This window comes from Leiobunum rupestre, chromosome 9 (genome assembly GCF_980474605.1).
Source record: "Leiobunum rupestre chromosome 9, qqLeiRupe1.1.hap1, whole genome shotgun sequence".
NCBI classification, from domain to species: Eukaryota; Metazoa; Arthropoda; class Arachnida; order Opiliones; family Sclerosomatidae; genus Leiobunum; species Leiobunum rupestre.
This window is the reverse complement of record NC_143392.1, coordinates 20,614,761-20,758,939: the sequence shown is the minus strand read 5'-3', so window position 1 is coordinate 20,758,939 and position 144,179 is coordinate 20,614,761. Positions and strand designations below refer to the sequence as shown.

The window sequence follows — 144,179 nt, the reverse complement described above, 5'->3', positions numbered from 1 at the left end:
TTTAATTTGATTTTCATTTGTTTTTGACTCGGAAGATCTATTTGGTCTGAGTTTCGCGTTTTAATTTTATTCTCGAAGACTTATTGGTCCGAGTATTTCGTAAGTTTTATCATTACTTTAAATTTGTTAGCGTTTAGCTTTTTTCCCCCCTTTTTATCCGTCAAATATGACAATGCGCGTATGCAGAAGAACCTGCTATCGAAATATCAAACTATAATAATAATCAGCTCGGCTTATCACCCAATGTGACCCGAGGCACCACCTTAGGCCCAAGTCATCAAACGACTTTTAAAGTCATTAATTCGGGTGGCCGGGTTACAATGAGTAGGAGGGTGGACGGGTGGTGGTAAGCCCTTCATGCCACGCGAGCCAACAACTCCCTACACTAACTATTCCCGTTAACCCTAACAAGTTTTTATGGAAGTAGTATTGGTCAAATTCAAAATCGGGGTGGTCTGTAATGCCAAAGTAAGTGATTTTAATGAAATGCTTCGCGATACGGTCGATGGTGCCAATTTAAGTCTTGGGCATAAAAAATAAACAGTTATTTGTCGTCCGCTTAAGCATTTAGTTTATGATTTGACTAAAATACCGAATATACCCAGGGGCGTATCAACCATTAGGCAAATTAGGCACGTGCCTAGGGCGCCATTTTTCTAGGGGCGCCAAAACTCTAATAAAGCCCCACGGTCCATGTACTTGGCTTGCCCCTACTCAAAATAGCGCCGAAAAGGTTTGGGGAAACTAAAATATATTTATTTATTATAAACCGATACGCCCCTCCTTAGCTGACCAATGCCAAGGGGCGCCAAATTTTTCTGTGCCTAGGAGCAACAAACTCAGCACCCCACACAAGGAGAACGCAACCCGTCAAAAGTCGTCAATTTTCTTGCGTACAATTTTCATTGGTTAGACGCTTAAGCGCTTACGGCCGTCGGAAGGGGAAAATTTGGAAATTGTCTTTCCCCCCGCCCGTGAAACGTTCAGCGTAAAGGTTCGTCCAATGAAATTTGTACACAACACTGCCTTAGCGTGTTTAAAGGCTAGCTGCGTTCTCCTTGTGTTTGTTGCTCTTAGCTGCCACTACTAAAAATTGAACTTACACAATCGATAGTTTGATATTTCGATATCCGCCAATTCTCAACACGCGTATTCCCATTTTTGACGGATCGATACTTTTCTACCTTTTCTCGCAATTTTATTATTTTACAATTTGTTTGTCAACTAACTCACAAATTGACACACTCATGTAGATAATTATTCACTTACGTTTTATTTATTATAATTTGGAATTTATTAAGACAATAGACGCATTCACATATTGCCTACAGGGAAATATGCAAAAAGGGTCGAAATCCACCCGAGGTACCTTCCTATTTAATAACGTTTGAGGTAGATGGCGACACTATAAAGTTTATGAAAAATGCACTTTTTTAAAAAGTTATTATTTAATTACTAAATTATATTACTTTAAATTCTTATTAAAAATATATAACTTTGTAATTTAAATTAACAATTAATTTTAACAGTAGTTAACACTCTCCGCCATAGATGGCACTATAATACAATTTTAAACTATCCAATCAGGGAAGAGAATTTTGTATTTTAAATCTCGACAAAACCGTTCTCCACTAAAAACTGGAAACTTTCAACCAATCGTTGAAAATCAAAATCATGACGTCATGTTGCTATCAGAGCGCCATCTACTAACAAATAAAGCCATCACCACGTTACCTCGGATGAATTTTACCCCTTTAAAGTCATCTTTGCCTGTTAAAAATTGTAAATCGATCTATTCATACTAGTATCGTAACAAAAATTATATCCTACATCACTCAACACATAGTTATCAATAATTATTTCAACAAACTAGCACACTTATAGACTACAATTATTAGCTTATGTTTTTATTGATCGTAATATTGAAGACATTCGGATCGTCCAAACCCGTATCGTAAAAACATTTATACAAATACACCTATACAAAAACGATACTTATATTTTTGTTAATTTAAATTTGTTCCGGTAAAGACAATTGCTATAATTTAGACATAAATTGAAGAAAACGTTTAAAATGGATTTGGTCCGCTTAATGATAAACGGTGAGACATAGTAACTCTCTATTCCGACAATGTCGTCGCACGGGGGTTGTCGTGTAAAACGAAAGGGACCAGTCCGGGAAGCGGTGGTTTAGCGCTATTAATGGCGGGGAGCCGGAGGAAATGTTAGTTTTCTCGTCTCTTTTAATTTTCCGATTGAATCGGGCGATCGTGTTTCGACGGTTCGTGGCTAGAGGGCATCGCAGGCGTAGTCATGTCTCGTGGATAGACCACCGTGCTTCGCGACGTCTTGTGTGGTCATTTAAAAAGCGGTGGGAGCTTCGTCATTCTGATTATTGTGACGTGTTCTTTTACGTAATCTTCTGCTTTCTAACAATTACGTGGTCTCCCCCCCCCCCCCCATGGGCTGGTAAAAAAACCTCCCCCGAATTGAGTACGCCCTTCAAAGTACCTTTTCAAATATTGATGTCTTAATTTTCTTCTACACTGGGTATAAAAAGTAGAGATGGATGTGCGTGCGGGCTGCGTTATGTGTCGCCATCTAGACAAGTCGGGTACGCATCGGCGGAGTTAGCTCTCGCAAGATGTACAGCCTGTCACTTTTGGACTATTTATTGTCACTGTCATTTTAAGAAAAACACTAAAACGTCTTCTAGATTGTAATAGGTGTTTAAAATAAAGTCTTAAATTAAGTAATTATATTAAGAAATTGTAGATTGTAAAATTAGGTCATTAGTGTTAAGTTAAGTATTTATAGTGTTAAATTAAGTATTTATAGTGTTAAATTAAGTATTTATAGTGTTAAATTAAGAATTTATAGTGTTAAATTAAGTATTTATAGTGTTAAATTAAGTATTTATAGTGTTAAATTAAGTATTTATAGTGTTAAATTAAGTATTTATAGTGTTAAATTAAGTAATTATAGATTGTGAAATTAAATAATTATATTGTTAAATTAAGTAATTATAGATTATTAAATTAAGTAAATATAGACAATGTTAAATTAATTAATTAATAGACAATGTTAAATTAATTAATTTATAGACAATGCTAAATTAATTAATTTATAGACAATGTTAAATTAAGTAATTAGTACCATTAAATTAGGTAATTATACATTTATAGACATGCGGTACCTTTCTAGATTCATGGTATATATAGACTTGTGGTACATTTATAGACTTGTGGTACCTTTCTGGATTTTGTGGTACATTTATAGACTTGTTGTACAGTTATAGACTTGTGGTACCTTTCTGGATTTTGTGGTACATTTATAAACTTGTTGTACATTTATAGACTTGTGGTACATTTATAGACTTGTGGTACAGTTATAGACTTGTGGTACATTTATAGACTTGTGGTACATTTATAGACTTGTGGTACCTTTCTGGATTTTGTGGTACATTTATAGACTTGTGGTACATTTATAGACTTGTGGTACCTTTCTGGTACATTTATAGACTTGTGGTACCTTTCTGGATTTTGTGGTACATTTATAGACTTGTTGTACATTTATAAACTTGTGGTACATTTATAGACTTGTGGTACATTTATAGACTTGTGGTACAGTTATAGACTTGTGGTACATTTATAGACTTGTGGTATATTTATAGACTTGTGGTACCTTTCTGGATTCTGTGGTACATTTATAGACTTGTGGTACATTTATAGACTTGTGGTACATTTATAGACTTGTGGTACCTTTCTGGATTTTGTGGTACATTTATAGACTTGTTGTACATTTATAGACTTGTGGTACAGTTATAGACTTGTGGTACAGTTATAGACTTGTGGTACATTTATAGACTTGTGGTACATTTATAGACTTGTGGTACATTTATAGACTTGTGGTACCTTTCTGGATTTTGTGGTACATTTATAGACTTGTGGTACATTTATAGACTTGTGGCACCTTTCTGGATTTTGTGGTACATTTATAGACTTGTGGTACATTAATAGACTTGTGGTACATTTATAGACTTGTGGTACATTTATAGACTTGTGGTACCTTTCTGGATTTGGTGGTACATTTATAGACTTGTGGTACATTTATATACTTGTGGTACAGTTATAGACTTGTGGTACATTTATAGACTTGTGGTACATTTATAGACTTGTGGTACCTTTCTGGATTCTGTGGTACATTTATAGACTTGTGGTACATTTATAGACTTGTGGTACCTTTCTGGATTTTGTGGTACATTTATAGACTTGTGGTACATTTATAGACTTGTGGCACAGTTATAGACTTGTGGTACATTTATAGACTTGTGGTATATTTATAGACTTATGGTACCTTTCTGGATATTGTGGTACATTTATAGACTTGTGGTACATTTATAGACTCGTGGTACAGTTATAGACTCTTGGTACATTTATAGACTTGTGGTACTTTTCTGGATTTTGTGGTACCTTTATAGACTTGTGGTACATTTATAGACTTGTGGTACAGTTATAGACTTGTGGTACATTTATAGACTTGTGGTACATTTATAGACTTGTGGTACAGTTATAGACTTGTGGTACCTTTCTGGATTTTGTGGTACCTTTATAGACTTGTGGTACATTTATAGACTTGTGGTACAGTTATAGACTTGTGGTACATTTATAGACTTGTGGTACATTTATAGACTTGTGGTACATTTATAGACTTGTGGAAGTTGTGGTACATTTATAGACTTGTGGTACCTTTCTGGATTTTGTGGTACATTTATAGACTTGCGGTACATTTATAGACTTGTGGTAAATTTATAGACTTGCGGTACAATACTAGATTAGTGGTAAATTTCTAGATTAGTGGTAAATTTCTAGATTAGTGGTAAATTTCTAGATTAGTGGTAAATTTCTAGATTAGTGGTAAATTTCTAGATTAGTGGTAAATTTCTAGATTAGTGGTAAATTTCTAGATTAGTGGTAAATTTCTAGATTAGTGGTACATTTCTAGACTTGCGGTACAATATTAGATTTGTGGTACATTTATAGACTTGTGTACGATATTTACTAACATTTTATAAGCAAAAACTTTTAAAAACGTTTTAAAAAATGCAGTTTTTAAATTTCAATGTTTAAAATATTGTATTTAAAACTAGTCAACTCTGGTTATAAATAAATTGAATATTATACAGGTTAATTAAAGGGAGTATGACTAAATCGAAAAATCTCCGGCTAAAACACGATTCTTATTTATTTACGTAACTAGCGCCAATCACCTCTAGCGTTGGTTATTAATATATAAAAATTTATTAAATAGTTGTTTTCATAAAAGCCCCATCAAAGAACTGCCTAGGAGGCGGTATACTCTAGGAAGGGACATTAGTAGTCTTTGGTTTTTATTGATTTTTCGGGAAACATGTTTGCCAGCTTGTTGAACGTCATGCGAATTGCGCCGACGGCAATTTTGTCGGGGGGGGGGGGGGGGGGGAACCACATAGCCGGATTAAAGTGAAATAAAATTAAATTTGAATTAACGCGAGGAATCAACTTCGCTAGCTTATTTTCACTAGAGTCCAGAAAATTATCCAGAAAAAAATGACCATTACAAACACTTATTTATTTTCTAAAGGTAATTGTTTGGGAAATTTTGACAAATAACACGTTTTGGCTCGTGTTTGTCAGCATAAAGGTAACTGGTATTCATCTGCCAAACAAAAATAATAATAATCAGCTATAGGCTCCGCGCGTAGTATAAATTATGGTCACAAGTATCGCCGCCTATAGACCCGAGTTTTAAATTGAATTTATGAAAGCTGTCTGCTCGTTCAAAAGTCGTCTGCTATTTCTTCACATTTTTAGTTGATAAATAATAAGGCAGATGGCGCTATATTTCCTAAGCTCGAAGTCTATATGTAGACGAAGGTTAAAACCCATTTAAGCTAATATTAAACTCAGGGTGACTACCGAAAACCCTCAAATTTGTTGTAGGAAAATCGGAAATATTTAGTCATTTTATAGGAAATTATAGTAATTTTTAGGTAGGTAAATACTGGAAATTATAGGAACGTTCAGGTGAATTTTTAGAGAATGATAGCAATAATTTTAGTAAAGATAAAACAAATGCTTTTAAAGTGTCCCATTCGACCGAAAGTGTCCCAAATGTGCGATTTTTAATTAAATAAATTTTTGGCCCATTCAACCGAAATTAAATTTCATTTTATTAAATAACCTGATCTAACCTAACCTGACCCGACCCTACCCAAACTAACCTGAACCAACCTGAGCTAACTTAACCTAAATTGATTGGGACTTGAATTTTCTAACCCTTTGGACTGAAAAATATTCGGTCGAATGGGAAGGCTATTTTTCGATTGAATTTTCCAGCCCAATGAAATATTTCGGTCGTAGGGGACCATACCTTTAAAGAAACTTTGGTTGAATAGCAAAATTACATTTAATATGAAAAAATCACAGACCTCGTGACTAGATAAATGTTCTAAAGTAATATTACATTTTAAAACACCAGCCAGTTGTAAAATCCAATGATATAATTGTTTTAGTAAAAGGTTGGCGGCTTTTGAGTGCCTTCTATCGAACTTTAAAACTATATTGAAAGCAAAGTACGAAACATATATTGAAACATAGGAAAATTTCGGAAAATTGTCAAATTATAGGAAGTTATAGGGAGACAACCGAAATATAGGAAAAATAATAAAATATAGGAAGTGTGGTGCTCCTATAAACCTTTTTCGTAAAAAAGCTTGAATTATTAATAAAACCACTACTTAAGAATTATTAATAAAACCACTACTTAAAAATTAAAAAAAAGTTTTAAATTATAGAAAATGTACCTTATTTTTTTCGAAAATATTCAAAGTAATTTAGTGGACACGAAATGGCTGATAGATCTACTGGAACGGAGTTGGAATATAACATAAAAAAAGCGAAATATAATTTATTATAATCTGTAATTGTCCAATAACCGGAACGACCCAGAAAAACGTCGGTTTCTTTGGGCGCATGTCTTCAATGGGGGCTAAAAGGGGTAATGATATTTAGGTAACCCCGGCGTTAACCTTTACCGCGTTGGGGGTAATTGCGCCATTACGTGCCAGTAAAAGTTGTACTTGTCGTAATACGCCTTCATTCCGGGCCGAGATAAATCTGTGGCCGACAGTACAAAAAGTGATTTTCCAACATCATCCGGATGTGACGGGCAAAAGATTATTGGTAATTTCTGCGTGGAAGACGTAATAGCAGCATGGGAACCGCCAAAACGCGGTTTCACGCGCCATTTTTATATTATAGAGTTATTACGGCGAATAAAAGAAACACTAATTCAACAGCCCTTTTCGTATAAAGACCTCAATTTAAAAGCTACTTTCTTTTCGTATCGGCCAAATAAAAAGGCTTTTAAGAAACTTGTAAATCACGCCAGCTTCTATTTTTCAATGGAAAACATTTGTAATAACTATCTTCTCTCAAATAAAACCCAAAATTTAAGACACCAAATGGCATAATGTTGTGTCTTTGACAGGCATTTGAAAAAAAAAAAGATTAATTAATGCGATTTGACATTTGGGACGATTGAATTAGTTTGTTCTTATCTGTTGGGAAGAATTAATTAGTTTGTTCTTATCTGTTGGGAAGAATTAATTAGTCCATTCTTGACATTTGGGAAGAATTAATTAGTCCATTTTTGACATTTGGGAAGAATTAATTAGTCCATTCTTGACATTTGGGAAGAATTAATTAGTCCATTCTTGACATTTGGGAAGAATTAATTAGTCCATTCTTGACATTTGGGAAGAATTAATTAGTCCATTCTTGACATTTGGGAAGAATTAATTAGTCCATTCTTGACATTTGGGAAGAATTAATTAGTCCATTCTTGACATTTGGGACGAGTTCATTTATTAGTAATGACATTGGACAATTTAATTAATTAATTATTGACATTTGGAACGACTGAATTAATTAATTTTTGACATTTGGAACGACTGAATTAATACGTTTTGACATTTGGGACAACTTAATTAATTAATTCTTGGCATTTGGAATGACTAAATTAATTCGATTTTGAAATTTGGGACAACTTAATTTATTAATTATTGACATTTGGAACGACTGAATTCATTCGTTTTTGACATTTGGGACAACTTAATTAATCCGTTCTTGACATTTGGGAAAAATTAATTATCGGTTCTTGACATTTGTGACGACTGAAATAATCCATTCTTAACATATGAGACAACTGAATTAATTAATCTGTTCTTGAAATTTGGGAAGCATGAATTAATCCATTTTTAATATTTGGGTCAATTGAATTAATGAATCTGTTCTAGACATTTAGGATGACTGAAATAATAAATTCTTAACATTTGGGAAAACTGAATTAATTAATTCTTTGCATTTGAAAAAAAAGTTTTTTCTGCTCTTGACAGTTGGAACACTTAATCAATCCGTTTTTGACATTTCAGGCAACTTAAGTAATTAATGCTTGGCGTTCGGAAGAATTAATTCGACCATTCTTGACATTTGAGACAGTTGATTTAATTCGTTCTTGACATTTGAGACAGTTGATTTAATTCGTTCTTGACATTTGGGAACAACTAACTATCTGTTCTTGACATTTGAGATGACTGAAATAATGCATTCTTAACATTTGGGATGAATTATTTAATCTGTTCTTGACATTTGGGAAGAATTAATTAATCTGTTCTTGACATTTGGGAAGAATTAATTAATCTGTTCTTGACATTTGGGAAGAATTAATTAATCTGTTCTTGACATTTGAAAAGAATGAGTTAATACATTCTTAACATTTGGGACAACTGAATTAATTTATTCTTGGCATTTGGAAAGAAAGAAACAATCCTTTCTTGAAATTTATGACAAATGGGAAGAATGAATGAATTAGTTTTTGACATTTGGGAAGAATGAATGAATTAGTTTTTGACATTTGGGAAGAATGAATGAATTAGTTTTTGACATTTGGGAAGAATGAATGAATTAGTTTTTGACATTTGGGAAGAATGAATGAATTAGTTTTTGACATTTGGGAAGAATGAATGAATTAGTTTTTGACATTTGGGAAGAATGAATGAATTAGTTTTTGACATTTGGGAAGAATGAATGAATTAGTTTTTGACATTTGGGAAGAATGAATGAATTAGTTTTTGACATTTGGGAAGAATGAATGAATTAGTTTTTGACATTTGGGAAGAATGAATGAATTAGTTTTTGACATTTGGGAAGAATGAATTAATTAGTTTTTGACATTTGGGAAGAATGAATGAATTAGTTTTTGACATTTGGGAAGAATGAATTAATTAGTTTTTGACATTTGGGAAGAATGAATTAATTAGTTTTTGACATTTTGGAAGAATGAATTAATTAGTTTTTGACATTTGGGAAGAATGAATTAATTAGTTTTTGACATTTGGGAAGAATGAATTAATTAGTTTTTGACATTTGGGAAGAATGAATTAATTAGTTTTTGACATTTGGGAAGAATGAATTAATTCGTTTTTGACATTTTGGAAGAATTACTTACTCAATTCTGAACATTCTGAATCATAGAAATAATCCATTTTTGACATACGGGACGACCGAATTAATCCATTGCTTGTATACTGGATAATCCTAAGCCCATCCTTGACATTTGGGACCATCCTGGACTGATTCCGTCTTACTTTGGACCGCCCTAGCTTCACGGCTATGGCTAGTATACCTATCTTCAAAACACCGTTGTGATGCACCGAATGGAATAAATTTGGAGACATATTTAATGTTAACTTATCAGCATAGATGGCAGCACAAAAATAAATTAACTTATTGATTTGACAGTTTAATTTAAAATTGAAAATATTCCGAGGTTCAATTTTTTGGTGTTGGTCCATTTGATCGAAAAATATGTGATCGACAGTCGATCATTATACGTTGCAATTGATCGAAATTCCATTTGATCGAATCCCATTTGTCATTTGTTTCATAAGATCGAACCTTCAAATGATCGAATACTATTTGATCGAATTCAAAAGTATTTATAGTACCAGTTGGTATGTTTTTATTTTACCGAATGTCAATATGAAGTGCAGAAGGAATAATGATGGAATAATTCATTGCTTAAGTGCAGAAGGAATAATGATGGAATAATTCATTGTTTTAACTGTATGAAGCCACAAAGATGAAGAGATTTTTACTTTATACACTATATGATGGAATTTTTTATGACATCGACGATAACGGCCCGTTGTTTTTGATATATATAAATAGGGTCAGGTTAGGTTAGGTTAGGTAGCTTTCGATCAAATTTCGTTCGATCAAATGGAAATTCGATCAAATGGGACCCGTTCGATCATTTGGGAATCGATCAAATAGACTCAAACCAATTTTTTTATTTGAATTATTAAGTAATAATAAGAAAAGTTACACTTATATATGTTGCCCTTAAGAAAGGTGCATATACCAAAATTACAAACTATAAATATTTTCTAGATTGTAGAAAAATACACCACTTCAATAATACGGGCTGTGGAATTTCAAAACGTTTGCAGTAAATACCAAAATAAAATAGTATACGCTTCCGAAAAACTGTCATAGATGGCGCCACAATAATCTTAATAATTGATGACTATTTGTGTATAAATAATTGTAATAATAATAAATAAAACTGAAACATAAATAATTACACCATTTTAGTAATACAGTCTAAACTTATATATAAATAATTAGATACTTATAATAATAATAAATAAGTGATTACACTATTTTAGTAATACAGTCTAAATTTATATATAAATAATTAAAAACTTATAAGGTGACTATCAGAATTTTTCTGTATAAAAATTCAATAATATACGCTTCCGAAAAACTGCCCTAGATGGCGCCAATATAATCACCGAAGTGGCGTATTCCTCTTAATAATTTATGACTATTTATATTTCCTTTAATCGACACGTCAAGTGAATTGGTATCTCTGTGACGAATGACTAAAATACAATGACGTTTAGCCCTGGGTGGGGAGGGTAAGGGAAGCGAATTTGCATAATAAGAAAGCGTATATTTTGGAAAGGGGCTGGCAATTAGTGATTTTAATGATCTCACAGATATCCGCGACTATAAAGGGATGCGCCGAACGGGATCTTGTCTTTGGTAATGCCTCCTTTCATCGTGTGGGGTCGCTTTTAATAGTCGCCGCTTCATTGCCTTCGAGGACGGCGCCACCCGAGGATGCAAGCGAATTAAGAGCTCATTTCGCGAAGGATGCCAATAATATACTCGTAAGCTACACCCTTTCATTATGACTGAGATGGCTGAAACGCACGTCATCCATAAACACTTTCTTCCCGTATCATTGTCCAAAAAAATGCGAGGGGGGGGGGGGATAGCCCACTTAAGAAAGCTGCGATAATTCCAAATGACTATTTATGGAAATTTAGAAATCCACAAGAAATATAGTAATTTTATGAAATACAGAGAAATATTAGAAATGTACGGAAATAAGAAGAAATATTAAAAACGTTTCAATATGTTTAATTCCCTGATTTTTCACTGACTTCATATAAAGTCCTAAAATTCACTGACTTTTCACTGACTTCATATAAAGTCTTAAAATTCACTGACCTTTCTCTGGCTTTATAGGACTAATATAAAAATTCCTGACGTTTTATCCCAAGGTTCGTATAAGCACTAAAAGCACTTATTTAATAACTTTTTAGGCCTATTTTAAAATTCCCTGACTTAACCTGACTTTTACGAAATATTTTTAAAAATCCCAGACGTTTACCTGTCATTTATGGACTATACGATAATTCCTAATGACTATTTATGGAAATTTAGAAATCCACAAGAAATATAGTAATTTTATGAAATACAGAGAGATATTAGAAATGTACGGAAATAAGAAGAAATATTGGAAATCAATAAATCCGCAAGAAATATAGGGAATTCAATAAATTCGGTAATTATTAGAGATCAAGGTAAATAAAAAATATGGAACATACAGATATCAGCAATAAATATAGGAAATTTAAGAAAGGGGTATAAATATTAAAAATATCGAGAAATAAGAATAAATATTAGTAGTCTAGAAATCCACAAGAAATATTGGAAATTTAAGAAATTCGGATAAATATTAGAAATATCTGGAAATAAGAAGAAATATTGAAAATCAAGAAATCCGCAAAATGGTATAGGAAATTTAAGTAATTCGGGTAAATATTAGAAATCTCTGGTAATAAGAAAGATTATTGGAAATGTAGAAACACATAAAAATATTTATGAAATTTAAGAAATTTGTCTAAAATGAGAGTTATCCGAAATATTGGAAAATATCTGAAATATTGGAAAATATCTGAAATATTGGAAAATATCTGAAATATTGGAAAATATCCGAAATATTGGAAAATATCCGAAATATTGGAAAATATCCGAAATATTGGAAAATATCCGAAATATTGGAATATATCCGAAATATTGGAATATATCCGAAATATTGGAAAATATCCGAAATATTGGAAAATATCTGAAATATTGGAATATATCTGAAATATTGGAAAATATCTGAAATATTGGAAAATATCTGAAATATTGGAAAATATCCGAAATATTGGAAAATATCTGAAATATTGGAAAATATCTGAAATATTGGAAAATATCTGAAATATTGGAATATATCTGAAATATTGGAAAATATCTGAAATATTGGAAAATATCTGAAATATTGGAAAATATCTGAAATATTGGAAAATATCTGAAATATTGGAAAATATCTGAAATATTCTAAATATCTGATATATTGAAAAATATATGAATATTGGAAAATATATAAAATATAGAGAAATGTAATCAAAACATTGAAAATATTTGGAAATCAGAAATCTGGTGTACATATATTTTTTGCGAAATGCCTAGACTTAGCCCGAATATTTGGGCAGTGAAGTTTTACGAATAGCCCCGTGTAGCCCATTTGCAGGGGTTCTAAGTCCGTTACCCACCCCTGGGTGTAGATTTCATGTCTTTAAGGATATTATGGGCGGCCTACATGCAACGTAAATTTAAATTAAGTATTTATTTATACCGCCCAATACACCTACGCTGATTGCTCATTGAAGTCTAAGGTCATTACGAGAGGTTAAACTGCGTTTCTCGACGAGCTGTAATTACAATTATGGCCCGTAATGCTGATACTAACAAGCGAAACTGCTATACGCCCTGTTATCGACATTATAATATAATGGATGCGTCTAGTTTCCAAGAATTAGGCTCTTTTCTTGTCAGAACAGTAAGAATTCCCTGTTTACAAAAATTAAGTTCTTCAAAGCATTTTCGCCGACTTTACATTATACTATAAATATTATTTCATCATTAAAGGAAAACTTTAATTTGACAGGAGATTTTATTACAAAATCATATTTAACAGTAATGGACTGGAAATACACGTGTTTTTACGTTACTTTGTAAGAATTTGTACCTATATTTTTCATTACCTCATTCGCCATTTGTATTTTCATTTTCATTTTCATTGTAAAATTGTATACGCCATTTTTATACCGCATCAATCAACAAATTGTTGTCTGTTGTACCGAATTCCCAATGTATTTTCGTACCTTTTCGATGTATTTTACCACGAGTCTCAATAAAGAGTTTATTGGAAAAAAAAATATCGCTGTTTTGTTGCAATATTTTCAGATTTAAATTACCGGACTTTTGAGTTCCACATCGATATGTAACAAGTGGCACTTTTGCTATGAACGAAATGTACTAGTAGTAGTAGTAGTAGTAGTAGTAGTAGTAGTAGTAGTAGTAGTAGTAGTAGTAGTAGTAATAGTCTAGTTTCCAAGAATTATGCTCTTTTATTGTCAGAACCGTAAGAATCCCCTGTTTATAAAAATTAAGTTCTTCAAAGCATTTTCGCCGACTTAACATTATTTTTAAATTATATTATAAATAATATTTCATCATTAAAGGAAAACTTTATTTAGAGAGGAGATTTTGTTTCAAAATCATTTTTAACAGTAATGGACTGGAAATCCACGTGGCGCGGTTAAATATCGCGGGTTTGCCCAAGGATACTTTATGTTAGAAGGATAGGTAGCCCTCCGGCCAGCCCGTGTTTTCAAAACGCCGGCAGCGCCGTCAATATTGAGAGAGCCTCTAAACGTGGGACGTCTTGTTTCTATTCCCTCAAGGACAAATTTTGGCGGTGCTTCCTTCATGTTTTGTCCTTGACGGAATCTAAAGACGGATTCTCTATCTCGCATGACCCACCGACGGCGCTGCCATTTTTCGTCCCTCGCCTCATATCCTTCTAGCATATAGGATCCTTGGTGTGCCGCAATATTTTCAGATTTAAATTCCGTACTTTTTAGTTCCACATCGATATGTATCAAGTGGCACTATTGCTATGACCGAAATGTAGTAGTAGTAGTAGTAGTAGTAATAGTCTAATGCCACGGAAATATTAGATATGGCGCTAGCGCCAATTGTATAAAATTCCTTATTATACTGACCTTACAATGTTAGTGAGTTTCGATCCTAGGACTCTCCGCACGCGAGACGAAGAGTTAACCATTGAGTTGGGAATATTAATCTAGAGATCCAATCAAATCTGCTCGCCGCGAAACAAGTTTTTGAAAAATACGAATGTGCCGTCTGCTCTAAAATGACGAGCAAACGTTATCATATGACCCGTGGCGCCATCCATTATTTTGAAGAAAAAAATATTTTTGCTTGAAAACGCGTCTTATTTGAACGAATCATTGAGAGATAGACGGCGCCACGGGTAGAATGATAACGTTTTCTCGTCATTTGGGACGCCGATGGGAGCAGACGACAGTATTCTTATTTTTAAAAACTTGTTTCGCGAAATACTGAAACCCGACGTTTCGATTGGACCTCTAGATTAATATTCCCAACTCAATGGAGTTAACAGAGAAATATTCAGTTTCGTTTTGGAACTCCCTCTGGTCTCTGCTGGTTCTCCTCTTATCGTCAAAGAGGGCAGCGTTGCCAGAAGTACGAAAACTATCGTCCCTGTCGATAATATTCAGTTTCGTTTTGGAACTCCCTCTGGTCTCTGCTGGTTCTCCTCTTATCGTCAAAGAGGGCAGCGTTGCCAGAAGTACGAAAACTATCGTCCCTGTCGATAATATTCAGTTTCGTTTTGGAACTCCCTCTGGTCTCTGCTGGTTCTCCTCTTATCGTCAAAGAGGGCAGCGTTGCCAGAAGTACGAAAACTATCGTCCCTGTCGATAATATTCAGTTTCGTTTTGGAACTCCCTCTGGTCTCTGCTGGTTCTCCTCTTATCGTCAAAGAGGGCAGCGTTGCCAGAAGTACGAAAACTATCGTCCCTGTCGATAATATTCAGTTTCGTTTTGGAACTCCCTCTGGTCTCTGCTGGTTCTCCTCTTATCGTCAAAGAGGGCAGCGTTGCCAGAAGTACGAAAACTATCGTCCCTGTCGATAATATTCAGTTTCGTTTTGGAACTCCCTCTGGTCTCTGCTGGTTCTCCTCTTATCGTCAAAGAGGGCAGCGTTGCCAGAAGTACGAAAACTATCGTCCCTGTCGATAATATTCAGTTTCGTTTTGGAACTCCCTCTGGTCTCTGCTGGTTCTCCTCTTATCGTCAAAGAGGGCAGCGTTGCCAGAAGTACGAAAACTATCGTCCCTGTCGATAATATTCAGTTTCGTTTTGGAACTCCCTCTGGTCTCTGCTGGTTCTCCTCTTATCGTCAAAGAGGGCAACGTTGCCAGAAGTACGAAAACTATCGTCCCTGTCGATAATATTGAACCGATTTTTCGGGCTTCCAATGTTTGAAAATTAAACTTCAATATTGTAACGTCGCCTAATCAGCTCAGCCATCCAGATCCACAAACGGAGAGAGGATTGTGCGACACTCCTCTCTACGAGGTCCGCGCTCCGAATATATATAGAGGGGCTGCAGCCGAGAGAGGTCAGACTAAGACCAGTCTCAGACGTAGACGCGTCGCTCACGGAGCCGCCCTACGTCAACTTCCAGAACCTGCCGCCCACCGACCAAGCAGTCCTGCCGCCCACCGACCAAGCAGTCCTGCCGCCCACCGACCAAGCAGTCCTGCCGCCCACCGACCAAGCAGTCCTGCCGCCCACCGACCAAGCAGTCCTGCCGCCCACCGACCAAGCAGTCCTGCCGCCCACCGACCAAGCAGTCCTGCCGCCCACCGACCAAGCAGTCCTGCCGCCCACCGACCAAGCAGTCCTGCCGCCCACCGACCAAACAGTCCTGCCGCCCACCGACCAAACAGTCCTGCCGCCCACCGACCAAGCAGTCCTGCCGCCCACCGACCAAGCAGTCCTGCCACCCACCGACCAAGCAGTCCTGCCACCCACCGACCAAGCAGTCCTGCCACCCACCGACCAAGCAGTCCTGCCGACCGCCGACCAAGCAGCCGAGAAGCCGCCGCCAACGTAGCCGTTACTTGAACGGCCGTCGAGTCGCGCCTAACTATTCCCATGTATATATTCAATTGTAAATTAACACATGTAAACTAAATCCGACGTCACATTGGTGGAGGCGCCGTCTTCGATTCGTCACCCCTCGCTGCTGCACCCACAAGCCATCGCCCAGGCCCGAAAATGATCCCGATCTTCCGAGGACTGCCGCACGACAATATTGATGTTTGGCTGGAAGCATTTACGTCGACCGCTACGGCATACCATTGGACATTCCCTATTTGGCCAAAATTCGCCGACATGTATTTCGAAGGACCAGCCCGAGCATTCTTCGTAGCTCTTCTGGCCGCTGACGCTAACATTAATTGGCCAGCCATTCAGACGGCACTTCAGCAGCAGTATGGCCGTACGACCACCATTCAGACCCAGAAGCCGCTACAATCCCGATGTAGGACTGCAGCCTTTCCCGGGGAATTCAATAACTGGACCCTGCATCGCCCCATTGAAGTCCTTCCCACCGCTTATGTCCTAGATGAAACAGCCAAATCAGACGCTAAAGACCACCTTTTAGACCACACCGACGACGACCAACACTTAGACCACACCGACGACGACCACCCACATTTCGACCACACCGACGACGACCACCCACATTTCGACCGCACCGACGACGACCACCCACATTTCGACCACACCGACGACTACCACCATTTTGACCACACCGACGACTACCACCATTTTGACCACACCGACGACTACCACCATTTTGACCACACCGACGACTACCACCATTTTGACCACACCGACGACTACCACCATTTCGACCACACCGACGACGTTCTCGAACAACCTCCAGACCAAGTCGCCATCATCACACCTAGACCCGGGGCGGGTCTCGTCGAAAGGGGGAGCTATGTAACGTCGCCTAATCAGCTCAGCCATCCAGATCCACAAACGGAGAGAGGATTGTGCGACACTCCTCTCTACGAGGTCCGCGCTCCGAATATATATAGAGGGGCTGCAGCCGAGAGAGGTCAGACTAAGACCAGTCTCAGACGTAGACGCGTCGCTCACGGAGCCGCCCTACGTCAACTTCCAGAACCTGCCGCCCACCGACCAAGCAGTCCTGCCGCCCACCGACCAAGCAGTCCTGCCGCCCACCGACCAAGCAGTCCTGCCGCCCACCGACCAAGCAGTCCTGCCGCCCACCGACCAAGCAGTCCTGCCGCCCACCGACCAAGCAGTCCTGCCGCCCACCGACCAAGCAGTCCTGCCGCCCACCGACCAAGCAGTCCTGCCGCCCACCGACCAAGCAGTCCTGCCGCCCACCGACCAAGCAGTCCTGCCGCCCACCGACCAAGCAGTCCTGCCGCCCACCGACCAAGCAGTCCTGCCGCCCACCGACCAAGCAGTCCTGCCACCCACCGACCAAGCAGTCCTGCCGCCCACCGACCAAGCAGTCCTGCCACCCACCGACCAAGCAGTCCTGCCACCCACCGACCAAGCAGTCCTGCCACCCACCGACCAAGCAGTCCTGCCGACCGCCGACCAAGCAGCCGAGAAGCCGCCGCCAACGTAGCCGTTACTTGAATGGCCGTCGAGTCGCGCCTAACTATTCCCATGTATATATTCAATTGTAAATAAACACATGTAAACTAAATCCGACGTCACAATATATTCCGCGACTTTATCGTAGCCGGACACGTAACTTGTAAGGACAATCAATATACATAATTAAATATAAATGACTGCACCTCTTTCCCAGTTCGGAGGCGCTGGCGATGGCGGTTTAAAGGGGAACGGCCAAGCTTTTCCAAATATGACCTTATTTCCGTATCAAAAGATTAACAAGACGTTCAATATACTAACACGTACCTTTTTTGTCTTGAAAAAATAGCTTTTGGCGCAAAAAGTTGAAACGAAAAATAACGCCAGGTGTTTGGGTTTGAATTTTCGCCGCCATCTTAGGGGCTGCCGCCAGCGCCCCTAACCCCGTATGAGCGATTTGCGAACTATCCTAACTTTTAAAATCGCGCAATTTAGGCTTAAGTCTCTTATAACTGGAACGCGCCGCGCGTGCAAAACAAATTTTTTGCGTCTTCAGCAGCGCGCGCGCATTTACTTTGTTTTTCTGTATCACCGACTTCTCACCAGGGGGCGATTCTGTAAATAATCGAATGGGAATTCGATCTCAATACCCTATACCATGTTGAAATCGACTTCGACAATTTGGATTTATTTATGCTTATTCGAAATCTTTACCGAATACCATTCGACGAGATCTCGAAGTTCGAAATCAAGTTTTCGATCGAAAATTGGATTTCGAATATTTACAGAATAGGCCCCCAGGTGTCGCGGCGGACGTGCGCTTTTCGATTTCCCGAAATTTCTTTATTTTATTGAAAATTATCCACTCAATATTTTTTGAAGCGGTTTTCGCCATAAATTTTAGTTTTTAATGGGCTATACGGCTATCTAACTGGTTAAAGCTTGACCGTTCCCCTTTAAGCAAAAAATAATGTCAATTACCCAATTAACGCGTTTGCTATCTTATTTCTAAGACCAGGTATGTAAAACAAGTCAGTTAGGGTAAGGATAATTTAAATTTAAAAACGGTTCAATCACGATACCGATTGGGGCCCTCGGGGGCCCGTAATTTTGGGTCCTTGATTTCTTAGCGACCATAGAGGCGACATATACGAACAATACGTCCATTAATGGGGTATGAAAAATTCTCAGAGGTGTGAGACCCGTTTGAGCCCTCGGGAGCCCGTAATTTTGGGCCCTTGATTTCTCGGCAATCACTGAGTTCACAAATATAAACGATACGTCCATTTATGGGTGATTAAATTTGATATCGATCACGATACCCATTGAAGCCCTAGGGGCCCCTTAAATTTGGGAAATTGATTTCTTAGAAACTGCTGTAAATGATACGTCGATTCGTGAGATATAAAATTTTCTGGATAACGATGCCCTTTGGAGCCCATATATTTGACAGATGTGGAACTAATATTACGGCTGGGCCAACTTGTTCAATTTCTATGACATTTTGAAAAGATTTTTCCTGACCTTATTAGATATTTTCCCTGATTTTTTTAGAAATTTCCCTTACATTTTATAAGATATTTTCTCTAACCTTTTATTAGAGATTTTCACTGACCTTTTTTTTAGACATTTTAAAAATTCCCTGGCGTTTACCTGACTTTTATGGTCTATTTTAAAATTCTCGGACGTTTACCTGACTTTTTATAACCTTTAGATAGCCAAAAGGTACAGATTTTATTTTAATTAGATTTAATCATACTAAAGGTGTTCCGATAACCTTCTCTCGCTTTATATTAAAATATTTATAAAAAAAAGTGTTTGGCTTACCAAACCCAATTTAATAAGCATATCGTCTGAAAATGGAATATGATGATATATCTAAGTATTATCAATATTTTCACAGAGTTGATATGAGTATTGCAATAATAATCCATTTAATTAGTATCAAAAATAAATCAAAATCAGTTTGAACTGCGATGTCACTCCGCGAACTCGGTGTACACTGTCGTACCTCTGACTGTGCTAATAAGAGTTCGTGAACTCTTTAAAATCCGTACCTTTAACAGTACTAAGTACGCGATCTCGGTGTAAAGGTCATCAGAGAGTGACTTACCCCTCGGATGTCACTTACAATTCTTAGTGTAAAATGTTTGGGAAAATCTTACCGGAAAATGCAAAACGTTTATGGGTTTTTCCCCGAGATCTTCGGTTTCCCCTTCCATGAAAACTTGTAGAGGTTAACGGTAATAGTGAGTGTAGGGAGCTGTTGGCTCGATCGCGTGGCATGCAGTACTTGTCACCACCCTCCTACGCATTGTAACCCGGCCACCTTAATTAATGGCTTCAAAAGTCGCTTAATGACTTAGGCCTAAGGTGGTGCCTTGGCTATTAGCCTAGCTGATTATTATTATTATTATAACGATAATAGTTAGTGTAGGGAGCTGTTGGCTCGATCGCGTGGCATGCAGTACTTGTCACCACCCTCCTACGCATTGTAACCCGGCCACCTTAATTAATGGCTTCAAAAGTCGCTTAATGACTTAGGCCTAAGGTGGTGCCTTGGCTATTAGCCTAGCTGATTATTATTATTATTATTATTATTAGTACAGCCAACTTTTCGTTTAGTCTTAGCGAAATTGGTGGCGTGTGACGTAGAAAAAGCAGTGAAAGTACGTAGAAATATTTTATGGAAAGGCCTATTATTTCGCGTGAGAATCGGTTTGAAACGTTAGTTGGAGGTGTGAATAAGGCTGGATATTAACGAAATGAAATGGGACCATATGGCTATCACAGAAATAAAATAAAAATCAACCATAACTGAAGTTTCTGTGTCATAGCAATTTGAAATACCATAAACACCGAGAAAAAGTCTTTAGTTCCTATAGATCAAATTCGAGTGAATGCCATATATATTTTCTACTCCGGAATGGAATGAAAAAAGCACCACTTTAAAAATTTTAAAGAAATACGTAAATTTTCGTATAGTTATTTCGATATCCGCGGAGTCTAAGCTCACGCTCAGAGCAGCCCCAAAAAAAAAGGACCACCAAAGAAGAATTTAGTCCCGAGGGCAGACTAGAAATTGCAGGGTGCCAGCCTGAAATTATAGGTCTATATATTTGTCGATTCTATATAAGCACCCCACCTATACCTCCCTTCCTCGTGCGAGGATCTTCTCATTGTGGGGACTTCAAGGGAATTTTCGCCGTTACTAACTAGCGTTTGCCGCCCGTTGCCAATAGACGGCGCTTCCAGCGACGCGTTTGTCTTCCAACGACGTATAATTGGCGAGAGAGAATTGAAATTGAACGTTGAGAAAATCCGAACGTAACACCGTGGAAAACAAATGAAGTGTTGAAAATTATCACGCAGCGGCGCCAACCACGCTTTAACCGTCTTCCGGTTAAGAAATATACTCAATTAATTACCAATTGTTATAGATTCATATATCGATTCGCAACGTCTGTACCTATATAAACATAAGTATATGGTATTCATTTACTTATGATATTAATACAGGGTTGCCACAAAATTTTCAGATTCAAATTCCCTGACTATTCCCTGACCATTTTAAGAGATTTTCCCTGACTTATTAAGGTCAAAATGTTTCTTTTATATTTTACTTTTATCAGAATTTAATAACTTTAAATGGACTTATATTTCAGTAAAAAGGTTATTGCAATGTTGAAAAAATTAGCCAAACATTCAAGAAAATAAATTATAATCGTGGAATTTGTCATACATCTAGAGTTAAATTACCTTCAAAAAGTGACCAGATAAAATTGAATTCCCTGACTTTTCCCTGAATTTTTACCAATTCTTAAAATTCCCTGACATTTCCCTGATTTCCCTGACGTGTGGCAACCCTGTAATAGGTATTGGTCTGGTATGTGCAAATATTGATTATTATCGAATTTTACTTTAGTTGTTGGTAACGTAGGGCACACGAACGCAATAATTAACCCTACAAAACTTGTTGATGCTACAAACTTAACGTAGCCTGCTCTAATTTAGGGATGCACTGACATGGGTACAGCTGATATTTCGGCCGATATTAACAAAGTTATCTATACTAACAGTAGTGTAGATGATAAAATCATTGTAAAAGACTGTTCAGTGCACTGTCATTTTATTCTAATTTTTCATGAAAAAAAGTTTCATATCCGAATATGTTTCTTTTCATTTTACGTGATTCATATTTCCTATCACAAATCCAATATCGTTGTTTTTTATTTGTTTACACTCGTAACCCCCGGTCTAAAAAAAGGTATGATCTAGCTTCTGAAGTCTGGCGTACGTGGCGCGGCCAATCAAATCAAATATTATCATTAGTTAGTTAATCGAGAATTTTCTTATTTTTAAAAGCTTTTCCGGAAAATATTTTTCTAATACCGGTATCGGACAAAATCAACTTTGTTTAAGCCGATATTGGCCGATACCGATATTAGAAAAATATTTAGTCAAAACTCACAAAACTAACCTATAATTCAACCTAAATTAGCTTACTTTAATTAAATCTGCATTCCTAAATGAACTTACTTAAATTAAACCTTCAAACCTAAATTAACCACTTAAATTAAACCTTCAAACCTAAATTAACTTACTTAAATTAAACCTGCATACCTAAATTAATTCACTTTAATTAAATCTGCAATCCTAAATTAACTTGCTTCAATTAAACCTTCAAACCTAAATTAACTTACTTAAATTAAATCTGCATTCCTAAATTAATTCACTTTAATTAAATCTGCAATCCTAAATTAACTTGCTTCAATTAAACCTTCAAACCTAAATTAACTTACTTAAATTAAACCTTCATTCCTAAATTAATTCACTTTAATTAAACCTTCAATCCTAAATTAACTTACTTCAATTAAACCTTCAAACCTAAATTAACTTACTTAAATTAAACCTTCAAACCTAAATTAACCACTTAAATTAAACCTTCAAACCTAAATTAACTTACTTAAATTAAACCTGCATACCTAAATTAATTCACTTTAATTAAATCTGCAATCCTAAATTAACTTTCTTCAATTAAACCTTCAAACCTAAATTAACTTACTTAAATTAATCCTTCATTCCTAAATTAATTCACTTTAATTAAACCTGCAATCCTAAATTTACTTACTTCAATTAGACCTTCAAACCTATAATTAAATCTATAAACTTATAAGCCTTTAATTAATTCTACAAAGAAATAATGAAACCTATAACATACTACAGCCCAATCACACTACTTGCCGTCGTGTATTCTACTGTACCGAATCCGACACCAATACTCCTAATAATAGTTATTTTGATAAAGTAACGCGGCCTTCTTGTTTTAATGTGGCCAGAGGAGTATAGGCGGATGCACACATAGCCTTCGCAAATCGTTCGTGGTAATAATATACTAATAAAGTTGGTTCATCACTCAAATCTTAAATTTTTTATAGGAAAAATAGGATTATATTTATAAAAATATAGGACTTTATAGGACTATTTTTTCGAAATTATAGGATTTTATAGGACTGTATATGCTATTGCATTTACTAACTTTATGCATTTAAAAAGAAATCTATATTTAATTAAATAAATCTGATTTTCAATTAAAAAATAGAAACTATTTAACAATTGTTTATCACAAAAATATACTAGTAGCTAACCACTTTCACAATAACTAAGGTATAGACTAGAATTAATTTTTATAGGAATTTATCCTAGGCCTATAGCTAAATCTAACAATTTAACTGAGTGGTGGGATTTGAAATGGGCAAAATATCAAAATTATAGGGTTTTATAGGAGTTTTTGCTAAAAATATAGGATGTTATAGGACATTTTGGAAAATATAGGGTTTTATAGTAATTATAGGACCTCTGGTGGCCCTGCAAGCTGTGCAAGACAGTACATTTTCAATATTTTATTAGTAAATTAAAACGATTAATTGTAACGTTTTAATATTTAAAGAAAACCTTTATATAGCATGAAAAGGGTCCATTTTCAAATATATTTTGAATTTCATAATTTATTTTTATACTCCGTCCACTCGAAAAACTAATTACAAAATAATCAGAGAGAACATACACACTAACATACATACGAAACGTTTCCAATACTCATCTACTTTTAAAAGTAGTTTACGGAGAGCAAACTAGATGTCGCTAGTGCATCGGAGGAAACCAAAGTGAACGGAAAAGAAAAACCTTTACGATAAAAGTACAAAAATAAAATAATTGTGATGTATGAGTCGGCTGGCTAGTTTGGAAAGTTTTTCCGGCGACTGCTTTTGTTGGTTTCCGGTAAATTTGGAAGAAAACTTACGAAAATTGGTTCAATCGATCATTTTATACTTTAGAATTTACAGTTAACTTTTTCTAAAGGATTGTGATTTATATAAAGACTGTAAAAATATGAAAAAATTCTGAAAAAAAAACTTAGACCCGTGTCTTGCGGAATTTCAGTAATGAAGAAAACAATCTTTTAAATTTTTAGCGCTTGTGACATTAAAAAAATAAGCAAGGTTAAAAAATATGATTTATGATACTCCATAGCTGACGTTTGCAGAGCTCCCAGGTTATAGTGCTCAAAAATATATAGGAATTATTGGATTTTTTCAAATTATAGGATAATTATAGGATACACATTTTAAAATTATAGGATAATTATAGGATAAATATTTTAAAATTATAGGATACAAATTTCGAAATTACAGGATTGTTATAGGATAAAAATTTCAAAATGATAGGATTGTTATAGAATAAAAATTTCAAAATGATAGGATTGTTATAGAATAAAAATTTCAAAATGATAGGATTGTTACAGAATAAAAATTTCAAAATGATAGGATTGTTATAGAATAAAAATTTCAAAATGATAGGATTGTTATAGAATAAAAATTTCAAAATGATAGGATTGTTATAGAATACAAATTTCAAAATTATAGGATAAACATTTCAAAATTATAGGATACAAATTTTAAAATTATAGGATTGTTATAGGATAAAAATTCAAAAACTATAGGATAAATATAGGATCAAATTATCTAAATCATAGAATATTTATAGGATAACATTTTCTAAATCGTAAGATAATTATAGGATAAAAATTTCAAAAACATAAGATAATTATAGGATAAAAATTAAAAAAATTATAGGATAATTATTGGATAAAAAATTTAAAATTATAGAATACCTATAAGACTAAATTACCAATTTAAAGAAGTTTGGTTTCGTCAGACAAAACGTATATAAAGCTCAGACTTGTAAAAAAACATGAATAAACGTTTTATCAGATGAAATGGTGTTGCAACAATCTAACCATCAAATTGTTTCCATTCACAAAATATTGGGAATTTATATAAAGCATTACAAATATTTGTTTTATATAGAAAAAGAAGGTTGCGAAATGCACTTATTTGGTCTCTTTCGAAAGATAATGAATATTACCTTTCCAAAATAAATAAATCGAAAGGTAACCCCCGCAAAAATCGTATTAATAATTTATATACACTTTACAACAAAACAATCAATTCTAAATCGTCGAATTCAATCTCATTGTATCGTATTTATGAACCGCCCTTAAATTTAGCATATTTATTTTTAAAATAATAGCTTAAACTTTGAATACAACCTAGATAACGAGATACGCAGAAACTAATTTAAATAATTGCTATCAGAATGGATACAAATAAAAATCTATTAGCTAAATTCGAAAATCTTCTTTCATATTGTATAATTTCGAAGTCTATAGAAGTTCTTTCTTCAATTTAGATATTTTTTTTCGCGGTTACTTCTCATCTCATTGTTCGGCTCTAGATCACGTGACGGCAGACGGTCCAATGGGGGCACGCGAGGGCAGGTATTTTGGAAGCTTTGATCTGCCCAGGTAGGCGGAGTTTGATCATCTGGTTATTCGCCAACAAAAGAATAAATAAGTATCATTTTCATTTGTTCCATTGTCCGTTCAAATATTAATGGTAATGTAAATTAGTTTGGATATATTTCCTTTTTCCTATTAGTAGGAGTGAATAATAATGCTGCTACAAGAAACTGTGTTCAATGATTGGCTATTATTTCTTATTATTTTCGTAGCTTTGGATATTGCTTTACAACAAACTTAAACCGGAAGCCGCCATATTTGTGGATCCCAAGGATTATCTGTATTTGACTGATCTGGATACGTTAACTCATCTGTTTTTTTTATTTAAAAATACGGTAATCAAACAGTTATTGACTACATATTTTTGACGAATTTTATATTCTGTTATTAGTGAATAGTAAAACATTTGGAGAAATATTTTTTTAATTTAGGGTAAAACGATCTTTTTAAAAGCATCACAATTTCTGATGTGATATTTCGGAAAAAAAAAGATTATAAATTTGGTAAAAGAAAATTTATAAATATTTTATTTCTACGGTTTTATTTAGATTACTGTGAACCAGCTAACTGTTATCTGCAGATAGTTAAATAATATCGGTTGATCTGATTATGATACAGTTGCCTAAACCTATAGGTGTTATCAGATAACTTATCGAAATTGGATAATAATGGCACAAGAAACTGCATTTAATAAATTGGTATTATTATTACTTTCCTAGCTTTTAATACTTTAGGACAACCTTTCCCACGAAAAAATACACCGGGCGCCGCCATATTTTCTTGAAATAAACATTTATCAATTAAAAAGTTAACTTAATATCCTATATTATTATAATTTATCTAGTTTTTGATACTTTGAAACCTTTCCCGCGATACGTTACACAGGGCGCCGCCATATTTTCTTGAAATAAACATTTATCAATTGAAAAGTTAACTTAATATCCTATATTATTATAATTTATCTAGTTTTTGATACTTTGAAACCTTTCCCGCGAAACGTTACACAGGGCGCCGCCATATTTTCTTGAAATCAACATTCAGGGTTACGAAAATTTCTGATCTAAAATCCCTGACTTTTCCAGGTTATCCCGGACCAATTTTTTTCAATATTCCCGACCATTTTGGTTATATTTTTGGAAATTGTTTTTATTATTTTAGGTCAAAAATTCTTTGTTAATGTGTGGTTTGGTTGACTAACTAAAATCCCTGATTTATCCCTGACTTTCTACGAAATTATTTAAATCCCTGACTTATCCCTGACATTTTCCTCCATTTTACAAATCCCTGACTTATCCAGGTTTTATAAATAAAACTTATTATTGTCCATGGTGCGTATGATATGAAATAAAATTTGTAAAAAGACGAATACTCATGGAGTTGTTATTTTAAAAATTTTATTAAAATTGTTTTTTTTTAATAAAATTTTTAAAATAACAACTCCATGAAATCAACATTCAGGGTTACGAAAATTTCTGATCTAAAATCCCTGACTTTTCCAGGTTATCCCTGACCAATTTTTTTCAATATTCCCGACCATTTTGGTTATATTTTTGGAAATTGTTTTTATTATTTTAGGTCAAAAATTCTTTGTTAATGTGTGATTTGGTTGACTAACTAAAATCCCTGACTTATACCTTTACTTTCTACGAAATTATTTAAATCCCTGACTTATCCCTGACATTTTCCTCCATTTTACAAATCCCTGACTTATCCAGGTTTTATAAATAAAACTTATTATTGTCCATGGTGCGTATGATATGAAATAAAATTTGTAAAAAGACGAATACTCATGGAGTTGTTATTTTAAAAATTTTATTAAAATTGTTTTTTTTTAATAAAATTTTTAAAATAACAACTCCATGAGTATTCGTCTTTTTACAAATTTTATTTCTTATCCAGGTTTTGCAGGATATCCAGGTTCTGTACGAACCCTTTTATTTATCAATTGAAAAAGTGTGAACTTAATATTAATAACCTATATTATTATTATTTAGCTTTGGATACTTTGATACCTTTCCCGCGAAACGTTACACAGGGCGCCGCCATATTTCATTTATCACCGTCATCAATCTATAGTTTAGATTGAAAAGCCAACTTAATCACAACGCTAGAAAATAAAAAGAGAGAGTATCTTAGCATGTTACGACGGGGAATTAGCATATTTGGGGTGGGTGATAACTCACAGCGTAATACGTCTCACGGCGTTAAGACGCGGCAGAACACTTGATAGGACCCGAGACGGTATTACGCGAGCCTCAATTTCCAGCGTCTATATAAAGACCAACATTGGAAGAGTTAAAATTACACAACGGATTCACAAAGGTATGGTAAGCCTTTCGCAATGCAAGGACAGATTATCTAAATTATTATTCAGATTTTAGCCAGTTTCTTGATTTCTTAAATTGATTTATTTGATTTAAATATGATTTTTAAAATTGATTTATTTGATTTAAATCTGATTTTTAAATTGATTTATTTAATTTAAATATTATTTTTAAAATTGATTTATTTGATTTAAATATGATTTTTAAAATTGATTTATTTGATTTAAATATTATTTTTAAAATTGATTTATATGATTTAAATATTATTTTTAAAATTGATTTATTTGATTTAAATATGATTTTTAAAATTGATTTATTTGATTTAAATATTATTTTTAAAATTGATTTATATGATTTAAATATTATTTTTAAAATTGATTTATTTGATTTAAATATGATTTTTAAAATTGATTTGATTTATTTGATTTAAATATTATTTTTAAAATTGATTTATTTGATTTAAATATGATTTTTAAAATTGATTTGATTTAATTTATTTAAATCGGATTTTAAAATTGATTTGATTTAATTTATTTATAAAATCTATAGACATAAGGATTATTATTCTTCAAGCATTGAAAAAAACGGTAAAAACGTTTTGTCCAATTTTTTTTTAAACACTCATATGTATTAAGGAAATTCTATAGAAATTTCCTTGTAATCCTATAGAAAAATTACTAAAATTTCTTTAGAAACTATAGAAATTTGGGATGTTTTTCTTGAAAAAAAAATAGAAATTTCGTTGTCGTTTTATTTGGTAAAAACCTTTATAAAATGTGTTATAGACATTCTATTGAAATTTATTTGGAATTCAATAGAAAAAGGACTAATTTCTATAGAAGTTATGAAATGTTTTTCTGCATAAATATTTATAGGGATATAGATTTTCTATAAAATGGCATAGAGATAATTTAGAATTTATGGGAATTTCTATTGGTATTGAAAATTCTATAAAAATATTTATTTACAGAATATAGAAAACCTTGAAATATTTATATCAGATTTTATAGTGTGTACAAAATTAATGGAAATAAAAAGCCATTTTTTTAGATATAACATGTGTAGATATCGGTTCCCAAAAAATTGACTTTGTTCTTTTAATCTCGGTTCCCAAAAAATTGGCTTAGTTCTTTAAATAACAGTTCACAAAAAATTATTTAGTCCTTTAAATATCGGATTCCAAAAAAATTAATGTAGTTCTTTAAATATCAAATCCCAAGAAAATTGACTTAGTTCTTTAAATATCGGTTCTCAAAAAATTGACTTTGTTCTCTAAATATCAGTTCCCAAGAAAATTGACTTTGTTCTCTAAATATCGGTTCCCAAGAAAATTGACTTTGTTCTCTAAATATCGGTTCCCAAAAAATTGAGTTTGTTCTCTAAATATCAGTTCCCAAGAAAATTGACTTTGTTCTCTAAATATCGGTTCCCAAAAAATTGAGTTTGTTCTCTAAATATCAGTTCCCAAGAAAATTGACTTTGTTCTCTAAATATCGGTTCCCAAGAAAATTGACTTTGTTCTCTAAATATCGGTTCCCAAAAAATTGACTTTGTTCTCTAAATATCAGTTCCCAAGAAAATTGACTTTGTTCTCTAAATATCGGTTTCCAAAAAATTGACTTTGTTCTTTAAATATCAGTTCACAAAAATTTTTCTTAGTTCTATAAATATCGGTTCCCAAAAAATTGACTTAGTTCTCTAAATATTCCCAAATTAGAGTTGTAACTATCGTGAGTGGATATGTCTCAGCTTTTACCATTTTGTAAACTGCTCTTTACCAAATTAAGTATAAAAATAATTTAAATACGATGGTACTTTTCCCGGATTTATTTTAGGCTAGTTTAGGGATCTTGAACATAAAAATAGGGACTCTTTTGAGTATGCTAGTTACCAGCAGCTATATTTAGGAAAACATAAAGCTTTAACTACTACCTTCAATCGGCATAGCGAGCCCTTGGATTGGAGTCCTAAAATTCAGGGTTTTCAAGAACCAGCCAGACTGGTTTAAATCGGTTTTATCCACAAAAACAAATTATAGTTAAAACCACTTTTTTTATTAAAAATATTGAGAAATAAATAATCTTGAAATTCGAAATATACTATTTATCTTAAATAAAAAATGCAGAATATAATAACCTTCACTTTTTGTCGTCTGCTACGTCGTCTTACGAAGTAATGAGGGCTAGATATAAGCAATTGGATGATCTTAAAATTCATTTGACACGCCGCCATGTTAGGGTATAAAAGCAGGTGTACCACACAATGTAAAGGTACTGTCACGCGCAAAAACGTAATTTTGAAATCGGTCAATTTGAGCATTTTCGAAGTAATGAGGGCTAGATATAAACAATTTGAGCATTTTGGTTTTAACCAGCGGTTACAACTAGGGATGCGCCGATATATCGGCTATTCGTGGCCCATAATATCGGTCGATATTAATAAAGTTATCTATCGTAACAGTAGTGTATATGATAAAATCATTGTAAAAGACGGTTCAGTACACTTTCATACCATTTTATTCTAATTTTTCATTAAAAGAAGTTTGCAAGAGCATATCCGAATATGTTTCTTTTCATTTTACGTTATTTTCTATCTCAAATCGAATATCGTTGTTTTTTTATTTGTTTACACTCGTAACCCCCTGTTTAAAAATGGTGTGATCTAGGTTCTGAAGTCTGGCGTCTGTAATAATAAAATAATATTATTAGTTAGTTAATCGATAATTTTCCTATTTTCAGGAAATAAATTAAATATTATAGGAATTATAGGAAATTTCATAGAAAATATAGGAATTTATAGGAACATTTTTAGCCAAAAAATTGGAATTTATTGGAACATTTTTAGCCAAAAAATTGGAATTTATTGGAACATTTTAGCTAAAAATAGGAATTTATAGGAACATTTTAGCTAAAAATAGGAATTTATAGGAACATTTTAGCTAAAAATAGGAATTTATACGAACAATTTTGAAAAAATAGGAAATTATAGGAGCATATTGAAATTATAGGAATTTTCTAATACCGGTATGTCCGATACTGGATTTTTTAATTTTAAAAAAGCCGTTTTTTCCCAACCTTGCTAAAATTGGACGGGTTAAGGGGTTCCATACACGATATTCCGCGTAAATGTCCTATCGACAAATTCGACCTCTTCCACAAACTATACCACCAAACTAAAAATACTTAGCGTAAAAGACTGCCGAGAGTAAATCGTGCAATAATAAAGAAGCCAAATTTGTGTCCACCTGGGGGGAGGTCTACAAACGTGGTGCCAGGGTCTAAATAATCGAAAACACGCTTCGAGAGCATTTCGTCGCTGCGTCGTGATGAATATTCATGAGCCAGAGGGAACGAAAAAAAACCCCTTGTCACAGCGAGTAAGAAGTGCGACTTTCTCGCCATATGCGTGAGAAGAGCTAGTTTTCCATTCTGATCTCGTGAAGACCCGCACCCTCCAACCCCAGCCTGGTCCTGCAAGCTTAAATCGCTTCTTTGATAAAATACTTCTCTCGATGTCTAAAGGAAAAGGGGATAAGAGGGGGATGCGCGTTTAAGCAGTACGAAACACCCCCTTTTTTGGTTTTCGCCGTAATAAAAGGCATATCAAATCGAGTACATTAGTCGCGGGCCCATTAAGAAAGCTTCGGCGAATACCACGTTGCTAATGACGAAGAAACTCCGCTTTCAGTACGGGGGAAATCTGAGGTTGAATAAATTGTTCATTTTGGTATTAGGGTTTCCTTGATATTTACAGGTTTCCCACTGATATTTCTTTGGATTTCCCCTGGGTTTTTCCGGATTTTTACACTGATATTTCCCGGAGTTTCCCACTGATATTTCACAGTTTTCCCTGATTTTTCTACTGATATTTTCACAGGTTTTCCCACTGATATTTCCAATGATATTTCCCTGATTTACCCCGGTATTCCCACTGATATTTCCCTGATTTCCTCCGGTTTTCCCACAGATATTTCCCTGATTTTCACCTGTTTCCCCATTGAAAATTCCCTGGTTTTAACCGGTTTTTCCAATGATATTTCCCTGATTTTCACCTGTTTCCCCATTGAAAATTCCTTGGTTTTAACCGGTTTTTCCAATGATATTTCACTGATTTTCACCTGTTTCCCCATTGAAAATTCCCTGGTTTTAACCGGTTTTTCCACAGATATTTCCCTGATTTTCACCTGTTTCCCCATTGAAATTCCCTGGTTTTAACCGGTTTTTCCAATGATATTTCCCTGATTTCCTCCGGTTTTCCCACAGATATTTCCCTGATTTTCACCTGTTTCTCCATTGAAAATTCCCTGGTTTTAACCGGTTTTTCCAATGATATTTCCCTGATTTCCTCCGGTTTTCCCACAGATATTTCCCTGATTTTCACCTGTTTCCCCATTGAAAATTCCCTGGTTTTAACCGGTTTTTCCAATGATATTTCCCTGATTTCCTCCGGTTTTCCCACAGATATTTCCCTGATTTTCACCTGTTTCCCCATTGAAAATTCCCTGGTTTTAACCGGTTTTTCCAATGATATTTCCCTGATTTCCTCCGGTTTTCCCACAGATATTTCCCTGATTTTTACCTGTTTCCCCATTGAAAATTCCCTGGTTTTAACCGGTTTCCCCATTGATATTTCCCAGTATTTTCAAATTAAGAGCTAAAATAGAGATATGGAATAAAAGTACCCTATTTTGACTATACGTTGTCCGCATCTCAAGTACAGCAACGGGGAAATAAAAACTTGAAAAGGGGGAACACATTCAATGACGTGTTTTACGCGCGGGTCGCGTGCGAAACTCTTTAACCCGGGGTCCGATTTTAGCATATAGCCACTCTTATTTTTGAAAGAAAAACAATGAGAGGAAAGATTATAACGGGAACCCCTCCCCGAGATATAATCAGCGGAATGTTTCCACCCTGCAGCGTGTGGCCTGTTGTTTTTCTGTCGACTTCTTTCTTTCACGAAGATCACGCGATTAAGTTCGCGATTAAGTTGGCGTTTATCATGTGCAAATTTATATATTAATTTATACGAGATTTAGGAGCGGATAGTCGTTATTTTGGCGCTTTTATTGGCCATATTCCAAAGGCAAATGCCCGTAATTTGATACCAGCAACAAGATTAAGTTGTTTATAAGGTCGTTTATAAGGTCAGGGTTCGTACAAAATTTCCGGAATGAATTTCCCTGACTTTTCCAAGATTTTACTGACCAATTTTCTAAATTTTCCCTTGTAATTTTTGTAGAATTAATTAATGGTTTGAAGTAAAATATTTAATATGTATTTTTAATACATCTTTCAAAAAATTATGTCCCCGATTTTTGGGGCTCATTTTAAAATTCCCTGACTTTTTGGGGTCCATTTCAAATTCCCTGACTTCTGGGGTCATTTTAAAATTCCCTGACTTTTGGGGTCATTTTCAAATTCCCTGACTTCTGGGGTCATTTTAAAATTCTTTGACTTTTCCCTGACTTTTTGGGGCCATTTTCAAATTCCCTGACTTCTGGGGTCATTTTAAAATTCCCTGACTTTTGGGGTCATTTTCAAATTCCCTGACTTTTTGGGGCCATTTCAATTTCCCTGACTTTTCCCAGACTTTTCGAGGCCATTTTCAAATTCCCTGACTTCTGGGGTCATTTTCAAATTCATTGATTTTTCCCTGACTTTTTGGGGCCATTTTCAAATTCCCTGACTTCTGTGGTCATTTTAAAATTAACTGACTTTTGGAGTCTATTTCAAATTTCCCGACTTTTCTCAGACTTTTCGAGGCCATTTTCAAATTCCCTGACTTCTGAGGTCATTTAAAAATTCCCCGACATTTGGGGTCATTTTCAAATTCTTTGACTTTTCCCTGACTTTTTGGGGCCATATTCAAATGCCCCAACTTTTTCAAGTTTTCCAGGTGGTGTACGAAGCCTGATAAGACTGCCAAACTATAACATACGTTTTACTTTACACGTTCTAAATGACTGTAGCAAAGGTTTTACTCAATAATAAATTATCTTTAAAATATTATATAGGTTTAATATTTAGAGGGTATAAATACAAATTATCATTGATGTTAGGTTACAATTGAGATTCTGTTATTCTAATAAATTATCTTTAAAATATTATATAGGTTTAATATTTAGAGGGTATAAATACAAATTATCATTTGATGTTAGGTTACAATTGAGATTCTGTTATTCTAATGTAGTAAGATTTTATTAGAAGTATTATTTAAAAGAAGTATAATAATTGAAGATCGGTGTAGTTAAATAAAATAGTGTATTTGTACCTCTGTCGTGATTAAACAACAGTGTTTCAAGATCTCACAAATGATCCCTAACTTTTTAGGGAACTTTATAATTTTTCAACTTATTCTCAAATTCACTGGCTTACTTAACAATTCTTTTAGGACTAGCCTTTTAGGACTATTTTAAAATTTACTAAACGGTTTAACCAGTTCTTAAAATATTTAAAATTTCCCTATATTACTAGTACTTAATCGATTTTGACTTTTTAAGCCAATTTTCATATTCCCATGACTATTTTACTAGTTCTTAAAATTCCCCGACATTTTAGGCCTATTTTCCAATTTCCATGACTACTTCTCAAACGATTTTGACTTTTTAAGCCTATTTTCAAATTTACCTAATTTTTTACCAGTTCTTAACCGTTTCTGACTTTTTAAGCCTATTTTCTAATTTTCCTAATTTTTTAACAGTTCTTAACCGGTTCTGATTTTTAAGCCTATTTTCTAATTTACCTAATTTTTTACCACTTCTTAACCGTTTCTGACTTTTTAAGCCTATTTTCTTATTTACATGACTATTTTACCAGTTCTTAACCGTTTCTGACTTTTTAAGCCTATTTTCTAATTTACATGACTATTTTACCAGTTCTTAACCGTTTCTGACTTTTTAAGCCTATTTTCTTAAAATTACCCGACATGGCCTATTTTCAAATTAACACGACTAAATTCATTCTCATTTTAAATCTATTGATTTAAGACAAAGTTCATTGATTTGAGTTGATTTAAATTTCACGTTTCATTATACAAGCCCAGTCCATAGAATCATTTCGATTAAATTAAAAAAATTGCAATTAAAATACAATAGCAATTTACAGCCAACGAATTTTTTACATTTATCTCATTAGCGAGAGCAAAAGCGATCCACTAAAAACGAAAAGAGGGCCTAACTCTAGAAAATTATAAAAATAAATTAATTCATCAGATGGTATTGTTCAATCTTCAAAAACCGAAAACATAGACAGCTTCAAACAAAACATTCGTTATTATCATTTCAATAAAACAGAACCGACGGAGGATTCGTTAAAATTTCTCCAGACGTATATATACGTTTCAATTTGCGGCTAGGTTGTTTTTTGTACGGGAGCAGAAATGGAATTTAATCATTTGAAAAACAAAGGCGGTCATTGTTGTATTTGATGGTAGAGCGAATCAGGCTGCCATATATATCCGCCCAATTGAAAAGAGTAGAAATTAACATAGAGAATCAAGAGGCGGCGGTAGATCAGAATGAGAAGAGAGGAAAACCATTATAGTCAAAAATAGAGAGGGAAATAATAATATAATGGCGCAGATTATAGCGACGCCTGACGCCTTAGCGTACGCTGGATAATAAGTCGAATACGATATATTACGGAGAATGATTTCATTTCTGTATTCCTCGCGTGCTTCGCGCCTAACTACGCTTTATTGAGCTACGAGTTAAAAGCCCGATAAAGACTTGGACAAGAGGTCGCGTCACAAATGGACCAAATTGTTATGGTACCCTTAACTAAAAGGGACTTGAATAATATTAAGAGTAGTGTTGTTAATTTTCCGGAAAAATCAAATGCGGAAAATTTTCCGCAAATCGGAAAAATAAAAAAATTAAACATAAATTACTTTTTAAGGGTTTTTAATGTTTTTAACTTTTTATCGATATAAAATGTCTAATATCAGTAAACATACCACAAAACATTAATAGTGTTACATTGTTAATCAGTTTAAACTAGTCTAGAGGTTTAGTTTTACTATTAGATTAGAAAAAATGAGGTGAAAATGCCGCTTTATTTAAATTTGCATACAGTATATTAGACTAATCATGGAATGAAAACTTTTTTTTTTTTCGGAAAAATAAGGAAAATTTACGGGAAAAAAGGCCTCGGTCATTTTCCGGAAAATTTTCCGACTTACAACACTAATTAAGAGTGATAAAATACGCGAATAGGTAGAATTTTATCACTATTTGCAATGCAGTCCATTCTTATTAACTTGATTAAGACGAAACTTTGAAAAATTAGCAGACGATAAAATTTTAAAAATAGAAAAACGATAAAATTTTAAAAAATAGCAGACGATAATATTTGAAAACAAAAAACAGGCGATAAAATTTGAAAAGTAGAAGAACGATAAAATTTGAAAAAATAACAGACGATAAAATTGAAAAAAATAGCAGACGTTTAAATTGAAAAAAATAGCAGGTGATAAAATTAAAAATATATCCGATTCGAAATTTTTCAGTTATGTGATTAGATTTTTTTAATAGATACCTGATTTAAACTTTAGAAATTATCATATTCTTAAACTTTAGAAATTATCAGATTCTTAAACTTTAGAAATTATCAGATTCTTAAACTTTAGAAATTATCAGATTCTTAAACTTTAGAAATTATCAGATTCTTAAACTTTAGAAATTATCAGATTCTTAAACCTTAGAAATTATCATATTCTTAAACTTTAGAAATTATCAGATTCTTAAACTATAGAAATTATCAGATTCTTAAACTTTAGAATTTATCAGATTCTTAAACTTTAGAAATTATCAGATTCTTAAACTTTAGAAATTATCAGATTCTTAAACTTTAGAAATTATCAGATTCTTAAACTTTAGAAATTATCAGATTCTTAAACTTTAGAAATTATCAGATTCTTAAACTTTAGAAATTATCAGATTCTTAAACTTTAGAAATTATCAGCTTATGTTTTCAAAATTAACACATTCGAAATTTTTATTGATTTGGTTAGTTAAATTTGAATTTGTAGAATTATATATTTAAGTCGATTTAAAATTTAATAAAATCTGTTACTTTAACATTAATTAATTGAATTAATAATATTCAAAACAAATTTATGATAAGCGCTACAAAGATGAATTTTTCTTATTTTGATAACACTTTCGAAACAAGAGACAGACTGACAGACTGACAGACGGAATTTGAGACATCATCCGACCGTTGAAAAGAAGTAAAAACGGTCATATCCCCCCACCATTTTAGGAAATTTTCAAATAATATCTTTCTTTATACGCTAGGGTATGCATGCGATGAATGGGCAAACGCCACGACCACAGCCCGACGAGAACCAAATTTAGGCTTAGGGAACTTAATATTCTAATACTCAGGTATGGACGCCCCCTGGAAAGGGAGCTGCCCCGCTCGACACACTTAGTTTCATTCCCTCCCCGCCCACATTTATACCCCCCCCCCCTCCACGCCACCACTCAAAAAATTAAGCGATTTCTTATATAGAGAGGCTTAATATATTCACTAAAAAATACGACCTTTTTCTAGTTTACGAGAAATGCTGGGCTGTCCAATAATTAATTAATAATTAAACGAAAAAAATATTCAATATTCTGCTAAAATAATAATAATAATAATAAAATAGAAAAGTCGTCTGCTACTTTATAGTACCGCGAATAGTCGAAAGGGGGCGTTTTGTTAGAAAGTGATAAGCCAAGTATTCCGGGAAATAGAATATATTCTTTATATTCAAGAGTTAATGGAAAAAACGATTGAAGCGCCGCCTTTTGGCGACCCTATTATTCCAGCCAAATCCGGCTCTTAGATTTCATGGTAATTGAAAAAAAAAGAAATAAATTTAATAGAGTCTAGAGGGAGCAATTTCATTGTTTCCCAGAAGATGTCATTGAAAAACAATTGGTTCTTATAATGTCATAAGCGACGGACAAATACCGTATTCCTATTGAGATGGACCAATGGGGCTCCGTTTATGTAAATAGCTGTATTAGAAAAACCATTAGTTTAAGGGGAAATGGAAAAAACCAAGCTATTATAGATTTGTTTAACCTTCGGAAGCTTTCGAGGCGGTTGTTACTGAGTTTGGAAAAATTACCCTAAATTCAAATTGCGGTATATATAATGGTTTTGTTTAATCAATTGATCATCTCCTCCTCCTCCGACCAAACAAATTTTCCTTTAATAGAAAACCATTTAATTTAATCGAATTGTCGATCGGTTTCGCGATAGACTGATTTAAACGATCTTTATTGATTTAATATTAAATATTGAAATAAAAATCTTAAATCTTATACCGATTTCAAATCATATTTATCGCTGTTATTGTGAAGAGTAGAATCCAATAGTCATTAGTTGTTATTGTAAAGAGTAGAATCCAATACTCATTAGTTGTTATTGTAAAGAGTAGAATCAATTACTCATTACATGTTATTGTAAAGAGTAGAATCAAATACTCATTATAAGTTATTGTAAAGAGTAGAATCAAATACTCATTATAAGTTATTGTAAAGAGTAGAATCAAATACTCATTATAAGTTATTGTAAAGAGTAGAATCAAATACTCATTATAAGTTATTGTAAAGAGTAGAATCAAATACTCATTAGATGTTATTGTAAAGAGTAGAATTAAATGCTCATTATAAGTTATTGTAAAGAGTAGAATCAAATACTCATTAGATGTTATTGTAAAGAGTAGAATTAAATACTCATTATAAGTTAATGCAAAGAGTAAAATCTAATACTAATTCATTGCTATTGCACAGAGTATAATTAAATACTCATTCGCTGTTATTGTAAAGAGTAAAATCTAATACGAATTAATTGTTATTGTAAAGAGTAAAATCATATATGAACTAATGATTATTGTAAATAGTAGAATGAAATTTAATCGTAATGATCAACAAATCAATAGTAGAAAATTTAATCGTAATGAACAACAAATTAATAGTACAAAATTTAATAGTAATGAACAACAAATTAATAGTAGTAAATTTAATCGTAATGAACAACAAATTAATAGTAGAAAATTTAATCGTAATGAACAAAAAATTAATAGTAGAGAATATAATCGTAATGAACAACCAATTAATAGTAGAGAATATAATCGTAATGAACAACAAATTAATAGTAGAAAATTTAATCGTAATGAACAACCAATTAATAGTAGAAAATTTAATCGTAATGAACAACCAATTAATAGTAGAGAATATAATCGTAATGAACAACCAATTAATAGTAGAAAATGTAATCGTAATGAACAACAAATTAATGGTAGTATATTTAATATCTAGTATAAAATATTAAACATTATCCTCAATACTAATAGTCATGTTAGTAAAAATTATTATATAAACATTGAGATTTTAACGATAATGTTTACTTTTATTCTCAATTGATACTCTTTTCAAAATAGCCCAAAACAGATCAACGTGGCAGGTCTAGGTACCCAAACATTAAACTACAATATATATTCTGAAGTCTATTACCCGGGCAACAATTTTACGTAGTTATTATTATTAAGAATGTTCGACAAGGCAAAAAGTAAATATTATTTACACGACGGACAAATCGAAACAGCTAGTAAGCGCAGATATGAGTCACTCTAGCTCTAAGGGCTCTAAGGAAAGTATACAATGTATTACATGTCGGAACAGAAGGTCGTAATGAGCCGCGCGCCCTACTACAGAATGTTCTCTCAGCTAATAAGATTTGGAATCGAGGGTAGAAAAGCAGATTAGGGTGAGGGGATCGTATCAGCAATCAGTCTGCCGCGATATTGCGGCCCAGAATTCGTGCCAAATGGTCGTTATATCAATAGGAAACACGTGTAACGTTTCGTCGAGAGTATAAATATCGTGGCCCCCCGCTTCGGCCATTGCAGCGCCCCTGCGCTGGCCTGTGGCAATGAAAATGCTATCATGTTAATACCACCAGATCCAGAAAAGGCGTTTTCCTCATTAACGGAATGACGCCATACTCGAATGTATCGGGACCAATCGCGAATGGCTCCGTAACGAGGGACATTAAACGCCTGTTATATTCCATGTCGCGTGAAAGATTTCCGGTACTGCTCTGCGGGTTTTAAGTGCGCAATATATAGAAGAGGTTGGAAACTGTAGCTATTAGCAGGCCATGCAGAGGGGGGGGGGGCGGATTCCTGGGGCCCGGCGGGAAAGGGCCCACAAACAAGCTTTGTAGTGGGATCAGAGGGAAAGAGCCCACAAGCAAGCTTTGTAGGGGATCGAAGGGAAAGAGCCCACAAACCCGCTTTATAGGGGATCGGAGGGAAAGGACCCACAAGCAAGATTTGTAGGGGCTAGAGGAAAAGGGCCCACAAACAAGCTTTAGAGGGGCCAAAGGAAAAGAGCCCACAAATAAGCATTATATGGGCCACACGAAAAGGGTCCACAAACCCGCTTTATAGGGGATCGGAGGGAAAGGGCCCACAAGCAAGATTTGTAGGGGCTAGAGGAAAAGGGCCCACAAACAAGCTTTAGAGGGGCCAAAGGAAAAGAGCCCACAAATAAGCATTATATGGGCCACACGAAAAGGGTCCACAAACCCGCTTTATAGGGGATCGGAGGGAAAGGGCCCACAAGCAAGATTTGTAGGGGCTAGAGGAAAAGGGCCCACAAACAAGCTTTAGAGGGGCCAAAGGAAAAGAGCCCACAAATAAGCATTATATGGGCCACACGAAAAGGGTCCACAAACCCGCTTTATAGGGGATCGGAGGGAAAGGACCCACAAGCAAGATTTGTAGGGGCTAGAGGAAAAGGGCCCACAAACAAGCTTTAGAGGGGCCAAAGGAAAAGAGCCCACAAATAAGCATTATATGGGCCACACGAAAAGGGTCCACAAACCCGCTTTATAGGGGATCGGAGGGAAAGGGCCCACAAGCAAGATTTGTAGGGGCTAGAGGAAAAGGGCCCACAAACAAGCTTTAGAGGGGCCAAAGGAAAAGAGCCCACAAATAAGCATTATATGGGCCACACGAAAAGGGTCCACAAACCCGCTTTATAGGGGATCGGAGGGAAAGGACCCACAAGCAAGATTTGTAGGGGCTAGAGGAAAAGGGCCCACAAACAAGCTTTAGAGGGGCCAAAGGAAAAGAGCCCACAAATAAGCATTATATGGGCCACACGAAAAGGGTCCACAAACCCGCTTTATAGGGGATCGGAGGGAAAGGGCCCACAAGCAAGATTTGTAGGGGCTAGAGGAAAAGGGCCCACAAACAAGCTTTAGAGGGGCCAAAGGAAAAGAGCCCACAAATAAGCATTATATGGGCCACACGAAAAGGGTCCACAAACCCGCTTTATAGGGGATCGGAGGGAAAGGGCCCACAAGCAAGATTTGTAGGGGCTAGAGGAAAAGGGCCCACAAACAAGCTTTAGAGGGGCCAAAGGAAAAGAGCCCACAAATAAGCATTATATGGGCCACACGAAAAGGGTCCACAAACCCGCTTTATAGGGGATCGGAGGGAAAGGGCCCACAAGCAAGATTTGTAGGGGATAGAGGAAAAGGGCCCACAAACAAGCTTTAGAGGGGCCAAAGGAAAAGAGCCCACAAATAAGCATTATATGGGCCACACGAAAAGGGTCCACAAACCCGCTTTATAGGGGATCGGAGGGAAAGGGCCCACAAGCAAGATTTGTAGGGGCTAGAGGAAAAGGGCCCACAAACAAGCTTTAGAGGGGCCAAAGGAAAAGAGCCCACAAATAAGCATTATATGGGCCACACGAAAAGGGTCCACAAACCCGCTTTATAGGGGATCGGAGGGAAAGGACCCACAAGCAAGATTTGTAGGGGCTAGAGGAAAAGGGCCCACAAACAAGCTTTAGAGGGGCCAAAGGAAAAGAGCCCACAAATAAGCATTATATGGGCCACACGAAAAGGGTCCACAAACCCGCTTTATAGGGGATCGGAGGGAAAGGGCCCACAAGCAAGATTTGTAGGGGCTAGAGGAAAAGGGCCCACAAACAAGCTTTAGAGGGGCCAAAGGAAAAGAGCCCACAAATAAGCATTATATGGGCCACACGAAAAGGGTCCACAAACCCGCTTTATAGGGGATCGGAGGGAAAGGGCCCACAAGCAAGATTTGTAGGGGCTAGAGGAAAAGGGCCCACAAACAAGCTTTAGAGGGGCCAAAGGAAAAGAGCCCACAAATAAGCATTATATGGGCCACACGAAAAGGGTCCACAAACCCGCTTTATAGGGGATCGGAGGGAAAGGACCCACAAGCAAGATTTGTAGGGGCTAGAGGAAAAGGGCCCACAAACAAGCTTTAGAGGGGCCAAAGGAAAAGAGCCCACAAATAAGCATTATATGGGCCACACGAAAAGGGTCCACAAACCCGCTTTATAGGGGATCGGAGGGAAAGGGCCCACAAGCAAGATTTGTAGGGGCTAGAGGAAAAGGGCCCACAAACAAGCTTTAGAGGGGCCAAAGGAAAAGAGCCCACAAATAAGCATTATATGGGCCACACGAAAAGGGTCCACAAACCCGCTTTATAGGGGATCGGAGGGAAAGGGCCCACAAGCAAGATTTGTAGGGGCTAGAGGAAAAGGGCCCACAAACAAGCTTTAGAGGGGCCAAAGGAAAAGAGCCCACAAATAAGCATTATATGGGCCACACGAAAAGGGTCCACAAACCCGCTTTATAGGGGATCGGAGGGAAAGGGCCCACAAGCAAGATTTGTAGGGGCTAGAGGAAAAGGGCCCACAAACAAGCTTTAGAGGGGCCAAAGGAAAAGAGCCCACAAATAAGCATTATATGGGCCACACGAAAAGGGTCCACAAACCCGCTTTATAGGGGATCGGAGGGAAAGGGCCCACAAGCAACATTTGTAGGGGATAGGAAGGAAAGGGCCCACAAGCAAGATTTTTAGGCGATAGGAGGGAAAGAGCCCACAAACAAGCTGTGTAGGGGCCAAGGGAAAAGGGCCCACAAACAAGCTTTATAGGGGATCGGAGGGAAAGGGCCCACAAGCAAGATTTATAGCGGATCGGAGGGCAAGGGCCCACAAACCCGCTTTATAGGGGATCGGAGGGAAAGGGCCCACAAACCCGCTTTATAGCGGATCGGAGGGAAAGGGCCCACAAACCCGCTTTATAGGGGATCGGAGGGAAAGGGCCCACAAGCAACATTTGTAGGGGATAGGGGGGAAAGGCCCACAAGCAAGATTTATAGGGGCCAGAGGGAAAGGGCCCACAAGCATGATTTATGGAAGCCAGAGGAAAAGGGCCCACAAACAAGTTTTATTGGTTCCCGAGACGATAGGGGCCCCTCGCAAAAACTCACACAAGCAAGTTTAATAGGAGCCAGGTACGATAAAAACGGTGAATAATATTTCAATATAGAGGATACATTAATTATAAAGGAGGTGAGTGGCCCTAACATATCCCGAGATGAGTATTTTCCCAATTTTACAATTACTATAAACAGTAGATTAAAAGGTAACTTACCTTATAAGGTAATTTAACTACCTTAAGCTGGTTGAATCGATGAAATCATCATTAATCGTTTAGAATTATTTTTTTTCCTGGGTTAAATATTAAAATAGAACTCTTGGAACTTAATTCCGGGTTGGTTCATACCGATTATACACTTTTCAGACGTGGCGTATAAAATCGGCTTTAGATACCGTATAGTAAACCAAAGTTATCTTTTCATAATTAAATATTTATGGAAAATAAAGTTTGGTTTACTAAACCCGGTTTTATAGGTAAATAAATTAAGTCTGGTTTAATAAATCCGGTTTAAAGGTAAATAAAGTCGGGTTTAATAAATCCGGTTTAAAGTTAAATAAAGTCTGGTTTAATAAATCCGGTTTAAAGGTAAATAAAGTCTGGTTTAATAAATCCGGTTTAAAGGTAAATAAATTCTGGTTTAATAAATCCGGTTTAAAGGTAAATAAAGTCTGGTTTAATAAATCCAGTTTAAAGGTAAATAAAGTCTGGTTTAATAAATCCAGTTTAAAGGTAAATAAAGTCTGGTTTACTAAACACGGTTTTCTCGGTAAACAAAGATTGGTTTACCAAACCCAGTTTTCTCAGCCAACACAGTTTGGATTAATAAACCCGTTTTATCGGCAAATACAGTTTGGATGACTAAACCCGTTTTTTTCAGCAAATTAAGATTGGCTTACTAAACCCGGTTTTCTAAACCAATACAGTTTCGATGAATAATCCCGGTTTTCTTAGAAAATAAAGATTGTATTACTAAACCCGGTTTTCTTAGAAAATAAAGATTGGATTACTAAACCCGGTTTTCTTAGAAAATAAAGATTGGATTACTAAACCCGGTTTTCTTAGAAAATAAAGATTGGATTACTAAACCCGGTTTTCTTAGAAAATAAAGATTGGATTATTAAACCCGGTTTTCTCGTCAAAAACAGACGACTAAACCCGACTAAACCCGATCTTACAGCCAAATAAAACTAAAACTAGAAATTGGGTGACGAAATAATGAAGTTAAATTTGAACAACAACTCACGAATATAGTTTATAAGTCATTTTATATATACGTTCAAAGATTATATACCAATTTTGTCAAATGACCCTGGGTACTTAAGTCCGCAGATATAACGGGCGTAATAAAGGCGACACCGGTAGCGAGACATAATGAGGCTCGGTCTGGTTTATAAATGGCAAGCGTATCATACGCCTTTGTCGGCGTCGGAGGTGGTGGCGGGGTTTAGGCGTGAGGCTGTAAACAAAATGAGCTTCCTGAATGGGCATCGTATCGCCGACTGTCAAACAGGGGCCCAACGAGCCGTGTCCTCATTTGGTAAGCGAATCCGGTGCCTCCCCCCCTCCCTTCACCGCGACACCCGATACCCGGGCCACGCAACCATCCTAATCATCTATCGGCCCTCTAATAGCCGCTGCACCCGGGACGAAATACACCGAGGGATAACGATCTTCTCGTGAAAGCCCGGAAAAGGCAAAGTGTTCGAGGCGTCTCCGAATGACCTCGCTGTACAAGACCTTGAGGTCCAGAATTCACTTTGGCTTCAAGCAGAAAGTAGCCAATATTAGTAACTTATGGGTTGATAACTTAAAAGAGTTTGCCCGTACACGGATTATCTAATCAGAGTACTTCGAGACTAAAGCCCCATTTTCATGCTCGCTCCCTTACAAAAAATTTCTATAAGGTATTTTATAGAGTTGATCTATAAAAATTTCATAGAGTAGTCTTAAGCTATTTCTATAAAATGTTTATGGAATGTGGCTATAGAATGTTTGTGGAAAATGGGTCATTTTTCTAAAATGTTTTTTTAGAATTTCTTTAGAAAGTTACTTATGATTTTAAAGATCAAAGTAAGTTATTTCTATAAACATTTTAAGGGTTTTCTATAAACATTTTAAAGGTTTTTTAGTTTTATATTAGTGGCTTCTATAAGCATTTTAAAGAATACTTCTTTTTAAAAAGTGGAGTTTCTATTAAGATACTAAATGGTTTCTTAAGAAGCATCGTAATACTTTAAATACATTAGCTATTAAGAAGTTCAGGTCAAAATTATACTTAAATATAAAAGCCTTAAAGAGTTTTAATAGAAATTATTTTAAATAGATTCTAAAGAATGGTTTGTAGAATTGATTCTTGGTTTTCCTATGATTTTCGCTATAGAAGACTCTATAGGTTATAGAACCCCTTCTGCCCTCTATCACTCTCTATACGATTTTATAGAGGTTTTAAAGAATATTTTTTTACGGGCTGGTAACCGGTAAAAATCGTCAAAATCCGTTTCAGCTATACACTTTTTCACTTTCCGCGTCGATCTGTTTCAAATAGATATTTTAGCTTTATTTTCACGCTTGCGAGTGGCGGAAGCGAATTTTGACGATTTTTATCCGCTACCAGCGAGCATGAAAATGGGGCTTAAGGCCAAATTACGCGAAGAGTACGCCGATTACTCTTAATATTACGAGGAGTACGCGGATGACACGGCGTGCACTCTTAAGATTACGCGGAATAAGTAGATTACTCGGAGTACTCTGAAGATTACGCGGAATAAGTAGAGATTACTCGGAGTACTCTGAAGATTACGCGGAATAAGTAGAGATTACTCTGAGTACTCTGAAGATTACGCGGAATAAGTAGAGATTACTCGGAGTACTCTGAAGATTACGCGGAATAAGTAGAGATTACTCTGAGTACTCTGAACATTACGCGGAATAAGTAGAGATTACTCTGAGTACTCTGAAGATTACGCGGAATAAGTAGAGATTACTCTGAGTACTCTGAAGATTACGCGGAATAAGTAGAGATTACTCGGAGTACTCTTAACATTACGCGGAATAAGTAGAGATTACTCGGAGTACTCTGAAGATTACGTGGAATAAGTAGAGATTACTCTGAGTACTCTGAAGATTACGCGGAATAAGTAGAGATTACTCGGAGTACTCTGAAGATTACGCGGAATAAGTAGAGATTACTCGGAGTACTCTGAAGATTACGCGGAATAAGTAGAGATTACTCGGAGTACTCTTAAGATTACGTGGAAAAAGTAGATTACGCAGATTGCTCTGAAAATTACGAGGAGTACTTTACAGATTACGCAGAGATTACGCGAGTTACTGTTAAATTTACGAGGAGTACCCAAATATTACGAGAAGTACTTTTACATTTACGCCGAGTAAGCAAATATTTCCCAAGAGTACGCAAGTGTTACGAGGAGTACTCTTACATTTACGCTGAGTACGCAAATATTACGATGAGTATACTCTTAAAATTAAGTAGATTACTTTTAAAATTACGTAGATTACTTTTAAAATTACGTAGATTACTCTTAAAATTACGCAGGTTAATCTTAAAATTACGTATATTTAATTTAAAATTACGTGTATTTTTCTTAAAATGAAGTAATTACTCTTAAAATTACTTAGAATACTCCTAAAATTACTTAGAATACTCCTAAAATTACGTAGATTACTCTTAAAATTACGTAGATTGTTCTTAAAATTACATAGATTACTCTTAAAAATACGTAGATTACTTTTAAAATTACGTGGATTGCTCTTAAGATTACGAAGAGTACTCTTAAAATTACGTATGTTACTCTTAAGAGTACTAGAAAGCACTCTTCTGTTTACGCGGAGTACTCTTCAGATTACGCGAATTGCTCTTAAGATTACCATTACATGTAGTGCGCAAATATTACGAGGAGTATACGCAAAGATTATGCGGAGTTCGCCGAGATTACGTATGCAGAACAGAGTATTAGTATGTTATAAAATGTGTTTTGGGGAAAAATGAAGTAATGATGCCTCTTATCTCATTAAACCTTTCTGTCTAAAACATTCAGGCCTTTTCCCGCGTATATCTCCATTTTCTCTCTCTCTCTCTCGATTCGCGTTATCCCCTTTTAGTTATCCACGCGTTTTTAACATCAATTTTCACAAGGCTGCCAAATTACCAAACTTCTTCGGTAAAATCGCCCGTTTTTAAAAAAAAACCGCACACTAACATACTTTAAAATTACACTCAAACGCCTACAAAATCATTCATTGAATCGATATTATAATTACCACAATACTAATAATAATCAGCTAGGCTAATACCCAAGGCACCACCTTAGGCCTAAGTCATCAAGCAACTTTTAAAGCCATTAATTCAGGTGGCCGGGTTATAATGCGTAGGAGGGTGGTTGCAAGCGCTGCATGCCACGCGAGACCATAAATCTATAATATTGATCCATAAGTTTGTAAATTCGGGAAATATTTTAAGGAGAGCTAGTAACGAAAATCTCCCCCTAGCGAGGCGCTGTCAAAGGCTACGCGTGACGCGTTAGCGAGCGGACGCAAAACGGCGACGAAGCCCGTAATGCAGTCTGTCTCGTGAATAGCTCTCATTAAAAACTTTGCACGTTAAGAATTGGTAGTGTCACACTAATGAAATCATATTATATACTTATGATACTACTTATAAGTAGCCATCTTTAATTGTTCTAATTGAAAATTATTACAAAATGTAATAAGCCAAATTGAAGAAGTAGCCAAATTGGGCGGTTTCTTGGCGGGATGGCAATCCTGTCCATTAGAAAAAGGGGGGGTGGAGGTTAGGAGGGGAACACGAGCTCGGCGAAGGTTATAAAGAGGAGAAAGGAGGGGGGTGGGTTCGAGATTACGTAGGGTTCAACGGGGGTCAACAAATTGGCGGCGATCAAGGCAGACCACCCAAGTAGAATCGGCTAGTTCGGGCCCTGTAATCATTATCCGCCATTCCGAGGCATGCAAACATGTAAAGAAGGTTATCCTCAACTACCAGAGAGAGAAAAAGAGACCGCGGACGCGTGAGCCAAACGAGGAAAACTCGCCTTCGGAATGAAGCTCCGAATAAAATCTGCCGCCGCCAAAGGAACATCGCATCATTTTCGGAGGGTTCCGATGCGGGATGATTTCAATCACGGTAAACCCTCGCGCTCTATTTCCTCCTTTCTCCGATTCCCCAAATTAACCGCATCAAAATGGATCGTTACATTCTGGCAAACGAGCCTAGGCCTAGGATTTCATATTTACGCCACCAGCTTTAACAGAAGCAAGGGCTGGTTGGCACTAGTTTACAGGCGCGACTAGGGAGGAGGGAAGCCGGTACAAATTAGCGGGGCCCGTGCAACCTCGGGGCCCCGGTTTGAGGAAACAAAGTATATTTATCTGATCTTTATCTCCGAAAACGTACAGGTATCTCCAGTAGTAATGGCTATCTTGGGGCCCGGAAATTGTATTTTACCAGGGCCCGGAATTTATATTTTATCGGGGCCCGTACAACCCAGGGGCCCGGGTTTGAACAAACGAAGTATATTTCTTCAAGGTTTCTCTCCGAAAACGTATAGCTATCTACAGTAGTAATGGTTATCTTGGGACCCGGAATTTATTTTACCAGGGCCCGTACAGCCAACGGGTCCGGGTTTGAACAAACAAAGTATATTTTTCTGATTTTTTCTCCGAAAACATATAGCTATCTACAGTAGTAATGACTATCTTGGGGCCCGGAATTTATTTTACCAGGGCCCGTACAGCCAACGGGCCCGGGTTTGAACAAACAAAGTATATTTCTCTGATTTTTTCTCCAAAAACATATAGCTATCTACCGAAGTAATGGCTCTCTTGGGGTCCAGAATTTATATTTTACCAGGGCCCGTGAAAAGGTATAGTGTTACTCGTTTGTCATTTATACCAAATTGTTTCTATATTATTAAATATGAGAGAAGTAATACACTAACAAGGAGACAACCCGAGGTGTAACACACCGATTTTGTTCAAACTCGGGGGTTTGGTAGACCTTCATGTAACTTGAAAAACACTAAAAGGAAATGTCTCCATAGGTAACCGTTTTGCCATGGCAACCAAAAATGTTTTTGACAACACAAAATGGAAATTTTCCCATTGAATATAACATGGGAATATGACCAATTTAAATTTTTTTAAATGCTAAAAATAGAAAATATAAATAAAAAAATTATGAAAAAGTTCGAAATTGATTTAAATTTTTACAGAGGGTACCCTTAAAATTGGTCAGATTCCCATGTTATATTCAATGGGAAAATTTCCTATTTGTTTTGTCAAAAACATTTTTGGTTGCCATCGCAAAACGGTTGCCTATGGAGACATTTCCCTTTAGGGTGTTTCAAGTAACATGAAGGTCTACCGAACCCCCGAGTTTGAACAAAATCGGTGTGTTACACCTCGGGTCATCTCCTTGTAAGTAATTTAATAAGAAAAACTTATTGATGTAAATTTTAACTATTTCTGAACGCTCATAAATTTCACTGATTTCCCTAATTTATACTAAACAACGGGAGTTTTCTGGTCTGTCAGAACCTTCTAGTCCCATTAAATGTAAATTTTGAATATTGATTTGAGATACCCTATTATTTTACGTTGCACCTAGATGAAACATCTTAAAATTAAGCTTTAGGTACATGGCAGGCTTATTTATCTCCTTTTTTTTTGAGAACCTAACAAGTAGTTAAGGTTGGCAGACAAGCTGTAATGGCATTTTCACATTCAAAATCATTTTTCAAATCGTTTGATTTACATTTTAAGACAAAGGCTTCGACAAGAGCTTATTTAAATTACTGAGAACGATAGTGTCGATTAGATTTCACCGGATGGAAATTAAAATTCCTTTAAAATATTGTTTCTTGATAAAACCACCAACTATTTGGCAATTTAGATTATTAAAAAATAAATTGTTACATTCAAATTTTATTAAAATTGTACGAACTTAATAAAGAGTTAATTCGAACTTTTCCATTATAAATGTATAATAAATAAATAAAAATAAATAATAATAAAGCGCTAGGCTAATACCCACGGCACCACCTTAGGCCTAAGTCATCAAGCGACTTTTGAAGCCATTTATCAGATAAAAGAAAACCCGCTTAATACCGATACAAGATGGCGCTATACAATTGGTCAATTTTTACTTTTCCATTTGAGCATGCCCCAAGAATCAAAGGGAACTCACTGTTCAGGCTTTAAAATGCACGCGTTAATCCTGGAAATAGGAAAATAGTTCAATGGGGACAAACTTTTTTTTGACGTAGTTTCGTAGAGAAGCTGGAGCGTTAAAGTTGTTGTCGGTTAAATGATTAATCTTAGTAAGTTTTAGACCTTTTATTTTTGAAATTGGTGCTTTAAAAGTTTAAGTAATGGTAATTAACCATTGTGTTAAGGAAAAATAACCAGTAAGCCGCATTTGGCTCAGGTTTTTTAGTCAAATTCACTGAAATCTATTTCTAAACATGATGAACCAAGCATAACCTAACTTTTTGCTAGTGATAGTTGAACTTGAACTGCATTCTTGAGGCGCTTCAAAGCGGCTCATGTACCTCAGTTATCCTTCCGATTGAAATAAGTAATAAATAAAAAACAATAATCAGCTAGGCTAATATCGTGTCAAAATATCGCGAATAGTGAGTGCCCTTAGACTCTTGGTCCATGGTTTGAGAAAAGGAGCTTAGGTATTAGATCATGATAGCGATTCTGGAATTAAGTGAAACAAGAGCAATTAAATTAAATTAGGGTTAATTTTAATGTTTTTCGTCGTCACTGTTTCTTCAATAACTTTAAAAGTTCGAATCCGATTTTAAAAATGGAACTATATTTGGTTTCCGAGTGTGGTCACGAGTCGAACAAGCGCAGGCACGATATATTTTAACTATTTATTCGTGATGCCATTTTGGAGTGGTTTTTCTATGGTGCTAGCGCATTATTTTCGTGAAGGTATTCTTTCCAAAACGCCCCCTGTCGGTTCTCTACATAAAATAGAAACAAAATGGCTGCCAAGATAAAAAGGCCAGAAACTTTTGATCGGGACTGTACGTTCTCAGTAGCCTACATACGATCTTGGCTCTGGTAATATTATTTTAGTTTCCCGATAAAAATAGGACATAATAACACGAATGCGGGGGCAAATATAGACCAAAACCTCCGTAAACGCATTTCAACCCCCACAGCATCGAATAGAAAAGGCAAAATAAAAATAGTCCAAACACGCAAATAACATTCTCAGCCAAGTCATAAATTTACTTCAAAACTTCACGAAAAAATGTGAAATAATTAAACCTCAATTCAAATTAAATTTGGCATCGCGTGGTTAACCAAAATCAATCACTTCAAGGATGGTACGGTTGGGGGTAGAAATTAAATTTGGAACTCGCAAAACACTCGGAAAAACGGGACAAAAAGCGGGTAAATAAATCGGCGTGCAATTCCAGCCACAGTTGCGCCGTTAGAAAAGTTGGAAAATGAAAATCGGACCAGATATAGTTAAAAACCCATTAAGAAAGAGTTACGTCGGACGACGGGCAGAGCGGCACGGAAAAAGGGAACGGTCTATTTATCTTATTATATTCCATCGTCGATAGAGTAGCGCATTTATCCTTTCGCGCAATTCTCCCAATTACGAGGCCTCCCCATCAGATAAATGTAGAGCGCCCCTAGCGGGAAGCTCTGGAAACGAAAACATCTTTCCATCCCTGCAGGGAGAGAGAGAGAGAGAGGGAGCTTCGGCGAATGGTACAAAGAGAGGAGGATGGAGACAAGATGAAGAATTGATTGGTCGGATGAGAGTGGCATCGGATGCGGGTGCTTCTCGAATAGCCACCGCACGACAGCCTACCTTTCAGGGGTAGAGGCTAAACCCTCCTGAGAAGTATAGACTTCAATTTTCCTGGCCGAGCATCATCACAATCCCGGGATTGCGGAGGCCAGATGGCACCGTTCTCAGGTACATCGCATTCCTTCGTTTTCGTGGGCTCTGAATCATTAGGCTTAGGCCCAATCGCGTTGGCCTCGCTCTCTCGCTGATGTATTTCGAATGATTTCCAACGAGGATTCCCTCGAAATAACATACTGTCGGTCCATTCATATTCTTGTATTCACTGTACGTATACAAAAGAGAGTTACTTATGAAATTGCGCTTCTTTTAAATCGTTTTTTTTACCCGCATTTATCTTGCAGACGTACTATACGTTTAAAGAAATTATTTTATTTTTTGTGGTTATTGAAATATTGTTGATTTATTTTTATTTTAGTTCGATAATTTTTATTTGAAGTTGATTGAGAATCGGAACGGAAATTTTTGAAATTGGTCGTGGTTTACTTGTATTTGGTTTGGTTAATTTTATCAGAAGTAAGTAATATATGAAAATTGGGGGAAGTATTTGAACTTAATTATTCGAGGTTTAATTTCATCAGAAATATATAATATTTACGTTATGAGAGATGTAAATATCACTCTATAATGGCTAATTTTATCCAATTGGAACATTACTTATATATTATATAGTATAACTTATGGCTATAATTAGCTTTTTAAAACTGAAGTTATTTAATTTTATTTATTTTTGAGTGAGATATATATAACTGCTGGTTATAATAAGCTTTGCAGGCTAAATTTTTTTTTATTTTATTTATTTAATTTGGCTAAGAGATATAGGCCTATTATAAACTGCTAGTTATAAATAGCTTTTAGAACTAAAATTATTTAGTACAATATAAACTTCCGAATTTAATTAATTTCAACCTTCCATATTCAATTAAAGAAATCTGAGAATTACGTATCATTATTTTTATTTAAAATTAAACGAAAACGCGTGAATAAAAAAATTGTCCTTTTTAAACAAAACCTCGAAACGTCGGAAACAAACAAAATTCCGATTTCCTTTATTCCCCAAAAATAATAGCAGTGTTTTTTTCTGTACGGTGTGATATCTTTGGAAAAGCGTCCACTTCGTTTCGGATCGTTAACATTCTAAAATACCAGAAAATTTCTCCTTCTATAAGCTCTCGCAAACACCACCGTCCACAAATAAAAGAAAGAAGTCTGAAGAATGCGCCAGCTCATGGCACTGTGAAAAACCACTATTATCCTACACAGACGGAGAACTACGAAATAAGTTAAAAATAAGTACCTGGCGAGTCCGTAGGGTGGCGCTGGGGGTAAAAGGTTCAACGTATACAAAAAAAGTGGAATGATGGTAAAAGGAAAATTAGGGTGGTTTAAAATGATTCGCGGTTCGCGAAAAATGTGTTGCCCCTTTTTCACCGGTGATCATGGCACTTTGGCACTGTCCCATACGGCAGGAACACACGCCCACAACGTGGGTGTCCAGCCTGGGACCAACTGCCCCGCGGACCGGGTTACCCGATAGCGCGACCCTCGAGGCGGGCCGTTGCCGTACGCCTTCCGGATTAAGTGTCCGGTGAAGGTAGGTGATGGCTCTAGGACCACCGTAGCGAAAACTATCGGATCTTTTAGCGACGGTGTGTATTTCAAGCTCTAACAAGTTTACAAGAAAGACAAACCCCAATTACTCAACGATAAATCACAGCTCCACTTTAAAGGTCAGTTTAAAATCAATCTTGCCGTTGGAGGCAGACGGATATTGCCTTCCTACAACACCGTCGATTTTGATGGCAGAATGGCCGGATGCGCCCCCAACCGACAGAAATTAGCATTTCTCGCCTTATGGTCGTTATTTATTCGGGATATTACGTAGATTTCCGGATGGTACGAATTATCTATAGCGTTATTTTAAATTTAAATCGACATGTTTCCTTCCACAGTGAACTTATTAAAATGAGGTAATTTCACGGATATTGTTAGAAATGTAGGTCGAGATTTCTGATAATATACATTTTCTTTAATGCAACTTTAATTTGCATGCACATTTGATTTATACACTTATTTTATATTTAGTTTATACACTTATTTTATATTTAGTTTATACACTTATTTTATATTTAGTTTATACACTTATTTTATATTTAGTTTATACACTTATTTTATATTTAGTTTATACACTTATTTTATATTTAGTTTATACACTTATTTTATATTTAGTTTATACACTTATTTTATATTTAGTCTATACACTTATTTTATATTTAGTTTATACACTTATTTTATATTTAGTTTATACACTTATTTTATATTTAGTTTATACACTTATTTTATATTTAGTTTATACACTTATTTTATATTTAGTTTATACACTTATTTTATATTTAGTTTATACACTTATTTTATATTTAGTTTATACACTTATTTTATATTTAGTTTATACACTTATTTTATATTTAGTTTATACACTTATTTTATATTTAGTTTATACACTTATTTTATATTTAGTTTATACACTTATTTTATATTTAGTTTATACACTTATTTTATATTTAGTTTATACACTTATTTTATATTTAGTTTATACACTTATTTTATATTTAGTTTATACACTTATTTTATATTTAGTTTATACACTTATTTTATATTTAGTTTATACACTTATTTTATATTTAGTTTATACACTTATTTTATATTTAGTTTATACACTTATTTTATATTTAGTTTATACACTTATTTTATATTTAGTTTATACACTTATTTTATAATATTTATGTTATACACTTATTTTATATTTAGTTTATACACTTATTTTATAATATTTATGTTATACACTTATTTCAGAATATTTATTTTATACACTTATTTCAGAATATTTAGTTTATACAACAATTTCACAAGATAAAGTGTATACAACAATTTCACAAGATTTAATTTAAACACCAATTTAACAAGATTTAATTTATACACCAATTTTGCAAGATTTAATTTAAACACCAATTTCGCCAGATTTACTTTATACACTTATTTTATAATATTTAGATTATACACCAATTTTACAATATTTAATTTATACACCACTTTTGCAAGATTTAATTTAAACACCAATTTCGCAAGATTTAATTCATACACCAATTTCGTAAAATTTAATTTATACACCAATTTTACAATATTTAGTTTATACACCATTTTAACAATATTTACATTTCCAAGTTTTCCCTGACCAAATTGCCAAATTTTCCCTGACGATTTTTGTAGAATAAATGAATGGTTTGAGGTAGAAATCTTGAAAAATATTTTCTTTCAAAAATTTATTTGCCCGATTTTTTTGCAGTCATTTTAAAATGCCCTTACTTTTTAGGACCATTTTCAAATTCCTTGACTTTTCCCTGCCTTTTTGAAAACATTTTAAAATTCCCTGACTTTTCCCGGACCTTTTGAAAAAATTTTCAAATTCCATGACTTTTCCCGGACCTTTTGAAAACATTTTCAAATTCCCTGTTTTTTCCCGGACCTTTTGAAAACATTTTCAAATTCCCTGACTTTTCCCGGACCTTTTGAAAACATTTTCAAATTCCCTGACTTTTCCCGGACCTTTTGAAAACATTTTCAAATTCCCTGACTTTTCCCGGACCTTTTGAAAACATTTTCAAATTCCCTGACTTTTCCCGGACCTTTTGAAAACATTTTCAAATTCCCTGTTTTTTCCCGGACCTTTTGAAAACATTTTCAAATTCCCTGACTTTTCCCGGACCTTTTGAAAACATTTTCAAATTCCCTGACTTTTCCAGGTCGTGTATGAACCCTGATTTATCTTTACCTAAAAGTTTCATTTTTGGAAAATTCTCTTCACGAAAGTTTTAGATAAATTAAATTTCTTATTTTCGATCCAGTTACAGAAATAGTGATCTACATAATAATAATCAGCTAGGCTAATACATAAGGCACAACCTTAGGCTTAAGTCATCTAGCCTTAATACAGGTGGGGGGGTTAAACTTCGCAGGAGGGTAGTGGCAAGCCCTTCATGCCACGCGAGCCAACAGCTCGCAACACTCGCTATAACCGTTTACAAATTTTTACGGAAAGGGGAACCCGAAGAACTCGGCAGAAAACTTCTTAGCCAGCAGGGAGATAACTTGCAAACTCAACGCGGAAGGAGAAACTCCAAGTTTTCATTCAGTGCCACAAGCTGAAATCGAACCCGGCTCTTCTTGCAGCGCGGTGACAGTGCATCTAACCACTCCGCCACCCCACCAGAATAAACGAGTTCATATAATAGTAATTATAATAATCAGCTAGCGACTTTACTACCTTTCATTCACAATGCGTAGGTGGGTGGTGCCAAACAGGGGCTAAAATAAGGACTTTTTAGAAATGCCCAAACTAAACAAATACCCCAAAACTTAATTTCAATGAGCTATAAAAAAGCCGAATTCAGAATTTATAGCAGACGAATATTTTAACAAAATTATGAGAGAATAAATTGCTGTAAATAAGTAACTTACAATTGTTAGTTCAGCAAAAAATGCTGCGTTTGTCGAGATGTACCGGAAAGACCCGTCGACCACCCCATTTTCCACTAGGTAATCAGCTATTTTACATTTTTGGTACATTTTGCTATAAATTCACGATAAATAGCACTGCACAACTCAGAGTTTTAGAATTACCCAAAACTGTCTACTATTTTAGGCCCTGGTGGCAAGCCCTTCATGCCACGCGAGCCAACAGCTCCCTACACTTACTAAATAAATAAATTCACTACATTTTATAAGGCTTAGGTAATGGTACAGTTGTTACTATATGCGTTGTTAGTAAGTTTTGTAATAAATAAAAACATCGTTACATTTGCATATATATATTTTTAAAAGATTTTTCTTTACAATATTTACATGTAAATATTGTAAAGAAAAATCTTTTAAAAAATATATATGCAAAACTTACTAAAATTTTATCAAACATAAGGTGATTTTTTTTCGCTTGTCCGAAGACAAAAAGTGTAAACTTTTTACCCTAAAACGTTTCATTCGCCTGTTCTAGGGGTAAGATTTACCCTGCCCCGAATTTTGTTCGCATGTTCCAGAGCTCTAAGGTTACACTTTTTACTCCTCCTCGAAAGGAGTTGTAGAGGGAGTAATCTAGCTTTGTCGTCTGCTTAAACGAAAACATGACTCGTTTAGGCCTCTTCACACGAGGCAAGCTTTTTGTAAATAACCTTTAACCTTCAACTACTCCATTCTTACTCCAACTCGTTTTTTTCGTCAAGACAGAATTGAAGTAAAATGACGTCATATGGCTACACTTTTTAACCTGCTCAAAAAACCCAGAACAGGCGAAAATAAACCACCTAGTATGGGTTTGCAGTTACCGAAATGTCCCAACTTCTTCGTAAAGTTTACATTTCATTAAATAACGCTCTCCAAATTTCAGAAAGAGCCACAAGCTACGACCTTCTCAATTCGTGTACCAATATGATAAGCTGCGACCTTCTCAACAATAATTCGTTATATTATATTAATAATATATTAATTTCGTTTCAAAGGGAACTTTTTATGTATAAAAAATATTCGTTATATTATATTAATAATATATTAATTTCGTTTCAAAGGGAACTTTTTAGATATAAGAAATATTCGTTATATTATATTAATAATATATTAATTTCGTTTCAAAGGGAACTTTTTAGATATAAGAAATATTCGTTATATTATATTAATAATATATTAATTTCGTTTCAAAGGGAACTTTTTAGATATAAGAAATATTCGTTATATTATATTAATAATATATTAATTTCGTTTCAAAGGGAACTTTTTATGTATAAAAAATATTCGTTATATTATATTAATAATATATTAATTTCGTTTCAAAGGGAACTTTTTAGATATAAGAAATATTCGTTATATTATATTAATAATATATTAATTTCGTTTCAAAGGGAACTTTTTAGATATAAGAAATATTCGTTATATTATATTAATAATATATTAATTTCGTTTCAAAGGGAACTTTTTAGATATAAAAAATACTCGTTATATTATATTAATAATATATTAATTTCGTTTCAAAGGGAACTTTTTAGATATAAAAAATATTCGTTATATTATATTAATAATATATTAATTTCGTTTCAAAGGGAACTTTTTAGATATAAAAAATATTCGTTATATTATATTAATAATATATTAATTTCGTTTCAAAGAGAACTTTTTAGATATAAAAAATATTCGTTATATTATATTAATAATATATTAATTTCGTTTCAAAGGGAACTTTTTATGTATAAAAAATATTCGTTAGATTATATTAATAATATATTAATTTCGTTTCAAAGGGAACTTTTTAGATATAAAAAATACATAATTCGAAGCAAGACGTTCTCGAGTACACCAAACGTCAACTTTTAGAAGATCGATCCTTCAAGTTCCATTTTTTTCTCCTCGATAAGTGTATAATTTAACGAGAGAGAAAAAGTGGAGTTAAGGGCAGTGAAATGGGAATCAGTTCTGAAAAGGTGTCGAGCTAAGTTCACGGTTCAAAAGATCGCTCGCCGCCATTTACATTTTTTTTTTTGGGCTGACTCGGCGCGGTTGCGCTGCGAAGGTCTCGGAGGACCATTTGAGGACCACTGACTCGTGAAGTGGAAAATGAGGGCCAAATCGGCGTGGCCATATTTTTTTAACTAGCTCTCATGATTATATACGCCACGCAATAAAAAAAAGAGAGAGAAAAGAAGCACCGCTAGGAGGCGCGAAAAAATGGCGGCATTTTAGTGAGATCGCGATAAAAGAAAGGAGGGGGTTACGCAAATCTTATTTAGCGACACCTAGCGGGAAATAACGATGGATTGTGACAGCTTTTAATGACAATATCGCCAAAACATTACTAACGTAACCAGGGTTGGACATAAGTCACTAGTCACGGCATTTGACTACTAAAATAAATGCTCTGACTACTGAAATTAATAGAAATCTGGGGGCTCACTACTCAATTTGATTAGTGAAAAATTTACCTAAATATTCATAAATAATGGCGAATATGGCGTATTATAAATTCATCATTCCTCAATCCCATTTTCTTTAAAAAAAATTGTGATAATAAACTCCTTTTTTAATTCTGACGGGTAAAGCAAAATGTTTTATACCCCCCTTTTTACCCCCACTAGTGAGTGTCTACTAAAATAAATTGAGATAGGAGGCTCACTAGTACAAAAAATATCCTTAACAGGTTCCCTACAATATTTATACAGGGTTACCACAAAACTTTATGATTCAAACTCTCTGTTTTCCCTGACCATTATAAGAGATTTTCCCTGACTTTTTAGGTCAAAATTTATATTTTATACTTGACTTTAATCAAAATGGACTTATATTTCAGTGAAAAGGTTATTGCAATGTTGAAAAAAATAACCAAACTGTCAATGAAATAAATGATAATCATAAAATTTGTCATAGATATAGAGTAAAATTACCTTCAAAAAGTGAGAAGATAAAATTGAATTCCCTGACTTTTCCATGACTTTTTACAAATTATTAAAATTCATGACTTTTAGGCCCATTTTTAAATTCCCTGATTTCCCTGACATGTGGCAACCCGGTTACAGGGAAAAATAGGAAATATTTAGTCATTTTATAGGAAATTATAGGAGTAATTTTTAGGTAAATTTAGAACATTATAGGAGTATTTTTTTGGTAAATTTAGAACATTATAGGAGTATTTTTAGGTAAATTTAGAACATTATAGGAGTAATTTTTAGGTAAATTTAGAAAATTATTGGAGTAATTTTTACGTAAATTTAGAACATTATAGGAGTAATTTTTAGGTAAATTTAGAATATTAAAGGAGTAATTTTTAGGTAAATTTAGAATATTAAAGGAGTAATTTTTAGGTAAATTTAGAAAATTATAGGAACGTGCAGGTGAATTTATAGGGAATTATAGGAATAATTTTAATAAAGATAAAACAAATGCTTTTAAAGGAACTTTGGTTGGATAGAAATACTACATTTAATATGAAAAAACCACAGATCTCGTGACTAGATAAATGTATTAAAGAATTATTACATTTTCATTTCAAAACACCAGCCAGCCGTAAAAGCCAATGAAATTCGTGTTTTAGTAAAAGGCTGGCTGTTTTTCAGCGCCTTCTATCGTCCGAACAGTCATTCACCCTAAGTATAAATAAATAAATCATCGTCTCCTTGTATATTAACGTAACTAGCGCCATTCTTTCATAGCTTCTGTTAAACCTAGTAGCAGAAATGTGAAATACGTAACTAGCGCCATTCTTTCATAGCTTCTGTTAAACCTAGTGGCAGAAATGTGAAATACGTAACTAGCGCCATTCTTTCATAGCTTCTGTTAAACTTAGTGGCAGAAATGTGAAATACGTAACTAGCGCCATTCTTTCATAGCTTCTGTTAAAACTAGTGGCAGAAAAGTGAAATACGTTGATCACCTAAAATATACAAGTTGATACTCCTATAAAGTTTTTTTAAATAAATTCGCAAATTATACTAAATTATTACAAGAATGTATTTATTTATACTCAGGGAGAATGAATATGTCGAGACTATCGACGAACACGTTGAGCCCCTAACCCCGTCACGCTAAGGGGGGGGGGGGGAGGCGGTCTTATTTTTTGCGTCCTCGCTGCAGCGTTAATCGCCGCAATCGCGTCGAAAAACGTAATTTTTAAGAACCAATGAGATTGCAGTATTATTTGATTTTATTAAAGCGGAGGAGCATACCGGGGGCCCCAACGGGTGGAATTGGAGAAACGCTAAAAATAATCTCGACATATTCATTCTCCCTGAGTATAAATAAATACATTCTTGATTATTAGTAGTAATCGTTGCATTTGGAATTACAAAAATGGATCTTGATTAAAATGTAGTAGAAATTAGAGTACATAAGAACGAAAAGAATCTGGTTATTTTGAATTGTATTCTGTGGCATCCAATTGCGTAAGGGCCATAATCCGGAAATAATTTACAAAGAATGACGTCATCTTCGAAATTCTGTTTAGAATATTTCGCCGTTTAAGATTATAATTCCCCCTTGAAGGGAGTAGAAACTAATTACAAAAATCGTCTGCTTGAACGCGCCAATCATCCGAAACTTATATTACACCTAGTGGCCGAAATATGAAATTATTTGATCCACCATATAGTAATAATAATGGTCCATTTATAATGAAATATAAAAAATATAATTTAGAAAAATATTTTTAAACATTTCACCAGGACCAGATGGCGTTACAATCGCGTCCACCCGGGTTGAGAAAAACCTGTTTTTTCTTAACAATACCAAAATAACCGTTTTTTTAGTTTAAACCAGGTTTTTTTGGTTTTAACCGGGTTTTTTAAAAACACGGGTTTATATTACTTTTAAACTGTTTTTCACTTGTGTTAATTATTTTGAACTGCACATACTGTTCTTAATAAACTAAAGTTTAATTTTAGTTAAAAAAATTAAAGTACCAAAATTATATACATAGATTCAAAGTAAAATATTTGTATTCACTGGGACTATACTTAAATGGCTTACACTTCATTGACTCTCTTTAACAACTTTGTTAAAAACTTTAAACAAACACACAAGTTTAGATACTTTCTCTGTGCCTATAGCCGATTATCATTAGCCAATAAACTCAATAAACAACTATAGAACAACAGTATTGCTTTAAACTGTGTGATTGTAATTTTTTTCGGTTTTCAATACCACAAACGTTCCGCCAGAAACGACGTTTTATTTTTAGTTTCGATTCTGTACAAATATTTTGTCCAAGAAGGCGTTTTAGTTTTAGTTTCGTTGTGCTTACAAATAATTAGGAAATTTAAAAAAAGCAAAAAATATTAAAAAAAACCCATTTGTTTTAAACCAAAGTATAAACTAGTGTCGTTTAAACCAGCCAATCATGGTCCATTTATAATGAAATTTAAAAATTAAAATTTAGAAAATGACTTTAACACATTTAACTAGGTACAGATGGCGTTACAATCGCGTCCACCACTGACAAGAGAGCCTAACTCACGAGGGTGCAGAAAATCCAGATTTCCCACGAAGTATAATATATTTAGTGGCTAGAGAGAAAAAGATTCGTAGGTGTGGCCAAATGTCACAGCGTTAATGAGGGGAGCAGGCCTATTACCGTTATTGGATCCGGAAAAGTGCAGTAATTGAGCCTCTCTCCTTTCCGCCCGCGCGATGAGAATAGCGCTATCAAAGGGGGGTGGAAAGCCTGTTGCCCCTAGCAACCGCCCTCAGTCGCCAAGGAAACGAGGGGAGGGCTATAGAAAATCGGAACCCAGCAGCATTTGATATTAATAATCAATTCTCATTGCATTTTCTCCACCCCCGTTCAATTGCCCAGTGCAGAAGCTTAAAGCTTGTTTTATGCAAATCGCCCGTCCGTGAATAATTCGCTTGGTCAGCGTGGAGAAGCCCATTTGGCCATTATATATATATATATATATACGTAAGTAATATAAGTGCTTCGGCATCATTGGGGCATTTCATTAAGTCGGTACAAGTAGCTTTTTCGATTACTCCATTAAAAAATAATGAATTCAAAGAGTTCATATTGTATGCATGACTAAACGGAACCTTGTTAGGGTATAATGAAGTTAAGAGGGAGATGGGAAAAGCTGCAATATGCTAATGTAAAAGTCGACAATTGAAGAAAGTTAGAAAATCGGGTTCGATTTATCCCCAGGAGCAATAAAAGTTGATTTTCCATTTAAACAAAGTTTGGAATTAAGTTCGATAAATACGTTGAATGATTTTATGTTACTTGGAAAATAAGTTTCTTTTTCAAACGAATTATTTATTTTCCAGATATTTCCATTTTTTCCCATGGATAATTCGATGATATTTCCAGGTTTTCCCATGGATAATTCGATGATATGTCCAGGTTTTCCCATGGATAATTCGATGATATTTCCAGGTTTTCCCATGGATAATTCGATAATATTTCCAGCTTTTCCCATGGATAATTCGATGATATTTCCAGGTTTTCCCATGGATAATTCGATGATATTTCCAGGTTTTCCCATGGATAATTCGATGATATTTCCAGGTTTTCCCATGGATAATTCGATAATTTTCCAGGTTTTCCCATTTATAATTCGATGATATTTCAAGGTTTTCCCATTTATAATTCGATGATATTTCCAGGTTTTCCCATTTATAATTCGATGATATTTCCAGGTTTTCCCACGGATAATTCGATGATTTTTCCAGGTCCAAGATAAAATAAACTAAGATAAAAGTAACTCATTTAATGATTGTCATTTAAGTTAAATTGGTTCAATTTTATAATATAAAAGAAATAAAGTCAAATATTTAATAAGAAAAACGTATTGATTTAAATTTGTATTCATTAGGGCAAAAATTTTCTGAACCCTTATAAATTTCCCTGATTTTTACTAAAAATTGGAATTTCCCTGACTTTTCTGTCGACAAACGAATTCCCTGATATCTCTAGGTTTTCCCGGTCTGTATGATACCTGTTATAGAGTAGTGTCAGTGCTACATCACGCAACGTCACCCATGCTTTTTCCTATAGAGAAAAAAAACACGCCTAAAATGGCCAAAGCTACGAGTTGATACTACTCTATTCTTAAAAAAAAATTATAAACGGAACGAATGTTTAAAATTTATTTTCCCATTTTCTGAATACTAAGTACTAGATAAATTCCGTCAATGAGAAAGTTGTTGAGTATTTAAGAGTCTAATGGTTGTTTCTTTTCGACTCTTCTCGGACTAAAAGTGTACTCTTTTTACCCTAAGAATACTCCGAAATATGGTCGCTACACTAATTACTCCTCCAAAGGAGGTGTAAAGAGAGTAAACTGATAAAATCGTTACTCGTCTGCTTATCCAAAATTTATTTGGTAAAATGCTCACAGGCAGCCATTTTGGGAAAACCTTTTCAACCCAACTCAAATTTGACTAAAATAGGGTTACTCTTCTTACACCACTCTGAAATAACACAACAGTAGAATGGTAAAATATATTACAAGACTAAAACCAATCAGTTTTAAATTTCTAGCAATACAAGTACCGCATACTTTTCGTACAACAGAACTACTGACTAATTAAATTGTAAAATGAAGTGCATAAAAATTTATTTGTAAAATGAAGTGCATAAAAATGTATTTGTAAAATGAAGTGCATAAAAATTTATTTGTAAAATGAAGTGCATAAAAATGTATTTGTAAAATGAAGTGCATAAAAATGTATTTGTAAAATGAAGTGCATAAAAATGTATTTGTAAAATGAAGTGCATAAAAATTTATTTGTAAAATGAAGTGCATAAAAATGTATTTGTAAAATGAAGTGCATAAAAATTTATTTGTAAAATGAAGTGCATAAAAATGTATTTGTAAAATGAAGTGCATAAAAATGTATTTGTAAAATGAAGTGCATAAAAATGTATTTGTAAAATGAAGTGCATAAAAATTTATTTGTAAAATGAAGTGCATAAAAATTTATTTGTAAAATGAAGTGCATAAAAATTTATTTGTAAAATGAAGTGCATAAAAATTTATTTGTAAAATGAAGTGCATAAAAATTTCTTTGTAAAGTCATTGCATCAAATATATTAATTTACCAAAGCGAGCTTAACTCTCAAAACGAATTACGAAAAATTACAACCTTTCAACTAAATATAAAAATAAATTTAATTATCTTTATATTAAAAAGCAAATAGTTCAGGGTTCAAGGGAGACGTAATAGTTAAAAGGAATTAAAAACTAATACAACCAGCGGTGGGGGTGGGTTATAATTTTTTTTGGTCTTTAGGTTGGGAAATTAACCAGAAGGCGAGGCTAAATTAAATTTCATTAATCTTCATTAAGGGCTCTCGTGGAACTCAGCGCTCGTTTGGAATGACATAATAACGAATAGGATCCGTCGCAATGGGCCCGCCAATTATAGGAAAGCGGCTTTATATATATAATTTCGTTAATGTAGCGGGCTCAAAGACGAGCATTTTCGAAAAACCGCCAAATATAGATATGGCGGGGTGAGGGGACGCGGTCGTGGCTGAAGAGGTGGAATAATTATACGAAGAACACGGATGGAATATCCGTTATATTTCCATGTCCTATTTCAGCAATCGTACTACAAACGGCCATGATTGGGCGGATTCCCAAATAGAACTCGTAGCTTGACACAAGAATGATAATTAAGAAAGGCTGGACCCCTCCCCCGCCACTAATGACTGCGCTTAATTGCTGCCCAGGGTCCATTTTTTTCACGGACATTCAACTCCCCGATATCATAGCACGTCGCGTTTTGTTTTAAATATAAAAATCACGATTTAAACATTATCCGAGCACTTATTACCATTTCTACGACTTTTCGACGTCGCGCGATGGATGCTTATGAGACTGTGGAACCCTTCTTCATTTAAGAACGTTATATATATTATATGATAGTCGAAATTGTGTAATATCAACTTCTCCCTGGACACAAGTGTAGTCGATCCTGTTCGAACACTTCTACACGTGTTACGGATGGATAGCGTTAATAGGTCAAACCCTGTAAGTTTACTTCTACCTGGACACCGGTGTATTGCTGTTGGAACACTTCTACAGGCGTTACGTAGGGATAGCGGTGGCCAAACCCTGTAAGTTTACTTCTACCTGGACACCGTTGTATTGCGGTTCGAACACTTCTACAGGCGTTACGTATGAATAGCGTTAATATGTTAAACCCTGTAAGTTTACTTCTACCTGGACACCGGTTTATTTCTGTTCGATCACTACTATAGGTGTTACGTATGAATAGCATTAATGGGTACGTATGCTTCTGCCTGGACACCGGTGTCTTGCAGTTGGCACGCTTGTACAGAGGACAATAGGTCAGATTAAAAATATGCAGTAAATATAACGCGTATTTCTGAACATTCTCAAATTTTTTCTATTTTGAGTATGGGGGTTTTAATTTGTAAAAGCAGAAACTGATTTTGAGATTTAAGCGGATTACTTCAAAGCAGATTTTCCATTTTAAAACACAATTTATTTATTTTTACACTAATTTTACAGCATAATTCAATATGTTGGTGCTAATTTTACAGCGTAAATAAATTTTTTAAAGATGATTTAACAAAACTACACATGATTTGGTCTCAATTTCTTTATCTGACATTTTATTTAAACTAGAGTTGTACTAGCGGAAAATTATCCGTATTATTCCGAAAAAATAAAAAAAGCTTTTCATTCCATGATTAGCCTAATATTGTTCGCAAATTTACACTAATTTTTTCGAATTAAAAAGTAAAACTAAACCTCTAGACTAGTCTGGGGAAAAAAACCATTCAAAAGTAATTGATGTTTCAATTTTATATTTTTCTGATTTGCAGAAAAGTTTCCGCATTTAACTTTTCCGGAAAATTAACAACTCTAAACGCAACTAACTAAATTGTAATTTTTACGCGCGTTCGAAAGAACTAAAACAATGTTCCTACAAAACCACCTTTTTGTAGAAAAGTCCAAGCCAGTGGCAAATAGTGGAAAATTGGCAAAAAGTGGCCAATAGTGGCTAATAACGAAATATTGCACTTCAAAGCTTAAAAAAGTAATTTGAATTAAATTTCTAAGAAGTTTATTGTAAAAATATCTTAGTTTACACTGAACTTACAATGTTAGAATTAATTATTCCAAACAAAATTAACAAACTATTCTAATGCTAATCAAAATCTGACCATTCCTATGCATACATATTTGCCTTAAGTAGCCCAAATCTGAAATTTCTGTGTTAAAATATTTTTTTATTATTATTTTATAATTTTCTGTGTTAAAAATATTAATTGGTCACTTTTGGCCAGATTGGCCACTAAATTCACTTTATTCCAGGCCGGAGTTTTCCACTATTTGCCACACTATTGTCCACCTGGAATTTTCCACCTCGGAACACTAAACAAACATTTTTTGTTCATACCAGGGTTGGAAAAAAAACCCGGTTTTCTTTAAGAACGATTTTTTTTGTTTAAATGATCAGTTTTTTTTAAACACAGCTTTATTTTACTTTTAATCTATTTTTCGCTTTTGTTTACCCGTGCATTAATATTACCAATCAACTAAATAATAATAGGAGAATTATTACAAGTCTCACTTGACCAGAACTAAGTTTTAGTTTTGGTTTCGTTTTTACAAGTCTCACCATAACGAAGTTTCAGTTTAGTTTCATTTTTGATTTTGTATAAATCCAGGGTGACCAGGAAAATACCTCTAAAATTTTATAGAAAAAATGGGAAATTTTCAAGCGAATTAAAGGAAAATATAGGGAAAACCATAAGCAAAAATAAGGATTCTTATCGAAAATCAGTAGCTTAAAATAAAGTGAAATATAGGATGAAGAAGGGTACACGACGACGGAATGTTTTCGGGTTTATACTACATGAGAAAACCCAATTAATTTATAGGAAGGTATTGAAAATATAGGCAATGTGGTCATCTTGTATAAATGATATAGAAATGTAATAATTTCGGTAAAAAAATGTACAAACATTTTTGAATAATTTTTAGTTAATTACAGGGCCCCCACTCAAATCTTCAATTTTTTTATAGGAAGAATAGGATTATTTTTCTAAAAATATAGGACTTTATAGGACTATTTTTACAAAATTATAGGATTTTATAGGACTATATATGTTATTTAATTTACTAACTTTATGCATTTAAAAACAAAATCTGTATTTAGAGAAATAAATCTTTGATTTTCATTAAAAAAATAGAAACTCTTTAACCATTTTATCACAAAAATATACTAGTAGCTAACCATGTTAACAATCACCAAAGTATAGACTAGAATTACTTTGTATAGGAATTTATCCTATAGCTAAATCTAGCAATTTAACTGAGTGGCTGGATTTGTAATGAGCAAAATATCCAAATTATAGGAATTTTTTGGACTTTTGGGGGATTTTGCTAAAAATAAAGGATGTTATAGGACATTTTGGAAAATATAGGATTTTATACGTATTATTGGACCTCTGGGGGCCCTGTAATTAATAAAAACGAATATTTAAAAAACCATTGGTTTTTTAAATACCTTGGATTAAACCAGCCAACCCTGGTTCATACGACGTAATTAATAAATTGCGGAGATCATAGCAACCGAAAAATGACAATTGCAACTTGAGAATGTTCATCACGAAAACAATAAAGCATTTGTCGAAGAACTCCCACCGGCGAAACGCCACTGCATGACAATGATTCCACGCGATTCTAGTCAACCGAAAGCCGTTAAGATAAATATAGCCGCATAATAGAACCGTAAAATTTGCATAATCAAAGAAAAACAGGACTGTCGAAAAAGGGGTGGTATAAATATAACTCCCGGTGGCACCACCAGAGGGCGAATTCGAAACGGCCTCGAAAGAGTGATACACAGATAGGGGAGGGTGGATTGGTTCAACCCTAAAATGTTTATTTGACCATGGGGGCTATATATCCATAATTTTTACGTATAAAAATGCAATTTGGGAAAACGAAAAAAAAACTTAATACAATATGGCGACGGTAGGTGTCGCACGGGTCTATTAAATAAAATGGATTTGAAATTCCCGACGGATACATTTCCCTAAAAACAAATTGCTTTTCTATTCATACACTTTTATATGGCCACGTAGTTTTTATGGGGTTGATTTACTGTTTGTAAAAGTTTAATGACAAAGTTGCTGGCATCAGCTTTATTTAAAAATAAATTATTATTAATTAAGAATTGTTAAATGAGACGCAGATTGCTAAGCTTTTTGATATCCGATTAATTGATTTAAAATAATAATGATTAACGAATTAATCATTTTTTAAATAACGATTTAATCATTTTTTAAATAACGATTTAATCATTTTTTAAATAACGATTTAATCATTTTTTAAATAACGATTTAATCATTTTTTTAAATAACGATTTAATTGTTTTTTAAATAACGATTTAATCGTTTTTTAAATAACGACTTAATAATTTTTTCAATAAAGATTTAATCATTTTTTAAATAAAGATTTAATGATTTTCATTAAATTACGATTTAATCATTTTTAATCGCAATTTAATCATTTTCAAATCACGATTTAATCATTTTTAAATTACGATTTAATCATATTTAAATTACGATTTAATCATATTTAAATTACGATTTAATTATATTTATATTACGATTTAACCATATTTAAATTACGATTTAATCATATTTAAATTACGATTTAATAATATTTATATTATGAATTAATCATATTTATATTAAGATTTAATCATTTTTAAATTACGATTTCATAATTTTTCCTTGCAATTTAATTTCTACGATAATTTAACCTTTTTAATCATAAATAAATAAATAAAGCACTCGCAACTATCGGTAAATGTAACAATTCTAATTGATTAAAAGTAATAAATTAATCTTATTAAGTAATTCTTGTAGCATCTCCGAAATGTTGCATTTCAGATAAATATTACCGTGTATTTAAACCGCTTTACGTATTGTTACTATTTTGTTTCGGTCTTAGTTAAGAAAATAAATAAAAATAATCTGAAACATTTCTAAATAATATCAAGAATCTAATATAAAACCTAATAACAAAATTACCAAAAAAAAATAAATACGAAATTAATCTCCAACATTTCGAAATAATATCAAGAATCTGATATAAACCCTAATAACCAAATTACCAAAAATATTAAAAAGAAATTAACCTCAAATATTACTAAATAATATCAAGAATTTGATAAAAACCCTAATAACAAAATTACCAAAAAAATAACTAAGAAATTAATCTAAAATATTTTTAAATAGCATCTAGAAACAGATATAAAAGAAGACATACAACCGCGGATTAAAATTTAACCGAATTTGAATACTCCAAGTTAGCGTCAAATTAATCGAATTTAAAAATCAAATAAAATATCTACTATTAAAGTGACACGGGCTATCGTTAATAGGATGAAACGAAAGCCGTCTCTCGAATCAAATCCAGCTATAGAAGCGAATGCGTAAAAAAGCCTCGGTCGATTCGAGGGGGGAGAGAAAACGAAAGGTATTCATCCGCGCCAGTTAAGCCTTTGCTAAAGGAGAGAATACGCCGTAAGTAGTGGTCCGGGAAGAGCTGTTATCTGTCGGGCACGCCGTCTCTCTAATATGATGGCACGAACCACGCAGACCAGACCACCCAAGTTGAGAAAACTTAAAAATCAATCACCAGCGGTAACGAGCCAAAGTTGGCGCTCATTCTAACGCGATATTTTTTTTTATATATATTACACGCTCGGCCATTAAGTATATCAAAAAGGAGCCGTGGATCCGTGGGCTGGAACTTGTTCTTCTTTTTAAAAAAAACGAGATCTACAGAGCGGTAAAATGGGGGTTGCAAATTATTCGTAGACCCGAGCCCCCCCTTTTAAGATACGCGGGTAGGACTGCGTACAGCGATCGACACAGTGGCCATTATCCGGATGGTACTATTATAATAATAAGCTTAATATATAGCCTCGTAGGGAAAAAAATACGAAGGGGGAAGGTTATTTTGTCCCGGGGGGGGGGGGGGGATTTAACCGCGAAAGTCTCGGGTATCTTCTGTCTTGCGTGAATCCAGAGACGTCGGCTAGTGTCGAAAGCCCTAATAATCTTGGAAACTTTTTTGCGCCCGAGTGTAGTTCGTCTCCCGGCCGCCAGGTGTCGGGAAGTAGCACCAAGTGGGCAGTGCTTAAAGGTTTCTATCCCCCCCTTCATATTTTTCAATTTTTTTTTTATATAGCAGCGTTTTACAATTTGATTTAAGGTTTAAGTTTGGTTAGATGGGTGATCATTTTAAAAATTAAAATTATCCAATATTCATTTAAAATACGTATACAAAAATAAATCAAGATATAAATTGATTTTTAAACAGTAGACTGGTTCGAAATTATAATCTGGGAAATGGTTTTAGACCTTTTTCGAAGTATGGCCGTGTGGAATTAACTTCACCCAAATAATTTCAATATACGGTAAATTAACAAAATGGAAAATAAATGGGATACTCACCTAAATATTTGCTTCGGAGTCTGGTTTAGAAAAGGAACACATATTTGATGAACTGGTGCAATTTCAATCGTTAAAATATGTTGGGTTTGAAAAGAGCAGACATCCAAGCATCGATCTACAAAGTTCAACTTTCTTATTTATTTTAATTTGCGCAACTAAGAAATATATTACGTTAAAATTTTGCACTTAGTTTTTCATTTAAAATAAGGTCGTCTGCTAAAAAAGCGCTTCGTGTTAGCAGACGAAATTCCAGCAACTAAGTTACATCGATTATTGGTCGCTAGGTGGCGTTACGCCAATTGAAAAGGCTAATTATTTCGAAGAAAATCCACAAATATAAATTTAGTGTATTTATAATTAAAAATTATATTAGTTGGTCGACCTTAGATACATAGTTAAAATATCCCAGTACTTCAATTTTGCCTAAAATAAGTTGCTACTGAACATACCGAATATTAATACTTGCGTATGCAATAGAACTTCCAATTTTTTGACACGTAAAATTAGAGACAAAATTATAGGCAATTTTAAACTTCTTCCTCTAAGAAGAATGCAGCATTTTTTCTTAAGCTACCCATGGAAAATATCTCTATATAAGAAGTTCGTATTTATAAAAAATTTATATAAGATAAGATTGATATTTTTGGGCGAGCATAACAATGATGGAGCAGTTAAGAGTACCCACGACAGGGTGCGAGCGTGTTTCTATTTTGCGCCGCTAGAAGCGCCGCTGTGCCTCAACAAAAAATCTTATTTAAGGATGAAGAAACATAGGCGGAGCCACCAAAGGTGCACCTCTCACTCGCAACAATTTAAGAGCGAAGGGAAAAAAATCAACGTAAGCATCTCTTGAAAGGCGAAGTAAGGTTTTCGACAAACAAGATGTCTGGGGTCAAGACGGGCCACGTTCGCAACACTCGATAAAAACTATCGAATAAGATAAGTATTAGGTTGATGCCTACGTACCAGGATCATTTTTCCCAAAAAAAAAGTGTGAAACATCTAAAAAGAAATAATCACCTTTGTGGGTAGTTTTGACACATCCTTAGAAATAATATGGTACGCTCCGTATCTGCATAAGTAACATAATACCGATAAGTACGACACTATTTGTTAGTATTTTTTCATACAAAAACGTATTATTGCCGCAGACAAATTAGTATAAGGATTACCGTACCTATAATCCTAAAATTGAGTAGTCTTTGTGGGTTTCGCCTATCCAATAGATCGGCAAAATCAAATTATGAACTTTATTTCCCTCCTGTTAATATATTGTCCTTATAAAAACCAACAGAAATTAGTAGAAGGATTAGCATATTCATAATACGGAAATTTAGTAGTATTAGTGGGTGTCTTTTTCAAATTGATCAGTTTAATTTAAATTAAGTTTATAGGCAAATTAAAAAATCACCATCTGTACGACACTGTTAATATTTTTTTCTTAAACAAATATTTTTCGCTGTTAAAAAATTAGTAGAAGGATTGTAATATTCAATAGGAATTTACTAATGCTTTTTATTATAAGTAAAATTTAGGTACAAACATGACCGCCATGGCTAAAGCTAATATTGAAATTGTTTAAATATAGGCGCTTCAATAAAATCATCCACTGTATCCCACCTACCCTTCCTCACGAGCATGCAGCCAAAACTTTGAAGAGAAAACTTCTTGCTTTGGCAGTATAAAGTGAAACCATAGTCAAACCAGTTGTACGTCCAATACCGGTAGCACAGACATTATATTTGACTTTGAGGAAGATTTTATTGAAGTGCTACTTTCTTAAGACTTGGTTTCAATTGGTGCACCAGTGATCACGAAATTGTTTAGCTTAACTATTAGGGAACGATGTTACTATATTATAACGATGATTATATTTTATACTTCTTTAAGCTTACCAAGATAAAAGTTTTAAAACCCAAAGGTTATCACTCAGAAGGCCAAAATGTCTGTGACCGACGAAGAATTCCAAAGTTATAAAAGTTCCGAAATTATAAATTAGCACAGCTAAAAGATACTTTTGGAACACATGTCCTTTGACGGGATTCCAAATGACTAGTACTTACTTATATGTTAAACATATAAATAAGTTTTAATTTTTTTTAATAATGATTTCTTTAACAAAAACTCATATTTTATTATCAAACACTGAATTCATTAGCTTTAGTCCCATTCGACCGAAGGCGGTTTTTGAGGTGTCCCATTCGACCGAATTCCGCCGAAACGTGCGGTTTTTATGTGTCCCATTCGACCGAACGCTTTTATGTGTCCCATTCGACCGAACGCTGCTATATAAATTGGCTTTTGGAATGAGCATGAATTATATTTTTATCTTCACCTAGTCAAGAAAAGTAACTGAACCAAAACTGAAATAGTAAACTTAACCAACTCTAACCTAACCTAACCTAAACATGGATCTTCGATAGTACATACCTTATAAATAAAATACCAAATCACCCCGCCAATTGGGCTACATTTTAAAATTCTTTCGGTCGAATGGGATTTCGGTCGAATGGGAATAAACGAATTCATTAACCTCTAATTTCTCGGCTTCTGATTGGTCAAATTTTATCAAATCAAAGTCATTTGAACTAATAATATGGCGAGCAACAACTTTCTAATTGGAACCAAATCCGTAAACCCTACGGTTCTCGAGATAGTTTTTGAATGACCTTGAAGACATTGCTCACGGTCGTTCAATTTTACACTAGTAAATGTCCCCCTGCACGAGGAACGTTCCGTAGAAATTTGAAATTTAAAAAAAAAAACGTTTATCAGTTATTTATCATTTTTCGTTTTTTAGTGGACACCCTGTATACGTTAAACGAGTAATTTCAATACTTATGATATTAGAAAAGAGCGTTTACAGATGGGAAAAATTTTCCGGGTGATTTACGAAGAAACTAAATTATTATACAAGGAAAAACAACGCTCATAAACTAAATAAAATAAGGCGTTTTCGAAGCATTAAAGTTGATTTGAAATGACCAGAAACAGCCCCAAAAAGAGGGCCAAGAAATATAGACAGTCCTTAATACATAAAGATATCGAAATAATAAGTGGCATAAGCGGCGAATAACAAACAACAAAACGCCCTAAAAACAACACCCGGCAACTATTTCATAAACAGAACGCGTCTACGATGAAAAATTATCACCCAGAACTACAGAGAAAAATATAAATTTACGCCAGAGGCAAAATAATACGTGTAAATTATATCTGGTTTTCCGAAATGAATTCAATCCGGAATTACGTACAAAATATTATTTTCCAGCGATTAAAAGTCGATCAAGTGACCGAAAGAATAGACGTAATCAATTTTTGGAGGGGCTATTTCCGTTCGAATAATTTATAAATTGAATGTAACAGAAAAAGGATGCAGAATTCGACGACGGGAAATTATTATTTCAACGCGACTTTTACTTCTTAAGTCTTTTATGTGTTTCCTTTCTTCAATGTTTTGCAAATTAAAACGCCATCCATCATTTGATACACAGCAGGAATCCATACCTCTACTTAGAATGCTTATCGCGGCAGATTCTCGTCTCGATGTGGCTGACGGTTTTTTGACGTCATTATGTTAACATAGCAAACAACAACGTGAGAGGGGAGCGCGCCCAGAGGGGATTTTTTTATCTCGTAGGCGGGGCCAAAGCCGTCAGAGTGATCTTACCATACGCGATACGGCTGGATAAGCATTCCAAGTAGAGGTATGGATTCCTGTATACAGCGATGAAATCGGCAAACCTTTCCTCTTCCAAAGACACTAATTGGTGGAGCTAAAAATTGCTGCCCTGTTGGCGAGTCACACAGCAAAATTTAGTGATTTAAAGGCCTAGGTTTTCTTCTGCGTGTCCCCCTTTAAATTCGGCCAACATGTTCAGCGGTTGGCTTACCACCAGGGTATTTGTGCTCCACTAAGTTAATTTAAAGGGGGACAGGCAGAAAAAAACCTAGGCCTTTAAGCTAGGAGCAACAAACACAGCACCCCACACAAGGACAACACAACCCGTCAAAAGTCGTGCATTTTCTTGTGTACAATTTTCATTGGTTAGACGCTTTAGCACTTGTTGCCTTCGGAAGGGAAAAATTCAGAAATTGTCTTCCCCCCTTTTCGTAAAACATTTAGCGTTAAAGTTCGTCCAATGAAATTTGTACACAACACTGCGTTAGTGTGTTTAAAGGCTAGCTGCGTTCTCCTTGTGTTTGTGGCTCCTAGATTTAAGTGACTAACAATTTTAAAAATAGTGACTTATAAAAGTTTAAAAAATGCTTTGCCCCTGGAAAACACACAAGCAGACGAGCCTTTAAATAAAGTAACTTGGTTTTCTTGTTTTGATGTTGTAAATTAGACGAGGCACACTGTTTTTTAGCATAGACTGAACTGAACTTCAACGTATTTCGTGACGAATGAGCATATAAAAACCAGTTCAGTAAGCGTAACTTATAATATAGAAGGGTCTATTTTCCGCTAAATCACACGGAGTTCATTTCAATTTGGTTTTTAAATAGTTTAGAAGATATTTTTTAAGACAAATAATATTAAAAGCGCAAAAATCCTAAAAAAGTGTTAAATGGTGACTAATGTTTTTAAAAGTGACTTTTAGTGACAGAATTTTTAAAAAAAAGTGATTTTAAATGAGAAACAGGTCAGAAATCGGCATTATGGAGTTAATTAAAATAAGTTTGTATTTAAAGTAATTTTTTCAATCTGCAGTGTCGCCTGGTAGTTCCAATTTATTTCCAATATAATTTGAGGAATTTCCCCTTATTTAGTTTAAAAATATAACAACAGATGGCGCTATATTTTCAACGCTGGACCTTATAGCTATAAACACTTTATTTTAAAGCAAATTCCAGTCAAGACGAATAAATAAATTATGAGTTTGGTTCTCTGTGTGGCTTCTAGGTAATTAGAAGCTCCTTCTTTCCAGTGGGGGTCATTTTAGTCTGGCGCCATCTGTATTCGGAAAAGAGGAATTATAACCGCCATTTGTTTTAGTTATCTTATCGCTATGAAGATGGCGCCAGGCAAAAATGACACCAACTAAGAAACCACGTTATTACTCCAAGATACCAACACCAATTTAAAATACACATTTTTAACATACTTCCCAATAATACAAAAAATGATATATAAAATAACAAGCATTAAATAAATAGGTTTAACCCGGTATCCTAGTTAAATTACTTTCGATCATCAATAATAGTTCTTTTATAGAAAACCGCGGGTAATGGGTATAAGCAATCATAATACAACAGCTACAAAAAAGGTGCTTTCTATATTTCTAATAAAAGGAAAAAAATCGAAATCGGGCGGTTTATAATAATATAATTCCAATTCTATAAAACGATGAAAAATGGCAATTCAAAGTAGAAAAAGTAGATTTCTAGCATTGTGTCAGTCGACCCAAATAGGATTGAGATCGGAGGATAGTGTGGGTCTGCATTTCGCTAATAGAATTGCATTATTTATTTGACACGATGAAAAATTGGACCAAAATATACGGGATACGGATCAAAAAAATTAATCACGGGAACAGCGGCATACAGACCCGGTCCTTGTCAGTGGCTAAAATGATATCCGTTCCCCGCCTTCCCCTCTATTGTCAAGCGCGGTTAGGCATTTATAATTATAGAAAGGGATGATATACGATTCCAATTGTATTTTTTATACATTATTTTTTGTTCTTACCTATAGTATTAGATTTTTTACGTGATGGAGAATAAAAGTTCTTTTCCTTTCTGCCAGAGGGCGTGCCGTCGAGGGAACTACACTATTCGATAATAAGCTGTTAGGAGCGCGTATCTCTTGCAACACGCGTTGAAAGAGGAATCATTATTCTTAAAGCCAGTAATAATGTCATTGCAAGATTTATCATCAGACACAGGGTCGCGCGTAGTTCGGGTTACTAAATAAAACGACTGGGTATAAGGACCTTTTCGTGGTATAGATTTAAATGACTGATTATTTTTATTTTTAAAATATTATTTTAGAATTCGCCTGAAAAAACCACCAAACCACTGTTCAGAGAGAAGTTAATTATAGTTACCAAAGAGTGTTCTAAGTTATAATAATAAAACTATTATACGAAATATTTTGGGTTTATATAATAGCTTTGTTTTTAATTTGTAGTTTAGAGAAGTTGCAATTCGTAGCCTTCACAATGGCCGCCATTTTGTTTGTAGCATAGAGTAGTAGCACTCCGTAGCTTTTAGCATGGCCGCCATTTTTAGCATAGAGTAGTAGCCCTCCGTAGCTTTTACCATGGCCGCCATTTTTTAGCATAGAGTAGTAGCACTCCGTAGCTTTTAGCATGGCCGCCATTTTTAGCATAGATTAGTAGCACTCCGTAGCTTTTACCATGGCCGCCATTTTTTAGCATAGAGTAGTAGCACTCCGTAGCTTTTAGCATGGCCGCCATTTTTTAGCATAGAGTAGTAGCACTCCGTAGCTTTTAGCATGGCCGCCATTTTTTAGCATAGAGTAGTAGCACACGGTAGCTTTTACCATGGCCGCCATTTTTTAGCATAAGAGTAGTAGCATTCCGTAGCTTTTAGCATGGCCGCCATTTTTAGCATAGAGTAGTAGCACTCCGTAGCTTTTAGCATGGCCGCCATTTTTTAGCATAGAGTAGTAGCACTCCGTAGCTTTTAGCATGGCCGCCATTTTTAGCATAGAGTAGTAGCACTCCGTAGACGTATGGATTCCTGTCTTAGCAAGTTTTTATGGAAAGGGGAAATCGAAAAGCTGATGGAAAAACCCCCTCTAATCAATGGGTAGATAATTTGCAAATTTCTATGTAGAGAACGATGAAGTATAGTCCTAAAAATAAAGAATATTAGAAATTAAGGTTAAACCAACTCCGGTGAGTCTACGATGATTCTAATAACGCCAATCAGACTGCTATGGCCATAAATAACAAAAAAAGCAGGTCGATATCAACAATTATTTAGACACGATGGCGCATTTGGTCGAACAGAAAACAACTTAGGTATCCCAATTATTCGCCTATTTTTGGCGCAGTTTCTTGGACGTTTTTAATGAGGGGTTTCGGTGGCCGAGACAACAGCGGGTAGCACTCTTCACTAACTGGTCGCGTGAGATCGGAGCGGCTTTTGGGGACGGCGGCGCCGCTGAACGTGTTTTCGTGCGGCTGCCCCCTCCCCGTCATTAAGAACGCCGCCTTTCGATTCGACGACTGGCCCGGCCAAATATTTCGAGCTGAAAGAAGCCGCCCGGATTCACGATTATCGCCGGCCCTCGGGGACCAGCCCAGGATACGCGTAAGTAGCTCGCGGATCATCACCGCTCTACTCGACGTTCAATCGCTATTAAGGTTGCGCGAGTACTCGAACATCATCGAGTACTCGGCCTTTTTTTGAGATCGAGTACTCGAACCAGACCTCGAATAAGTAATTGCAGGGTGACCAGGGATAAGCTTGGAAAAATTTATAGGAAAAATAGGAATTTTAGGGGCGAATTATAGGAAAATATTGGAAACTAAATAGGCGAATTTTAGGAAAATATAGGAATTTAAATAGGCTAAATATAAAATAGGCGAATTATAGGAAAATATTGGAAACTTAATAGGCGAATTTTAAGAAAATATAGAAAATTAAATAGTCTAAATATAAAATAGGCAACTTATAGGAAAATATTGGAAACTAAATAGACGAATTTTAGGAAAATATTGGAAACTAAATAGACGAATTTTAAGAAAATATAGGAATTTAAATAGGCTAAATATAAAATAGGCGAATTATAGGAAAATATTGAACTAAATAGGCGAATTTTAAGAAAATATTAGAAACTTAATAGGCGAATTTTAAGAAAATATAGGAATTAAATAGGCTAAATATAAAATAGGTGAATTATAGGAAGCTAAATAGGCTAAGAAAAATATGGGGAAAATAATAAGGTAATTGTTGCATATCGGTATACTTCGACTCGAATCACCTAGAATATTGATTATGTTTTGTACACTGCTTTCTTGCATTATTGGATCACTTAGCGGATTTACAAAGCCCGTACATTTCAAGGTTTTGTTCGAACGTTGTCACTAGATGTTCTATGACACGTAAAAGTTATTTCATTTTCAAAAGACCGTGAATTTATAGGAAAATAGGTAAAAATAAAGGAATTTATAGGAAGGCATTAAAAATATAGGAACACCTAGGAAATATAGGAACACCTAGGAAATATAGGAAGTCTGGTCACCCTGTAAGTAGCTTGCCAGATCCTCACCGCTCTACTCGACGTTCAATCGATAATTCGCTATACCTCGTCACAGATTTTTGGTGCTGGGTTTTAGTGTTATTCTAAAAAATTGTTTGATTTTAAGTTAAACACGTTTAACCGTAATTATGATGTGGGAATTTGAATATTTATTTCATTGATGATCGGGTTCAGTAAATTCTAAAGCAATTAATTTAAAGGATAAAAGGAGGTTTTGAACATTGATTTAATTGGCTTAAAATATATTCTAAAATATTCGAAGAAATTCTAACTTCTAGTAATAAAATAGTAAAGAATATTGGATTTAACAATTCTAATGCAGTTTAAAACTAATTTGAATCATTATCTCCAAATATCCCAATTTAATTCGAGTATTCTAGAAATTGTTTTATTTACATATAAATTTGCCAAATTGATCATTCGAGCATAAATGACATCAAACCCTAATAAAAATGGTAAAAAACTTCATCAGGGCGCAGGGTTGAAAGGCAGGAAGTCGTATAAAAGTCATTAAATCAGGGCACGCGAGAAAACCTGGATCAAAGCGAAGCGTGGAGATCTATCAGGACGATGGAGATATTATCCTGAGGTGCTACGACACTCGAGGGCGTCGAGAAAGCAGAGACATCTAGCGGGAGGGGGATACCCAATTTTATGGAGAGGCATCGCATTTCGGAGGGGAGAGCCTCATCGGCCGGGACAGAAGAGAATCTAAATAACTATATTACGATTCGAAAGAAAAACCAGTCTTTCAAATATATTCTCTTCCTAAATTGCCCATTGCCAACGATGGCAAACACCAGAGAAATTAACAGGTTGGTCAAGCTCAAACTTCATCCGCGGATAAAAACTTTCACATCATCGAGGTAGATTTCCCTATTTCACAGAGAGCCGCCCAATTTCTTTAATTTTTTATAAGAAAAATATAATTATTTTGTTATAGGTCAAAAGTTGATCATCTAGCATCTTATTGGATAAAAGGGTTAAAGGGGAAATCCCGCGATTACTTCGGTTCCCCTTTCCATAAAAACTTGATGAAGTAAACGGTAATAGTAAGAGTAGGGAGCTGTTGGCTCGCGTGGCATGAAGGGCTTGACAACACCCTCCTACGCATTGTAACCCGGACACCTGAATTAATGGCTTTAAAAGTCGCTAGATGACTTGACCCTAGGGTGGTAACTTCGGTATTAGCCTAGCTGATTATAATTAGATTATAATGTATTATATGGAATCATATTGGGGGAAAAATCCTAAAAATATATTATATAGAATCATATAGGATAAAAATTGGTTATAAAGGATCATATAGGATAAAAATTGGTTATAAAGGATCATATAGGATAAAAATTGGTTATAAAGGATCATATAGGATAAAAATTGGTTATAAATGATCATATAGGATAAAAATTGGTTATAAAGGATCATATAGGATAAAAATTGGTTATAAAGGATCATATAGGATAAAAATTATTATATACGATTATTACGGACAAAAATGGATTATAGGACAAAAAAATTATAATATAGTATATCTGGCAAAAATTGATTGTCTAAAATTCATCATATATCACAAAAATGGATTGTATAGGATCATATAGGGGGGAAATGATTATATAGAATCTATAGTACCATAAATTGATTATATAAGACCATAATTTTTCTAAGAAATGATGTTAGGTCAAATTTCAGGTTAAAAAGCCATAATGTTCATTTGGACATAAAGAATCTAGCCCTATTTGTCAGGAAAAACTAATTATAAATAAATATTTCAAATAGCACAAGTGATAAGCGCGCTCCTCTCATGAGTCAGTTTGAGTGGTGTTGGTCATATCGAGCGAAATTGAGCGGGGAAAAAACTTTTTTTAAAGAGCGCCAAACGAAAATGAGATAAACTAAAATTTTGCCTCTCAAAAAAAGCCGAAAAGAGATTAGCTAAAATTTTGCCTCTCGAAAAAAGGCGAAAAGAGATGAGCTAAAATTTGGCCGCTCAAAAAAAGGCGAAAAGAGATGAGCTAAAATTTTGCCTCTCAAAAAAAGGCGAAAAGAGATGAGCTAAAATTTGGCCGCTCAAAAAAAGGCGAAAAGAGATGAGCTAAAATTTGGCCGCTCAAAAAAAAAGGCGAAAAGAGATGAGCTAAAATTTTGCCTCTCGAAAAAAGGCGAAAAGAGATGAGCTAAAATTTGGCCGCTCAAAAAAAGGCGAAAAGAGATGAGCTAAAATTTGGCCGCTCAAAAAAAAAGGCGAAAAGAGATTAGCTAAAATTTTGCCTCTCGAAAAAAGGCGAAAAGAGATGAGCTAAAATTTGGCCGCTCAAAAAAAGGCGAAAAGAGATGAGCTAAAATTTTTCCTCTCGAAAAAAGGCGAAAAGAGATGAGCTAAAATTTGGCCGCTCAAAAAAAAAGGCGAAAAGAGATGAGCTAAAATTTTGCCTCTCAAAAAAAGGCGAAAAGAGATGAGCTAAAATTTGGCCGCTCAAAAAAAAAGGCGAAAAGAGATGAGCTAAAATTTTGCCTCTCGAAAAAAGGCGAAAAGAGATGAGCTAAAATTTTGCCTCTCAAAAAAAGGCGAAAAGAGATGAGCTAAAATTTGGCCGCTCAAAAAAAAAGGCGAAAAGAGATTAGCTAAAATTTTGCCTCTCGAAAAAAGGCGAAAAGAGATGAGCTAAAATTTGGCCGCTCAAAAAAAGGCGAAAAGAGATGAGCTAAAATTTTGTCTCTCAAAAAAAGGCGAAAAGAGATGAGCTAAAATTTGGCCGCTCAAAAAAAGGCGAAAAGAGATGAGCTAAAATTTGGCCGCTCAAAAAAAAAGGCGAAAAGAGATGAGCTAAAATTTTGCCTCTCAAAAAAAGGCGAAAAGAGATGAGCTAAAATTTGGCCGCTCAAAAAAGGCGAAAATTTTTCCGCCCAAAAACGCGCAAACGTGAGCCGCTGTTTAATAAAAATGCCCATCACTGTACAGCACGCAGTCCTATTTTCACATTTATTACCCAGTACAATTCCCAAAATGGTCATTAAGTTAAAGATAACTTTCAATTAGGCCTATTTAAAAATAAAGACATCATTGTGTCGACCAGTTAGCAGGTGGTGGGATTTTATGGTTCTGGAAATTAGAAGCCGGGTGAAAGTTCAGTCTTTGTCCACGATGTTCCCTTGACACAGGGGTTAAAGTTCGTGTTGCCATTACCCCAAAGCTTTCGTTATTATTATAATATTTTTTACGAAAAACCCAACCTCGTTAAGTCAGTCAAAGTGACAAGCATGTACCATTAAGAAATGTTCTAGTGTTGATTTATCGTTCTATTTGTGTTTTCCCTTACTTGAGCTTTGTATTGCGTTGGTGTTCCATTTCAAAACTATACGATTTCGTGTCATGTTTCCGCCATAAATCGAATAATACTACCATAAGTTTATAATTACGAAAGTGTGTCAGTTACATTTTTACTAAGATAATTTTTAGAATGATCACCCATTTTTGGTGAACTTCACACGGACTTCAGATTAAGTCAGTTTTACTCCTAATAAGTGCTCTTGGTCTCGACAATGCGCGTGCAAGTTTAGTATTTTTTCGTTTTACGGCTGGTTTTTACAAGAGCAAAAACGCCATAACGGCAAAAATATTGTATTAGGCCTAATGGGGATATTTTGCGTCGACGCAAAAATATTGTATTAGGCCTAATGGCGATTTCTTTCGTCGACGCAAAAATTTTGTATTAGGCCTAATGGGGATTTCTTTCCTCGACGCAAAAGTTTTGTATTAGGCCTAATGGGGATTTCTTTCCTCGACGCAAAAGTTTTGTATTAGGCCTAATGGGGATTTCTTTCCTCGACGCAAAAGTTTTGTATTAGGCCTAATGGGGATTTCTTTCCTCGACGCAAAAGTTTTGTATTAGGCCTAATGGGGATTTCTTTCCTCGACGCAAAAGTTTTGTATTAGGCCTAATGGGGATTTCTTTCCTCGACGCAAAAGTTTTGTATTAGGCCTAATGGGGATTTCTTTCCTCGACGCAAAAGTTTTGTATTAGGCCTAATGGGGATTTCTTTCCTCGACGCAAAAGTTTTGTATTAGGCCTAATGGGGATTTCTTTCCTCGACGCAAAAGTTTTGTATTAGGCCTAATGGGGATTTCTTTCCTCGACGCAAAAGTTTTGTATTAGGCCTAATGGGGATTTCTTTCGTCGACACAAAAATATTGTATTAGGCCCAAAAATCCCGTACACTCAAATCTAGGCGAAAATCAGTAGGAAAATCTCGAAATTGGCCTAAAAATCCAGAAAGCAACACGAAAATCGTACTATGAAATCTCAAAATCAGTTTCTGATTTCCGAAATAGCTTTGAGATTCAAAATCACGTACGCTAAATTTGTAAGTGTCCGACTTGGAACGAAACAGCCACCAACACAAAGAACTAAGTCATTGTTTTCGTATTTCAAAGGTTTATAAGCTTGCTTATGTTATTATGATTTATCAATTTATAATGTTAAGTGCGTCCTGTGTTATATTTGTAATCATTTTGTACGTGCTAAAGTTTAAAAACGCGCTGTTACGCGTGCTAGTGCAAACAAAACTTAAGCCGTTTAGGCGATTAATGCCAAATTTATGTTAATGTGATTTAAGTAGTGATTACAAGAATGAAAACTGTATGACGTTGGTTTATTTTTGGGTCGATTGAGTTTCTACACTCATGTTTGATTTGGGATATCAGTCTGGTTTGGTTGGAGACCAGCCATATTTTATCATCAAAGAATTAGCCCTATAATTTCGAACAGGATCATCTACTTTCATACAAATTATCCTATTTTATAAATACAGGATCATCTATTTTTCATACAAGTCAGGATCATTTATTTTATCCATACAGGATCATATATTCTATCCATATAGGATCATCTATTTTTTTCCATACAGGATCTAGATATTGCTTCCACACAGGATCATCTATCTTTCCATACAGGATCTAGATATTGTTTCCATACAGGATCATCTATTTTTTTTTCATACAGGATCTAGATATTGTTTCCATACAGGATCTAGCTATTGTTTCCATACAGGATCATCTATGTTTTTCCATACAGGATCATCTATGTTTTTCCATACAGGATCATCTATGTTTTTCCATACAGGATCATCTAATTTTTTCCATACAGGATCATCTATTTTTCCATACAGGATCATCTATTTTTTCCATACAGGATCATCTATTTTTCCATGCAGGATCATCTATTTTTCCATACAGGATCATCTATTTTTTTCATATAGGATTATCTATTTTTTTGTATACAGGATATTTCTATTTATTCAGAAAAATATTCAAATTTTTATCCTATTTAACCTATTTTTCATAAAGCCAACTATAGCCCAGTAGCGTATCCAGGAGGGGGGCACAGGGGGCACGTGCCCCCCCGAAACGTATGGTTGTATGTACAATTTTTTTATTTTTGTTTTACATTTTTTCATTGTGTGCCGTCCCCGAAACCAAATCCTGGCTACGCTACTGCTATAGCTACGGTAATAGTGAATGTATAGGGAGCTGTTGGCTCGCGTGGCATGAAGGGCTATCCAGCACCCTCCTACTCATTGTAACCCAGTCACAAGATTTAAGGGCATTAAAAGTCGCTTGATGAATAAGGCCTAAGGTGATCATTATTTTAATTATTAATATTATTATTACCTTTAAAAGCCACAATTTCCAAAGCTTTTGAACATTTTAGACAAATACGGTGGCGGAAAACCACAGCGTATAATTCCGGGCGAACAACAAACGGTTTCGGATCGTAGTAAAATATTATCTAAAGGCGTCGTATACTTCGATATTAATGAGCCATTTTTTATTCGAGTTTTCATGTCTAGAGGGGGTATCCAACCTAATGAGCGTTACTTATTTTTTCCGCAGCGCGCTCTGGCTTCTCACTCTTAATATTATTTCTAACTCTCTCTCTCGGTGTAAAAACGTGTAGCCATAATGGCTAAATTATCACATTTCCACGCCGAATCCATTTCCCTTTGATTATACATGCCTTTTTATCGGTGTTTTTTCTATCACTTTTTATCTCGTTATGAAGAGAATTCGCCCGATCCGATAGACGGGCAAATTATGGTTCTATTCCTTCGGCTGATTGAGTCAATGTTTTGACTTTTGAGACGGATAATGCCGAAGACTATAATTTTTACTGCTGTTTTTGATAAGATACATATATCATTATTTTATGCTTCAAATTTTTTTCTGGCCTTCTAAATGACGTTATTGGGAATTTAGAAGCGAAAACTATATAATCCTAAATGTTATGCAAAGTTTTTATTTATGCTATAGGGTCAATGGAAGTAAGTGCATGATCAAAATATTTTTTTGGGAGTTTACTTGAAATTACTCCTAAATTAAAAATAGCACACTCTTAAGAGTTGGTACCATTAATATGCCCACTTTATCCTACAAATTAATCAAATTTAATATCAAATAAATAGTTATTTAATTATTAATTGTTTAATTTAACTAATAATCAGCTAGGCAAATACCTAAGGCACCACCTTAGGCCTAAGTCATCAAGCGACTTTTGAAGCCATTAATTCAGGGTTACAATGCGTAGGAGGGTGGTGGCAAGCCCTGCATGCCACGAGATCGAGCCAACAGCTCCCTACACTAACTATTACCGTTAAGGGGGAAGACTACAGTGGCCATTGTCTACTTTCGCGCTATTTCAAGCTGAACTTTTTTAATTTTGTATTTTAACTTATAAAATTAATATTTAAGTGTAGAACAGCCTCTTGTTTAGTGCTTAAAATAATTTTGACAATTTTAAATTTAAAAGTAATTACATTATTACGTTTTAATTCGGACCCCCGGAGCTAAGCAAGTTGGGCAAGCGCCCAAACTACCCTTTAGTTAGGACCTTATATCTCGTTAACTATTAATATTAGAATTATCAAAATTATTTTAAGCACTAGAGGAAGGTTCAGCCTAATAAGAAAAATATAATTCAATTGTGTAATTGTTAAAACAGAAACGTTCAGATTGAACGAAAAAGAGGCTTTTACTGTATTCTTCCCCCTTAACCTCGACAAGTTCTTATGGAAGGAGAAACCGAAGTGGTCGGGGGAAAACCCCTTAATCCGGTGGGGAGAGAACTTGCAAACTCAACGCAGAAGTAGTTGTTCCAAGTTTTCACCCAGTGCCACAAGTTGGGATCGAACCCGCCTCCTCTAGCTGCGAGGCGAAAGTGCTAACCACTCCGCCACCCCACTCTGTTACTGATCACACTTACCCCAAAACGCGGGGCAAGTGTGATATGGGGATGGGGTAATTGTTATCACGTGAAATCCTTGACCAATCGCAATGAAATTACATACATAAGTTAAATATGGTGTCCCAATAAAGCAATTTTTTTAAACTAAAGTACCCTGATGCTTTTGTAGCCAGCAAAAGCTTAACCTATCCATTTTTAAAAAGTTGTCTTATAAACCATAAATTATTTTACCAAAATTTAACATTGGTTAACTGATCACACTTACCCCACACTACAAATTTAGAAAGGATTTTTTCAGATTAAATTTTTAAAACCTTAAATTATTAACAAAAATACAAAGTTTTCCCAGCAGATAAAAAGTTAAGCAGACTACAAAATATGAAACAGATTTGCCAGTTAGGAAAGAGTATAACGTTTTTTCAACTAAAAGTTTTAAAAACTAAATTTAATTTAAATTAATATTGAAAATATACAACATGTGTAAAATTAAGTATATTTCAATATACATTCATCAAATATTTTATTAAAATAATATTTTGGGAAATAAAGGAGGGTGATCACACTTACCTCCATTGACCATATTTAACGCTACTTTTGGATTGAAAAGCCAACCTACTGTTGCCATTAAAATGTAATTTTAAAATTTCCCGAATTTAATTGATTTCCCTGACGACTTTTATAAAATTTCCCTGATCTTTTTTAAACAAATTAAGTGTCAACTCGACGTGCAGTAGCTCTTTTTTCAACAAATGTCGCTAGCGATGAAATCTAAACAAGATACTTAATCTACATTTTGACCCAATAGGCGGGACATCAAAGTGCCCCTTGCTTTGATTGGCTCGTTTTTAAATTTGACAATAACTTAAATTATAATCATTTTTAACAATATATTTTATATGGGATGTATAATTTAGGTCAAAGTCCACTAAGTAGAGTATAATTTGCCTAATTTTAATACTCTACATTGATTCTCTGACGACGTTATAGACTCTTCAACGCGCCTCCCCAATCGGCCGACGATAATTTCTGACCAATTTTTGCCAAAATTCCTGACATTTTTGTAAAATTTTTGGACATTTGATTTATTATTTTAGGTCAAAAATTCTTTGTTAATGTGTGGTTTGGTTGACTAACTAAAATCCCTGACTTTTTACGAAATTATTTTAATCCCTGACTTATCATTTTTTCTCCATTTTACAGATCCCTGACTTATCCAGATTTTCCAGGATATCCACGTTCTGTACGAGCCCTGTAAGCCATCCCTCGATGACCAACTTGTACCCGAGTGGAAACGTAGTTTTATTGTTTACAATCTAAACCCTTAGACGTTTCTGCTACAAGTTTTCAACGGATAGCTTAACTTAAAAATTAGCAAAAAATCAATTTTCGTTTCTGTGAAGATATTCAACAATCGCCGTAAAGGCCAATCGCGGGGGTAATCTACGTTCTCAACGCGAGTTATTTTAGGCCGAATATTTCGGCTCAATTGGCGTCCCGATGTTAAATTCTTTTAGTGACAGACGAACCGGGCTGTAATAAACATAGCGGGGCAAACGTGTCACTCCCGCGACCATTAAAAGGAAAATGTCGCCGCCAACGACGCCGAGGCAAAAAGCGCCCACTATCCAGCGCCGCTTCGGGGTACGGCGGCTAGGGGGAGCCAGTGTCGCCTTAATTATCTTTTCCGCGACAGATTTAGACGTTGAGAGTCGAGGAAAGAGCGGAGGAACACATTCCCTCTTTAAAAACATCGTTTACTCGCCTATTAAAAAGGAAACCGATACTACGCCTGCTTCAGCCAGAGAGAAATACCTCTCTTCTTAAGACACACTCGAGTTTAGACAGTTATCTTAACACCCACGGCGAGAAAAATGCTATTTAGAGGGTATCATACAACACGGTATCGTCACGTACCCCACTAACCTCACTCAACGCTCTTTCCCAGAAATGCTCTCCTAACCTTCCATTTCCTAAACTTAGTGCTGCAAATACAGGATGTAGCCTTTTAAGTTGGTCCACTTATACTTGTTCAACTGCAGTATGCCCTTTATACTGTATTACCCTCTTATATTTGTATTAATGTAGTATGCTCTTTATACTGTATTAGCTTTTTATAATTGTACTATTGCAGTATTCCCTTTATACTGTATTACTTTTTTATAATTGTACTATTGCAGTATTCCCTTTATACCGCATTACCCCTTTATAATTGTACTAATGCAGTATGCCCTTTATACCGCATTACCCCTTTAAAATTGTACTAATGGAGTATGCTCTTTATACTGTATTAGCTTTTTATAATTGTACTATTGCAGTATTCCCTTTATACTGTATTACCTTTTTATAATTGTACTAATGCAGTAGGCCCTTTATACCGCATTACCCCTTTAAAATTGTACTAATGGAGTATGCCCTTTATACCGAATTACCCCTTTAAAATTGTACTAATGTAGTATGCTCTTTATACTGTATTAGCTTTTTATAATTGTACTAATGCAGTAGGCCCTTTATACCGCATTACCCCTTTATAATTGTACTAATGCAGTATGCCCTTTATACCGCATTACCCCTTTATAATTGTACTAATGGAGTATGCCCTTTATACCGCATTAACCCTTTAAAATTGTACTAATGTAGTATGCTCTTTATACTGTATTAGCTTTTTATAATTGTACTATTGCAGTATTCCCTTTATACTGTATTACCTTTTTATAATTGTACTAATGCAGTAGGCCCTTTATACCGCATTACCCCTTTATAATTGTACTAATGCAGTATTCCCTTTATACCGCATTACCCCTTTAAAATTGTACTAATGGAGTATGCTCTTTATACTGTATTAGCTTTTTATAATTGTACTATTGCAGTATTCCCTTTATACTGTATTACCTTTTTATAATTGTACTAATGCAGTAGGCCCTTTATACCGCATTACCCCTTTAAAATTGTACTAATGGAGTATGCCCTTTATACCGCATTACCCCTTTAAAATTGTACTAATGTAGTATGCTCTTTATACTGTATTAGCTTTTTATAATTGTACTATTGCAGTATTCCCTTTATACTGTATTACCTTTTTATAATTGTACTAATGCAGTAGGCCCTTTATACCGCATTACCCCTTTATAATTGTACTAATGGAGTATGCCCTTTATACCGCATTACTCCTTTAAAATTGTACTAATGTAGTATGCTCTTTATACTGTATTAGCTTTTTATAATTGTACTATTGCAGTATTCCCTTTATACTGTATTACCTTTTTATAATTGTACTAATGCAGTAGGCCCTTTATACCGCATTACCCCTTTATAATTGTACTATTGCAGTATGCCCTTTATACCGCATTACCCCTTTAAAATTGTACTAATGGAGTATGCCCTTTATACCGCATTACCCCTTTAAAATTGTACTAATGTAGTATGCTCTTTATACTGTATTAGCTTTTTATAATTGTACTATTGCAGTATTCCCTTTATACTGTATTACCTTTTTATAATTGTACTAATGCAGTAGGCCCTTTATACCGCATTACCCCTTTATAATTGTACTAATGGAGTATGCCCTTTATACCGCATTACCCCTTTAAAATTGTACTAATGTAGTATGCTCTTTATACCGCATTACTCCTTTAAAATTGTACTAATGGAGTATGCCCTTTATACCGCATTACCCCTTTAAAATTGTACTAATGGAGTATGCTCTTTATACTGTATTAGCTTTTTATAATTGTACTATTGCAGTATTCCCCTTATACTGTATTACCTTTTATAATTGTACTAATGCAGTAGGCCCTTTATACCGCATTACCCCTTTATAATTGTACTAATGGAGTATGCTCTTTAAACTATATTACCCCTTTATAATTGTACTAATGGAGTATGCTCGTTATACTGTATTACCCTCTTATAATTGTACTACTGTAGTATTCCCTTTATACTATATTACCCTTCTATAATCGTACTACTGCAGTATGCTCTTTATACTATATTACCCCTTTATAATTGTACTACTGCAGTATGCCCTTTATACTGTATTACCCTTTTATAATTGTACTAATGCAGTATGCCCTTTATACTACATTACAGTTTTAAACTTGTTTAACAGAATGTCCTTTTATACTGCATTACCCCTTAATACGTGTTCAGCTGAAGAAAGCCCTTTAAATTTGTTCAACAGAATGTCCTCCTATATTAAAAGGTCGGTAAAAATGTTGACCCACCCAGAAAAAGTTTAATTTATATGAAAGACCAATACGAAAACACGAAACTACGCAAGACAGGAAATTCGTCTCCATATGAATTGTACTAATGCAGTAGGCCCTTTATACCGCATTACCCCTTTATAATTGTACTAATGCAGTATGCCCTTTATACCGCATTACCCCTTTAAAATTGTACTAATGGAGTATGCCCTTTATACCGCATTGCCCCTTTAAAATTGTACTAATGGAGTATGCTCTTTATACTGTATTAGCTTTTTATAATTGTACTATTGCAGTATTCCCTTTATACTGCATTACCTTTTATAATTGTACTAATGCAGTAGGCCCTTTATACCGCATTACCCCTTTATAATTGTACTAATGGAGTATGCTCTTTAAACTATATTACCCCTTTATAATTGTACTAATGGAGTATGCTCGTTATACTGTATTACCCTCTTATAATTGTACTACTGTAGTATTCCCTTTATACTATATTACCCTTCTATAATCGTACTACTGCAGTATGCTCTTTATACTATATTACCCCTTTATAATTGTACTACTGCAGTATGCCCTTTATACTGTATTACCCTTTTATAATTGTACTAATGCAGTATGCCCTTTATACTACATTACAGTTTTAAACTTGTTTAACAGAATGTCCTTTTATACTGCATTACCCCTTAATACGTGTTCAGCTGAAGAAAGCCCTTTAAATTTGTTCAACAGAATGTCCTCCTATATTAAAAGGTCGGTAAAAATGTTGACCCACCCAGAAAAAGTTTAATTTATATGAAAGACCAATACGAAAACACGAAACTACGCAAGACAGGAAATTCGTCTCCATATGAATTCAAATTTGGTAGGGTGAGTCGACATTTATACCCACCCTTTAATATAGGCATATTCATTGTCCCTTTGAACGTGCTCAACTGCAGCATAACCTTTAGTTTGGTTCAGCAGAATGTTATTTTATACTTTATCAACATCCCTTCACACTGGTTCAACTACTCGATGCCCTTTTATACTTGTTTAACTATTACATGTCACTTCACACTAACTTGTTCAACTACTGCATGCCATTTTATACTTCTTCAACTATAGCATGTCATTTAAATTTGTCCAACTACAGCATGTCCCTTTATGATTGTTAAAGGTAGGTCCTTTTATACTTATTCAACTACATTAGCCCTTTACATTAAATAAAATAATTAAGTTAACATATTAAGATTTGTATAAAACTTAAACTTACCTTAATCCAAGGAGTCGATCAATCAAATCAGCATTCGTGTTCGGAGGCCTTTTCTTTGGTTTCCAATTTTGTCAGCAAAGACGAATAGTTGCAGACTGAAAACTATAAATATCCTTCGCGCCAAATTATAATTTTCTTTGTATTTCGTTAAATATAGTCTTGTAAATACATTAGTAAACAACATCGAAGTGATCATGCGGCCATTACGCGTTTAGCGGCATTTCAAAAGGTCTTCGTAAGATGGCGACACTATACCGCGGGCGTTCTAGTAAAAAACGTAAACAGCTTTCGTTTTGAGGACAAGAAGAAGCTAATGGTGGCAACTAAAGGTTGGAAACTCGATCAGTTGGCTTATTATTCTTCAAAAAAGCGAAATAACATTGGCTTTTGTCGGCTGACGTCTTGCCGCGAATTGGCAATAATTGAGGCGCTAGTTTACACGCGGCCATTTCTTGGCAGCTACGAAACAGCTGTCTGCTCTTTCTTCGTGTGGTCTAGCTAGTTCAAAAGGATCCGAAATACCCAAACTGTCACTTTAAGCCTCCTACGCCCACCCCGTGCTAATGGTTACCATTTATACCCTCACCCTTTGGAGGATGCATTCCATACGTTGTTAGCGTGCCCTATCAAAATCAAAAATTCGACTTCTATCTCGTTGGATTTTATTTCCTAATTACTACAATGAGTATCTACTAATTAGACGAAATTATATTATGTTATAAACCCAAAAACTTTTTCACACTATACGATTATTACCCAAAATTCTGTCGGACAAATCGTGTCGGGTTGAGCTAGGCATAGACAAAAAAGATTATCCAGCATGAATGTTCATCCTCATTTTGATATTTGTATTTAATGTGACGTAGAAATAGCATACAATATTTATTTGTTCGTATCAACTAGCTTTAACGGATCAACAATCGCAAATCATCGCTTTTTGTGTCAAATGTTTAATATAATAAATATAATTTGTACGATAATTATCGTACAGGTCGGCAACACTGAAACTTTCTTGTGAGTTGCCGAAAGAGTTGTAAAAAGACGCAAAAGTGATAAAATTTTAAAGTAGAAGCTACCGAACTGCCATGTTCGTAAAATAAAAAAGCACAACGAAAATCATAGAGTTGCCGATATTTTAAATTTATATTACACAGACTGTACCGCTCATACAAAACTGAAGTACCTTCGTCGTGACTCTCCCAGCACGTGTCGCCATCTACGCGCACGAAACGACTTAAAGACGAGAATTTAACGAATTTAATAGATTCCAAAAAACATTTCCTATATAATCAAAGCCTAATTCGAGTCTGTTTACATTTTGGTTCCGGGTTTAATCGGGGAAACTAATTAAAAATTCGTATAAATCAAAATAAACGTAATTTAGTTCCGAGTCCCCACGCGATATTCTTTCCCTTCCCCGACTCGCAGCGGGCCATTCTGCCGGATTTATATTCGGTTAATTATCCGCGACACGGCAGAAAAATTTCCCCTTACTCCGAAAATTTGACATGTTCCTAAGCCTTGGCTGCCCCGATTCGCTAACGAGGTTCTAAAGAAGGAGAAATTCAAGATACCCGTCTGGCAGTGCACCAGATGTTGAAACCCCATGACAAGAGCCGTACATAAAACTACTCACCCATATTACTAATCACTACCTTATTTTTAGAGAGCTTTCTGCAAATGAAGGCTGTAACTGGGGGAGTTATTTTCACTCGGAACCTGACAGTAATATTTTCTGCCTTTTTAGTTAAAGAAAAAATGCAAACGTAATAACGTTTTAAATAATTTATGATGATGGTTAAGTCGTTTCACGCATATAGTCGTTACACCCAACATGCTTCGGTCGTTGGAACCACATTTTTCGCGCGTTTCAAAACCACATTTATCGTGGGCTGGTCCGTGATTTTTGAAACAATATAGGCCCTATAGATAACAATAGGCTTATATCTAGTTTTAATGAATAAAATAAAATTAGAATTATAACTTACAAGTTTCATTTTTTTTAATTTGAATCACAGGGAAATTCACTGTTTCTCTCGGAACTGTTTTGTTTTCATAAGACCTGGTTATTAACAAAAAATACAGTTGAACAGTCCGAAAAATAAGATACTTTTTACATTTTCTATAATACAAAGCGATGTCGTCGGCGCCATTTTGTAACATTGCGCCAAAACATGGTTGCCAGGCGATTAATAAAAATTACCGGAAAATTTATACAAATGATATTAACTAGGGGAAAAATTTGTGGGAAAAAATATCGCCGTTGTTTTGGCCAGGCCTGTGGTTTGGTTTTTTTACTGATTAAGGCCCGGTATACTGGCCGATTTAAACGTAGAAAAGCAAAAACCACAACGGTAAAACGTATATACGAAAAAGCGCGCTATACCACTATCCATTTTTATTTTTTGACTAGTTTGGGGTTTTACATTTTAACGCGAAATAATTTCATAAAGAACGAAATTTGCAAATAGAGTCGAGAAGCAAGGCCGGCTGTTCAGTACGAAAATTGCCTATAGATGACGGCACCAACAACCTCGTGCTCTACGGAAGCATCATCTTCAATACGGCAAAGGGGTACTTTCGATCATGTCGCCATCTACCCAATTTTCGCGGAACTTAAAGAAATATTTAAACGTAGGTCGACTATTGGGAACATTGGGATGATTTTTTATACATGATTTTAAAACCGCGATTGGTGGTGAAACATCGTACGATAGTGATTCTTATCCGTATATTTAAATTTTGTACCTTGACAATTTTTAGCGTGATTTCAATCCATTTTGTTTTGAGGCAATTGATAATTAAGGAAAGGATATACAGCGAAAGCCAGTAGTGATTTGTCACCTAAAACAATTTTAGGGCCATTTTGTTTTGTAGTTTTCTTCTCTATCTAAAATTTATATTTGTTTATATAATATTGCTCATAGAAGATATTATTTTTGTGACTCGTGGAGGAACCCCGGTAGCGGGTCAATTACCCCACTGGTCGGTATCTCGCTGTGGTATCATCCGGTAGCGAGTATCCGAGTATCATTTCGCGCAAAGTTCGTTACTGTTTTACTTTGGTTTGTAGTTCCGACAAAGTTGACATCGCGCGTCGCGAAATGTAATATATAGTCCCGCGATTATTTGGTATAAAACAATTTCTCTTCGAACGAGGAGATATTTTTAGAGAAAATTTTGATGATATCATTTGCGATATATCGTTTCGTTCCAAAAATGGGGGATCGATTTTATAGATAAATAAAATATCGAGGACAATATATATTTTGGTTCGTTTTTTCTTTAGGAAATAAATTAAGGATTATAGCGAAAGGAGTTAAATGTCCTTTTGGTTTATAATTTACACGTTTGTTTTTTTTTATATAAAAATTCTAGGATTTGTCCATAGAGTCATCCTCCTCGTTTTCGCCATCCATGGCCACGGTGCTGTGATTGTACAGGCCTTGAGCCATCAACTGCAAGGCCAGCGGGTTGCGTTGACCGCTGGCCTTTTTGATTTTGGCCCGTTTATTCTGAAACCAGATCTTGATCTGCGACTCGTTCAGCTTTAGGTCTTTGGCCAAGTCCTGGCGTCTCTTTTCGGTCAGGTAGCGGTTCTCTTGGAACTCCTGCTTCAGACGGGCCAACTGCTCCGCCGTGAACGCCGTACGAGGGCGCTTCTCGTCGGGCTTCTTTTCTTTTTTCTTCATGCGCCGTGACCGGGGACCTGGGCCAATAAAATCGAAAAAACACATGTCATAATTAGTGCATTTTATTTCATCTACTCAACTACGTTGTCGAGTTTATATGGCATGTAGTCCTAGTCGATACTACATTAATTTGACGGGAAAACGAAAGTTGGCCATTTTCGGTTTCAAACCAAATAATCTGAATCTGGCAACGCTGCTTTTTAATGGCAGTATTTGTGCCTGGCAGTACCGTTTCTCCACACCGAAAATGGCGGACTTTTGCGTCGTCGGAATATTTTACTAAGCTGATCGACGGCGTTTTCGACCGTTATTTTGATTATCGACTAAGACTTGTAACAAAAATCAATGCCATAATGATTAATACCCTTTACATACAAAGCTTATAAAACCAGGTTCAGATAAGTTTATTTTTTATATATATTTAGGTATAAAGAGTGGTTCACTATTTGGCGTTAGTCCCTCAAGCGGCGGTTTTCGGAAGCTTGCGCGTGGAACATGGTGAAGCAGACGCTATTTTAACAGGTTTGCCATGCAGTTTTTCGTTCTAAATTATTTATTTAACAATATTATATACTTATGGTGTGACTAATTTACACTTATATATACAGGACTTAGGCCTAAGGTGGTGCCTTGGGTATTAGCCTAGCTGATTATTATTATTATTTTATTATTTATAAGTTACTTATTTATTACAAAATCAACTAATTGTTTCAAGCAATGCTTTATTTAAAAACTTATATTGAATTATAATTATAATTATAATTTACTAATAGGTCTCTAATGGCCGCGTCGGCCCTGTAAAATAAACTTCTCCCTTGCAATAGCAAAATTTATCTAAATATGTCTTAACCCGCATTTTTCTAATAAACTAAAATAGACTTAAAATTTAGTCTTATTTTCAATCCCTTTACTTGGGAATAGACCTAATTCTAATGCCCATTTCACGGCAAACATTGTTAAAAAAAATTCCACAATATTCCTTTAAATAAAATATCATTCATAGCCGATTATAGAGTTTCTGCTGCTAATTTTTATTATTAGGCTGAATCTGTCTCTAGTGTTTAAAATAATTTTGATAATTCTAATATTAATAGTTAACGAAATGTAAGGTCCTAACTAAAGGGTAGTTTGGGCGCTTGCCCAACTTGTTTAGCTCCGGGGGTCCGAATTAAAACGTAATAACTTAATTACTTTCAAATTTAAAATTGTCTAAATTATTTTAGTCACTAAACAAGAGGCTGTTCTACACTTAAATATTAATTTTATAAGGTAAAATACAAAATTAAAAGAGTTCAGCTTGAAATAACGCGAAAGTAGACAATGGCCACTGTAGCTAGTCTTCCCCCTTAAACGCAAAGAACTTTCTTTTAGAATTTCTAAGTATGAAATCTCGGCTGACGATTCACGTTCGTTTTCTATCATTCAGTGGCATTAGTGAGAGCGGTAAAAAGTGAAGTGGACAAAAATAATTGATAGCTATAGGTAAAACACCAATTTCACCCTCGGACACCTTCTGTTCCGCGCAATTAGAGAGATTAAAAGCAGCCATGCGAATCCGGCTCAAGAAAATAATTATCACCCCACGCGCAGGCCTCCCAAAAAAAAGGAATAAAAATATATTTTCCAATTACAAAACAAAAAAAAACCTAGTCCATCTCAAAACTTGACAAATTAAAATGAAATCAACCCACCAATTACGCAATTTCGTGGCATACTTATCATGGTAGAAATGGCACGGGGAACAGAGGATACATGATGCCCCGGAATTAAAACCACGCCCCGGAATTATAAGGACGCCCATCCACCTTTCAACGCGTAATCTTCTCCTCCGTTCACGTAATAAGGGGGAAGACACTCCGGTTCAATCGCAGGCTGTCTCTACGTGTATAGGCGGAGTTTATCTTCCGGGTATCATGAAATCAGAGGCTACGTACAGACGCGGCAATACATTCATGAATCTTGAATTTCTTGACGCAACCAATTGGAAATATAATTAAATGCTCGATCATCATCAGATAATATAAATTATAACCATATCGCAAAGACATGGTACTTTAAACCCAACACCGAAATAGCATCCCCAAAGGGTTCATAAAATACATAGCGCTTTTTTAAAAGGACAAGAGTATGTACATTTATTTATGAGTTATGAACAGGAAACCGATGGGGGAGAGACGGTCGTTTGCCAAAAAAAGCGCCATTAAAGCGTTCCATTTCCAAACTGCAGATGCTTAATTCTTAACTTTATTTTACGAGAAGAACGAACGCTTTTTAAATTCTTTGACAATGACTGACGGCTCCTTTTTTGATTGTGTCCAGCCCTAATACTTAACAAAAACTGGTTTTTGTTTTGTGTTTTTGAACCCTTTTCCCTCTTAATTTTCACCGAACGGCTTGTCAGAAAAAAAGTATTATTCAATATATTCTACGTACGATTTATGTCCGCGTTAATAAGATGGAACAAAAAATATATTTATTTCTTAATTTATTTTACGCGAAAAATGAGGAATTTTAATTATTTCTATCACGTCAGATTCTTAAATAAGATAAAGCGTTATTTTATCGACTCCTTCAAAATTTGCCACTATAATTAAAAAGGTGGAAATTAAAAATTCGGCTTTTCGCAATTCAATGGGGAAATTTATGAGTTGCTAATTTATACTTAAAAAAAAGTAAAAAAAGTTTACAAAAATGATTCTAAAAGCGCTTTTAGGTGGCAGCACCTTCCGAGGACTTAAAGCAAAGTCAAGTTGTCCGCGATCTATTGCTTCCCGAAACCACGTGTTTAATAAAGTAATAATCACGTGATTCCGAAAAGCCAATCAACGGCAGAAGTTCCCAATTTGCCACACCTTTTAGGCTAGATTTTGATGCTCACTCAACTTGTTGGGATTTATACGTTAACGACATCTAGTGGGAGATAATGAAACTAGACAGGAGCCGCCACTTGCTTTAATTAAGATATTAAAAATGCTTAGGAGGGTGGTGGCAAGACCTTCATGCACGCGAGCCCAGAGCTACCTACACTTACTATTACCATTAGTTTGAAAGTAACTAATTACATATTTTGAAAGTAATGGTTTAATGTGTATAATTATAATTGATTAATAAACGAGACACGATTTTGCATTCCAAAAAAATTATTGTTTAAAAACTTTAAAATTGAATTTGTTAGGTTTGAACGCCCTCCAGATTTTAAAGATTTTTAAAACGATGTAAAGAAGATATTTTATTTATTTATTTATTTATTTATTTATTTATTTAAGGGGGAAGAATACAGTAAAAGCCTCTTTTTCGTTCAAGCTGAACGTTTCTGTTTTAACAATTGCATAATTTAATTATATTTTTATTATTAGGCTGAATCTTCCTCTATAGTGCTTAAAATAATTTTGGTAATTATAATATTAATAGTTAACGAGGTATAAGGTCCTAACTAAAGGGTAGTTTGGGCGCTTTCCCAACTTATTTAGCTCAGGGGATCCGAATTAAAACGTAATAACTTAATTAATTTTAAATTTTAAATTATCAAAATCATTTTAGTCACTAAACAAGAAGCTGTTCTACACTTCAATATTAATTTTACAATTTAAAAATCAAAATTAAAAGAGTTCAGCTTGAAATAGCGCGAAAGTAGACAATGGCCACTGTAGTCTTCCCCCCTTAAACCATTATTTTACCTTCCGATAAGTTTTTTTTTAATAAAGCGAATAACATTGTCGGTATAAGGAAATGGAAACTTCTTTCAACGATAAATTTTATCCACTTTTGGTAACACGCAGTTCTGAATTTAATTGATAAGGTCATTATATATTTTATACGCCGATTAAATTGCAGAATTCTCTAATGGAAATAAACCATTTTAGTCGATTTCTTTCAGCGGCAAATTTAATTAAGCCACGAATTCGAACAATTCGCTTTCTTTTAACCCGCAGCCATCAGCGTTCGAGATTTAATTCGTTGAATTCACTGCTCGAAAAGGGCATCTGGTTGATCACTGTACTTTTTTCCCCACCAGGGGGCTCTGTTAATGAACTGAGACGTACATCGGCGCTAATTCCTTTTCGGCCGCGAACCCCCGAAATTGCGTTTTCACGATTCTCATCATTCATTTGTTTTTCCCTTTTTCGCCACAAACCATTCTCTCTTTTTCTACGAAAGCGATGAGTTGCTGAGAGGAGATCCACATTGCAGCCTTATTCACACGAACCCTACTTTATCGGTGAGCGCAATTTTCGACTGAAGACGTAGCGTTCACGTTCACACGCGCCACGAAAAGTTGGTTACATTTTGCTTCATAAAGAATATATGAACTACCATATTGAAGTTGGATCTCAGTTTAAAGGGCAACGCAAGATAAAAAGAACGACTGCGCATGCGCTATCTGCCATAGCCTTTCCCTCTGTAGCAGAACCATATTTGCCGAATTTATTTTGTATAAATGCGCCTCTCGCGGTTTTTACGCAAAATCCATGCATTCTTTGGTCGCGAAAATGGCCGAGGAAAGTGAAGTCTCCGTGCTTACCGACAAATTGGATCCTAAATGTCTACAAAATAAATGTAATAAAAAAAGATAAATATTCTGTCGGGGTATAATAATAGGGAAATTGTTAAGGGAGACGGGATATAGGAGTGTGTGTGGTGTTGAATTTTCTTAATCCAATGTGAGGCTAGCGGCAGAGATTTACCGCGTCCAAGGCCTAATGTTTCAACTTCCATAATTAAAAATATTCAATTAACAAATAATTTTATTCCAAAACATTGTTAAATCGAAAATATCAAAGTCCAACTCTCGGAAACTAACCCAGTTCTTTTCTCCATAATAAATAAATTAAGCTAGGCCTAAATTCTTGGGTTCGTTGATTGCGAGCTGACTCAGCGAAGAAAATCGAAAAATTCGCGAATGAGAGCGAAATTGCGCCACGTGGCTACACCAAGGAGAATAAGGCTTTCGCGCTGTATAAAATCATCCTTGGAAAACCTACTAACGGCTTGTTGAAGAAAACATAATTCCCCCCTGCATGACCACTTGCGTTGCCCTTTAATATTTCAGTTCAATATTCCAGTGATATTTTAGGAATGTTTAGCAATATGTTAACGTTTGGCTAAATTTTGCTTCTTAAAGGATATATGAACTGTCAGTTTAATATTTCAGTTCTATATTTTAGTGATATTTTAGGGACGTTTAGCAATATGTTATCGTTGGCTAAATTTTGCTTCTTATAGGATATATGAACTACCATATTGAAGGTTATCTCAGTTTAATATTTCAGTCCAATATTCTAGTGATATTTTAGGGACGTTTAGCAATATTTTATCGTTGGCTAAATTTTGCTTCTTATAGGATATATGAACTACCATATTGAAGGTGGATCTCAGTTTAATATTTCAGTCCAATATTCTAAAGATATTTTAGGGACGTTTAGCAATCTGTTATCGTTGGCTAAATTTTGCTTTTTATATAGGATATATGAATAAAAACCTTTAACGAATTTCATATTGTTGGTGGTCAACGATGTCTGAATAAATGGCTTTAAAACTCGCTCGAAGACTTAGGCCTACGATGGTTCCTTGGGTATTAGCTTAGTTGATAATAATAATGTTGTTATAATAAGTCGTGGCACTGTTAGCAGACGATTGTTCGATCAAGTTCCTACTACCTTTAACTAGTGTCATCCTTGCACTTTGACAGTTAGAGAAGACATTTTACAACAAAAGGCTGGTTTTATTAAGTACATCGAGTTTCGACGTACAAATATTTATTTATATATGTAATAAGTAACTCGTAGTTCGTATTAGCAGAAAAATGTCTCTACTACAACCAAATGTGTCAATTTACCATAAAAAGGGAAGGCATTATTAATATCTTAATCAAAGGGATTGGTTGGAAAGTATTAGATTTAAATATTGGAGCTAAACCTTGGACGTTTTCCCCTCAATTCACACCACATTATTATCGAAATCATAAAATTACTGGGAATTGAAATGAAATCTTGGGCAATTAGTAAAACATTCAGGAAATCATCGTTTCGACCAAAAATGGGAAATCTTTCATGGAAATCTTAAAAGATTATTCCGATATCATAAAATTACTGGGAATCGAAAAAATCGAAGGAAATCTTTGGATGATAAAATACGCCAAAAAGTAGATTAGTCCATAATTAAAAGGGATAATATAGCTAAATCCTAAACAAATTTTTGAATAAATTAAAAAAAACTTACTAATAACTCGTACCAATAGGTCTTCGAGCAAACAAAAAACGCGAATCTCGGATCAAATAGATCTTCGAGTAATAAACTACATAAAAACTAAATAAAATAGCCAGAAATTCCAACGGTAGACCGGTTTCGTTCTATTTGGAACTCATCAGTACCGTGCGGGAAATCTGGCTGGCGACTGTTATATCAAAAAGAGAAACTAAGCCTAAACATTAAAAATTTCAAAACGCGTTGCATAGCAACGGAAAGCCGAAAGGGAGGGGGGGGGGAGTGTGGTGGAGAATAGTATAGTATAATTTAACTTATCGAAGGAAATCCTTGACAATCAGAAATCTGGGAGGCTATTCTGTAAAAATCAAAATGACCAAAAAAATCATGATCCGTCAAAAATGACAATGCGCGTGTGGAGATGTGGCTGCTATCGAAATATCAGACTATCGATAGTATTGGTCAAATTAAAAATCGTGGCGGTCTGTAATGACGACGTCAGTGATTTTAATGAAATGCTTCGACGTACGGTTGATGGTGCCAATTTAAGTTTTGGGCACCAAAAATAAACAGATATTTTATATCCACTTAAGCATTTAGTTTATGAATTAACTAAAATAGCGGATTTAGCGTAACATTACTTAAAATTGAACTTACCAAATCGATAGTTTGATATTTCGATATCCGCCCCTTTTCCACAAGCGCATCGAGATTTTTTTTGGTAATTTTTGATTTTGGTATTCAGTTCAGAAGTAGCAACTCGGTTTTGACCAAAATTGTTTCCCAAAATTGTGGTCTAGTGCGAATAGAGCTTTAGTAGGATCAATTGGCGAGTAAAAATGGGAAATTTAGTAATTGAAATATGCAGATTGTAGAAAAAAGGGGTACACCACCCGAGGTGGAATAATGATTCGGTGTAGGACCACCCGCCTGAGTCATCCCGCTTCGGGTAGAACATAATTCATCTCGGGAAATGTCAAATAAGCATATTTTTCGGTGTAGATTATTTAACACCGGTAATTTACCGTTATCTGGTTTAACGTTACGTTTATTTCCATTCCATATTTATAACCTATTTTGGAGCGGAAATTTTCGCTGTTTTTGGCGTATTTTACGGAACCCCTCGTGGGTGATACGATTACCATATAGTTAGCGTGGCCTCTTTCGTGGGTGGTAGATGGTTGAGGTCCTACGGATGGTCGCGTTTGGCCATCGTTTTCCCTAATTAGGCAGAAATGATGAAAAATGCATTTTTGGCGGAATCCGGGGAAATTTCGACACCGGAAACTGATTCGTGAATTTATCCATACCAGTTAGGTCCGTTAATGAACGTACCCCGTTTTTGGTAAAACCGGGGATTCATCGCGAAATTAGTCTTCATTTCTGCGAAACTAAAATTTTATTAAAATTCCACCTATCGTGCAAAGGCAAAACTAAACGCTGAAAACGTTGATCAGCCAATTAAAATTAAAATATATTTTATAAAATTAATACAACACGTTGGTGTTTTTCGTTGATTTCTCGCAAGTGTTCCGTGATTGCCAGTGATTTATCACACTTTTACTCTGATTGTCTGTTATTTTTCCCATTATTTCGGTGATTTCCAGTGATTTTCTTGGGTGATATTTCGTGATTACCTACGGTTTGTATACCTGATTAATATAGTGCTAACCCCCTCGATATATAAAAAATCAACTAATCAAACAGTTGAATATTCTTTGCTTTATGAAACTACTGGTAAAAAGGGTCCGTTTTTGATAGAAATAGAGTAATATTTCTTTATATTATTTGCTTTTTCAAATTTAACATCTACAACGATTTTCTGGTGACTTTGTTATTTTGAATATTGTTTATTTTAATAAATATTTCCACTAATAGATGGCAGACGTAGTCCAAACGAATCGCTCGAAGGTGCTTCCACCTAGAATCACCTTCCAGAAGCATAGTCAGTTTATTAAAATTACGCGAAAAAGTAGATAAGTCCATAATTAAAAGGGATAATATAGCTAAATCCTAAACAAATTTGAAGAAATTAAAAAACTTACTAATAACTCGCACCCAATAGGTCTTCGAGAAAACAAAAAACGCGAAACTCGGATCAAATAGATCTTCGAGAATTAAAGTAAATTAAAAAAATAAATAAAATAACCAGAAATTCCAACGGTAGACCGGTTTGAACTCATCAGTACCGTGCGGGAAGTCTGGAAATAGGTGGTTTATCCTAACTTAACTTATTAAAATTACAACTAAATTTAAAATCTTAAATTCAAATAAGTCTCCTAAACCTTCAAAAAATCTTTAACAAGTTTAACAAGTAAAGCATAGCGCTACAACCCATCATTTTTAAACATAATTTCAAAACTGGTATTTAAATAAACTAATTAAAAATATTCAAATTTAAGAAAATATTCCCCGTGGTAGAAGCGGTTAATTTTTAACACATTACCGAAAAATAATAACAATATTTGGTCTAGGCAAGTCGAAACAGGTACCAGTTAAACCCAGGCGCACCCCCCCCCCCCCCCCTGTTGACTCCCCCCGCTGTATACTCTCCATTCACGCGAACAATCATTAAAAGGCAAAGTCAAAACTCGTCAAGAGATGGCGTTAAAACATTCCACTCCTAATAGCAGCGCGTCTATCAGGCATTTCTCATACTTCATTTTGTTTCGTTTTTTGCATCTGAAGCCAGCAAAAGAGAAGCCGTCAACTTGGGTGGTCCGGGCCCGGGGCCGACGATCTGATCCTTGCGGCTTGCCGATAGATGAAGAGAAAGCGACGTAACACGGAGGGGCGAGACAGGACCGCCGCCCCCAAATCATCCCCGACAGAGGAACGGGGGGCAGATACCGACCATCTCCCTTTCAAACTCCGTTCCACCTGGTTACCCGAAGGGATATCCGCCGCCTAAATCGGAGCAAACTTTACCACGCCCTCCCTTTTTCCTAATATAGTTAGGTAACCTCTATTTTTTTTAAAAAATACGTTCATTCGGGGTTACCTAACTACAAAAACAAAGGCGGCTTGATGGGGTAATCTATCAAAGTAAGGTTTTCAGGTAATTCTTCTCCCTTTTTGCTCGCTTTTGCCTTCGAAAGAGGTGAATTACAAGGGGGGTTAAAAGGGGGGAAACTTGAAATTTCCACATTTCGCGTTAGATACATTTCTTGCGTTTCGTCTTTTTTATCGAGGAATGGAATAAACGAAATTAAAAATGGCTTATTTTTACGAATTAAGTAAAAATAAAAAAGCATCTTATTGAATGTAATTACCAGACCGAAACAAATATTATGTTTTTATAGGGAATAAAAATACGCAATCATCGCTTCGTTTACTTAATTGAAGTCGTGTTTCTTCTCACTAATTGTATAAAGCTTTTTAATCAGCGATGGACTCTTGTTTCGACTAATACGTCATTATGTTAAATGGCTTTGTGCATTTATAAATAATTCCTTACAACCAATTCATTTATAATTCGGTTTCACTAGGTTACGTAAAAATAGATCAAAATAGACAAGGTAAATGAGGAAATATTTAGCGCGGTGACTACGGGGAATTGCGAACGTTGCTAACATTATGGTGTTGTCAAGTGGACCAACTTTAAAGTGTTGTCAAGTGGACCAACTTTTAAGTTTTGTAACGTAAACCCACATTATATAGTGTTGTGACATGGACCAACGTTTCAGTGTTGTAGCATGGACCAACGTTTTGGTGTTGTAACACGAACCAACGTTTGGGCGGTGTAACATGAACCAACATTTCGGTGTTGCAAAATGAACCAACTTTGTAACAGGTATCAACGATTTGTTGTTGTAACACGGGTAAGTATCACGAACCAACGTGATGGTGTTCTACCACGGATCACAGAATCATAGATGGCATTAAGTTCGGTCGGGACTTCCGAAACTATCAATAACAATCCATTAAGCGAATATGAAGACATTTTTGCAGCGTTACTCGTTCGATACGAGCCTTATCTTCTTCGAAACACACGGAATTATCGTGACAATGGTCCCGAACAATGTCATACGCACGCGACTTTAGCCATCAGCGATATACATTCGAGTAGGGTTGACAAAATAAGAAAAAAGCACTCCCTAGACCAACATAAAATTGTTCTCTTTCACGGGAAGGGGACGTCGTGTAGCAAAAGGCAACGTTACCCACGCTCGATTAAACCAAACGTTTTGACACGGGGGCAATTGCCCATGCCGCTACTGCGTTCTTCGTATTTCTGGTACAGTTGATACGGCTATAACCAATTACTCGCTAGAGTAGCTACTGCCAATGGGAGAATTTTTTTATCGCAATCTCCTCCTTTATAGTCACTTAATACGTCGGTAAAAGACGGGAAACGGGGTGCAGTCGATACCGTTTCTTAGTCGCGAATAGTATCAAATTAGTCGGTCAAAAAAAAACAAGTTGGCGCTATTGAAGGCCGCCATAGTGGATAAGCGACACACAGCGGTGTCGTTGAAAAGCTTCGGCCCCTCCATCGCTAAGAATACGAAATAAAAGGTAAAGAAAGCGAGCCCACCAGAGGGCGACTGGATCGTTAAGTGCCTTTACAAATGGTTCCTTGTTTGTCCATTTCGTACCCGATAGATCGATTTGAACGTTTAGTCTAACGTAAAATACCTTTTTTTGTTACCGCCCCCCAAGTCCCCTCTTCGATTCTTTTGTCCGGGGGTCCCTCGGATGCTTTACCTGGATCTCCTCTTCTTTAAACGTTACCCCCCCCCCCCCCCGATAATAGATAATTCTTCTTTCAAAAATCTCCGCTTGGGGTCTTTACTAAGTTGGAAAAAATAGGGAAGATAAAGAATTGTAAGACCATAAGAAGGGAAAAAATAAACTTTAATGGTTTTGCTTATTTTTTTTGATACAAAAATAAATAGAGGTATTGTTGACCGATTATTGAATAGCCTCTTATTGTTATTATTTGGCCATAATTCCATGTCCTTATAATGCTACGTTATCATAAGCCTCCTTCGGTGGTAATAAAAATTTTATCGATCATTTTTTTTAGTTTATTCCGCAGCATAAAGAATTATCTTTTTTATACGATTGCATTATGGATGTAAACAAAATAAATTTTCTTTACTGGATATAATATATAGAATTAGCTTAATTAGGGTGATTTGGAACATTATGGTTTAGCCATTTTTCAGTATGTATAGGCTAGGTGAAAATTTTTAAGAGCTTGCGTATAATTTATTTACCTTTTGGACACAGATTGGTCTAAAAATAATAAATTTTATTATTCACTCACGAGGTCTTTCTGCGATTTTATTATCTACTTTTACCCCCTAGGACCAAGAATTCTTTAGAGGGACTGACTCCTTCATTTAGCTTAAAATCGGAATGTAAGTTAGGTTGTCTCGTGGAAAAACCTAGTCAGGGTTGCCACAAACTTTTGAGATTCAATTTCCCTGACTATTTCCTGACCATTTAAAGAGATTTTCCCTGACTTTTTAAGGTCAAATTTTAATTTTATATTTTACTTTTATCAGAAATTAATAAATTTGAATGGACTTATATTCCTAAAAAAACGTTATTGCAATGTTGAAAAAATTAGCCAAACTTTCAAGGAAATAAATGATAATCATAGAATTTGTCATAGATCTAGAGTAAAATTACCTTCAAAAACTGCCAAGATGAAATTGAATTTCCTGACTTTCCCTGAATTTTTACAAATTCTTTAATTTCCCTGACGTTTCCCTGACTTTTTAGGCCCATTTTTAAATTTCCCTGTTTTCCCTGACGTGTGGCAACCCTGCTAGTAAACGCCAATTTTTTAAATTTCCCTGTTTTCCCTGACGTGTGGCAACCCTGCTAGCAAACGCCATTTTTTTTTAAATTTCCCTCTTTTCCCTGACGTGTGGCAACCCTGCTAGTAAACGCCAATTTTTTTAAATTTCCCTGTTTTCCCTGACGTGTGGCAACCCTGCTAGTAAACGCCAATTTTTTTAATTTCCCTGTTTTCCCTGACGTGTGGCAACCCTGATTAGTAAACGCCAATTTTTTTAATTTCCCTGTTTTCCCTGACGTGTGGCAACTCTGCTAGTAAACGCCAATTTTTTAAATTTCGAGTTAAATAAGTAAATTGTTTTATAAATGGGAATTGTACGCCTACTTTCGTCGATGAGATATACCAGTAAGCAGCACTTACCATCACCATAAGAAATAATGTAAATCAAAAACAGAAAACTTAATTATTTAGAATTTACTAGGTTGGAACAATCGAGTTGCGGAAAAAACCAAAATGATGGTAACAAATCCCTAAAAGGTTTTACGTTCCACACTCGCGGATAAGATTTGCAAAAAAAAACAAACCGAAATACGTCATCGCGATCCGCAGCAATTCCATCAGGGCCATAAGTTAAACCGTAAAGTGGGCCATGACGATAACGAGTGCAAAGAATAACAGTAACATTTCTTATGTTTGGTACAAGCGGCCATATTGTTGGTCAGTGCCGAGAAAGCATGATAGGCATTAACAAGAATCTACTTGAGATCCCGAACGAGTCTGCGGTGCCTTGAGCGGGCGGGAGGAGGACCCGAGCCATGGCGTGGACGCGGAACGAATCGCAAATAATCACCTTGGCTGACCTTAATAAATATCACGGTGTACTCGGCCGCTAACTTATCTCGAGAAAGCTAGAAGCCCTATACGGATGAGAATGGCGGGCGAATTTTATAGGCCCCCTCCCCCTGGTGGCGGGGACGCGTAATAAACGGAGTATAGCGTCGCCAGCGCTCCCTAACGAGAAGGCCCCGCAGAAACACAAAAGGAATTAGGGACGTTTTAAAGCTCGTAAAGACGTCGAAACCTTTTTAGACGATTTTACGGCCAATACGTCTCGCCTCGCGTCGGGAAAAGAAACGCCAGAAACGGTCGGTGGGGGCGCCTCGAACGCGTGATTACCAATTTGCACGCCCGTGAAGTCCCACTAAAAGGGGTTTCTTGAGATTCATTTTCCCGTGGTAAAATATTTTTTATTACTTCTGCATTCGGTGACTTAGTGTTGCGGTGAAAATAATTAAAAATTTACTAATTGGCGTTCGTGCGTATTTAAAAATGCACGAATAAAACGCGTGTTTGCACCACCTTCTTCGGGTTTTATTCGGGGATATCGCACACGGCCAGTTTTAAAAGGGAGATTATTTTTAATTCCATTGATTAATTGCTATCTATAAAAGCGGGTCGACCGCCGATTGATTTACGGCGCTTAATTGATAAGGTTTTAAAGTGTTTTAGAGGATATATATGGGTTTAAATGGTTTACTCCCTGATAGAGGACTTGTTTTTCTCATGATAAATACGTAGTGAGAAATGTACTGGAATCTGGAATGATGTGGTAGTGGCTGGATTTTTTTTCGCGAAATATTTTACACGCTTGCGAATGGGACACTTTTTTACCAAGAAAATTGAGTGGTCTCTTAAAATCACAATATCCGGTCCTGATTTATCGAAAACCACGCGTACAAATCTCCAAATCTTTTGTAGTAGATTGAGTAGTAAAATTGAGAAGTGAATAATTTTTGCCCATTGAAAAGAAATTGAAAAATATAAATTACAATCATTTTCTCCGCATAGCGTTCAGTCCAATTTTACTAAATGGAGCTCAATTTTACTGAACAGACTCCAATTTCACTAAAAGGTGTTCAGTTTTACTAAAAGGAGTTCGGTTTTACTAAAAGGAGTTCTAAGTTCAGTTTGACTAATAGGAGGACAATTTTTCTAATTGGAGTTCAATTTTACTAAACTAAGTCCAGTTTTACTAATCGGGGGCCAACATTACTAATCGGAGTTCAATTTTACTGAACATAGTCCAGTTTTACTAAACGGAGTTCAATTTTACTGAACATAATCCAGTTTTACTAAATGGAGTTCAATTTTACTGAATGCAGTCTAATTTTACTAAATGCAGTCTAATTTTATTAAAAGGAGTTCAATTTAACTAAACGGAGTTCAGTTTTACTGAATGCAGTCCAATTTTACTAAAAGGAGTTCAATTTAACTAAATGGAGTTCAATTTTACTGAATGCAGTCCAATTTTACTAAAAGGAGTTCAATTTAACGAAAAGGAGTTCAATTTTACTGAATGCAGTCCAATTTTACTAAAAGGAGTTCAATTTTACTAAACGGAGCTCAATTTTATTAAATGCACTCCAATTTTCTAAATGCAGTCCAAATTTTACTAAATGCACTCCAATTTTCTAAATGCAGTCCAAATTTTATTAAATGCACTCCAATTTTCTAAATGCAGTCCAAATTTCGTAAACGTAGTTCAATTATTTGTCCACGTGTACTCTTTTAAATTGCCGCTAACGTCTCGGCTATTTAACACTGCAGCGACGGCGATAAAAATACAAATATTGATTGTTATATCGACAAGTACCGACGCGACGTGAAGAAGAATATGTCAAAATGTCATCATTTTACAAATTTTTGACACCCCTTCGCCGCGTTAAAGAGGGAACTTTTTCAATAATACAACCTTCCGAGAGGCGGGGACCCATGGGACAAAATTTATCGGTAATGGCATATTACGTAAGGGAACCAGGACATGTGTTGTTCGTCACTACCCGCTCTGACGCGAGATGATTGGGCAAACAAACTTCACAACGGACATGTGCTGAAACAGGAGTCAGAAATCGAAATCTCACTTCGCGTATCTTGTCCAAAAATTCAGTTTGATCGCGTTTATTAAATTATAGAAAGTCGATATTGCGTGCAATTTAATTAAAATAATGATGTCTAGAATTTAATTAATTTTATTGATTATGAATTATGGAATCGGAAGTTTGAACATTATCAGGAGTATATAAAATCTATCAATGGGTAGATTTTCCAGTCAAACAATACCGTAGAGTAAAATTTATAAAAAAAAGGAATATTTAATTATTTTTCGACCAATTATTTTCTACAGAATATATTTTAAATCACAATAATAAGAAATAAACTTTATCTTCGCGAACGTTTTTTGAAAAATCAAAGGGAGCTTAAGAAGGTACGTATATCTCAAACGAATAACATTAACAGTATTGTTTTCAACTTAACTAACGCCAATCACCTCTGGGTTCAGAAAGTTCCGTTAAACCTGGTGGTAGGCTGTGAAATTCGTTGTTCCAGTATCCCTTTAAAATTAAGCATATCTTTAAGAGGTACATATTAGAATGGTTAAAAAATGTATAGGGCAAACTTGTATGAATATTCTGTACAAGTTCTTCGACACGTTAACCTACCTATCTTATATACTTATGATATCATTAATAATTTAAAATCTAATTAAGCCTTACACGGTGCAAATAATAAAAAACTCATCTTCGATATATTTTGGCACGTAAGATTTTCCTTCTTAAAGCGATTAAACTTGTTTCTAAATAAAGCAATAAAGAATTTCAGACTTTATTATAAATTTGCATTATGAATGGACCTGGATTTTGGCCTTTAATTAAAGAAGTTTGAGGCGACGAAAAAAAAATGCAAAAATTACTCGGGGCAAAGTTTTACGCCATTTGACAATTTTTTGATCGTAGCCGAAAAAACGTGAGAAACCACCCAATTATAACAGAGCGTACAGAAACGGAGTGAGTCAAGTTTCCGCTTCTAGCGACACCTATTACCAGCGACGGGAATTAAGAGACGGGGGGGGGGGGGGGGTAGAGGAGAGTCATTTTCTTGGTAAATTAACCTTAGGGTGGAAATATTAGGGAGTGTTTGGAAAGAGGAGAAAAAGTCATTAACTAGCCAGGATTATAATGACTTCATATAAATCGGAGAGACATAATTCCAGAGAAATTAAATTGTACACGTCGAATCACTGCGCGCCGCTGAGCGATTCTAACAGTCGCCCAAAGCATCGATTCAGAATTAACAAGAAGGCCCCCCCCCCCGAACTGATATAATCGAAGTTGCACACTTAATGTATTTTATAAAACAGATCTTATTACATTTATAGTATATTGATATACTTAGAAATAGTGCTCGGAATTGTTTATTCATTATCCACAAATTTTCCGATTTATTTAAAAAACGTTGGTAAAAAGAATATCATTTTAACTTATTTAATTATGTTTTTTACGCAACCAAGCATTTATTTGAATAAAAGTGGTATTTATTTAAATAATTGTTTGTTTTATTTAAATAATAGGCTTATTCACTTTCGATTATTTAAACATTTTACAATTTTTATTCAACTATTGGTTATTTAAATAAATATTATTTAAATATCGCCGAGCTTATTTTATTCATGGATAAAAATTAATCGAATGCCGAGCACTACTTAAAAAAGCGGGAATTTAATTCGGAGTTAATTTAAGAATCGAGGACTTTGTTCTGACGCGATTACTAACGCTAGATTTGCTGTAAAAGTTTTAAATTTATATAATACGTGAATTAATATTGCTGTTTAGTTTTCGAAGGGTTCGAAATTTACAATTTTTGCGTACGGGATTTTGAAACTCAAATTTCTTTTTCAGAAATGAGAAACTGATTTTAAGATTTCAGAGCACGATTTTCGTGTTTATTTCTGTTTTTTTAGGCTGATTTAACTTGTTCGGAAAATTTCCTGACTTTTATTACTTGTTCTTATAACTCCCTGATGTTTTTACTAGTTCTTAAAACTCCCTGACTTTTGTTACTTGTTATTAAAACTCCCTGACTTTTATTACTTGTTCTTAAAATTGCCTGACTTTTTTATTTGTTCTTAAAACTCCCTGACTTCTTTACTTGTTCTTAAAATTGCACGACTTTTTTTATTTTTTCTTAAAATTCCTTGACCATTTTATCTTTTACTCGTTCTTAAAATTGCCCGACCTTTTTACTTGCTCTTAAAATTCCCTGACTTCTTTACTTGTTCTTAAAATTCCCTGATATTTAGACCCATTTTCGAATTCCGAACCCTTTTACTTGTTCTTAAAATTCCCCGACTTCTTTACTTGTTCTTAAAATTCCCTGACTTTTAAGCCCATTTTCAAACTCCCTGACTTTTAGACGCATTTTCATATTCCCTGACTTATAAACTTTGTTCCTAAAATTCCCTGACTTTTCCAGGTTTATTGTGGCATCCCTGTAAATTGAACAACAGTACTAACGAATGCATACGCTGCGTCGTAGTAGAATGAAAGGGGTGACAGTATGAAAATGTCGAACAGCGTCGCGCTTCCTGATAAGACGAAAGGGTGTTTGACGAAACGACAACATCGCCAAATCAAACTATTTCTTTGGGGCAAATCCGATAACGAGTGCGCCGCGTGTGTGTACATATGATTAAACCGCAAATTCAGTCCGTGTCGAGAGAACGGATTAAGTGCTTTATATTTAATGACAACAACCCCGAACAACCTCGTGATCCGCCATTCAAATTCATGTTAAGTACCTTTCATTCCCAAATCAATCGAGGCAATGAAAAACAAACGTAACAATTAACGGGATGCATTAACTTCATTTGGACTTGTACCCGATAGATTGTAACCTTGTTTCGATAATACCCAGGCTCAACAAGAGAGAAATTACCAGGGCTCGTGCAGCAAATCAGTCTATGAATCCTCGAGGGTTCTGGTAAATTAACAAACCATCTCAGGGTGACCAGAGAAAGGCTTTGAAAGTTTTATAGGAAAAATAGGAATTTTAGAGGCGAATTACAGGAAAATATAGAAAACTAAACCGGCGAATTTTATGCAAATATAGGACACTAAATAGGAAAATATAGGAAAAAATAATAAGGTAATTGTTGCATATCGGTATACTGTGACTCGAATCACCTAGATTATTGATAATTTTTTTGCATTATTGGATCACTTAGAGGATTTACAAAGCCCGCACAATTCAAGATTGTGTTTGAAAGTGGCAGTGTTTTCACTAGATGTTCTATGACACGTACAAAAAAGTTCTTTCATTTTCAAAAGAAATTTTAGGAAAATAGGTGAAAATAAAGGAATTTATAGGAAGGCATTAAAAATATAGGAAAATATAGGAAATATAGGAAGTCTGGTCACCCTGCCATCTATATTACTAGTATATAGTTTTTTCGTTGGATTAGCAACCGATGCAAAAACGTACCCCTTTTTTGACAAACGAAGCAACTTATTATTGAATTTTAAAAAATTCAATTTTTTATTGTGTACAAAACAAAATATTTATAAAGGTACCCATCTACAAATAAAAGTTTTATTTAAGCTTTTCAAAAAGTATGTTATACGGAATTACACCAAAAACTAAACAACCAAGTTTCAACAAATAGGTTTTTTATATACAGGATGTTTCAAAAGGTTATGCAAAAATGTTAAGGAGTTGTAAGGGAAATGTGAAAATTAAGGTTTGGGTTCGTATGATAGTTAAAAAAGGCTTTGTAAACCAATCGAGGTAACCAGCGTTAAAAAAATAAACTTGAACAGTATTTATAGTCCTAGCTGCTTGGTTTTGCGCTTGTTACAGCCTACTTAGTAGGCCACACTTTACAGCTCTCTGGCACTCTTTTAACTCATCGTATGAAAATGGAAAAAAACAGGCATACTTCTTAACTCACCCCCTACAACTCCTCAAAATGTTTGCATAACCTTTTGAAACACCCTGTAGATAGTTAATTTACCGTATTTTATTTATTTGGTAAATACCTACAGTTAAAAGTAAAATAAAGCCATTAAGTCAAATAATTTCGCTCAATATTCAGCGACGGCGTTGGAATGAAGCAAATAATAATACAAGCGTAGACGCCTGAGCCGAAACGACTCAATTAAAAACTGAGGGTGAGCATTTCCAACCATAGCCACATCCGTTCGCTACCAATCCACACGTATAAGTAGACGATCCAGCCCTAGAAATCCTGACGAAACAAAGCCTTCCCCGCACGCGTTACGGAGTTCCTCGGGAACGTCGTTATGGCAAATCGCGTGAGGCAACCGCTCCGAAAAGCGTTAATATTCTCGGGCGACCAAAAAAACGCGATCATTTAAATAACGTTCTAGACGACATTTTTATTCGGCGCGCGACGTCAAATCTGCCGTGCGAGGTCCTCGTATAAAAGTAAACGGTATTATTTTCGCCGAGAAAGCTTTATGGCGACTTCACACGAGGCTTGCCCGATTGTCGGACTACTTTCTTAGGGAATATTCGAGCCCAAAAACCTCCGCGCCAATTGAAGGGAATCGTACGGTCGGAATTATAAAGAGCGTTGAATATTTAATGGACTGAACCAGAAGCGAAAAAAATGAGCCGTTTCTAACTACCGTAGAAACGTGACGGGTTTACCCAAATGAGGTACCTCCTCCTACCGCTGGACAGTCCCCGACTGCCTGTCCTTTTTAACACTCACACTTTCTTCTTTAATGTATTCATTTCTAACTACCCCCGCTTACATTTATTCTCTTATAGTCCAACCGGCTTTTGTTAGGTTGCGATTTATATTCTAAGGTCCTTAATGTTTATTCGTACGACGCCACTGCTAAGGGTCATTTCTGACTCGGACTAAGGACTGCCCCGTTAATGTTCCTGAAAATTCATTTGCACCTTAATAAGACACGACACTCGGGTAGGATGACCAAGTTTGTTTTGTCACGTTTATGTATGTCTTTGTTGAAAGGTTTAATTGCAAAAAATATGGCGTGATGTTGATGCTATACGAGTAAATTGCTTATTGTGACATGATGGTAATTCTGCTTCTGGTCTCGTGTCGTGTCTGATTATGAGAATATTATTTTACTAATCTACCATTTACCCACCATGTCCTGTCTTTGACTGACTTTACTTTATTATCGTAGAAGCTATTTACTTTATTATCGTACGAATGAAGTATTAGAGAATGTAGAGCAATCTTTATGTCAAATATCTAAAATTGTTCTTTGAACGTCAATAATAATGTCGATTATTACATTACGGGAAATTTGACTTTATTATCGTAGAAGCTATTTACTTTTTACAGAAAGATTATGAAGTATTAGAAATTGTAGAGCAATCTTTATGTCAAATATCTAAAACTGATCTTTGAACGTCAATAATAATGTCGATTATAACATTATTGGAACTTTATTTCACCGAGGTGGACAGAACACGGTTTGAACTGCACTTCAGCAAATAAATATATTGTAAAATGTGTTTATCTTTAAAGGGTTGATGGATTTATGACTAAGAGATCATTTTAAGTAACGGTCATATTCAAACAATTTTTGCATATTTAGTTCTATAAGAAGGGGCTATGAGTGAAGTAGCTTAAATATGATTAATCATTAAGAAATACAGGGTTTTCTCTGATGAAATTCAATGGATAGTACGTGGAAAAAATAAATGGCAATCGTAAGTTACCTCGAACACAGTAAACAATTAGTTGTTAGGGTTCAAAAAGCCCATTTTTGAACGTGTTGACATAAGAGTTATTCCTCAAGATGCGAGTGGATATACAGAATTACTAACATAAATTAGAGTTTAAACATTTTGAAATAAATCACTAAATTCGTTGCTCGAAAACTGGTTAGAAAAATGTATTGCTTAAAAATCCCGTCTGCCACGCGAATCTTAGATTAATAGACCAGAGCTCCCAAAAAATAGTCAATAAAAATATATAGTTATTATACTATATAAATTATAGATTTATAACATTAAATAATATATTTATAGCAGTTATTTATATGTTTAAAATATCGAAAAATAGTTTAACTTTTAAACGATCGAGAAGGTCACCAAAAATACCAAATTAAATAAATATGTTTAAAACATTCTAAAAATATAAGAAATGAAATTATAGGATTATTTAGGATTAGTTCATAATTAAAAGAAAATATGCGATCACTGGGAATCCTGATAAGCGTTTCTGAAAAAGATCTCATAGGATCATGTAATTTTGTGACTGGTTAGTACAAAATTTCCAGAATTAAATTCCCGGACATTTCCAGGTTTTCGCTGACCAAATTACCAAATTTCCCTGACCATTTTTGTAGAATAAATTAATAAAATTTTGAGGTAGAATCTTGAACAATATTGATTACGTATTTTTAATACATATTTCAAAAATTTATTAGTCGGATTTTTTTTGGGTCATTTTAAAATTACCTTACTTTTTTGGACCATTTTCAAATTCCCTGACTATTCCCTGACTTTTCCCTGACCTTTTGGCAACCTTTTCAAATTTCCTGACGTTTCCCTGACCTTTTCGCAACCTTTTCAAATTCACTGACTATTCCCTGACCTTTTGGAAACATTTTCATATTCTCTGACTTTTCCAGGTTTTCCAGGTATTCCAGGTCGTGTACGAACCCTGAATAGTCGAATACCAAAATCCCGCATTAAACAATTCGAAGTACACACGCAACGAGGATGTCCGTTGAAAATAGATAAACTTGGAAATATATTTGGCTCCCATATTTCACATCGCGGTAGCTACGTGAACGCCACGAGGAACCAAAGCTATAACTTCTGGGAACGTGACAACTGGAATGCTGATATAGCGCCAAAATGACCCTTCCCTAAAATGTCCCTGGCAGTATGGGAACGCACCTGAAACAATTAATACTACAAGAAATGTTAATTTCATTGACAAATCGCCCTGGATAGCAGCAAAATCAAATAGACACGCCGGTAATATTATATATACGACTAAATCTCATTTATAAAACGTGCTCCTCGCGAAATGAAGAGGGGACCCCGCGCTTGGTCGAAGTAAATTTTTAGAAGGGACATTTCTGTAGTGCTGTATTAATTTAAAAGGCGTGTCAAGCTTCCAAAATGACCGTTCGCAATATTATTTTTTTTTAATTTTTGAGATATATAAATTAATAAAGTTACTACGGCAGCTATACTCATTTATATTGGAACAAATTCTGGCAAAGAGCCAATGAATGGACCAATGAATGCTTAACATGTTATTATTGTTCCTTTTTCATTATAAAAATGTATAGGCGGATGGCAATCTATCCTGGTAGCCCAGGTCATTCGGTAGAAAGCTTTGTTAAGTCTTAATAGACATATTTTAAACCAATCCTATGTATATAAATACTTATTTTTCCTTTTCACGAATTAGTATTCAGAATGGTTGTGAAATGTATAAAAATTATCAAGTGGGGGTACACCCAAATGCAATGTTTACATTATATATATATATATATATATATATATATCTTTCCGAAATATTTGAATTGTTTTAGTTTAAATTTCAAACTAAAACCTGTCATATACATAAAGAATTTCTATTGATCAAAATATACAACCAAAATAAATGTGTTTTTATTTAAAAAATCTAATGTTGTATATATTCTATAAAGTTCTCTATTGGTATTTATATAGAAATTAATTAATAATTAGTTTTTTCAATGCCTATATAAAAATGACCCGTATATCTATAGAAAGTTTAGCAATTTTCTACAGGATTCCGAACACAATTATATAGAATTTATCTAAAATATTTCGGTGAAATTTGTATCGTATAGCCCTCCAAACTAATCCATATTTAAACGATTCCATTTTCACAAGAATTCTATTTAAAAGCATTTGAAAATTTTGACAGAGTGAACTTCACTCGATATTTTTAACATTTCAGAGGCACGTATAAAAATTTACACCATTTCGTAAGACCACGATGAACCTGGAGAAATGGAACATCTCGACTGCGAGATATCATCACGAATTCGTCGCGAAGAAAACCATCATCAGTACACCGTACAATAAGCGCCATTTCTGTCAAGAGAGATAATCGATCCGCGAAATGGGGGTAGTGCACTTTCTTCTTCGGCAAAGGACGGAGCGCATTGTCAAGAAAAACTATTTTCTCTTCGAACCGATATTTCATTTCGATCCACGAGCGAAGGGTAACCCAGCCACCATATTCCAAACACCATCAAATCGAGAGCAGTTTATCTTTGTCGTCGAGGCAATCAACGGTTTGACCCGACCAATAGCGTGTATATACAATGCCTTCTTACAAAAACCCGGCCCTTCCAAACGATTTCGACAAAATTTGCCAACCTCGCCTTTATATATTGAAAGAGGGGAATTCATTTTGTTCAATTTATTAGAAAAGCGTTTGTTGGCGACGAAGCGGGTAAATATCAGGTTGGGCGGGCGGATGTGGTAACCATGGAAACCAATATAGATATTCCCTGGCCGTCTCTCGTACGAATAGAGTTCGCCGCGAGATTTTAAATCGGTCGGCGAAATAGATAAAATAATGTTTAATATGAATAAATCATTCGGTCGGAATGGAGTTTGTGCTTTGGAAAAATATAGATAGAATCGTTTGACGTTCGAATGTTCTAATGGGTTGATTTCGTTGGGATAAGGGTTAAAATTGAAAGTTTATCGAAAAAATAAATGCGTTTTTATATATACCGCGAATAAGATCACTCGATTTTTAGATAATCAATAAAGATAATTATGGGTTTTCCAATGCGGTTGAAGATAGTTTAGTTACAAAAAATCGGATCATGATATCAAATTATGCTATACTATTGGCATAAATGTTTACGTATTTATGTGTTTTTCTAAATTTCTGTAACTATACGTTAATGGTCATAATTTTATTTTAGTCTACAGCACGATATAAAATAGACATTACAAAACAGATAACTCGTCAAATAAAATTTTAACAGCACAAATTCAATTACAGATTTTATGATTTCAAAAACCACAGATGGAGTGGTACGGTGAATATTAGGATAATAAATAAACGTTTATCCTTCTGGCAACGGGCAGGTGCAAAACGGATTTAAAATAAATGATAATAAAATTCAGTGTTGACAAATGCCCCATCTATCGGGGGCGTGGCGAAACTCGCAACTCACGGAAACTATCAACTTTCTGGAGTTCAATTTTTTTTTTCCCATTATGTCTCTGGCAATATATTACGTTATTCTTTAAAACGTTTCGAAATGAAAATTGAAATGGCTTCGGGAATATTGGAAAGTAATTGGTAACCAGCATGCTACGAGAGACAAAAGAATTGAACCCGCGGAGAAGCAAAGTCTTTGGTCACAGCGAATTCACGAAAGGCCAAAGCGAGAATCGGGGTTCGTCTCTCTATCACTTGATTTCCCGCTTCGAGGCACGGCTTTGAACCAAAGGAGTAAAATTCGCGCCGCACGCGTTTACAAATTCGCACGAATTTCGCGAACTTTTGCCAATATTTTTGTTCTGCCAAATTTTGGGGGTGATTTTAAATCGCGTATTGGATTCTTTTAAATAGTTGGTCGTGAAGAGGTGGTTTTGCGGGAGCAATTTATTCTCCAAGGCGCGGCACCAACAGTGATTAGGGGTTTATATTATATCACGTTAAAATTTTCTTTTCGTTTTTAGTATAAATTTAAATCGAAAAATTCCTTTTTAAAAGTATGAATCGAAATTCCAAAAATGAAATTAGAAGGTTAAATTTAATTGGTCTGCAGTTCTATATGCGAATTAAACTTATAGAATGTTGCTAGATGACTTGGGCATAAGGTGGTGCCTTGGGTATTAGCCTAGCTGATTATTATTATGTCTATAGAGGTTAATTTAATATCTTTCTAATTTTTGTATAGATTTTCTATAAAATCTTATATAAGTATATTAAAAAAAATCTAAGGATTTATGTATCCTATAGCGTGTTCTATAGAATAAAGAACGTTCTATGTTTTTTTCTATCTGATAAAAAAATATATAAATTTCAATTGATTATAAATTTTGAGTAATTTTTCTATAGAACTTTTAATTCATTTCTGTAGAATGTCTATAGAATATTTCTTGAATATTTAAAAATTTATATTAATTCGTCTTAATTAGAGAAGTTACTTACACTAAGTTGATTATAAGAATAATTAAGATTCAAGTTACTTCTCGATCTCACTAATAGTCGTTAAGATTAAATGAATTATACAAAGAATATACCATTCATCGATAAAAGTAGTATAAAATATAATTTTAACTTTTCAAGATTCATTTGTACCAATTAGCGAATGAAACTACAATGGTTCTTAACTAAGCAATTTGAGACATTAATTAAAATACATTTTAATTGTTGTATAGTGTTTGATGTACTTTTGGAAAAAAAACCCTAAAATAGAACCAATTTGAAATTTAAGTAGAATATTTTGTATTGTAGAATGAAATATTTTTAAATATTTTAAAAATGATTTATAGAGTGTATTAAATATATTAGTAATATAATTTTTAAAATATAAAATGTAAAACGTATTTATTACTAATTAAGAAGAATGTAAGGACGATTTTTTACATAAAATAAAATATAAAATATGAAATATGAAATATAATATTTTTCTTTCTAAAATAAATTTTAAAATTTATCAATAAGGCTTCTTTATCGATTGAGTAAGATCCAAGTGTAGTATCTATTAACATTACCACGATTACCCAATAGTTTTAACTACTAAACCTTAGTTAAGATGGGAGTATAAAATGTAATAACTTAACGTTAGCTCCATTAATACAACAGTTATAAACCCACCGAAAGTCACACGACACCGGCAAATTTATGAACCCAGATTTTAAACGAAAAATGTTCAATAAATTCCTTCAAGCTGCTTAACTAGAAAATATAGGAACGACAAACCAAAATGAAAATGGAAAACCATACGGGTATGTCTCCAAAAAACCCGAGTCACCTTTTGTTTATATTGTGACAATTTGATCCGAAATTAATGTTCCGGAAAACGACCCGAAACTTTACGGAATAAAATTGCTCTCTCTTCAAAAGAACAACGCGGGGGGGGGGAATCTCATTTTTATTTTGTCGCCCCCCTTTAAAGCGAGCTTCTCCGTCGGGCGTGTATAGGTAGCTAGTAGCCATAAAATATGTCATTTATAAAATACGTTACAAAACGAAGGCGGGGGGGAGGCGTAAAGGACGTGGTTGGTTTTGACCGATTCAAAAGCGGGCTCGCTTGCCGCATTCAGCACTGTAGTTCCGACTCGCACCGTGAACGAAATGGGGCTGAGAGAAGTAAGTCTAACCCAGTCCAGTATCTCCGAGTCCAGACGGTTGGGCCACGTCAGATTACGATGATGTATGTCTCCCCAGCCAAGCATATCTCAATTTTTACGCCCGTAAACGCGAGCCACCTTCCCAGCGCCCTCTCTCGTCGGTTTTGTAAAAATAAAGAGCGCCGCGTATAATAACTCGGCGCCACCTACAGGAGAAATTCTCCTCTAGATGGCGTTATATATATAGGGTTAAAAATGGGAAAACTATAAGGCCGTAATCCCGAAACGTCTTAAAACGGCCTTACCTAATTAAGGGCCGTTTTCGCGCCCGAATTTAACAACTCCATAGGAAGACGCTGGCGCCTTCTATCGTCGGCGGGAGTCAGCGAGAGAAATCTTTATATATAGGGCTCTATTTAAAGCCCTTATTGGCGTTAAGGCTTAACCTTATAAGGCTCCGTAATCCCCGTATGATTGCCCTAACATGGAGACGTTTAAAGCGGAACCTTCCTTCGGTTGGCGGCCATTTCGGCGCCGAGCCCGGTGCGCTAAGGCGATAAGGAAATAAACCCCGCAGAATTGAAACGCGCTAAGCCTCGGCCACGCTCCCAACGCGGGCCTACGGAAACCCCCCGTTTCCCCGCGCGTTACAACGGCGGTCTACTGGTCCCCGCGGACTTCGTATTATCCCGACAAGAGGGCCACGGACGAGTATTAGCTTCCAGCCCCGGATTAAACCTCTCAGCTCATTTAACCATTTACGAGGCGCGCGAGGGGGGTGTACCAAAATAAAAGAGACGGAACAGCGGAAGCAGGGGGGGGGGGGGGGCACCCGTTATGCCTTTACTCACCCCTAGAGGGAGACACGGGCGACGTGTAAACTATCAAAAAATGGCTCTTCTCTCCCCATCGCGTTGGGCTCCTTTTCCTAATAACGAAATAGGCTTCACGAACAAGCCTAGCGTAAGTGTTTTACAGGCCTGGAACTGGGACCGCTCTGAGGCTGATAAGAAAGCGGGGTTGTTCTCCTTATTGACATAGATGGCGCTAGTAAGCGTGTAATAGAGGTTGAGCCCGCTCCTATTAAGGATGCTCGGCATACTCATCGCCGTAGCGCCTGTATAGATTGTTTAACAGTAATTTCACCCTCTTTTTTCTATTAGTTTTTATATACGTTTTCTCGGAGCCGCGGAGATAATATGATTTATTTCTCACTTCTTCTCATAATGTGAAGGAAATTACGCTATAATTGTTTGCAAAATGGTTAGCTATCGCTCAACCTAAAAGTCCCTATTAAGCCGACTTTATAATTAATGTTTTGTACTTACAACGACTGCACTATCATTTAAATTAACGTTTGTGTATTATTTGCAATTTGGAGGGAAATAATCGTTAATTATAATAGAGATAAATTAATTTATAGGAAAATAGGCCAAATATAGACCAACGCCTGTAGAAGTGTTTCACCCGCCGTTCATTCGTGTTCAGGGTAAAGCCATACCGAACATTTTCAGGGGCCAGAATTTTACACATTTATATTTGATAAACAAAAATTGATATTGATAAAAAATTAAAAACTTTAATTACGGTTAATTTGTGGCTTAAGTATCCAATATTTTCAACTTTAAAGCTAAATGGATAATAGTGTTTTCATCATATTGTCAGATTCAATATTACCTGACCTTTTTATAGCCAAAATTATATCATTTTTTACTTTCTATTTAATTTAATTACTTCAGACCTTGATAAAATTAAACTACAATAATTTAAAAAAATTAATAATATAGTAATAACTTTTACCACATATATTTAATTTTAACTCCGCCTAATTTTGTGTAAATCGAATACAACACGCGATAAATAATTTAATTCTAAATTATCCAATTTTTTCAAACTAGAAACATTTAAAATTAGTAATTTAGTAATAACATTTTCCACATATATTGTTGATTAAATTGCAATATTGTTAACACGCGATAAAGTTTTCAATTGACGTAATTTATATCGGAACTATCCAATATTTTCGCCGTAACCGCTAAAAGAATAAAACTAAACTACAAACATTTTAAAATTAATAACAAAGTAGTAAATTTCTCCACATTTATTGATTTATAATTTATTGCTAAACTCTCCAATATTTTCACCGTAACAGCTTAATGGATAATATTAAACTACAAACATTTTAAAATTAATAGTAAAGTAATAAATGTTTCCACATATATTGATTTATAATTTATTGCTAAACTCTCCAATATTTTCACAATGATAAAGTAATAAATTTTTCCACATATATTGATTAATTTTGCTTAAATTGAATAAAACAACACCTTGGTTAACACGCAAACTTAACGCGAAACTGATTGAAAAGGTACGAGCAAATAAACACACCTTCGTAGGGTCTAATAATAACGTTATAAACTCCAACAATCCCCGTCTATTTCGGAGCGAAACAACAAGACTGCACGCTATGGGAATAAATAAAAACTATAAATGGTTTCATAATTTTTACATCAGCTCGCGTTTAGATAAGCATTATAATGGGCGGGTAACGCCTTCCCGCGAATAACAACTGGATTCGAAAATCTGGCGTATTGCAACGGGGAAAAAATGAGAGAGAAAACTTGGCTCGCTGACGCAAATGGCGAGGAAACACGCAGATTGAAAAGTGTTCCCCTCCGTCGACCGGCTGCTTGTTTACGAATGAAGATCGCCACGCCGAAATGAGACGGAGAAACCCGACTCGAAGGCGGACTTCTAAGAGCCGGAAAACCGCGGTGATAGAGTCGGGTTATGATATCTTTGAGAATCGGGGAATGATTAGCGAGAATTTGGTTAAATCCAGCGCGTGGCGCTGATTTTTTCGCGTTTCTTTTATCGCCGACTGATGGGAGAGAATGTATTGGACGTTAACGCTTTTGTTTGGATGTGGTCACGCGATGTGAACGGGCCACTTATCTGCTGTTTTGCAATTTCTTCTTCGATAAGGGCCGTTCTAGATTTTTTCTATACTAGGTTATTTTTAATTTCAAATAAAGTATGGTAGAAAGAATGTATAAATTTTTTTGTAATAATAAGATGTAATGTTGATTTTCAAATTAATATTTTGAGATTTCAAATTAAATAAATTTCTTATTTTCAGGATTAAATTTAACGAATTTAATTAAATTATTGGAGAAATTAAATTTTAAGGATTCAAATTAAATAAATTTCATATTTTTAGGATTAAATTTAACGAATTTAATAAAATGTTTGTAAAAATGAAATTTTTATACTTCAAATTAAATAAATTTCTTATTTTCAGGATTAAATTTAACGAATTTAATTAAATTATTGGAGAAATTAAATTTTAAGGATTCAAATTAAATAAATTTCATATTTTTAGGATTAAATTTAACAAATTTAATAAAATTCTTTGGAAAAAATAAATTTTTAGGATTCAAATTAAATAAATTTTATATTTTTAGAATTAAATTTAACAAAGCTAATAAAATTCTTGGAAAAATGCAATTTTGATACTTCAAATTAAATAAATTTTATATTTTTAGAATTAAATTTAACAAAGCTAATAAAATTCTTGAAAAAATGCAATTTTGATACTTCAAATTAAATAAATTCATCATTTAAGCAATTGAATAATAAATATAACTATATAATAAATGAAGTCTAAAATAGAATTCCTACGAGAAATAGGAAGATTCAAATATATACGTTGTCACGCAAATAAAGAAGTGAAACGGCTTGAACTCGAATGGTCTTTCTACGCGGAGGAACGTGGAATGAGGCAATGTCGTGCAAAAGTAAACAGCCGAATGAAATATCTTCCCGCTCAGCGCGCAACCCATTCATTAAAAGAGAGCCCCAACATTATACCCTTCCTTCCACATACACACACAACTTTATCAACTAAACAGAAAGCGGCTTATAGACGGAGTCTTCGGCCTACACAGACGAATAGAAATAGCGGCTTCAATCAATCAAAATTAGCCGAATCTTTGAATAGGTCGAGCGGCGGGGGACGACCCGGCCCACCAAGCTGGATTCGGCAGCGGTCCTCCTGTACAGTTCCCCTCATTTACGACCACTTTTGATATTTGAGAATTAAAAATATAGGCTTTAAATTTAACCCCACGAAAAAGTATAATATTCGTAAGCAATGTGGGAGGGTTATTATTTTTATTCATTAAATTTAATTCCACTTTTTAATGATTGAATTTAATTAAATTTAATTCCACTTTTTAATGATTGAATTTAATTAAATTTAATTCCACTTTTTGATGATTGAATTTAATTAAATTTAATTCCACTTTTTGATGATTGAATTTCATTAAATTTAATTCCACTTTTTGTAGATTAAATTTAAATAATTTAACACAATTCTTTGAAAAATTAAATTTTAAGACTTCACATTAAATTTCTTAAATTAAATAAATTCTCAATTTAATTTTAATTTCCCTTTTTGATGATTGAATTTAATTAATTTAATACAATTCTTTGAAAAATTAAATTTTAAATCTTCAAATTAAATTATAATTCCCCTTTTTGAGATTAAATTTAATTAATATAATACAATTCTCTGAAAAATTAAATTTTAAGACTTCAAATTAATTAATTACTTAAATTGAAGTTAATTCTACTTTTTGATGATTTAATTTAATTTATTTAATTTAATAAAATTATTTCAAAAATTAAATTTTGAGATTTAAAATAATTCATCAATATAAATTTAATTGCACATTTTCTGAATTTAATTTAATAAATTTAATACATTTCTTGGCAAAATTAAATTTCTTAAATTAAATTAAATTCAAGTTTTTAATGATTAAATTTAATTAATTTAATAAAATTCTTTGGCAAATATTTTTCAGACTTCAAATTAAATAATTTCCTTATTAAGACTACTGAAAAATCATAATAATTAAATCCCGATTGATTTACAATGCCATAAATTTAAACTTCTTTAAAATGAAATAAACAATTCTTTATGGATTATGGAGTGAGCCGAATTCTCGAGAATATTTATCGAAATTATAATTACGTCTGGAGGCGGTGAAAAACTTTAAATCATAATTTTTCCTTCAGTTAACTTAATTTCTTTTTCCCCGTCTCTACACCCAGATATTTTAGATGCGTATCTACGATTATATTTACACTATTTAAGGCGAAATGTTACGATTTTCATCACCGCAAGCCATACGATTTTATCAGTCGTATATTTGAAATTCTCAAAAGAAAAAATTGTTTTTTTGAAGTTTAACGAAACTCGCCCAATTTATTTTTCACACGGTTACATTTAATTCGATTTAATGATTTAATTGGCGTTGAAAGTCATGAGCAGGTTTTAATAAACCGACTTTTTTTGAGGTTTTAAAGAGTCGAAACCTTTTAAAGGAAAAATTAAGAAATGCGCTTAAGACGTACGTTAAATTTTTTTTAAACTAATTAATAAAATTATAATTGCAAAACCCAATGAAATATTTTCAAATATATTAAAAATGATTTATAGAGTGTATTAAATATATTAGTAATATAATTTATAAAATATAAAATGTAAAACGTATTTATTTCTAATTAAGAAGAATGTAAGGACGATTTTTTATATAAAATAGAATATCCATATGAAATATAATATTTTTCTTTCTAATACGTACTGTGTCCATCAAAGTAGAAATTAGAATAAATATTTTAAAAAATATTTAAATTAGAAATTCAGTGAAATATTGCAAGCCATTATTTATTGCAAAATAAATTCGGAAAAAAATCTATTTAAAATATTCGATCCACGATTTATATTTGCAAATAAATGGTTAATGGATAAATCTGAATGCAATGGGTTCGTATAGAGTGAAATGGAGCTACTGTGTCCATTTCCGCTAAGGTGGCGTGAGTAGAATTGGTCTATTGTAGACATTATTGCGGTGGGTTAACAAACATATTGGCTGCATCGCGAAGAAGTCATTCGTCTGTGGTCGATGAGCCCGCTTTATGGAAAGACTAAATTTGTGTGACTTTTACGGCGACGGCCACCAACGAAGACCAAGTCCAAATACCACTATAGAGATATAAAGGTAAATGCCATTCTCAACCGATTCTCGCCAGTCGAAAAATATATCTCTTATGTGACCTCTCCGCGACCTGCCTCTGAAACTGTCATCGATAAATATAGTGATATATGAGATTCGTATTGCCACTACCATTACAATTTTTATTCCAAATATCAATATGCCTTGAATTTCGCTCAAATTTCTATTTCAGTCAGATTTCAATATTATTTTAGTCAAATACGAATTTAACCAATATTTTTATTTTAATCCAATGTGAATTTAACAAATATTTTTATTTTAATCCAATATGAATTTAACAAATATTTTTATTTTAATCCAATATGAATTTATTAGATAATTTCAATTTTAGTCCAATATGAATTTAACAAATAATTTCAATTTTAGTCCAATATGAATTTAAGAAATAATTTCATTTAAATAAAATTTGAATTTAACAAATAACTTCATTTAAATAAAATTTGAATTTAACAAATAACTTCATTTAAATAAAATTTGAATTAAACTGAAAATTTCATTTTAGTCAAATTTGAATTAAACGGAAATTTTCATATTAGTCAAATATGAATACAACAGAGGATTTCATTTTAGTCAAATATGAATACAACAGAGGATTTCATTTTAGTCAAATATGAATACAACAGAGGATTTCATTTTAGTCAAATATGAATATAACTAATAATTTCATTTATATCAAATTTGAATTTAAGAAATAATTTCATTTATATCAAATTTGAATTTAAGAAATAATTTCATTTATATCAAATTTGAATTTAAGAAATAATTTCATTTATATCAAATTTGAATTTAAGAAATAATTTCATTTATATCAAATTTGAATTTAACAAATAATTTCCTTTTAGTCAAATAAAAATGTAACTGAAATTTTTATTTTAGTTAAATATGAATTTAACGGATAATTTTATTTTAGTTAAATATGAATTTAACGGATAATTTTATTGTAGTCAAATTCGAATTAAACTGAAATTTCCATTTTAATAAAATATGAATATTACAGATAATTGTAGTCATATATTAATTTTAAGTAAATTTTTATTTTATTCAAATTACAAATCAACAGAATTTTTTTATTTCATTCTATATTAATTTAACGGAAATTTTTATTTTATTCGAATATTAACTGTACAGAATTTTGTGTTTCATTCAAATATTAACTTAACATAAATTTGTTTTTTATTCGAAATATTAAATGAACAGAAATTTCACTATGGTCTGAATAAAAATGTTTGTCGTTGTATTGTTTGCTTATCACTTCATCCGAGGTCGCAGCTGCAGATTTACAGAACGTCAGATTATTCGCTCAGTTAGTTTTTGTTAATTTTATCGCTGGTTAGACCTATTCTTTCGTACAAAAATTATCGACGGACTTTCTATGAAATCTTACACTAGTCTATCAAAAGTCTAAGGTTTTTCTATATCGTTCAATAAATAAATATGTCTATAAAAATACATATAGAAATATCTAGGGATTTTTCAATGTAAAAAAATTCTTACATAGAGTTTCTATTACATTTAGATATAAATTCTACAGAATTACATTTAGATATAAATTCTACAGAATTACATTTAGATATAAATTCTACAGAATTACATTTAGATATAAATTCTTAAATTCTACAGAATTACATTTAGATATAAATTCTTAAATTCTACAGAATTACATTTAGATATAAATTCTTAAATTCTACAGAATTACATTTAGATATAAATTCTTAAATTCTACAGAATTACATTTAAATATAAATTCTACAGAGTTATAGATTTCCAATTACATTTATATAGAAATACTAAAGAAATCCAATTACATTTATATAGAAATACTAAAGAAATCCAATTACATTTATATAGACATACTAAAGAAATCCAATTACATTTATATAGAATTACTAAAGAAATCCAATTACGTTTATATAGAAACTCTACAGAATTCCAAATACATCTAAACATAAATTATGCATGCAGTATTCTAATTAATTTTAAATAGAAATTCGATAGAATTTCAATTACATTTATATAGAAATTCTATAGAATTTCAATTACATTTATATAGATTCTATAGAATTTCAATGACATTTAAATAGAAATTCTATAGAATTCCAATTACATTTATGTAGAAATTCTATAGAATTTCAATTACATTTATAAAGAAATTATTTAGAATATTTATGTAAGGGTAGGAAGTACAAAGCAATTTTTGTCGAATTAACTCAATGAAGTCTAGATTAACCCTAAATATCAGTCTTTGATACTTATTAGAGTATCTATTGTACATAAATTGTAATGTGATGCAGTCTGAATGTTATTTGTATTTAACCAGTGTTCGAGATTTAGTACAAAAGCGGTAATATAAAAGACGTTAAAGTCAATATAATGCCAAAAAATTCAACCACACGTAACAAGTATAACCTTCTAACTGAATACAAGAATGAAGAAAAGGTTAGGCATGTCAAAGGTCACGGGGACAAATTTGACAAAATGAGACGGTAGCACCAAAACATACAAGTATACCAGGAGGGCATATATTTGTACGTCGCTTTGTACATCACAGATCTTGACTTCAGTTGTTTTTTCTAACCAAATCCAAGGACACCCCGTGCTTATAGTTATGACGCCAGGTAAGTAAGGGGGGGGGGGGTGAACACGGGGTTAAAAAAATTCGGGTGAGCAGGTAAGCTGCTCCTTCAGACGAGGAGATTCTCTCGAAGACGCAAAAGAACGGATGGCGGGGGGCAAGCAACGTCAAATATTTAAGAAAGCAAAAAGTAAAGAGAGTGCGTAAGGAATTGTGGCGGTGGGGGATGGCAGGGGGGGGATAAATCCGGAACTCGGCTTTTAAAAGTGATCATGCTGCAGACACCGCGAATGCGTGTGGGCTCGAGAGAGAGGTCTTTTTTCGTCATGTTCGCAGTCATTATGTACCCCCAGCCATGATCATCGACAATTTACATTAAAATGACTTATTAATTAAATAAAATTCCAACAGAATCCCCATCTCAATTTTAATTTGGAGGCCAATATGGCAAATAGAGAATTAAATTAATTCTTCAGATATTTAACAAGGGCCTTGACTTCTTTATATTAAAAAAAGGTTAATTTTAATTTGGGATGTGTGAAGAGTGTTTATTAGACATATTTTGATTCGCGATGGTTATTAATTTACATAATAAAATGTAAATAAAAATGGTTGCTAATTTTGTAGTTTTGTAAGTTTAAATTATTATTCACTAAGCTAAATATTTATTAATAGATTTTGGAGATACAAATTCAACTTTTCAATCTCACCTATTCTTTATCAACAGATTTGATTTTCATTATCTGTTGACGTCATTCTTCTCTCAGTTAACTATTTCCCAAAGAGGCACACTTATGGAACTATATTATTGACTTATGGGAGTGTTTTTATTATAGAGATCAAGCAGGAGTACAAGCTTTAGAAATTAGAATGTAAGCAACGCCTACACTATTACACGTTCTTCCTAGACGTTTGCCGGCACTGGCTTAACCTCCCTAATAAAACGCTTGGATGTGTAATCTAATTTATAGACATTAAATAAATTCATGACTGTAATTAAATTAATTTTCTACTTAGTTCTACTATACTGGTAAAATTTTAAATCTTATGTTTTATTTAAGTATGATATGAGTAAAAAATAGAGTTTAGGCAGTACTAATTTCAACGCCAACTCGTGCGTTAAGAAACCAGAAAAAATCTTTCATAAGAATCAAACTTAATAATTACCATGGTATAGTATAAATATAAGCCAACGCCAACTCGTATAAAAATGAAACTATAGTAACTCTCATGGTATAAACAATTTTATTATACATGTATAAATATCAAATAAGTGTAATAAAATTGTTTATACTATATGAGAGTGACTCCAGTTAAATTTTTATATCTTTCATAAGTTTTTAGCAAAAAGCTTTGAATAATGTTCAGCTGTTAATCTTGGTATTTGAGCATGGTGGGCTGATTTTATACGATTTGATGCAAGAAGGGCTGGGACATAAATCTATCAGATTAGTTACAGATCAATGATTAAGTGAGCTCCGAGTAGGAGTGCATCGTAATAAGACAATAGAGGGCGAATTAAACCGAGCTCGAGTGGCGTCGGGGGGAGAAGTATTATAACGTAATTTATACGTTGGGGAGAAAAAAATGACAAGGCTTCAGGGTATTTTTCCTTTATCGAAGAGGCCTCCGTTAATGACACCAAATAAACGGTTACGAAATTCCACTTTTCAACGGCAAATACGACCAAAAAGAGCCGACCACTGTTATTGATGGTAATTCCTAATCAGCCACTTTCCTGCCGTACCAACTAGCCACGAGCGTAAGACAACTTTACAGGAAATATGGAAATATATTATAAAATTATATTATTTAATATTTTTTCTAATTATTATTCTTTTATTTTGGGGATTACTGTCAATTTAATTAATAATGAGACACTTTCGGTCTTTACAAACTAGTTACGCGGCTAAGACAACTTTACAGGAGTTATGGAAATATCTTATAAAAGGATATTAGTTAATATTTTTTCAAATTATTATTTTTTTATATCAGAGTTTCATGTCAATGTAATTCCTAATGAGACACTTTCTGGCCGTACTAGCCAAGCGGGTAAGACCATTTTACAGGATTGCAGAAATATCTTATATTTGGTATGTAATGTTATTATAAAATGTTTCTCCAAATTATATATATTTTTGTATCAGAGTTTAATGTCAATGTAATTCCTAATGGCAGTCTTTCCCGCGGTACAAACTAGCCACGCGGGTTAGACTATTTTACAGGAGTTACTGAAATTATTTTGGTACGAAATATTATTTATTTTTAATTTTTCAATTTTCTTTTATTTTTTATATCAGAGTTTGATGTCATATAATTTACTAATATTTAAATTATTAAATTCAAATATCAATTGAATCGACTTTGAAATCGATAAAGTCTTAGACTTGTCAAATTTAAAAACTTTAGTGGTCAATGATTTTTCCTTTCAAATTAGTTGATATAATTTTAATTTAATATTTTTTACCATTGGCATTATAAATATTAAACGGTATTTGTTGCAACTGTAAGTTAATTTAGGATTATTCATAGTAATTTCAAATAGATTCATATTTTGTATTCTACACTGGCAATAAATATATTACTACTAAATTTTGATTTTATATTTTTTTATTTACCATTTCCAATTTATTAAATATAATTTTAAGGAAATATATTATTTAGCACTCCCAATTAATAAATGAGCGGTATTTGTTTTAGCTTAATTTAATTTAATTGAAAATTACTCAAAATAGTAAATAAAATTAAACCCACCCCAATTTTGCTCTAAAATACCCATCAAACCAGCACCCAGCATAAATACATCTATATCTCGAGCAATTTAGATAAAAGAGAGCCGCTAATGTCGATATCGAGTAACTACTCAAATTACCAAAAAATAACAAGATCATAGTTAAGGAAAAAAAAATATCTAACGTTACAAATATCTATTTCGAGATGAGTTGGGGGGTAAGTTCTAGGGGTGGGGTCAGCCCATGTCACGGACTATTATTAATTTAAAAGACACGGACACACATGTAGGTGGACTGGACGCCTCTGATGTGTCACAAGTCCGTATGCAAGGTAGGCGTCCCTGTCTCATCCGCCCAACGGAACTACTCTCGCTAGATTATGTATCACGAAAGACATCCACCAGGGTGGCAGGGGGGGATGACACGCATAGGCCCAATTGAAGTGTCACAGTTGAGTGGCATCCTGGAGGTTTGACAGGGCATAAGGATTAATAATTAACACTAATTGCCAGACCACCCAAATATCCCTTCGTCTTTCTATAGGCTCGACTCCAATTCGGACTGATAAAAATTCACAAGATGCCTTTTTGGTAACGGAGATTATTTATTCAGATAATATTGCCATAGTACCATATTTTTTGGTGCTTTTTTGCCGATGCACTGAAATATAATAATTTATTGGATTTATAAAAAGATATAATAATTACAATTTATTTTTTGATTATCAATTTCGATACTATTTTAAAGGGTTTTAAATTGTATAGTATATTATATTATTATTAATAAGATATTGGAAGTAATAGTTAATTCTATTTGTAAGGATTATAATTAAAATTTTTGCCGTTGATTGAGATGCTGAATGCTTTAATTTTGATTATCAATTTTGATACTATTTTGAAGGATTTTAAATTGTATATGGGATGTATCAGGAGTAATAATTTATTTGATTTGTAAAACTAGAAGAATTATAATTATTTTTTAGCGTTGATTAAGATGCTCGATAATTTAATTTATATTTAAATTGTATATTATTAATGGTTATAAGATACGGATAATATTTTTCGATTTGTATACACATAAAATAACTATAATTTAATTAGTTTTCGGCGATGACATTGCGTTGATTGAGATTCCTGTTGTATTTATTTTGAGTATTAATTTCGCTACTATTTCTATTAAGAATTTTAAATTGTGATAGTAGGATAGGTGTGAGGTTAAGCAGGCAGATCTATTAGTTCTACGTGAACGCATTCGAATTAAACTTTATTTTTTTGGAGATTCTACTATTATTTTTTCCGATTTCATACATGGAAGATTTCATTAATTGGATATATAGTATTTTAATGAAATTTGTTACGACTAACAGATACCCTCCAAGGTGCAATTTCGTATATTTCAATCTTGATAGAGTAAGGGAATAAATTATTGGAGACCTATGGGAACGAATTTCGAAACCGCAAGAAAAAGATGAAAATCCACGAATTTGTGAAACAGATTTCAAAATTTATTTTGATTTTATATTTTTGTATCCATGAATTTAGGAAATTAATTTCTAAATTTATTTTATATTTTTGTATCCATGAATTTAGGAAATTAATTTCTAAATTTATTTTATATTTTTTATCCATGAATTTATTAAATTAATTTCTAAATTTATTTGGAATTTAAATCCAATTTTTCGTATTTATATTTTTGGTATTTATATTTTTTGTATTTAATTTTTTGCATCCACGAATTTGTGAAATTAATTTCTAAATTTATTTGTTATTTATATTTTTGTATCCACGAATTTATTAAATAGATTTCTAAATGTATTTTGTATTTACATTTTTGTATCCACGATTTTGTGAAATAGATTTCTTATTGTATTTTGTATTTACATTTTTGTATCCACGATTTTGTGAAATAGATTTCTTAATGTATTTTGTATTTACATTTTTGTATCCACGATTTTGTGAAATAGATTTCTTAATGTATTTTGTATTTACATTTTTGTATCCACGAATTTGTGAAACAGATTTCTAAATTTATTTATTATTTTGCACCCTATTTTATGAAATATATATCTAATTTCTTTTAAATTTGTATATGTAGTATCTATGGCCCTCTCATTAAAAATTACGTTATCGTAATTACTTAGGTCACGACTGTAATAGAGATGATATCAAAATAAAATTTTCGGTGCCATTATATTGATTATATTAAATTAGCGATGATACAAATTAAATTGTACATAGTTCTACAAACACATAGATGTTTTAGCGCGTATTATTTTACAGTTAATATTTGAACTACACGACCACTAACCAACGAACATTATTATCCCACCAGAGCCCATTTAACCTGACTACTGATTTTCGAAAACCATTCGTTGATTTTCACTAAAGTGACTACCCCTTCGCCCGCGTACGTCCGAATTTAAGAAGATTACCGAGGATATCGCGTAGTGAACTATCGCGTGGTAACTGATTAGAGCAATAATATAGGGACTCACCAGATGAGGGTCTGTCCGAGTATCTCGTGCAGTAGACCCAGGCGGGCCACAGAATGGGTCCTTTCTTCCCCGAGTCACCGTCCGTCGAGTCCTGGGGCGTCAAAGTAGGCAGTTTGGGCGACTGACTGGCTTCGGGCGTCGAGGCGCCGGCGCTGCGAGGCCTAACGTTCGCGACGGACGAAGAGTTCGAGTTGGGGCTTTCCACCCGCATTCGGCGGTTGGCGGCGGCCGCGTGGAGCGACGCCGGCTGCCCGGACACCGCCGAGAAGAAGTCCGTCGGCGAAGTGGGCACTGTCCGGGACACCGTCCCGTTGCGATGATGATGGTGTAGGTGATGATTGTGGTGATGGTGACCATTGTGAGTCCTCCTGACCTCCGAAACCAACGTGGCCGCGTTCTTGGGCGTTTTCCCGAATTCGGGAGAAAGAATTTTCTCGATGGAGAATTTGAGCGAATGCCGGGAGAACGGGACGCCGGCGCTGACGCCCGGAGAGACGGCCGACGACCGGTTCGAGTCACCGTTGCCTCCGCCGATCAAACTACCGGGGTAGGAAGAACTTCGCGGCGGCGGCGTCGAACTGTCGTCGACGCGCGAATTACTGTCTAAGGAGGACGACGTGCAGTCCATGTCGTCGGAGCGGGGGCTGTTGGCGATCGAGGACCGTCGTTTCCCCTCGGCGTCCAGGGCCATTTTTTCGGCGTTGAGAGAGATGGCAGCCGATCAGGCCGCCGAAGCGGTCCGCGTGGACTCGATCCCGCGACTTCGGTGGTCTCGTCGAAGAGAGTCTTCGACGGAGAGTAAAATCAGCGAGAAAAACACGTTCTTCCGCGTCTATCTCTTGGCTGAATTATTTCTCGAAAGACGCGGGGAAAATTTCAGTTTTTGGGCCGCGTTTTCGAGTCCAATAAACCCAACCAAATAAAAAACTGTTCAATTATATTTATTTTATTTTAAATGAAAAATAATTGAGACACATTTCTTCAAGAAATAAAATAAAATCGTAGATTTTGAGAGCGAAGATTGTCTTCACTAATCGAGTGGTTTCAACGTGTTCAGTCTATCTGGGACGTCGTAACGGGCATAGCTTGTCTTGTCAAATGACCCGAGAGTCGCGTTGGGGTCAGGATCGGCTTTTCGGGGGGTACGATGTCGCGGGGCGCGCGAGGAGGAGGGGTAGCCGCGGAGTTTTTGCAACGACGACCACTCGGGGGAGCTGGCGAAGTTGATCTCTTCTTTGGAGCGGCCACCAAATAGCTGGTTGCCTAGCATTGGAGACTTCGATAGACGACTTGATATACAAGTGATATAGACGCGAACGCGGCTACGAAGCTCGCCTTAAAAATCCTCCTAACCCATCAAAGTTGTTTAGTAATAACCTAAGGTTCCTCTCTCCCTTGGAATAAGTAGAAGCTTAAGAGAAAATACGGGCCGGGGGGGGGGGGGACGTAAACGGTCTGTACGGAACGGTGTAAGGAGCAGGGGGCGCGCGAAACAGTCACATTATGTATATTGGCGTCCCCCCCTTCGACTCTAGCGAAGCCCACGTGTCGTCGACCAATCAGAAGCCAGCTCCGCCGATGACCCAAGCAAATTCCCGCCTGCGCCGTGGCTCGTTTTATTAAAATGTCAGTTTCGATCCGCCGCGGGTAAAACGGGGGGTGGGCGCTCGCCCAGGCTTCCTTCCCCCCGTCTATTTCGCGGTATTAAGGGGGGGGGGGGATATATATATATAATACCGTAATACGGGGTGGGCTGGTGCGCTAAAAATACGGTATAAGGTGAAATAAGTGAGTGAGCTATATTTTCGCCAGGTAAGGACCCTTCTGCTCAATATGTTGGGAGAAAACGCGGTTTACTCACTGCCTCCGCTGCCTTCCCCCCTTTTCTCCCCCCCTCCTCCGCCGTAAAAACCGACCAAAAAAACACCCTACTCTGGCGGTGAAAGATATTTTAATTTTGCAGAGCCAAGCTGCTCTTCTATGATGGAATAATTTAAAAGTCGGAATTTTTTTTTATTGTCTCTCTCTCACCAACAACGACTAAGGGATTTTTTATATGTCAGATTTACTAAGTAATTCGTTAAGATTTGATATGTATTTCAGGAATTATTTGACGTTTCGTATTATCGCTGTTATTTTGTTTGCAATTTTTATTTATTGATGCCTATTTTTTTGATCTACAGAGAGCGCCTGTAAAAGTGTTCCAGCCGCATAGCACCGGAGTAATGTAGAAAAAGGGTTGTTTTTCGATTTTTTAAATGACGAATATTCAAAACTTCTAAACATAAAATTTAAAAACATGAAAAGTGATAATAATAAAACATGATACACAAAAAATTATAAACAAAAATATTAAACATAAGAAATGATAAACATAAGAAATGATAAACATAAGAAATGATAAACATAAGAAATGATAAACATAAGAAATGATAAACATAAGAAATGATCCGCATAAGAAATGATAAACATAAGAAATGATAAACATAAGAAATGATAAACATAAGAAATGATAAACATAAGAAATGATAAACATAAGAAATGATAAACATAAGAAATGATAAACATAAGAAATGATAAACATAAGAAATGATAAACATAAGAAATGATAAACATAAGAAATGATAAACATAAGAAATGATCCGCATAAGAAATGATAAACATAAGAAATGATAAACATAAGAAATGATAAACATAAGAAATGATAAACATAAGAAATGATAAACATAAGAAATGATAAACATAAGAAATGATAAACATAAGAAATGATAAACATAAGAAATGATAAACATAAGAAATGATAAACATAAGAAATGATAAACATAAGAAATGATCCGCATAAGAAATGATAAACATAAGAAATGATAAACATAAGAAATGATAAACATAAGAAATGATAAACATAAGAAATGATAAACATAAGAAATGATAAACATAAGAAATGATAAACATAAGAAATGATAAACATAAGAAATGATAAAAAAATAAAAAAAAGATAAACATGAAAAAGATAAACAAAAAAATTATGAACATAAAAATGATAAACATAAAAATGATAAAAATAAAAAATTATAAACATAAAAATGATCAACTTAAAAAGTGATAAACATAAAAATGACAAACATAAATATAAAAATTATAAACTATAAACTAAAAAAATTATAAAAATAAACAGAAAAACAAAAAGTATTACCTAAGTAACTGTCAAATAAATAAACTCAAAGTATTTATTTCCATCAATCTTTGGGGCGAAATTGAAAATGTAATTATAGGTTCAAGTTGAAAATCACGTCGTTTTGATGACAAATGGTGTTTCGCAATTATTTATCACCAGGAAATAAATATAAATATTTTTTAAATCTCATTATAATAACTATATCGCAAATTTGACTTAAAGATATTTTTCAAATAGTAATAATTATTTTTTTGGCGGGGATCAAAACTAGTTTAAAGTTAAATTAATTATAGAGTCCGCATTTACCACAGATGTCAACCTAGACGAATATTAGTGTAGGTAAGAAAAACAACAGACTGTTGGTGACGTTCCAAAAATGCTCTCCCCCCCCATAATTGTTAGTCCGATATAAGTCAATTTATATGTATTGATTTATTAGCAGAAATATGTTTTACGATTGTGTTAAACCGTGCTCCAATAATATTTAAACAGAAGATATTAAGATGGAACGTGTAGGGGTGTAGACGTAGCTTTATTGAGCACAACTTACAAGTCTGACTCACGCGTTTTCGAAGATGGGCTTATTTCGTGGATATCTAAATATGTCGCTTTTATAAATTTTGTCATTTTCTTGCGTGATTCAATTAGTAGTTTATTTGGAAAATTAGTTCAATATTAATTTATTTAATATTTTTATTTTATTTATACAAGATGTCCAAAAAGGTTTACTTATGTTTTATTTTATTTTATTTTATTTTTATTTTTATTTTTATTTTATTTTTATTTTTATTTTTATTTTTATTTTTATTTTTAATTTTATTTTTATTTTTATTTTTTTATTTTATTTTATTATTTTTTTAATATTATTATTTATATTTTATAATTTTTATTGTTTTATTTTTTATTACACGATGGGTCCAATATTTGCAAATTTTGCGTACGGGATTTGAAATTTCAAAGTGATTTTGGAAATCAGAAACAGATCTTTAGATTTCAAAGCACGATTTTCGTTTTAATTTCTGGTTTTTAGGCTGATTTAGAGATTTAGAGATTTTGTAACTGATTTTGGCTAAGATTTCGGGATTTCAAGACTCTAGAGTGTACGGGATTTGTACGAATTACAATACATTATAAGAAAATATAAGCACTATCACTAATTATAGGGAATAATCTCGTGGCGTCACTATCACTGCGGTGGAAAGCTATAATTGAGTAAAATAACCTAAAATATATTTAATACTCAATTTCTCATTTGATATACAGGGTTCGTACAAATTTTCGGAATTAAATTCCCTGACATTTCCAGGTTTTCCCTGACCATATACTTGTAGAGTAAATGAATGGTTTGAGGTAAAAATCTTGAAAAATATTTTATTTCAAAAATGTATTTGCCTCATTTTTTTTAGGCCATTTTAAAATTCCCTTAGTTTTTGGGACAATTTTCAAATTCCTTGAATTTTCCCTGACATTTTGGAATAATTTTCAAATTCCCTGACTTTTCCAGGTTTTCCAGGTAGTGTACGAACCCTGATATATCTCTTAGACTTAAAACAGAGTATGAAAACATCTATTTTATGTAGTTATCGTTGAAACCGATAACTTTTATTCGTTATTTAGAGGTATTTATTTTGTAGAGGAAAACAAGACGTAGCGTTTAAAATTAAAGGGACCAACGCAACTATTGTAGAATATAAACTACCACAATATGTGGATTTATACGTAATCAGCCCTAGCGTACCACCTGCACGTTGATGGCTGAAAAAATCGACCAAATAGATTTCGTATAAATATCTCTCTACATTAGCTTTAGCGTTCGGTATCTCCTTAGAAAATCTGACTTGTTAGGGATTCGAAACGGGGGAAAGCTCGCGGGAAGAGGGTTTGAGCCAGGTGATCTTCCCCATGCAGAGGGCGAGAAAAAACAGAATCTACAATTTTCGATTTTTGTAGAAAAGGTAATTACTGCTTTTTGTACGTTTTGCCCGCGCGATAAGGGAGAATTCCCTTGATGCTCCAACCGTAAGCTACTTCCCCCAAAAATTCAAATCGAGGCGATTGAAGTGCATTTTGGTAACGTATTTCCTTCCCCCCTCCTCTCGTAACAATCATTCTCCCGACAGTAGAAATTCATAAATTCTTGGTTTTATCCAAACTCGAGACGTTTATATTAGGATAACATTTATCTTAATAAATGTACAATAATGTAATCCATTAATTTTTAATTTATTGTAATTAGCGTACGATGATTAGATACGGTGTAAAATTTACATAATTCCTTATCTACGAATTTAAGTTTCCAAAAGGATTATATTTTAATCTTGGAATAATATTATTACTTTGCAGCTGCGTCTGATGTGTAGATTATAAACACGTTTTTCACATCTATATTTCCGACTGAAATTAGTATTTAACGAATAAGGATGTGATTGTATATACTATTTTTTTATCCTATATAATCAATTGTTATTCTATATATGATTCTATATAAAAAAAATTCGTGAAATATTTCCAATATGATCCCATATAATACATTATTTATAATCAGCTAGGGCCTAGCTGATTATAATACCCAAGGCACCACCTTGGGACCTTAGGCCTAAGTCATCAAGCGACTTTTAAAGCCATTAATTCAGGTGGCTGGGTTACAATGCGTAGGAGGGTGGTGGCCAGCCCTTCAAGCCACGCGAGCCAACAGCTCCCTACACTAACTATTAACGTTAACCTCAACAAGTTTAAAAAAAAAAAATATTAAGATACTCGAAGGGCTATAGAATCATTTCAAAAACCCTGCCTGTATATCAGGTATTTCTAACCCTACCCAATACACTTTATAGCTTGCCCATAAAGATTTAGAAGGTAGATTTCGCTGCTGTAAAAAGCTCTTGATTAAATAGGCCTTCAAGACGTAACTTGTAACTTCGCCTTGAAGGCCTATCGGCCGAAGTACCGCATATCGGTTTTTAATAAATTATGAAATAAATAAATTTTAGTTTCCCCAAACGTTGTTGATCTTTTTTTTACCTTTTCGATGTTGTTTAATACATTATCATCAGCCCTCTTTCACCAATAATGGGTCTATAAAGTATAAATGGAGGTATAATATAAAACGGTATTTCAAGGCCAAAAAACAAAGAGTGATAAATGTGGCATTTATTCACAGATTTCGAAATTGTGATTCGCGCGACTTGACGCTTTTTTATTGAGGTCCGAATTAGCATTAAAAGAGAATCAAAAGTCCTATATTATATTTGACAAATAATACGCTTTGAAACCATTGAAGGGGACGAACCAAAACTGGATATAATCGGCCATAAAATGCCGCCATTTATTAAATAAAGATGTGCCCAAACCGAAAAGAACGCCTTCAAATTCATTGCCTCGAAAATGGCGTTATTAAATATGAAAAAGAGGAAATATTTGCCCCTATAAAGACCAAATGCCAAATTGAAATTTATAAAAAATTTAAAATAGCGATTATACCATATTATCTTATTTTATGGTTTTAAACACAGAAGAGTGTTAAGTTGGAAGGAGATATATTATTTGACAAGCCAAAGGGACGGTTTAAAACAACGTCCTAGATTTATCACAGCTATTACCGGTAATGGCACCATTAGAAAACCCGCGATAGTGTCAGCTTAAGGATGCCATTTGAGTGACCAACAGTAATATTCTGTAATAATAGAAAATTCTGTGATATTTTAGTTCGGCTCGGGTTGAGAAAGAACGCCGAAACCCGGGTCGGGTCGGGGTCGGGCAGAGAAAGAATGCGGGAAACCCGGGTCAGGTCGGGTCAGGGAGAGAAAGAATGCCGAAAGCCCGGGTAAGGTCGGGTCAGAGAGAGAAAGAATGCCGAAAACCAGGGTCAGGTCGGGGTCGGGGAGGGAAAGAATGCAGGAAATAAGGGTCAGGTCAGTTCGGGGAGAGAAAGAACGCCGAAAGCCGGGTCAGGTCGGGGTCGGGCAGAGAAAGAATGCGGGAAACCCGGGTCAGGTCGGGTCAGGGAGAGAAAGAATGCCGAAAGCCCGGGTAAGGTCGGGTCAGAGAGAGAAAGAATGCCGAAAACCAGGGTCAGGTCGGGGTCGGGGAGGGAAAGAATGCAGGAAATAAGGGTCAGGTCAGTTCGGGGAGAGAAAGAACGCCGAAAGCCGGGTCAGGTCGGGGTCGGGCAGAGAAAGAATGCGGGAAACCCGGGTCAGGTCGGGTCAGGGAGAGAAAGAATGCCGAAAGCCCGGGTAAGGTCGGGTCAGAGAGAGAAAGAATGCCGAAAACCAGGGTCAGGTCGGGGTCGGGGAGGGAAAGAATGCAGGAAATAAGGGTCAGGTCAGTTCGGGGAGAGAAAGAACGCCGAAAGCCGGGTCAGGTCGGGGTCGGGCAGAGAAAGAATGCGGGAAACCCGGGTCAGGTCGGGTCAGGGAGAGAAAGAATGCCGAAAGCCCGGGTAAGGTCGGGTCAGAGAGAGAAAGAATGCCGAAAACCAGGGTCAGGTCGGGGTCGGGGAGGGAAAGAATGCAGGAAATAAGGGTCAGGTCAGTTCGGGGAGAGAAAGAACGCCCAAACCCGGGTCAGGTAAGTGTCGATGAGAGAAAGAACGCCGAAAGCCGGGTCAGGTCGGGGTCGGGCAGAGAAAGAATGCGGGAAACCCGGGTCAGGTCGGGTCAGGGAGAGAAAGAATGCCGAAAGCCCGGGTAAGGTCGGGTCAGAGAGAGAAAGAATGCCGAAAACCAGGGTCAGGTCGGGGTCGGGGAGGGAAAGAATGCAGGAAATAAGGGTCAGGTCAGTTCGGGGAGAGAAAGAACGCCCAAACCCGGGTCAGGTAAGTGTCGATGAGAGAAAGAACGCCGAAAGCCGGGTCAGGTCGGGGTCGGGCAGAGAAAGAATGCGGGAAACCCGGGTCAGGTCGGGTCAGGGAGAGAAAGAATGCCGAAAGCCCGGGTAAGGTCGGGTCAGAGAGAGAAAGAATGCCGAAAACCAGGGTCAGGTCGGGGTCGGGGAGGGAAAGAATGCAGGAAATAAGGGTCAGGTCAGTTCGGGGAGAGAAAGAA

At 34.6% G+C, this 144,179-nt stretch overlaps 1 protein-coding gene across 1 annotated transcript; it reads right to left on the bottom strand.

Moving 5' to 3' along the window:
- Positions 1–94,303: 94,303 nt before the first annotated feature.
- Positions 94,304–136,738, bottom strand: LOC149926800 (homeobox protein engrailed-2a-like). Its single transcript, XM_090158330.1, has 4 exons — positions 135,960–136,738; positions 104,221–104,226; positions 103,335–103,364; positions 94,304–95,988 (listed from the first exon to the last, which is right to left on the bottom strand). Exons 1-4 carry the CDS (start codon positions 136,648–136,650, stop codon positions 95,654–95,656), a joined length of 1,062 nt encoding a protein of 353 aa, XP_090014456.1. The 5' UTR covers positions 136,651–136,738; the 3' UTR covers positions 94,304–95,653.
- Positions 136,739–144,179: the final 7,441 nt, after the last annotated feature.

Bases quoted from the DNA above. Each gene is read 5' to 3' on its own strand.
- LOC149926800 (XM_090158330.1), bottom strand. From the start codon at position 136,650: ATGGCCCTGGACGCCGAGGGGAAACGACGGTCCTCGATCGCCAACAGC. The intron at 95,989-103,334 runs GCCACGCTAACT...TTATTGGCCCAG, and splicing joins ATCTACCACCCACGAAAGAG to GTCCCCGGTCACGGCGCATG.